Source organism: Vigna unguiculata, chromosome 1 (assembly GCF_004118075.2).
Source record: "Vigna unguiculata cultivar IT97K-499-35 chromosome 1, ASM411807v1, whole genome shotgun sequence".
NCBI lineage: Eukaryota > Viridiplantae > Streptophyta > Magnoliopsida > Fabales > Fabaceae > Vigna > Vigna unguiculata.
This window is the reverse complement of record NC_040279.1, coordinates 2,627,630-2,757,723: the sequence shown is the minus strand read 5'-3', so window position 1 is coordinate 2,757,723 and position 130,094 is coordinate 2,627,630. Positions and strand designations below refer to the sequence as shown.

Below are 130,094 nucleotides of genomic sequence, written 5' to 3'. Positions count from 1 at the left end.
TTTAAGGAAGAATAAAAAGAATTTTGCTATTCTGAAAAAAAGTTTCTATTTGTAATAGAAAAAGAAAGTAATAGTAGATTTTCATTAGAATAAAGTAAAGTAATAGAAAAGAAAAAGTGTACGATTCAATAATGAAAAAAATAAAAGAAAGTAAGTCGACTTAACCCATTAAATTATATTTATATCTATTATTTTGATCTTTAAATTTGATAAAGATTTAATTTGAACAATTTTTATTTTTAAGACTTTATTTAGATTCTTTAAGAATTTCTGAATATTTTCAATTAAATTTTTTTGTTCCTAAACTATATAAGTTATTTTAGGATTACCTATTTTGAAAATATTTTAAAAAAAATTCAAAACATGATTTCTGAAATAAATTTCCAAAATAGGATTTCTATAACAGTATTTCAATAACAAGTTTTCTGGAATGCATGAAAGGTATTATAGAACAAGGTTTTTAGAACAAGTCTTTTGGATCATATATAATAGCTTCGAGAATAAGTTTTCTAGAATGAGATCTCAAACAAGCTTTATAGAACACATAAATGCTTTCTACGAGTTTTCTAGAGTGAGTTTTTTTGTTGGTACGAGCTCTCTCACTTTTTCTTTTTCTTCCTCTACTATTAAGAATGATTAGTTGTGCTTTTAATGAAGTCAAAATTTAATAAGGCAATAGTAAGTTTACCATTCCATCGGCGACTTGCTTATCTTAATTCATACAAGGATTTTTGTAACTTGCAGACCAATTTGGGAGAAGGAAGAATTAGGCTAGGCAGTGATTTCATATACACTTCTGAAGATAATGCAAGACAGTGTTATTAAACCCATTGGCAATTGATTAAACTTTAGGGTTTAAGATTTAGGATTTCAATTTAAGTTAGGCATGATTTCATATACACTTCTTCATGTCTTTCAATGGAACCATCTACTTTATATTTGGATCGATAAATTCATCTACACCCCACACTTTTTTTCCTAGAGGTAGACTAACCAAAGACCAAGTATTATTTTTCTTCAGACCTTGTAATTCAACTATCATGGCTACTCTTCAGCATTCAAGTTTGCTTGCCTCTTTGAAATATGTATTCTCATTTATGGTTGAAATCCTTATATTAATCTCAGTGATTTGGAGATGGGAAATGATAGTATAATTAGGTAATTTATTTTAACAAGTCTGTTAGGTTTTAAAAAAGAAAAAAAGTATAATGGGCAAATATGATTTGTTGCATCGCTATCCAAAGTCCATGAAAAGTAACAAGAAATATCACTTGTATGATGAACTTGAAAGGTTTGATTGTGGTAGACAGAGGATGAGTTGACCTTGGATTGTGGGAGAAGAGCCATAATAGCTTTGATTCTTGTGTAATCTAGTTTGAATTTTATTGAAATGTAAGGTTTGGGAGTTTTAGGGATATCAGTGATTTGAACATAAAAGGTAGTAGAATCTAAAGAAGGAGAAGGATTACCAGCAAATTTGCGTTCATGGTGGAGGATCATGGAAAAACTTTGACAATTAGAAGCACAGGATTCATCATCATCAATTGAGAGCGTACTTGAAAATATTCATCATTCAAGCCTCAAATAATTCGGATTATACATTCATCTTCACGTTTTTTTTTTTGTATATTTTTAAAATATATTTGAACTTTTTGAATTTTGGTTACAAATTATAAAAAAATGTTGTAATTTTTTTAATTAAATGATTCGATCCGTTTAACCCACTAACTTGTAATGGGTCAGGTGAGACTCAAATTTTTTTTATCTCACTAATAAGTGAGTCGAATTGAATTGCTCACTAAATAGTCATTCCATGATGAGTTGGCTGAACTAGATAACCTCCTCGGATAGTTCTAACACTATACATCTACAACTTACTATCTCCACTTAAGTGTGATGAAAGGTGAAAGGACTCAATGACAAAAAAAGAATAGAAAATAATAACCATGAAAAAGAAATTATTTGGATTATTTAAAAGTAAATAAAAACTTCCAAAATAGATGTTTTCGACAAAAATATTTTTCAAACACATCCATTCAAAAATATAATTTTGGCTTAAATATACATTTGGTCCCTATTTTTGTTGATTTTATTTAATTTGGTCCCTATTTTCATTTTATGTTCAATTAGGTCATCATTTTCGTCAAATTGTGGTCAATTTAGTCCTTTTTACTAACGGTGTTTAAATAGTTAACGTTTTTGAACAGTACATGCCACGTGTCAGCTCCTGGTTTTTTTATTTTTTTTTTATTTTTTTAATTTTTTTTAATTTTTTTTTTAATTTCAAAAAAAGTGTCCACGTGTTAAGTCACAATTGTGCCACGTGTCAGTTTCTGGTAGTATTATTTTTTGTTGAATTTAGTCCCTATATTCGTTATTTTTGTTCAATTCAGTCCCTATATTCGTTATTTTTGTTTAATTTAGTCCCAAATTTTGTCAAAATAAAACCATTTAATTTTTAAAATTGACATTATTATTACTTATTTTTTAAATTTAATTATAAATTATAATATTTAATTATTAATTGAATATAATTTTTAGATTCAATTGTTAAATAGAATATAATTATTTAAATATAATTAAAATATAATTATTAAAATTTTAAAAATATATATTAACATTTGTAAAATTTACATTTAAATTTAAAATATTTAATATTTTTATTACATTTTAGATATTAAAATCTAAAATATTTTATATATCAATTTTAAAAATATTTTAGAATATAAATATTAGAAAAAAATTAATAATTATATTCTTATAATATTTTAAATAATTATATTCTGTAACACCCCAGATGGATATTACTAGATAAAACTGATTTTTCACGAAATATACTTTAAGAAAATCAAACATTACGATAAATTCCCAAGCGCGGGAAATTTCAAACTTGTCTCGCTATAATCCATTCGTACTGTCTCATCTTTATTATAAGTTCATAATGGATAAAACATCATAATGTCTATTACAAAAGGTAGGAAAGCATAGCATAAAGAAAATCCTCCATCGGTAGCCCCTCTCTGTTGCTAAGCATCAGCATGATCACCTGAATTCACGTCTGCTCCCACGTAACAAGTCACGTGATCATCGCCAAACACAAACACAAAAACAAGCAAGGGTGAGCTGAGAAAGAAAAATTATACAAATAATAAGATAATAAGAATTGACCCTCATCCAATCTAACTGAGTCAATTTTAGTTTATTGACCTTTTTATAACATTATACCCCAATCTCATAACCTATATAAGAAAGATCCATTCACAACCTTGGTCCTTAGGGATTATCATGCTCCCACAAACCTATCCGCTCGTGGTCCAACTCTACGGACCTCCCCGTCCGTAGTCCAACTCTACGAACCTGCCCGCTCGTAGTCCAACATGCGTGAATACCTACTATGAACCTCTCCGCTCATAGTAGCCTCAAGTGTGAGCACGGAACATACGAACCTCCCCGCTCGTATCCCCACACAAGAGTACAACAGATACGGACCTACCCGCCCGCATCAATCACGCATCTCAAATCTCCGTTACGAACCTCCCCGCTCGTAACTAGTCCAGCATATCCCTGACCGAACTCTCAAGACCATCGATGTAAAATGCTACAAAACAATACATTGTCCGCACGCTATTGCCTGGCATTGCCTAGGCACCGCCAGACGAAGTTGCGTTGCAGACCACTTGGCAAAACCTCTCGCCGCTAAGCGCCAGGCACTCCCAGAAACAATAACACATATCCCATACATCAATTATTCATACATATATGTATACATTCACAATTGAGATTGGGTTCAAACTTGAGTTTATCCAAGAGTTAATCATACTCTTAGGAGCTCTAAAACAACAACACAATAATGCATATTTTAATACCAAATCCAAGATTCATCTCAAACAGTACCTACAAAAGCCCCTTCCAACCAAACCCTCACGTCAACCCAAAATTAACATCAACACATAGTCATATAACCTCACATTATACAATCCAAAACCAGAAACCATATTCTGCAACATGTTTCTTTATAATATATACACATGTATATATTAGGATCATATATATTTTTTTAAAAGCGCTGCACCAACTACATAATTCTACTGCACCTTCATTAATCACATCGTCATTTTTTTTTATTCTTATTTATTTATTTATTTTTATAATATTACTCATAAAGAAAACCTCTGCACCTCGCAACCATTCTTCTCTATGATGATCTCCAATTTTTCGTCAATTACGAGACTGCACCCATTTTATAAACTTATTTCACACTTAATAGATCACTATTTTACACTGCTGCCAATACATATTAACCTTTTATTATTCCAACGATCAACACCTAATAAAACTTCATACTTACAATTTCAACCCCTGGCTTAATCACTGCACAAACATAATAATAATTTAACTACAAAAGCCTTTAATATATCTTTACTATATCATATACATTACTATGCAATACATTATATATACACAAAACACGCTGCCACTTTCTTTTGATACCAAAACGTAATATCAACCCACCATTATTCATATTAGATTAGCTTTTATTTGATACAATGCCTAATATAATATTATATATATACACACACGTTGTCTATATTCCTGCATAATTAATATAGAAAATCACACTTGCATTTTGATACTTTTATATGAATACACGTAATATATCTACATCTTGAAATCCAGAATTTTAATTCACCTCTAGATTCATTTTTTTTGTCTTTTCAGAAAGGATTCCATTGTACCCAATTCACATAAATAACTTTCCAAATCCTAATGATCTTTTACACTTCAATTACCTAATTATTTATTTTTCAACTTGTGTTCATGCAACTTCCCCCTAATCCAAATCTTCCGACGTACTCACCCATGAAAACACCTCCAACCCCAAAAGGTAACCAATAAACAATAGACCCTACATTTTTTTTTATCCACTTTCGCATCAACAATCACCAAAAAATCTCACACTTTAACATCTTTCAGAGTTTTATAACACAATAACACCAATAACCATACCACATATACAAGAAAAATATAGATAGCTCCCCTTACCCGGTTTCTTAGCTTCAAACAATTTCCAATGAATTCTTCCTTGTTCCCAAAGTTCCCCTCCTTGCCTCCACTCCAATTCCCCTCTCTGGATTGCAATTCTCAGAAATTTATTTAAATTCAAGGTTTTATGACCATTATTTTGGATTGCTGCACCCCAACTGCTACCTCGTTTCTCAGGGAATTTCTACAGTCACTATATTTTTCCATCACTTAGCAAAAATATAAAAATATAAATAGCCTACTTACTCTAGTCAAGATTTGAACCTACAACCTTCCAATCCATCAAACACATGCACACCAACAAACCATCCCAATATTCTTATTAATTCACACATTCATATAAGGTTAAACCATGTTTCCGCATTCATAATATTTTGGTAATATAAAACACAATTAAAATCACACTAATGGCACACACTAGACTTGAACCCAAGTCCTCCCAACATAACCAAGTACTTTAAACCCTTTAAGTTATCATTGTTTCTTGTCTAAGGTTTATCAAAGAACTCCCTTAAGGTATTCTCAACCCCTCATTTCTTTATTCCATTACTTATTAATTTTCATAAATTTCCTGGATCTCACATATTCTATTTAGAAATTAAATATAAGAATTTATTCAATTTATAATTAAATTTAATAATTTATAATTGAATTTAAAAAATAATAAATTTAAAGGTCAATTTTAGAAAAGATATTAATATAATTTGTATAAAAGATATTAAATTTAGTGTCAATTTGAAAAGGACAAAATTGATTTATTTTAATAAAAATTGGGACTAAATTAAACAAAAATAACGAATATAGGGACTAAATTGAACAAAAAAAATAATACTACCACAAACTGACACGTGGCACTAGCATTGACACGTGGCACTAGCATTGACACGTGGCACAATTGTGACTTGACACGTGGCACAATTGTGATTTGACACATGGATCATTTTTTGAAATTAAAAAAATTCAAAAAAAATTCAAAAAAAACCAGGAGCTGACACGTGGCATGTACTGTTCAAAAACGTTAACTATTTAAACACCGTTAGCGAAAATGACCAAATTGACCATAATTTGACGAAAATAAAGACCTAATTGAACATAAAACGAAAATAGGGACCAAATTGAATAAAATCAACAAAAATAGGGAACAAATGTATATTTAAGCCTATAATTTTTTTATATTTCGGAATCATTGTTTCATAAAACATTTTCGAATCCAAAAATACTTTTCGGATAACTTGTTTCAGAAATTAATTTATATTCTAGTTGATCTGAAAAGTATTTTTGTTCTGGAAATGATAAAATCTTTTCCAATTCTACTTTCGTGAATGTCATCATTGATCCAAATAAGAGATGGGTAGTCCATGTTTAAGGATAGAAAAAATTGAAATAATGTGAACTTTCTATCTTTTAAGAGTTGAATCATCAAAACATCATAATGTAAAAGCTCCGTAAGATATACATCATCCTCATCTACACACTATTCACCTTGTTTATCATAGCTAGATTGCAAATGTTCCTTTTTAACAATTTATCTTAATTCTTTATTTCGGTTCTCAGTCTTCCATCACCTTAAACTAAATTATTAATGTCACATTGTAACAATTAGTCGACATTAAGGGTGTTTCCTCTGAGATGATGAATATGGGGAGAGTGTAAAGATGAATTTGTGTAGATTTGGGTGGATGAATTTTTGTATTTTTTTTGAGTGGATTTATAGGGTAAAGTGAGTAGATTTGGAGATAAGTTTTATGAAAGTTAGTGAAACATTTGATTGATGTGATAAATAAAATAAATTTTAAAAATAGATAGAATTAGAAAGTTATCAAAATATGATTTTGTAATTTGATGTTATAATTAATTAATACGAATTAAAAAAAATTAAAATTATATAAAATTTTAAAATAAAAAAAAATAAATTTTTATGAGTGTAAATAAAATTATACAATTAAATTTAAAAAAAATTATATAATTAAATTTTAAACTAAAGTTAAAAAAATTATAAAAAAAAAAGTAAAAGAAAGTCAAGAAAAAGGTCAAAAAAAAAAAAACCAACGACACCGGTGTTGTAACCGGTGTCGCTCCTTTGGAAACAAGGCACCTGTTACGTAACCGGTGCCATCCCTCTCTCTCAAAAACACAACACCGGTGCCATCCATCTACACCGGTGCCATCCCAAAGCCTTCCCCAAACACAACCCTGCAACACCTCCGCAACACCTCTCACGACCACCACCACACCCCAAACAACCTCATCTTCTTCCCCTTCCGCACTGAACAATCACACACCATAACTCACCTCTCACACGGATGACCTTCACATTCACAAACAAACGCATGGGCAAGGGCAATATGATAAAAGGTCTCCTGATACTCGCTAATCTTTGCTTTTATCGTGGATGAAAAAAAATTTCAACCCCTCAAATTAGCACTCGCGTATCACTTCATATCAATGAAATAGAACATGTTTGAAAAATAAATCCATGCTCCCAAATTCAATTAAACAGTCCTATTCCCTCAAGAGAACAGTCCGTAAAAGTCTCATGATGTTAAAGACTTACGTACGACCAACTTATGAGCTTCTAGAAAACAAAAATAATATATTTTAAAAAAATAACTTAATAACTTGTGAAATCCTTGGTTCCCATGAAATTCAAGAATCCAACTATAGAAAAAAGAAGAAAAATTGAATATAACACCATTTTTGTAAGTTTCATTATATAAAATGCTTACATTCTGTATTTTAAGAAAAAAATTATTAAACCAAACTAATTAGTATGGATATCAAATAAACCCATTTAAGCACCTATTTGTTAAAAGGGTTGAATATGTTTTTATTCTTGAACTTTTGGTAAAAATTGAAATTAGTTCCTCTTAAAAAATTTGAACCAATTTAGTCTTTCAAATTTGTAAATACATGAATTTAATCATTTTAATCAAATTTTATGAAGTTTATTTGACATTCAAACATATTTCATTATAATATTTTAGTTTGTTTACACGTTTGATACATGTTTGTTTCAATGTTACTTGAAAAACACGTTTATCAAATCAATTTAAAAAATATTAAATTCACGTACTTTTAAAAATAAAAGACTAAATTTATTTAAAACTTTTTAAAAATTAATTCTAATTTTCACCGGTTAAGTGATAAAACATATTTAACATTATTTAACATTTGAAACATGTGAACTCTTAGAAAAACAAAAGAAAAACACTTTCTCAAAAAAAAAAAAAATTAATTTCATTATATAAGATGCTTACTTTCTGTATTTTAAGAAAAAAAAATTAAACCAAAATAATTAGTATGGATACCAAATAAACCCATTTAATCACCTATTTGTTGAAACAGGTAGACTCTTAGGAAAAGTAAAGAAAAACACTTTCTCAACAAAAATTAAATTAATTCCGTATAAAACAAAAGAATGGATAAGCAATAACTGGTATGATTTAGTTTCTAAGTTTGTAAAAATTGAAATAAATATTTTATTCTTCGATATTGTTTGGAAGATGAAATTATTTATTTATCTAAAATATATATATAAAGATGAATTATTATTGGCATTGATATTTATGGCGGAAGAGGATATTTTACAGTGAAATTCCAATCATTCATCTCGATGATGGCTCTCGTCTGCAACTCCTTCTTCTCCCCTTCTCTTCTGCATCGTCCCTCACATCTCCCTCGTCCATTTTTGTGTGCGAAAGCTTCGGTAAGCTCCTCCTCTCACGAGCCCAAAGCGCAGCAGAGTGTTTCTTCTGCAACTTCCGCCGCCACTGCTCCTTCTCCCTCCACGCCTTTCGTCGAGTCTAGGCCCCCTGACCCTGCCTTCAACTACGCCCTCGCCAACCCCAACGGCAGCCCCCTCGTTAGGTTCGTTCGAGCCACCGAGTCTTCCATTGAAAGGGTATTTCTCCATCTCTCTCTCTTTTTCTGTCTTATCACTGCGTTTTTTCATACATAACTTGGATCATCTTCTTTTCTTAATCTCAGTAATTAGATTCATTTTTTTTCTTTTACGTACATTATGTACACATAATTTATATCAGTAAAGACACGCTGTTCGGTCCGATCCGGCTCATGTGGCGGTGGACCAACCCGAACCGAATCCGGCTCACTTATGCGTGTGCTTAAGAAAAAAACGAATCTGATCAGTCTCTTACTGGCTTTGATCTATTTTTTTCTGATACTAAAACTTAGAATCCAATTTTAAATTATTGAACGAACGATTATTTATATATTACTGGTAAATAATGTAGGGAATAGTATAGAGGAAAAAAAAGTCAAAGTCTTCCATAAAATCGAAATCATAAAGTTAAACATTATATAAAAATAAAGGTTGATAACACCATTGTTTTAAGGTTTTGATTTAAAGTGATGTCAAATATTTTATATATAAAAGACTAATATCATATAACTAGATAGAACTACAATCTTTCAATAAGTATAACTATAACTCATATATAACCAAAACTAATGAAAAAATATATAACCCAATACTGGTATGAGAATCGACGGTTTGAAGTGACTGACCGAATAACCATAACAAAGAAGGGATCACTCATACACCTGAAAGAAAATATATCATGAAAAGAAAAAGAAAAAGAAAAAGAAAACAAGGGACTTATCCTTGAAGGGAGATCGTTAGGAATAGTCCAAATGTGAGTCAAAAAAAATCAAAGTCTCACGTTGGATAGAAAAGACAAAGTTAAACACTATATAAGAATAAAGACTCATAACACCATTGCTTTACGGTTTTGGTATAAAAATGGTGTCAAATATCTTATATGCATAGGACTAATGTCATGTAACCATATGAAACCTAAACCCTAAACCACAATCTCTCATAATCCATATATATATATATATATATATATATATATATATATATATATATATATAAAACATATGAAACAATATAATAATTCTGAATATTCTATAATTGACAATATATAAATAGTAAAAGGAAGAGAGTTTCTAAGAATAATCGAAGAGTGTTCAGATAAATTACTAACGGGTGATCGTCTTTGGTGTAATCTAGAGAAACAAATTTGGGATAGTTTCTTCCTGCACCTACCCGTGTAAGAAAATTTCCCAGTTTATTCTTTTGAGATTGTACATTGAGAAATCATTTTTAACTTCCCATTTTAAGATTGAATAATTTAAAAGGGTAAAATGAAAGGAAAAAAAAAAAAAAAAAACTTATACACAGGTGCGGGGAAGAAATTTATGAGGTGCAGAAAGATACGGCAGTTTCATGGTAACTGTTTTCTGTACCCCCAATCAAATTTCTTCTTCAACTTCACATTTCAAGGAAAATACTCAAATATTCTTCATCATTACATCATTACTACCATTGTTGCCACAGGACCTCTGGTGCAAGGAAGAAGAGAAAAAAAATGCTAAAAGAACTTATTCTGAAAAGGTTTTTTCAGAAAATATTTTATGTATTTACAAAAGTTTTTTGTTGGAACACATTTCATGAAGGAATTTTTGAAAAAAATCATTCTAGAAAATATTTATTCTGGAAATTTGTTTCAAAAAATGTGTTTCAGAATGTATTTCACACATTCCAGAAATTTTATTATGAAGAAATCATTTTGAAAATTGCATTCCAGAAATTTTGTCAGAAAATTTTGCTTTGAAAATGTTATTTCGGAGGTGCTGTTCAGAAAAGCCTATTTTTAATTTAATGTTCCGGAGGGTAAATGGTTATTTTTGAAATTCGATGGGTGCAGGAAGCAATTACAAAGTTTCTTCCTGCACCTCCATGCATCTCAATATGCACTCTAATATGCACTCTGCATGGAGTAGTGAAATAACTTACGTGCTGCATCTCGTGATAATAATTAATTACTAATGAATTTTATTTAAATATTTTTTTTTATATTCAAATGATCAAAATAAAAGTATTAGTAAAGAAAATATGAATTATTAAATAATAACTTATAATTTGACTTTATATATTTTTATTTTTTAAGACATAAAATTGAAATTACTTTTACAATATTATTTTTTAAAATTTATATTATGACGCAATTCTTTTAAATTTGTTTCTTTAAAAAGACTAAATTAACTTGTACTAAGACGTTATTGTATAATTTGATTTGTATTTACTTAAAAGTTATTCTTTTATCTAAATTTATATTTTAAATAATTTTATTTGAATTTTAAAAAAAATAATACAAATATTGGTGAGTATATGCGGATATAATATCCACATATTATTGGGATTATTGGATGCGGTAGAAATATATATATATATATATATATATATATATATATATATATATATATATATTAAAATTGACTTAGTATATAGATACACTAGAACATAAATCATTTCACCTTAATTTAATTTTAACAAAATTTAACTACGATGTTATAATTTAACAAATAGATTGAAAAGGATTCACTCGTGTAAAATTTACTACAAGTTTTAACTATGCTATTATAATTTAACAAACAGATTGAAAAGGATTCAGTTGTGTAATTTATACAAAATTTAACTATGATATTATAATTTAACACATACTAAAATCACGCTAACCTGCATACTAGCTGGCTTTGACTTTAGATTATAAGTATTTTGGAGTACGAGAAACTGGATGATTGCAGATCATAATCTTTCATAACTGTGAAAATAAAATAAACCGGTATTATGCATATTGTGTTTTGTAATTAAAAGGTTTTTGATTATGTTGAGCAGGTCATTTTCGACTTCCGTTTCTTGGCGTTACTTGCTGTTGCAGGGTCATTGGCAGGGTCACTTTTGTGTTTTCTAAATGTAAGCTCTCTCAATACCCTACATCTTTAAGTAAACAACCTTATTGTTCTTCTTTAAGTAAACAACCTTATTTAGAAATTAAAATTTTCTTTTTAATATGAGGAACTATTTTTTTATTTAAATTTGGTACACTAAACATACAATTAGTTTACAGTTAATCATGATAACGAACATTGCCATACATATATCTGACTATTCTGGATCATTTTAGGGTTGTATTTATATTATTGATGCATACAAAGTGTATTGGACAAGCTGTGTTAAAGGAGTTCACACTGGACAGATGGTTCTGCGGTTGGTTGAAGCAATTGGTAATTTATTGCTTATCTGAAGGGGAAGCCCGTTTTGACTTCTAAATTTGGTCTGAATTTGAGATAAGATCATGTTTACTACTTGCACTTAGCCATTGTTACTTGCTGCTGCAGATGTTTATCTTGCTGGTACAGTTATGTTGATTTTTGGTATGGGCTTATACGGATTGTTCATAAGCAATATTCCTCCTGATGTTCCACCTAGTGTAGACCGTGCCCTTATAGGATCCTCTTTGTTTGGAATGTTTGCTATGAAGGTAATTACACAACCCTAAAATTGTAATAACTATACCATATTCTCAAGAACATAAATGATACTTAAATATTATCCAATTTCCATTGAATTAATTGACATGATTCTTATATATTGGAAAAGAAAGTGAATGTATTGTTTACCTTTTTCAGGAGAGGCCAAAGTGGATGAAAATATGCTCGCTCGATGAATTGAAGACAAAGGTGGGACATGTTATTGTCATGATTCTTCTGGTAAAGATGTTTGAGAGGAGCAAAATGGTTACCATTGCAACAGGATTGGATTTACTAAGTTATTCAGTTTGTATTTTCTTATCATCTGCATCTTTGTATATCCTCCATAACCTACATAAGTCAGACTAGAATGTAATTTATAGTGTAATATTCTAATTTCATAGCTGTAAGAGCTCGTGATCCAAACCATTGAAAATTGAAACATGAAACCATACTTGAGTTTGATTACTCACTGTGAAGTGTGAAAACTCATTTATATTGCACTCATGATATAAGTGATAACCTAGTTTTACCCTTAAAATGAAATTGAAACTTTGAATCGGTAAGTGTCTGTAGAAATTGTAAGATTGATAAAGGACAGCCGCTATGCATTCTCTTTTTCTTACTCTTCACCTCTTTTGTCTCAATTCATGAAAATGTTAGATTATTTGAGAAAAAGTAAACACGTGTAATGACAAGAATTAACTATATAATCTTCCACAAGCAATTGAATTTGCGAAGAAAATGCCTCCTACACACAAATTGTTCTCTATATAATGTTTAGAATAATTATTTTAAAAGTCAACAAAACTTAATATATATCTTGATCTATAATTTGATTGCAGTATAAAACTAATATTGAATGTGAATTCATAGTATACTTTTGATTTACATTAACCAGATAAAATATAAACATTTTTTTATTTCCTTTGAGAAACTGTCATTTCATTAATTTTAAGCTGCACATTTTTGGAACAGAAGAGACAAATGTGATAATGAATAATTTGTCCTAACATGGTATCTATAGCACACTGCATAATTGTGTCAATGATATCCACAGAAGTAGATACTTTTTCATGCCTTTTGTCTTGCCCCACACAGTAGACACTAAATTTGAAATATCTGTCTCAGTTGTTCCATGGCCTAAGCTAGAATATGCTAATCTCCAGAATGTCTCTTTCTTCTCTTCCCACCTTTCCAATGCACCCTTCTCTTCAACCTGCTAAGTTCGGCACCAACAGTGATACAGCAACAGAAGCAGTTACACTGGTCAATGCTGCTGTCCAGACAGAGGTGTCTGTAATTCGAAAATCTTGGATTTTGAGCTCAAGGGAAGAAGCAGAACTTTGCTTAGGTCTCAGGGTATCCTCGGATAAAACACAAACACCACAGGTAATAAAACTATTTGGCAGCTTGATTTTCTTCCTAAGATGTTTTTCTTCATGAGATTCTCCTGTTTATGTATTTATTATATAAGTTCTACACTACACATATGGGGTTGGAAAAATATCTATGGAAAAACTTTTTCATAAATATTGTTGGATAAAAAGAATAAAACTAAGTTTTTTACAGCAAGAGATTTTGATGGTGGCTGAGTTGAGTTTCATTTCAAAAGGAATCATAATTTTTGTTTGTATTGCATAATAAATAACTAGCAGCAGGGAGCGAAGTCTGAAGTTGCTAAGCCAAAAACCAAAGTGCTTGAAGAGCCTTCTGCAATCCCAAGAAGGTCCTTACTTAGTCTAGATAAGGCACTGTGCAATGACAGAGAGACAAAAGAAAGATTGGCTCATGACTATCGCGGATTAGTTACCTCTATTGCACTAGGGTATCAAGGCAAAGGATTAAGCCTTCAAGACCTCATTCAGGTGCCTGTTTATTTTAGTATTTCACTGTTTGTTACATTTCTTCACAACACTGGAAATTCAATTGTGATCCTAAGTTTCATGTAAAGATAAGAAAATTGAACCTCTTATGAGAAAAAAAACTCATAAGTCTAATGTCTTAAGGTTTTGGATCGAAGATAATGTAAATCTTTAATATAAATTGGACTCAGTCTTATCGATGTTGTATTTCTCTTATGAATTTCTTTCAAAGATTTATCAGTGATATTAGAATCGATGGTTTGTTTCGGTAAACATTGTGATAAAACAGTGGTATAACTAATCCCCCTCAAAAGATCTCTGCACATGAATCGTTTTGATAAGTTTTTGTGTATTAGGACCAAATTCTGAATCTCCTACACTTATGGAACTAAATTAAAAGTGTAAGCTAAACTATTTTTCCAGGAAGGAACCATTGGACTTCTTAGAGGAGCAGAAAAATTTGAACCAGAGAGAGGATATAAACTGTCCACATATGTTTACTGGTGGATTAAGCAAGCCATGATTAAAGCGGTAGCCACAAAGTCCAGATTAGTGAGATTACCGGTGAGGCTTTGATTCATCTTGGTCTCATTTATTATCCAAAGCGTTTGAGTAATAAACTAATTTATGAAGCATAGCATCACATAAGATTCTTAAAGCAGCTCTTGACACAGTAAGACTTAAGAAGTGGACTAGTTATTATGAATGGTTGGTTAGTTTGTGATTTGCAGGGTGGCAAGTGTGAGATGGTGGCCAAAGTTGCTCAGGTCAACAATATCTTGAGCACAAGACTGGGGAGAAAACCCACATACGATGAAACTGCTAAAGTGCTCAATGTGAAGGCTTCCACCATTAGGCTTGTTTCTGAAAAGAGTAGAACACCAATTTCATTGGACAAAGTTGTAACCGATTGTGGCCACATGACACTTCAGGTTTAATAACTTGTTCACTCATATGTAAGTTATAACATATTTGATCAACTACTGATTGGTTTCCCCTTTGGAATGTTCCCAATCAGTTGGGAACGGAAAACAATTTCTTGACATGTCTGATTATTCGGACATAAGAAATTGACATCATTCCAAATCCAAAACTTTGAGATAATGAATTTATGAATTTTTATTTTTATATAATGTCAACTTTTTTATATCGTAAGACTTGAACTCACAATTGAATTCTCAACGTACTTAAATTATTTTTTGCAAACTCCGTCAAAAAATATCTACTTTTAAAAGCAAGATTTGAGTTACTTTTGCAAACTGTGTTGGAATAGACTAGGAAGATGGACCAGATAATGCTTTCAACACAAAACCCTAAAAACCTTAAATTCAACACAAAACCTTAAATGGGTCTTATTTTTCTTATACATCACTAAACTTTCTCATTTCTAGTGGAATTTTTTACTCATACTTGAATTCTGAAAATTTGATGTTTATGGGTCTTATTTTTCTTATACATCACTAAACTTTCTCATACATCAGGAGATTATACCAGGGCCAGAGGACATGACTCCAGAGAAGATGGTTAAGAGGCAACTAATGAAGAAGGAAGTGATGAATCTTCTTAACACACTTAGCAAGAGAGAAGCACAGATTGTGACATTGCACTATGGACTCAATGGAGAGACCCCTCGGTCTTTCAAGGAGATAGGAGGAATGATGCAGCTGTCAAGGGAGAGAATCAGACAGATTAATGGAATTGCATTGTCAAAATTGCGACAAACCAGTATTAAAGATAATCTCATATTCTATCTTGTATAGAACAACATTTCTGTTCATAAACATTACATAAAAAGAAGAAATTAAAATCAATGATATAGAAAGCATGCATGTGACATGTGTTAAACCAAGTGTTCACTATCTGTCAACTGTTCCTCTTGACGCAAGTTTTCAAAAATACCTTTTAAAACTTGATTTTACAAAAGCAATATAATAATATAAGATATTAAAGATATTTATACAAAGTATTCTTATACCGGTTCATTGATTAACATGGTGAAAGTTTAACTTAAAAGGACTAACACCACAAGTTATTATATGAACTTAGTCATTTCTAGTTAAAAGTGTTATTTGTACATAACCTCTCTTGGCAATTACAACAAAAATTATCTTAACACAACCATTTATAGCTAAGCACGAGTATTGTTTCTATCCTGTCATTCTTGGCTTAAACATTATGATAGGAAAAAGTTGTGATCTAAATGATCACAAGGTTTGTTCATTAGAAGAGATATCATTTAAAGACCAATAAAAACCCTAAATACTCTTATAGATTCTTTATGAACATTAATAGTGTTCTTGCTCTCAATTAGAAGGTTGGCGATCAAGATAAAAAATATGTTCTCGTTTTTGTTTTAAGAATTTAGTCAACCTATCTTCTTCACATAGCCTTCTATATATAGAGTGATAAGGTTGTTCTAGGAAGGTCGATTGAACTCGAAGAAGAATCAAGAATGGGTAGGGAATCCAAATAATTGAATGGAATCCTAACAAAGCTTTATTGACTTAAAAGAATGTCAAGAGAATTACACTGAAAAATTGGCCGCTACTCTGTACAATCTGCTATATATTGCAGTAATCCTCTAACAGACTAAAACTTCCCAAACTGAAAGTTTAACAGAATTAACAAACAATAATAGCCACTAACAATCTGAATTAACATCCTGCATCAATCCCTTCCCCTTAAGCAAGTCCTTGTCCTCAAGGACTGAAGTTGGGAAACTTCCACTTAACCAGCACTTTGGTGACAGCCTTGTTACCCCTCTTCACAGTGGTTATGTCAATGATAGCTTTAGGTTCCTTGATGACAGCTTCTTCTTTTGATAGTGGACAGTCTCTTGAAGTGTTTGCTTCCCCTACTAATTTCTTCAATTGGGAAACATGAAACACATTATGTATCAAGGAATTAGCTGGTAACTGCACCTTATAAGCCACAACACCAATCTTTTCAAGGATTGGATAAGGTCCATAGTATTTAGGAGCCAACTTTGCGTTACTTTTAAATGCCACAAAGATTTGTCTATATGGATGGAGCTTGACAAAAACCAAATCCCCAACCTGAAATTCCCTTTCTGATCTATGTTTATCTGCCAATTGTTTCATCCTCTCTTGTGCCCTCTTCATGTGAAACTTGGCCAGCTTAAGCATTTCCTCCCTCTTTTGTAAACTTTTGTCCACTAACTCCACTTTAGACTCTCTTAGAAGATATGGTAAATAAGTAGGAGGAGCCTGTCTATACACAATTTCATAGGGGCTAGCTTTTATAGAACTGTGGTATATGTTATTATACCACCATTCAGCCAAAGGAAGCCACTTGGACCACTGTTTAGGTTCACCACAGCACATACACCTCAGGTATGTTTCGACACATTTGTTAACTACTTCTGTTTGACCATCCGTTTGAGGATGATAAGCAGTGGAAAGCTGGATTTGAACGCCTTGGAATGCCATAAACTCCTTCCAAAACTGGCTTACAAACACTGAGTCCCTATCACTTGTAATGGTAGTGGGAAACCCGTGTAGTTTGAAAACATTATCTAAGAAGCATTAAGCAACTGTTGCAGCTGTGTAAGGGTGTTGTAAGGCCATAAAGTGGGCTGCTTTGCTCAATCTATCAACTACTACAAAGATAACTTGCTTACCAAAAGAGTTAGGTAATCCCTCTATAAAATCCATGGTAATATCCTGCCATACATGGTCCGGAACTGGTAATGGCTGCAGTAACCCAGTTGATGCAGAAGTATCATACTTGCTCCTCTGGCACACTTGGCATTGCTGTACAAACCTCCTAACATCCTTAGTCATGCCCTTCCAGTAGACTACTGATTTTACCCTGTGAAGAGTAAAATCCCTGCCTGAATGTCCTCCACATGCAGTAGCATGTAGCCATACCAGAATCTGTCTTCTTACTTCCTGGTCTTTACCAACTACCAGCCTTATCAGTTCTCCCCTCTGCCAAGAAAAGTGCTTATGAGTAGCACTGTTAGCCTGTAACATAGTGATGATCCTTTGTAAGTCTACATCAGTTTGCCAAGTGTTTATAATTGTAGTTAATAACTCAAATGTAGGTTGATAAGGCATCAGCAGCTACATTCTCACGCCCTTGTTTATATTCAATATTGAAATCAAACTCCATCAATTTAATTAGCCACCTCTGCTGGAATGCCGTAGACAACCTTTGATCTAGGATGTATTTCAGGCTTTGATGATCTGTCCTTATAGTAAACTTCTTAGGCAGTAAATAATGCCTCCATTTCTGAATTGCAAACACAACTCCTAACAGCTCCTTCTCATAAGTCGAAAGCGCTTGCTGTTGTTGGTTAAAGCTCCTACTAAAGTAGGCTATTGGATGTCGATCCTGCATTAAAAGAGCTCCAACTCCTTGTCCGGATGCATCTACTTCAAGCACAAACCCTTTAGAAAAATTAGGTAAGGCCAGAACTGGTGCATTGCTCAATTGAGTTTTTAATTTCTGAAAAGCACACTTGGCTTCCTCGGACCAACTAAAACCATCCTTCTTCAGCATGTCATGCAATGGTTTGGCTATGGTGCTATACCGGTTCAAAAATCTTCTATAATAGCCCGCTAATTCCAAGAATCCTCTTAACTGCTTCACAAATTGAGGTAAGGCCCATTGTTGTATAGCAATTATCTTAGCAGGATCGGTGGTCACACCCTCCTCTGTGATGAAATGTCCCAAATATTCTACCCTTGTAACTCCAAAGTAGCACTTGGATTTCTTGGCAAATAGAGAATGGTTTCTCATAGTGGATAGGACTTGGTATAAATGAACCAAATGGTCCGCGAGACAGGTGTTATATACTAAAATATCATCAAAAAATATCAGAACAATTTTTTGCAAGAATTCCTGAAACACTGTATTCATGAGTCCTTGAAAAGTGGTAGGGGCATTTGTTAGCCCGAAGGGCATAACTAAGTATTCATAATGCCCTGAGTGAGTCTTAAAAGCCGTCTTGTGCACATCCTCGACAGCCATGCGAACTTGATTGTAACTAGACCTCAAATCAAGTTTAGAAAAAATTTTGGAACCATGTAACTCATGTAATAAGTCATCTACTAGAGGAATAGGAAACTTGTTCTTTATTGTTCCTTTATTCAACTCCCTGTAATCTATGCAAAGTCTCCAGCCACCATCTTTTTTCCCAACCAAAACAACTGGGCTAGAGTAAGAACTGCTATTGTTCTGAATGATGCCAAATTTCAAGTATTCATGTATGATTCCATCAGTGATGTCTCTTTGTTGCTTTGCATATCTATAGGGCCTTTTATTCACAGGGTTTGTGCCTTGAACCAGCGAAATCTTATGATCATGTTCAGCTCTTTGAGGGGGAAGAGTAGTTGGTTCCTGAAACACATCTTCAAAATCCAGCAATAACTTCTCAATGTTGTCAGGGACAGTAGTGGAATTTGCATAGGTTGATAAGGACTGCAATAAAGTGCCTTCTCCTGTTTCACACATTTGTAGCATGGACATGTGGACTCCAATTGTGAGGGTCTTATGCAACGCTGTTTCCTAACTGTCTTAAGTCCTGTACCTGGGGTGCCCCGCAATACAAGCTTCCTACCATGCCACCACAAACTCCATGGTCAATTTCTCAAAGTTCCAAGTGATATCCCCTAATGTAAAAAGCCATTTTATACCAAGCACCATGTCGCAACATTCCAAGGGCAACAGTAGCATGTTAGATTTGAAGGATGCATTATGCAGTAGCCAGGAAAATTCTTTGACCATACTGTTGATCTGCACCCTAGCTCCATCAGCCACTGTGACACTCAAAGGGTCCATGTTAGCAATGTCGCACCCCAGCTTCTTGGCCAAGTGAACATCCAAGAAATTATGAGTGCTTCCACTGTCAATTAGGATATGCAGAGGTTTCTTTTTGAATAGTCCAGTGACCCTCATTGTTCGAAAGTTAGTGATTCCAGTCAAGGCATTAACTGAAATTAAAGATTCCCCCACATTGCTTGTACCTGTTTCTACCGCAGTTGGGGTTTCCTCATCAGATTCAGTGACCTCATCCAACTCTAAGAGATGGATTTGTAATTTCTTGTGGGTTAGGCTATGAGCCGGGGTGAATGGTTCATCACAAAAGTAGCAAAGACCTTTGGCTCTCCTTTCATTCATATAAGCAGGGGTTAAACTTCTAGTAGCTTGTGTTTTTGGTCGATTGACTTCAAGGTTTTTGGGAGGGTTAGGTAATAAGGGTGGTTTAAGTTGTTTGGAGAATGACTTAGTTTGAGAATTAGTGTTGTTCGTAGATTCATACATCTTGGCCAGTGAAAAAGCTTTCATCACAAAGGTGGGTTGGAACATCCTTACCATCATCTGCACGCCCTGCTTCAATCCACCCAAAAAACAGCTCAATTGATTGGCCTCAGAGAGTTCCACTTGAGAAACTAGTCGATCAAAAGCTTCATGATAGTCCTGAACAGAACTCTTTTGTCTTAATCTCATTAAGTCGACCATGGGATCCTCGCATACCTCGCCAAAACGAGCAATCAAGATCTTGGTGTACTCATCCCAAGATGGAAGATTTGGTAAACCGACATTCTTGACATAGGCACTATGCCATTGTAGGGCCTTGCCCTCGAAATGAACCACTACCAAACGAACTTTGGAATCCTCCGGTGTACAATCAACAGAAAAGAAGGTTTCAGATTGGATTAACCATTGTTTCACACCATCTCCATTGAAGCGAGGAAAATCTAGCCTAGCCAACTGTGTATTACAAGAGCAAGGGTGAGATTGAGTACCAATATCAGGGGAAGTGTGGGTTTCACGGTTGCGGAACATCTCCTCAAGACTGTTCTTCAATGAAGCACCAAAGTCCATGAAGCGGGCCTCCAATGAAGTTCCCATATCCAAGAAACGCGTCTCCATTGAAGCCTTGAAGCTGTCAAAGTCTTCACGAACAGAACGTGTGTTGCCGACCATGGCGAAAACGTGGTTTGGAAGGTCACCTTCTAATTCCAATTGGTAAGTTTCTTCTAGGAAGGTCAATTGAACTCGAAGAAGAATCAAGAATGGGTAGGGAATCCAAAGAATTGAATGGAATCCGAACAAAGCTTTATTGACTTAAAAGAATGTCAAGAGAATTACACTGACAAATTGCCCGCTACTCTTTACAATATGCTATATATAGCAGTAATCCTCTAACAGACTAAAACTTCCCAAACTGAAAGTTTAACATAATTAACAAACAATAACAGCCACTAACAATCTGAATTAATGTCTTGCATCATAAAGTTAAGAAGGAAAAAATTGTTGTAGGTCCTTTGGAGTCATTGTGACGTGAAACACATTTCATCCTCTTCATCTTGTGTCTAACCACTTAAGCATGCAAATTTAGATCGTATTCTTTTGATTGAATTCATTGTCGAAGAAGAATGGGAAGAGAGAATTAGAGGATGAATACGTTGTTCTTTTGGAGGTGAGAGAAGGGGTCAGGGAGCGAGGATTAACGAGATTGGTAGTAAATGGCATTCGCTAAGGTTGGTGAGATTGGAGGGTGAAGGAGGCATAATTACTAAATTATCCTCTTCATATGTGTGTTGTTTTGGAACGATTCTACACCTCGTGGAACAATTATGGTGTTCATGGTTTAATTTTTAAAAATAATAACGCAAGTGTGGAACGATTCCACCATAGCTCAAAATGATTTTGCCTTACCTTGGAATGATTCCACCTTTGTGTGGAACGATTTTTCCTTGGTCTTCGAGGAACGATTCCTCCACCACCACCTAGGATCCCGTATTCATCGTGGTTATTATGGTTTCAACGTGGTTTTGAGCAATTTAATTTTTAACTTGTGTTTACTTATAAAATTAGAATTAAAAAAATAAAATAAAAAACTTAAATAAATTATATTCCATGTAAACATTCAATAGGTAAATGTTAAATTTATTTTCATACCAAATATATTATATTATTTATTTTCTTTTATAAATGATTTTTTTATAATTTCAATCATTCAATAAAATTTTAAGAAATAATTTTAAGTCATTTATATATCATTTTATATTATTTTTTTTAACAATATGGACATTTTGGTAATCTAACTTTTTTATCTGTTAAAAATTTTATTTAATATGTCACATCAACCAATTCGATCACAATTTTTCACAAATTTTACTCTCTAATTCACTCCAAAATCACCTCCAACACCCTTAAAAGAAACAACACCAATTTTACCATGTAATCCTTCCATCTCTTTCTTTCTCTCTTCTTCAAATCATTCCTCCCAAAAGAACACAAACTTTAAGTGTGTTCCTTTGAGATGATAGATTGAAGGGAGAGTGATTGAATGAATTTGAATGTGAAGTTGTGTTCTTTCTTTGAATGGATTTGAAAGTGAAAGTAGGTGGATTTGGATGTTAAGTTTTGAGTTGTTTCTTTGAATAAATTTGAAAGTGAAAGTGAATTTGAGAGTGAAGTTTGTGAAAGTTTGAGAATAATTTGTTTGATGCGATAAATAAAAAGAGTTTTAATAGATATAAAATGAAGATTACAAAATTGTTTTTGATTTTAAAAGTAATATGAAATTGAACAAAAAATAATAATAAAAGGAACAAAGTAAATTAAATTAACAAATTAAAGCACTATGTAACATCCCAATTTTAGCAGCTTCATAAAAACTAATAAAATAGGATTGTTTCACTATAGTAATCAAAATAGAAGATCAAATGTATAAAGTATATTAATACAATCCTATAACAGATAGGACTATAAAAGTATAACATTTATACAAACCAACTAAAAACACCAATTCTAATTCCAAGCACAGACTACTCACTTACAACAACTGCCATTAAAACCTTTTATCAACTTAAAAGATGACTCATCAACCTCTAGAGGTGCCTCTGACACTGCAACCACATCTACTCCCATCGAACAGGTGATCATCGCAAAAGAAAGACAAATAACATAGAAACACAGAAGAAGGGTAAGCTAATGTAAACAAGGAAATATTCATATGAAAACTTAACTCAGTTTACCAATATAACACACATAGGCATACATATAAACAGAGATACAGTTGACACTATACTCAATTATCCGGATACATGCAAGTGACATCGGATCTCTTGGTGGTTTGCACCTGTGCGTGGTTTCCAAACTCTGCAGAGTTTAGCCTCAAGTGTTTATCACCCAACCACTCACAAGGTAAATCCCCTTCGCGCCTAGGACTTGATCAAGTCCAATGACTAGGACCTTCTGCTACTCCTCACGAAATAACTCATTATGTTCTACGTGAGCCTTAATGATTATTAGAGCATCAAGATACCAACCAATACCAAGTCCTTATGTCATTGCATACACTAAAATACCACCATGTAGAACTTCTCTTTGAAATTCCTTAAACATCATAACTTCGCATGTTCACAAAACATTTCATACCAATCATCATCTTATATACCCATAATAACATTTTTATCTCAATTCATAACAATAAGGATTATAGAATCCAGTTCAAGTATACATAGAACATCCAAAGTAACCAAAACAGCAAAAACAGAAAAATAGAGCAATTGACACTATACATGAAATACATCCTAATGGTGAAAATCATTTCTCTAACCATAGACTTCAAAACAAAGATCTCATCGGTCAAAATGAACATTCATGTGTCTAGAATCAGCTGTTAAAGTTTAAGCTTAATCCAACGGCTAACGAAGTGAGAATCTTCATTTTACTATTAAGACGTAGTGTTGACACTATTGTAGCAACTCCTATTAACGACAGCTATTGGATGCCTATTAAGACGGCTCAAAAGTCATCATTGATACCACCGTCGTTAAAAGTAACTCGTAATAACGATGGTCTCAAAACACCGTCGTCAATGTGACACTATTCCACGACGCTTCAAAAGCCGTAGTGGAAATGGCTTTTTCTTCGTAGCAGGATGATATCTCCCTTCCAATAACGACGATGGTCTTGGTATTAGCCGTCGTGGAAGGGTAAAAATTAACGACAGTCTTAGTAAGAACCGTCGTTAATTTTTGTTTTTTTTTAAAGTCAGGCTTGTTTGTTTATTAACACCAACCTAGAAGTAAAAAAAACATTCAACACAATGGCAATATAAACAAATAGTGTCAACACAGTTCCAATCCAGACAATACTTTTAACAAAGTTACAAATAACTTATCATATGATAAAATAAGTCTAAGCTTCTAAGTCTCCCTAAACCTAACTTTCACTAACTCTAGATAGAAAGTATTTCGCCCAGGTTTGTTAAACATAAGCTATTGCTCCTGAATCCATCGGATATGGGTCATTAAATTTCTGCAAAAGTGTACGAGAATTATTAGCAATATATATAAATTAGTTCAAGTTAAAATTGGTATATGAAATAGGTTAGTATATTACCTCATCCCAACCACTTTTATAGTTGCCTTGAATAATGGTTGTCATCCATTGCATCACATAATAGCCACACTCAAAGCTCCCAATTTGTTTATTACACTACAATTATACCCCTCTCTCATAATCATCACTTATATGTGATAGATTAATCCAGCTACGATCCATCATTATTCTATAACGAGAAATAATTCCAATTAAATACAAAAAATAATTGCCGAGGGTCGAACACCCCCGGACTCAATACCAACACGTTCATCAAAACACATATTCATATTATTGACAATTCCAACTCTGACTATAGATAATAATTGCCGATGGTCAGACACCCCCGGACTCAATACCAACATATTCATAATATTGACAATTCCAACAATAACTATAGATAATAATTGTCGGGGGTCGAACACCTCCGGACTCAATACCAACATGTTTACCAAGAGACCTATTCATAAAATTAAACAATTAAAAATATTACTAAGTTAAAAAAACTTACCTCTAGAAATGGAACAATGAAGCAACAACGGAGCTCAAATCAATGAGGGAAGGAGGAGCAATAAACCAGAAGTAGTGGTGGTTGTAGCTTCGCGCAAGCAGCGGTGGCGGTTCGACCAACGGTAATGGGCTTCGCGCAAGCAGTGGTAGCGTGGACCTCGCGCAAGCAGCGGCAGCAGCAAACCTCGCGCAAGCAACATCAGCAGACCTCACATAAGCAGCGACAACGATGGATACTGGAGCAGAGTTGGGGCATGAGTAGCGAAACAGTGGTGTCAGCTTCGTCGGTGCCCTCAGCCAGCGGACCTTTGATGGTGGCGGCACCTCAAACGGTAGCAACTTTGACGACGACACAACAAACCCAACGACACAGACCTTCGACGGTGGCAGCGACTCAAACAAAGAAGCTTCGACGGTGGCGGCGCGCAGACGGTGGCAGCGCACAGACGGTGGTAGAGAGTAGAGGGAGAAACAGTGGCGGAGAAACTGTGAAAATGAGAAGTGAAACAGAGCTGTTTTTTTAACCCTGACGCATTTCCATGACGGTTATACCTAGAATTGTTGACATTACTACAAAAATAACGACAGCTACACCAATAGCCGTCGTTTATATCTCTGTTGTTCCAATTGTCGACGGTTAAGTGTAAAATCGTCGTCAATTTGGATCACGTTATTTACAAATCTGCCACCGCATTCCTTTTGACTATGCCTGCGTGGCAGTCGTCGTGGAACAATGTCGTAGAACATTGTTTTTGCACCAGTGTGAAACAGAGTAGCGTTGAGTGTCAAAAAGTGGCGCCCAACGCTGATCAATTCACAAAACCAACACTCAGCGCCTCTTGGCCAGGGCTCAACGTCAATCAATTTGCAAAAAGGAACGCTCAACGCTGCCACATGAGGCTTAGCGTTGTATCAGATATCAACAACATCAAATTAAGGGTTTTAAGCAATCTGGATCTGTTTCATTAATCTAATTGGTACTTCTACTATAGACAATGGTCAAAAGGAGTTTTAAATTATAGTAGGTCACACCAATTAGATTTATGATCCAACAACTCCATCTTTCTCAAATACCACTAATTCAAATTGTTAGATGATATAATATTATGTTTAGTAGTTGGGCTCAGTCCATTATGTATTTCTGGGTTTTGCCCATTATCAATATAAATAAAGGGTTAAATATGTTTTTGGTCCCTCAAATTTCAGTGAATTTTGGAATTAGTCCCTCATCAAAACTTTATACAAATTTAGTCCTTCATCTTTCAAAATGCGTGAATTTAGTCCTTTTAACCAAATTTTGTTAAGTTTATTTGACGTTTCAAGCACATTTCATGATAGTATGTAAGTTAACATTGAAGCAAAAATGTGTCAAGCAGTATAAATAATTTAAATACTATCATGAAATGCGGTTGAAACGTCAGATAAACTTAACAAAAATTAGTTAAAAGGACTAAATTCATGCATTTTGAAAGATGAAGGACTAAATTGGTCAAAAGTTTTGATGATGGACTAATTCTAAATTTCGCTGAAATTTGAGGGACCAAAAACATATTTAACCCATAAATAAACTATCCTTTGTGTAGGGTTTACACAAGGGAGATTAATCCCCAAACCCTATTTCATCTTATTTTACATTGTATCTAGAGCTTAGGTTAGTTTACTACAGCCACTTTCCAGCCGCTCATTGTCGCCGCTTCTGCCGCCGTCACCGGAGCTGCAGTTTTGATCGACGACTAGACGGTTTTGTTTGTCTCGGCCAGGCGACTCCAACGTCGCAGAGATCGCCACCATCGGAGTTCTCACGCGCCTCCACGCGTCGTCGTAAGCTCCGGCAGCCGCCCCCTCTCTGTCCCGCGTGACGGCACGTCGCCGGTCGTTTTCTGCGCCGATCAACTTCACCTGAATCGTCTTCTTGAGCTCTTTCTGGATCTGTGGTTGTTGTTTCAATCAGAGCACCTTGAATTTTTAGGGTTTCTCCCTCTATGGCTTCTTCCGCTGCTAATTCGGGTGTGTCGTCTTCAAGCACTTCGCTGTCTGAACCCTCTGTTTATACTAACTACGCCAATGTGAATTTATCCATTGACAAGTTGGATGGCACAAATTACGCGACATGGGCATCCGATATCAAACTTTGGCTCAAGATTCAAGGATATGAAGATCATCTCACCCAGAGTGTAACTACAATTGCTGCAGATGAAGTTTCCCGCTGGACAAAAATTGAGGCCAATTATGCATCGTCATTAAGTCCATCATTAACTCTTCGCTGAAACAAATGTTTCATTTATATGAAACATGTTCAGACGTTTGGGCACATGCCAAGTTGTTATATACCAATGACACTCAGCATCTTTATGGTGTCTGTCAGGATCTTTTCACGGTTGTTGCTCCGCAGAGTCCTAGACCCATGGCTGAATATTTGGGCAAAATTCATGCCCTTCTCCATGAGTTTAATGAGTTATTGCCTCTGGCCTCCACTCCAGCTGAAGAACTTGAGCAACGTTCAAAGTTTTTTATGTTGTTGGCATTACATGGTCTTTCTGATGAATATTCCCATGTTCGCGACCAGATTTTGGGGTCTCCTGTTGTGCCCAACTTCACTGGTACTAGTTTTTCCCTTTTACGTGTGCCAAGAAAACAAATCATTGATACATCTACTTGTATTGATGATTCCTCAGTCTTGGTCTCTCAGCGGGATGATCGCAATCGTTCTCGCAAGCCGGGAAAGGGACAACCCAAGTGTGACCATTGTGGCAAATTAGGCCACAAGATTGACAAATGTTATGCTCTACATGGACGTCCTCCTCGGTCTGCTGCAGTAGTTCACTCTAATCCTCCTCCCCGATCAGCGACTATGGATTCTGCTTCATCTGATAACGTAGGGCACCCTGCCATTTTCAACGACTTTCTCAAATGGTATGAGGAACGTCAAAGTTCTAGTTCCACTACATTTGTCTCTATTGCACCCACAGGTACATAATTTGTTAGCCTGACTCACTTTGATTCTCTTGGTCCTTGGGTTCTTGACTCAGGCGCCACAGACCATTTTATTGGTAACAAATCTTTGTTTTCTTCTTTGTCTTGTCCGGATCATTTACCCTCAGTTACAATGGCTGATGGGTCTAGAGTCTCATCTCATGGTATTGGTACTGTTAATATTTTTCCATCCATATCCATTGATCAGGTTCTTTATGTTCCTGGGTCTCCATTCAATTTATTATTTGTCAGTCGGCTAACTCGTTCTCTTGATTGTATTATTTCCTTTACCAAAGATTCTTTTTGTTTACAGGACCGGAGTTCGAGACACATGATTAGCACCGGATGTGAGTCTCATGGTCTGTATCATCTTGGTCCTCCTTCACATGTTGGTGCAGCTATGGAATCACCATCCCTTCTTCATGCACAATTTGGTCATCCTAGCCTTGCCAAACTGCAACAACTTGTCCCCAGCTTGTCCAAGTTATCTAGTTTGTCGTGTGAGTCTTGTCAATTAGGAAAGCATAGTCGTAGTTCGTTTCCTTGTAGTGTCTCACAACGGGCTTTGTCCCCTTTTGCATTAGTTCATTCGGACATTTGGGGACCTAGTCGTGTTAAGTCTACTTTAGGTTTTCAGTATTTTGTTACTTTTATTGATGATTATTCAAGATATACTTGGTTATATTTAATGAAAAATCGTTCTGAGTTGTTCTCTATTTTTCAATCATTCTTTCATGAAATTAAAACACAGTTTGGGATTTCTATTCAAAATTTGCGAAGTGATAATGGTCGTGAATATCTCTCTCAATCCTTCAAACATTTTATGGCTTCTCAGGGCATTCTTCATCAAACATCATGTACTTATACACCCCAACAAAATGGAGTGGTTAAGCGCAAGAATAAGCACCTTATTGAAACAACTCGCACTCTTTTAATTCATGGTGTAGTTCCTTCACATTTTTGGGGTGATACGGTTCTTATTACTTGTTATCTTATTAATCGCATGCCTTCTTCAGTCTTGCATAACCAAGTTCCTCATTCTATTTTATTTCCTCACGATCCTCTTCACCATTTACCTCTTAAAGTCTTTGGGTCCACATGTTTTGTTCATGATTTTAGTCCTGGCTTGGATAAGTTGTCTCTGAGAGCCCACAAATGTGTCTTCTTAGGATTCCCCCGCTCACAAAAAGGGTATAAGTGTTTCTCTCCTTCCCTCAACCGTCATTTTATCTCCATTGATGTCACCTTTGACGAGTCTTCTTTTTACTTCACACACCCCTCTTCTCGTTGTGAGCCACCATCTACTACTATAGATATCCCTGTTGTGTGTGATCCTCCTAGTGTGCCCACTTCCAGTTCCACCTCGGATTCTCCTCAGCCACCTCCGAGTGTACCTATTGCGGATAGACCACTTCTTCAGGTTTATAGTAGAAGACACCGTTGGCAACCACCAACACATGACTCACATCAAGTGCCGAGTTATTTGTCTCCTCCGGTTCCAACAACCGAGTCTGATCTTCCCATTGCCCTTCGTAAAGGTATGTGTTCTACCCATAATCATTTCCCTCATTATTCTGCTTTGAGTTACCATAGAATCTCTCCATCTTTCTATACATGCCTTTCGTCTATTTCCTCTTTGTCAATTCCAAAATCTTTAGGTGATGCATTAGCCCACCCTGATTGGCGTCAGGCCATGCTTGATGAATTGAGTGCTCTCAGGCATAGTGGAACATGGGATCTTGTCCAATTACCATCCGGGAAATCTGTTGTTGGTTGCAGGTGGGTCTATGCTATCAAAGTTGGCCCTGATGGTATTGTTGACCGTCTCAAAGCTCGCCTTGTTGCCAAAGGTTACACACAGATCTTTGGTTTGGATTATGGTGATACTTTTTCTCCAGTGGCCAAGACGTCATCTGTTCGCTTATTCATTGCCATGGCTGCTTTTCGCCAATGGCCTCTTCACCAACTTGATGTCAAAAATGCATTCCTCAATGGCGATTTGAATGAAGAAATTTATATGGAGCAACCTCCGGGTTTTGTTGCTCAGGGGGAGTCTTCTGGATTGGTTTGTTGTCTTCACAAATCTTTATATGGCCTAAAGCAGTCTCCTCAGGCCTGGTTTGGAAAATTCATTAGTGTTGTTCAACAATTTGGCATGTCTCGCAGTGAAGTGGATCATTTAGTTTTTTATCGTCACTCCAGTGCTGGATGTATCTACTTAATAGTATATGTTGATGACATTGTTCTCACAGGAAGCGACAACCTTGTCATCTCCCTCTTAAAGCAACATCTTTGTCGTCATTTTCAGACCAAAGATCTTGGAAAACTTAGGTATTTCTTGGGTATTGAAGTAGCACAACCCAATAGTGGTATTGTCATATCTCAGAGGAAATATGCATTGGATATTCTGGAGGAAACTAGGTTAATGAATTCTAAAGCGGTAGAAACACCCATGGATCCTAATATTAAACTTCTACCTAAACAGGGGGATCCTTTCTCAGATCCTAAACAGTACAGACGATTAGTTGGAAAGTTGAATTATCTTACTGTTACTCGTCTTGATATTTCCTTTGTTGTTAGCGTGGTGAGTCAATTCCTTAATTCCCCATGTGAAGAACATTGGAATGCAGTCATTCACATATTAAAGTATATCAAAAGCTCTCCTGGAAAAGGTTTACTATATGATTCCAACTCTGATACAAAAGTTGTATGTTATTCAGATAATGATTGGGCAGGATCTCCTTCCGACAGAAGATCTACTTCCGGATATTGTGTCTCGATTGGTGGTAATTTGATCTCTTGGAAGAGCAAGAAACAAAGTGGTGTGGCAAGATCTAGTGCAGAAGCAGAATATAGAGTTATGGCTTTAGCCACGTGTGAACTTGTTTGGCTTAAGCAATTGCTTCAAGAATTGCAATTTGGAGATGTCACTCAAATGACACTCATATGTGACAATCAGGCTGCTCTTCACATTAGCTCTAATCATGTCTTTCATGAGAGGACCAAACACATTGAAATTGACTCACTTCATTCGAGAAAAAATCCTATCTGGGGACATCAAGACCGAGTTTGTCAACTCAAGTGATCAATTAGCAGATATTTTCACTAAGTCTCTTCGAGGACCTAGAATTGATTATCTTTGTAACAAGCTTGGTATATATGATTTGTATGCACCAGCTTGAGGGGGAGTGTTAGATGATATAATATTGTGTTTAGTAGTTGGGCTCAGCCCATTATGTATTTCTGGGTTTGGCCCATTATCAATATAAATAAACTATCCTTTGTGTAGGGTTTACACAAGGGAGATTAATCCCAAAAGCCTATTTCATCTTATTTTACACAAACAATACAATCAATTCCAATTCAATCATTTAAGAGATCAATATACCACAATCACAAGCATCAATAATTCATCATAGCATATTAGGTACTTCGCAATCATACAAGATATGACTCACTCACCCTAAAAGCTATTAGTTTCCCTAACCTGACAAAGCGTCTTTGCAGACCCAAATCGCTCAAAGAACACCAAAACGCATATAACTCCATAAGATGCTCTATCTACACATAGAAACATCATAAGAACGATCAGGACCTACCATTATGATCACTAATTAGCAGAGACACATACTGATGATTAAAATGATGCATGCAAGCGGAAAAGGATCACATGCGACAAAAAAACAGAAATAGACAAAAAAGAGGACAGAAACTCAACTTACACAAATGAAAAAATTGGTCGATCTAACTTCAAGAGCTCGCCAAGAGGATCAATCATACGATCTTCATTCTTCAATCAGATGATCAAAAAGACAAAACTCCTAGAGAGAAGTCAGAGAACTCTAAAAAAGTGGTTTCAAGAAAAATAATGTGTTTTAAAATAATGAATCTTTTAGAACGATTCTATTTATATTAAAACATTTTAATATTAAAATAATGATTAAAATATCTTTTTGGTCCCAATTTTCGCCAAGTTTTTCCAAACAAGTTCTAATTTTGGTTTTGTGTTCAAATAGGTCCCAATTTTCGTCAATTTTGTTCAATTGGGTCCTTTTTTGCTAACACCTTTTAAATCATTAACGGCCATGAACAGTGACTGCCACGTGTCACTTCGTGGTTTTTTTGAATTTTTTATTTTTTATTTTTATTTTTTTTATTTTTTTAATTTTTTTTAAAATTTTGTTATTTTTTTTAAATGTACACGTGTCAACCTAGGAGTGTGTCACGTGTCACTTCGTGGTTTTTTTGAATTATTTTTGAATTTTTTTTAAAAAAAATTTAATTTTTTTTTAAATGTCCACGTATTAAAGTCAATGTTCTAAATTCAATTTGGTCCCTATATTTGTTATTTTTGTTCAATTAGGTCCCAATTTTTGTTAACATTAACCAATTTGGTCCCTCTCCAAATTAAAACCAAATTTAATTTTTATATTAAAATTCATATTTTTTATTAAATATATTTATTTAATATATTAAAATTCACATCATTATAACTTTGATATAAAAATTAAATTTGGTCACATCTTTTATAGGGACCAAATTGGTTAATCTTAACAAAAATTAGGACCTAATTGAACAAAAATAACAAATATAGGGACCAAATTGAATATAGAATATTAACTTTGACACGTGGCACACTGCTAAATTGACACGTGGACATTTAAAAAATAATTCAAAATAATTCAAAAAAATTTAAAAAAATAAAATAAAAAATTCAAAAAAAACCACAAAGTGACACGTGGCACACTCCTGGGTTGACACGTGTACATTTAAAAAAAATTTAAAAGAATTTTTAAAAAAAATTAAAAATTAAAAATAAAAAAAAAATTCAAAAAAACCACGAAATAACACGTGGCAGTCACTGTTCATGGCCGTTAATGATTTAAACGGTGTTAACAAAAAAGGACCCATTTAAACATAATTGACGAAAATTGGGACCTATTTGAACACAAAACCAAAATTAGAATTTATTTGAAAAAACTAAAAATTGAGACAAAAAAGTATTTTAACCTAAAATAATCGAGTTTCGTTATTTTTAAATATCTAACACTTCTAAAATGCTATTTTTTAGGGTTTCACACTCTAAATCACTAATTAAACCTTATTATATAATTTTGTTTTCAAATTGCGTAATGCATGGTGTATTTTGCAAAATAGTTATATAATTCAAAATTGTACAATAAGTCAATTCTGAATGTAGAACTTTGTTTTTGAATTATATAATTTAGAATTTCTTTTTTTTGAGAAAACATAATGTATTTCAAATTATAGAACCATAATGTAATCATAGTTCTTAGATTAATTCTAGATTGAACAATGCATAATTTATTTTGAATTATGTGATAAAAAAATGCTTTTAATATTTTGAAATATTACATATAAGTATATTCCAAATTGTAGTCCACAAGTCAATTTTTTATCTTTAATTTATGCATTCTAAAATACAAATTTTGTATTTCAAAATACAATCTGAAATGCTGTTTTATAATGTGTAATGCACAGTCCAAAAGTCATAATTTATATTTTTGGTCGTGCATATTTTCATTACCAAATCAGAACTCGAAAATTTTCCTTAAACATTTTCAGTTATGTAATAAGAAACATCTTCAAATTAAAACACATGCATGATAGGGACCCTCTTTTTGCATCTCCTTAATTTTCATAAAAAATTGAGTTAAGACGAGTAAGAAATATATAACTAATTTTTAAAATAGTTATTAAATGTAAAATTTGAAAAATAAAATATATGTATAAAAAAAGTTTTAAAATAAAAAAGATTTTTAAAATAACGATTAAGAGTAAACTATTTATAAAATAATTAATTAAAAAATAATAATTAAGGGTAAAACTGAAATATTGAAATGTAGACATAAAAGATGACATCTCTTTATATTTTGTTATAATTTAAAGGACTAAATATGTTTTTGGTCCCTTAACTTTCAGTGAATTTTGACATTAGTCTATTTTGAAACTTTGGATTAATTTAGTCCTTCGTCTTTCAAAATACGTAGATTTAGTCATTTTATTCAAATTTTGTTAAGTTTAGTTAAATACTATATTTGAGTTGTTTATACTATTAGACACATTTTTGCTTTAATGTTAAGTCAAATACTATTATAAAACACGCTTAAAAGGTTAAATAAACTAACAAAATCTGATTAAAAAAACTAAATTCACGTATTTCAAGAGATGAAAAACAAAATTAGTCCAAAATTTTAAAATGAATTAATTTCAAAATTCACTAAAAATTAAGGAACCAAAAACATATTTAACTTTTTTATTGATTCGCCTATTTATCATTGTGATCTTAAATTTTATGTTAAGATTACCAAATATTTTTATTTTAATAATTAGGATTTCAAATTTTATACCACATTAATAAGAGTAAAATAAATAATGTATACCAAAAAATATTATGGAAAAGTTACTAAAAGCAATTATCAATATATATATATATATATATATATATATATATATATATATATAAATTAGAATTATTTTTAATGTATAACCGGTCAATTAATTAAACCTATATCTTTTCTTCATTTTTTAACGGTTCTTTCTTACCAAACAAGTCAAATTTATGTGGTGACAGTGCTACTTGGAAAATAACAGATAGAGTGAGAGTGAGTTTCTTATCCGTTATCGATGATTTTGGCGGGGTCGGCGTTGGGAAGATGGAGGGTCTGCAACAGCGAAATGTTTATGGCTGAGGGTGGTGGCTATAATTTCGGAATCGGAATGCGAAGTGCCGGGGGGTGGAACAGCGCAAGCCCAAGCCGGAGCCGGAGTGTGGTTACCGGAGTCGTCGGAGTGAGGTTTGATGGACCGGTACCCCTAAACGGTGACGTTCTGGAGAAGGAAGTGCTCTTCGAGCAGTGCGTGACGCGGACTCTATCTCCGGCGTTGACATTGGAGGAGGGACTCGAGAAATTGAAGGACGCTCTCCACGCGTTGAAGTTGCAGAGGCCTCCTTCCTCTACCGGATTCCTTCGATTTCAGGTTGCAGTCCCTCCTGGTTCCAATGCCTTCGCTCTCTTCTGTTCTCAACCCCTCTCCTCCTCCGTTTTCCCTCTCGCTTACCTTTCCAAGAACGATGCCGATCCTAAGTCGCTCTACGTCAATGGAGCCCGCGGCGTTTGTGCCATCGGTGCCGCTGTTTGCTTTCTCCCTCTAACCTCAAACCACCGCACTTTCGTCAATAGGTTTTTTTCTGTTAATATTCCCACCCACTCACTCACTCACTCACTGCATTATTCTATTTGGTTAGAATTATGAACTAATCAGGAACTAACGCAAACTTTTCTTTCTGCAGATATGTGTCATCTGATTCCACCAATGTTGTGGCCTATGGTTTGATGGATGTTAATGTGGATGATGGTAATGTGAGTCACCAGGAAGGATCTTTTTGGTTTTTCATCCCTCAGGTAATGTTAATCAACTGTTTAATAGCTTTTGAATAATTCTTTATAATTACCCTCATTGTCACGGGCTTTGTTTGGAGAAATGTTAAGATATCTTTAATATCTTATTTTCTGTTTTTATTATTATTATTCTTCATATATATTTTGGTTTAGTCCATGTGTTCTTTATTATAAATACAGTCCCTATTTATTTTTTACACAAGGGAGATTAATCTCAATTCCTATTTTCTCTATATTCAATAAAATTTTCTTCCGTAAGTCTTTTCAGAAAAAAAAAAAGGGAAGAAAAATGAGATAGGCTTCTCCACAAGCTAATTTTAGCTTACACCGTCAGCTAATTTGTAGAAGTTATTTTTGATTATCTTCTCCAAAATCTGAATTTTATGTCATGTATAAACTTGTCTTAGCTTATGGAGAAACTAATATAATATTTCTCTTTTATAAGTGGTTATAGTGGAGTTTGGTCAAAACATGCTCATAATTCTTCCGTTTCTGGCTGCAAATTTTGTGATGGCAGATTGAGTTGGATGAGCTGGAAAGTGTTTCCGTTCTGACAATGACCCTTGCATGGGATGACTTTTCCCACTCTACTTTTCAAGAAGCCTATTATTTGCTTGAAGTTTCTCTAGACCAGGTGCCCGATGCCTTTATGTTATCTTTTAGGTCTTTGTTTTGATTATTTACCTTTACCTTCATTGTACTAATACTAACATAATATAGGCAAGCCTTCGCGGTCTTGCTACTAACCAACTAAAAATGTAAGCAATTAGGTATAGTTCATGAGTGGTTTTACATAACACATATTCACTCTTAATAGCCATATGGACATGAAGTGCGAGTACTATGCATAGACCCAATTTAATGAACTATGCACTGAAATGAGACTAGACCGGGGGAAGTTCCAACATTTAAGTGTATTAATCCAAGATTGCACTGTTGTTGCTCCTTAAATTTTGACAAGATTAGGAACCGGTTTTAATAATGGGAAATTGATAAAAGTTGATAGAATTGGGAACTTGTTTTACAGAGGAAGAAATCATGCTCAATAACACAAAATGAGCGAGGGAGTAACAAAATAATTCAGCAAAAGCAATCCTCAAAATCCTTTCATCCTCTTACTGGTTTCTCATTCTCTCTTCATCCATTTTCGTTCCTCTCAGTAATAATTCATTATCTTGGCATTTGTATTTCAGTATACAGACTTATATCACCATATATGTATTTTATGTTCCCCTTGTTTCTCACATTCTTCAAATAAAATTGGAATTCTTAAAAGTAAACAGTGAATTATATTTTCTTTATCAGTTTCTTTCATTATGGTTTCACTATGTCAGTTTCTGAAAGTTAAGCAATGAATTATTTGTATTTCTTAATGACAAAGCAACCTTTCATTATGGTTTCATCGGGCCTTTCATTTTGTTTCATATAATTTAGAGGATCCTTTTCTTGTGTTATGAAAAAATGAAAAAAAATAAAAAATATAAACTCCAATCTGTATTCATGCTTGATATTATATTTCTTATGGTGTAGGTTATGTGTCATGTTTGGACCACTATTATTGACAAAGGGAAATCCAAATGCACTAGAGGTGCTCTCAGAAAACTCAATTTGGTTGAAGATAAATCCATTCCAAGGGTATAAGCTAATTTCTTCCATAATGTGTAAGCTTTTCTTGAAACAACTAGTTGTTACTTCCTTGATTGTTGCTTTACTCTAGTATCCTAAGTGTCTCCAAATTTGTCATTCAAGTTGCTTATGTGTTGCATTTTACATTATACATACATGACATTAAGAGTAGGAAAGTAACATGTTTTGTACAGTTAGATCAGTTGCCATGCAATCTTGGATGTAGTTGCTCCATAGTCTAGTATCATTTTTACTAATCAAAAGTAAAAATGCAATTGCATTATTATACTGACTGTAATTGTAACTAGGTTTGTACCCTAGTTGCTGCATTAATAGAATATATATATATATATATATATATATATATATATATATATATATATATATATATATATATATATATATATATATATATATATATATATATATATATATAAGAAATGCAAAATAAAATGTAAAGCCCACATTTATCTCTACAAAAATCATATGAAATAAAGGGAGGAACACCTTCCTACCAAAAATAACCCTATCCCAAAGGAAGCTAGACTATCAAAACATCTATTTGTTTCTCTAACAGTGTATGATATACGAAAATATATATGTTTTAAAGTCTCCACTCAATTCATCCATATATTCTTCAATATTCAAGGGGCAGATCGCACTTGGAAAAGCCTGTGATCCAAATTAGAATCATTCTCCAACCATATGAATCTCCAGGTTTTTTGATGAGCAATCTCAATAGCATGAATAACCTCCATAACCTCTGCCTTAAATATCAAGCTAACACGAAGCGATATAGAGAAACATCCTATATTCTGTGATGAATTTAATTGAAGCATTTATTCCAAATTTTAGACTTAAATATGTTTAGTCCTCCACATTGGCGACACTATTTTCTTTTGGTCCTCCAATTAAAATGTTTAATTTAGTTCTTCGATATTGGGAAATGCTCTTTGTAGACTTTGGAATTAGACGATGTTAGTGACATTGATGATGTGGCAAACAGGGTCAACAAACATTTGCCATGGATTTAATTGAATGACATGATTTTTTTGATGATTTATTAAAAGTTTAAATGTTTTTAGTCCGTCAAATTTGAATAATTTTTTCTTTTAGTCCTCGAAATTAATTATTGCTCTTTTGGTCCTTAAATTTCAGAAAATGATCTTTCTCGTCCCTTGCCAATAATGGGGTTACATTCTTTGTTGACATGGCTAACCACATCAACATTATCAATGATACATGTCACTAAAATAATGATTTGGAAATACACTTTGTAATTTGTTTTTTCTAGTCTCTAAAATTTGGATCAATTTTTATTTTAGTGTGCCAAATGTAATTGATTTATTTGGTTTTTTAAATCTTCCAATTTTGAAATAATTCATTTTGATTTTCAAAGATGATATTATTGAAACATTATTGAGAAAGACGACTTTAACATGTTTAAAATATTCTTAATACTACGACAACAATGATGTTGTCCCTTCTTATCTCCTACCTTTCTTGTTTTTTCTGACATTGTCATGAATAGAATTTTGACATAAGTTTTTATCATGGGAAACAAAAGTTTCACACTAGTTTGGAATTAGAGATGCTAATTCACTATTTTATTTTTAATTTGAGAGACTAAAATAATCAATTTTTAATTTGAGGGATCAGAAAATTATTCATAAAGTTGGGTGACAAATAAAATTTGACCTAGATTTGAGGAATTATAAAGTACTAGCCAAAAAATCTAAATTCTCTGCCGTTATTTTAGTTACAGATGTCATTGTTGACATAAATGTCAAATAGCCATGTCAACAAGGAGTGTTAGTGTTGAGGGAATCAAAAGGAGGATTTTCTGAAATTCTGGGACTAAAAGTAATTTTTATGTTGGAGAACTATAAGCAAAAGTGACCCACATTTGGGGAACTAAAAACATGTTTTTGTTATAAAATAAAGCATAATAGAGAGAAGATAGAAGAATAGACAATAGAAAGAAGAATAAACAATGAGAGAATAGGGAGTAACTTTTTTGTGTATATTATTATTGATAGGAAGAGTCTTATTTATGATACAACATGCTAACCCATAAAGGATTACAAATATTTACATAAAGAGTAATGAATCATATGAGTATCAATCATATGAGTAATTGTATCAAATCAATGAACGACCATCAATTCATAATACTCCCCCTTGGGTGTCCATTGATTGAGAATGTGACTCGTGAAAACCTTACTAGAAAAACCCTTTGGGATAAAACCTAGTGAAGGAAAAAAAGTACATCATTCTATATAATAATGTTCTTTACATCTTCTATTTCTCTCCTCATGTAAACTTACATCATTAAGATGACAGAGTACAATCTTGGGGACCAATTGCTCAAAAGTTCTTCTTAGTAAAGACTTTATAAATAAACCTACCAGATTTTCACATAAATGAATCTTTTGGATATCTATATCATCCTTTCAATACACTATTGTTTTCATATATGGTCATCTTTGTTGGAAATAGCCACAAGTTTCTTGCACATGTTGAGTAATAGACCTTAACCAAAGATATTCACAACTTTCCTCATAATTTTGTACGATTAGACGATATTGCTACTATGGTTTGTTTCATATACAATCATGAAACCATTGTGCTACCACATGTGAACAAACATCTTGTTTGTGATCAACCATTGTGACATTGTGAAAATATGTAAAATAACATGCATATACATAACCCATTAGGTCTAATTTTGAATCATTTGGATGAAATAATCTCATATTCGTAGTACCCTTAAGGCAACGAAAGATATGTTTTGCTCCAAATAATTTTCTTTGTAGTTGAAGAAGTATATCTTGCTTAATAAATTTATAGCAAATGCAATATCAGATTGAATATAATTAGAAAGATACATTAGTGTTTCTATGACACTAAGATATGGTGCTTTTGGATTAAGATCTTCATCATTTTATTAAGATCTAAGAAGAACATTTATCAACATTCAATGACCTCACAACTATTGGAGTGCATAATGGACGTGTCTTATCCATTTAGAACATTTTAAACAACTTAATCATATAAGCCTCTTGATGTATAAAAACACTTTTATTTAAATACTCAATTTCTAATTTCAAACAAAACTTTGCCCTTCAAAGATCATTCATCTCAACTTCTTTCTTTGAGCAATCAATTGCCTTGTGAGCTCATCAGGAGTTTCAACGATGTTTATGTCATCTACGTAAACAATAATTATGACAAATTGATTTTCTAATATTTTTTTATATAAATACAAGGATAAAAAGGATCTTTTCTAAATCCTTCTTTAACAAGTACTCAATAAGACAATTATACCACAAACGTCTTGATTGTTTTAATCGATAAAAGTTCTTGTTCAATTTTATTGAATACCCTCTTTAGAATTTTCCTTGTTGGGTAAATAAAATCATGTAGTGATTTTCATATAAATATGATTCTCAAGAGAACTGTACAAATAGGCTCTAACATCATCCATTAGATGTAAATGCAAATCTTTTGTGCAACTAGGATAATCAAATATTGCAATGTTGTTGTATCCAATACCAGTGAATATGTCTTTTCACAAATCAATATCAGGTTTTGTGAAAAACCTTGAGCAACCAATTGTGCTTTGTAACTAACAATGTCATCATTCCTAATTTGATTTTTGTGCAAAAATCCATATGTACCCAATGAGTTTCGCACCTTCAGGTGTGCGAACTATAGGTCAAAAAACCTTTCGTTTAGCAAACAAATCTAATTGTGCTTCTTTTCATATTTTCATTTTGGCCAATCATTTCTTTGTCAACAATCTTCAATGATCATTGGTTATTGATCCTCATTGACATTCATAGCATTCATCGCTATATTATATGTAAAAGTTTCGTCAATGTTGACTTCATTTTGGTTCCATATTCATGACATAATTGATTGAGATCTCATCATTTTGAACAATTTGAGGTACTTGAGGTTCTTCTGGAACCGAATCATTAATTATGTCAAATGAATCTTTTGGGATTTTCACCTTTTCGTTTAGGTCATCTTGCATTTTAGCTCCCTTTCTCATTCAAGAGCTTTTATCTTTGGAACCAATAGACCTACCACGCTTCAAGCATTTCTTTGGAACTAACAGGCCTACCACCTTCATGTCTGTTATGAATCAATATCAATTATCTTTGGAGTATTAGTAGCTGATATTAGTTACCATTTTTCTGTCAGTAAAACATAAGGTAATTAATTGACTAATTTTGAAAATGAATTATCCTTTGAACTACTAGTTCATGTTCTTTTGTACGAAGATCAAGACGAGATAATGATAATTTATTCTAACCAATACCTGTTCCAATTGTTTTCTTTCTCCCCCTAATGTTAGAAAAACTTTTTCATAAAAGTTATAGTCAAAAAGTCGAACTGTACATAAGTATGTTGGTAGTTCAAGATATTTCATTATCGAGGGAGAATCATATCAAACATATATTCTTAATTGTCTTTGAGGATCCATTATAGTCCTTTTTGGTGGGAAAAACATATACACCACATCCAAAAATTCTTACATGAGAATATTATGTCATTAGCTAAAAACCAACTGCATAATAGAGTATTTGTGATAACTTGTTGGTTTGATGTAAATCAATAATGCAACATGCAAAATTGCATTTCCCCAAGTAGCTATTGGAACATTAGCTCTCATAAGTAATGGTCTTGCAACCAATTTTAGACGTTTTAGTAATGATTTCGTAAGCTTATTTTAAGTATGAACATGTGCTACTGGACGCTCAACTTCAATTCGAATTGATATACAATACTCATGAAAGGCATGAGATTTAATTTCACCATTATTATAAAAACAGATTTTCTTAATCGGATAATCTGGGAAGTGAGCTTTTAACTGTACTAATAATTTTGCAAATACTTGATTGCGAGTTGATAATAAACAAATATGTGACGATCTAGTTGATGCATCAATTAAAACCATAAAATATATAAATTATCCACATAGTGGGTGGATTGAACCACAAATATCACCTTGTATTTGCTCTGAAAATGAGATTGGCTCATTTTCTGGTGATGGTCTTATTATCAACTTTTGTGAACATATAGTACATGAGAACTCATTGATCTGAAGAAGTTTCTTGACTCTTAAGTGGGTGTCGACATGAGTTTTTCAACCTTTTTTTTTTCGCATCATGATCATTCCAAATAAGAAATTCATTTCTATTTGTAAGCTTCTAGCTTATAATGACATGTGTCTCAATTGCATTACTATAGTATAAGCCATAAGAGAAGCCTAATAATTTCTCCAATACACATTTTATATTCGACTCAATTCGAGTGATATAGATATTCAATATCTCTTTCATTGTTTGTCTCAATATGATATTCATTTAGATGAATATCCTCAAAACTTAATAAGTTTTTATTAGACTTAGGAGAATAAAATGCATTTTAATATGCAATATTGTACCTCTTTGTAGAAGTACAATAGCTCTTCCGGAGTCTCCAATTATATTTGTAGTACTAGAAATAGCACTAATGTTGACTTCTTGCATTACCAAACAAGAGAAAAATTTATTACTCTTGAGAATTGTATGAGTTGTTGCACTATCAATAAGACATATATCCCCATCATTGGTGGTAGTGCCAACATTCATGTTCATATAAATATAAATATCAATATGAGAAAATCCTTTTTTTAATACTCTCATAACCAATAAGGTGATTCATGCTTCCATTTGGTTTAACAAATAAAATAATAATATCAAGATGAGTAGTATCTATATGGCCATGATCAGAATCACCATCTTCATAAGCAAAGTGTATTTCTATGTTCTTTTCATTATTTGTAAGATACTTTGGTGTACGAAAAATACAACTCAAATGGTCTTTACCATCGTAATGATAATATATACTTTCATTTTATTTGCCAATATTTTCACATTTTTCTTTTCTCTTTTTCACATTATTTTGCCACTTCTGGTGACAAAATGTGTCTTTGAAATTTTCTTTATAGCCATGTTCATAAAATATCACGATCATGAAAATATAAATCAAATGTTACTTCATTCACTTATGGGATGGAGCAGAACCAATTGGACATGTTTCTTGATTTTCTATCAAAAGCTCATTGCTTTGTTCAGCCCTACAAAGGTATGAAATAAATTCATAATATTTATTGCTGCATTCACTTCTAGGAATGAAGCGGATCTCATGATTTTTCATCAAAAGCTTCATTGTTTTGTTCAGCCATACAAAGGCATGAAATCAATTCATAATATTTGTGAAATGTCTTTTCGCAATATTATTGTCGTAGTAGCAAATTAGTTGCTCAGATGCTTTATTTCTTTCTTTAATGGTATCCCAAGACCCAATGCATCTAAATGTATTTCAACATATAATATCGAATATAAGTAATTCTTCCTTGTAATATCAAGGGTCACAAATTCAAATTTTGTAACGTTTGACGTGTTTAGAACTAACATATAAAATAATAATAATAATAATAATAATCACTGTTATAATAAAAATAAAAATAATAAGACAGAGATGAAAATTGATAAAGTCAAACAATTTTCATCTCAAGAGAAAGAATATAAGGAAAAATTGTAAATGGAGAAAGGATCAGAAAGAGGCTGGATTGAGACACACACAATGCTATCATTAGAGAGAAAAAACTTTCATTAGTCATCAGTTTGTTGGAGCATCGTGCTGATAACGTGTGATAATAAAAATATAATTTAATTATGTTTTTAAACTGCGAAATTTAAGGTAATTCTAATCCTGGACTTTTAAAATTGAAAACTGTTATTTTAGTCTCTCAAAATATGCCATTTTAGTCCCTAAACATTAAATGTGAAAGACTAAAATGAGTTTCTAATTCTCAAATTTAGCGTTTAATAACTACAACTATATTTTACTAAAATTGAGGGACTAAAATGATTTTTTTTTATAGTGATGTAGCTCATATTTCACAGACCAAAAAAGTAATTAAACTTAAAGTTACATAGTTATATTAATAATACGTAACAGAAAAATGCAAAATACATATTAGAACAAATTAATAATACATATTAAGATTAGGTTACATATCAATCGTAGTAGAATAAATTACATTACATGTTTCAACATTGGATTTCCAAAACATTAATTAAAAACTTACATTATGAAATACAGATTTACATAGTTGTACTGATACAAAAAAAAAAAGATGAGTACATTGTTGAAAATTCTGGCAGTTAAAGTCACAGATTCATAGAAGGTAAATATTAAAATTGAAAGTAGAAGTTTGATGAATATTAGAATTATGACTGGTAGGGGTGATTTTGTTGGAGTGACTACACGAGGCAATGTAGAAAAGCAAATAAAGAAAGGCTTTGTTTTTATTTTGTAGCAAGAACATAGATGTTAGAGGAAGAGAACTCCAGTGCACGAAGGAGGTACACTGAGTCATTTAAAGGTGAGAATCATGACCAAGTCATATCTGGTAGCCAAAAATCATGTATAGACTGCATCTCAAATGCAATGACAGTCTTATTCGAATCTATCAGTATTCGATACATATACTATTCTGATATGGGACCACAATTTATGTATCCATGCATCAGGTAGTCTAATTCTAACTCAAACATAATCCTAACAATACTAATCCTTTTTTGGACATTAATAAGAACTGTCTAAAGGGATAAAATTAGTTAAAAAGAATTTTTTTCCTGTACATTAGAGTTGGCTATGCTACTCAAACATTTTTTTGTCTTAGATTTGTTCCCTTTGGTCCTCTATTAGGTTTCCAGGTTCAGTTAGCCAACCCTCTGTTTTGTTCAGTCATCTATAGATAGCCGATTCATGATGTGTAACTAATTTCAATTGCAATATTCAGTTGTAATACAGTAAACCTTTTGGTCTGATTCAGTTGCTTTTCTTTCTCTGAAATTCAACACGATATCTGGAGCTGAGTGTGAAACTTAATGAGGTTTGAGTTAGTTTGATGTCTTTCTCTGAAATTCAACAGTCTGGATATCCTTCCTTTCGTTCAATTTTGAAATTTAAAGTTGTTTCTGGTTTATATTTTTGAGTGTTTATGAGCTCATGTTTTTTTTCTCTGTTAATTAATGCAATGCTCATATTCCAATATTTTTTAAAGCGAAAAATACTTCCCCATCTATCAAGTTGTTTATTTGTGATCTGCATGAATTGCCAGGTCCACATGAACACTATTGCACCGGGAGGAAGAGAATGTTTAAGTGACATCATGGAACTGGTATTCTATTTTCCAGTGCATTTTTCATTTTTTATATTTTCACTTTTTCTTTGTTAATATTAAATTTATTTATTTTCATCCATTTTTATATTCTGCATAATTGCACATTTCCAATTTCATTCACTTCTATTGCAGAAAGAGTCTCCATCTTGCAGTCAATTTTGTTTAAGGCTATCAGCAACCCTTGCTTTTTCAAACAATATGGTATTTTAATTTTATTGCAAATATATAATGCTTTATGTCGTATCCAGATATAGTCATATAATGCTAAAGTATAAAGGCAAAGTTAGTGAGGAAAAACCAATCAATTTATTGCATACAAAAAAAAAGAAAAAAGAAAATAGAAAATTGAGGTTAGCAAAACCTTATCATAAATAGGATACAAATTGGATATTTGGATCTTATCTTTATTCAAGCTATTCTTCCTAACTGTTCCAACAAACTTTGATAGTCGTCCTCTTCATTTTTGAACAAATCTTCTGGGCATTCACCAATCTCCCCTTTTTAAGGGTAATTGTCTATGCTTAAAAAGAAAATAACAATAATTGTAAAAGAAGGAAAAAAATATTCAATGTTGTGAAAACCTACTTGGTTATAGTTTAGGCACTAGCTCAATGGGTCACTGGTCAAACCAGGTGGGTCACTTATTGAACTGATTGACCTTGATATATATTAAAAACATAAATTATATCTGCATAATAAAATACCTAATCATTCCAAATAATCACAACAAAATTCCGTATTTCAAATAACTAGAAGGGTCATGTATTTATAGGCCTAATGGCCTCATTATTGTAATACAGAAGAAATGTATTATTCTTTCTAAATTTGCGATGGTATTAGAGCTCCTAATCTTGGGGAGTCTCTCATCCTAAAACGTAGCCTTCAGTGCTGCACCCCCTTAAATAATATCACATCCTTCATTGCTGCGGCACTTTGATCACTATTGCAGCCTTTGTTTCTGCATAATCCACCTAAATGACTGAGATCATGAATTTTGAGATGGAAACTGGGGACAAATCCTTATCCCTTTTTATCTTGTTCAAATTAATGCATGGCGTCCCACTAATGTCCCTAATATCTCAGCTGCTACATGTTTTATAACCTTTATAGATGACTCTACCCGGGTGACTTGGGTTTTCCTATGAAACACAAATTTGAGGTTAGTTATGCTTTTATTCAGTTTGTCACAATGATTTAGAATCAATGTGGAGTAAATATTAAGAGAATTAGGTCTGATAATGCCAAAGACTACTTTAATTTTGAGTTCAACTCTTTTTGCCAAAAAGAGGGGATAATCCATGAGTCTTCATGTGTGACACATCTCAACAGAATGAAATTGCTGAAGGAAAAAATGAACACTTACTAGAACGAATTTGAACTCTACCTTTTCAATATCATGTTCCTAAGAAATTTTGGGGGGAAGTCCTTCGGACTGGTACTTATCTCATCAATAGATTACACTCTAAAATCTTAGGATCAAAGAGTCCCATAGAAGTCCTATCGTTTTACCCATACATAGACCCTGACAATAAACTCCAACCTAGGATATTTGGGTGTGTATCCTTTGTGCATGTTTATAGTAATGGAAGGGGAAAATTAGATCCTAGGGCTGTCAAATGTGTTTTTTTAGGATACTCAACCACATAAAAGGGATACAAATGCTATCACTCACCTTTCAAAAAATTCTTTGTCAAGAGATGTTACCTTCAATTAACAATAGAGCCACTTCAAGCAGCCTCATCTTCAGGTGGAGAATATAAGAGAGGAAGATGAGTCTCTCAAGCTTCCAAATATGACATTTGAACCTGCTGTTAAACTTCATGGACCTACATGTATTGTACCTAAACCTCCTGAACCTGCAACTAAAATTCTCCATGATGAGGGTGGAAAATTTGGGAAAAATCTGATTTATTCAACTAGAGAAAAGATCATTTCAGAATCTGTGCATGTCCAAGAATCCAACTTACTACCATGACATGAGGTAAATATTTTTAATCCTATAAATTCGTATAATTCTAATGAGTTTGTCTATGAAAATTCAGAGCACAGGTGTATCAAAACCTAGACCTTCCCATTGGCCTTAGAAAGGGAACTAGAACATGCACCCAACAGACCCAACGACCACTTTACCCACTATCAAATTTCTTGTTCTCTGAAATCTCCCAAAAATACAAGACCTTTTTCACAAACCTAAACTTTATAACTACACCTTCTATATCTGAAGCATTATCTGGCAGGAAATGAAAACAAGTCATGGATGTGAATATGGAGGCGTTAAACAAGAACAAGAATTAGGAACACATTAGTTTTTTGGGATTTGATGGAACAAACACCTTAGTTTTTTGGGAAATTTGATTCCTTTTCCATCGAAAAAAATAAGAAAATTATTCATTATCCAAGTTATTTCTTGCTCTGTAATGCTATTAAAGGTTTATTTATTTTCTACTCTGTGGTGCCTTGAGAATTTATTTAATAATGTTAGAATGAGTAAATTTGTCTGAAATTTGTCCTTGTTATGTTTCTCTCTTGCATTATCAGTTGGATCATGCCAATGAATTATCGCACTCACTGAAAGAAAGTGCCAATATTAATGCTGTCTGGGCATCACTTATTGTTGAAGAGTGCACAAGACTTGGTTTGATGGTGAGATGATCTGATAAATTGTTATAAATGAGCCAATATTAACACAATTATGATTTAGTCTTTCTTTTAGTATTTCTGTATTGCTCCTGGATCTAGATCTTCCCCTCTTGCTGTTGCTGCTGCAAGTCATAAATTAGTCACTTGTATTTCATGCTTCGATGAGCGTTCACTTGCATTTCATGCCGTTGGATACGGAAGAGGATCTCAAATTCCAGCAGTAGTCATAACATCATCAGGCACAGCAGTTTCTAACCTTCTTCCAGCTGTAAGTTTCATTAGTATTGCTTGTCTGACATGGTTTTCCTCATTGTCATGAATTATGTTGAATGTATAATGATTTATTAGTTCTATATCTGTGATTTGGATTGTTTTCATTCTGTATTTTGTAGCGAATTTATGAAATATTGGAATTTAATGATATGAAATAACTTATGGATTTTCAGTTATAAGAACTGTACAGAAATGGTGGGTTCTAACACTGATGATTTTATTTTAATAATATAATAATATTAACCCTATATTTTAGGATACAGGAATATACAGGATCCCTAAATAATATATATTGAAGTTTCCCTATTTAAGATATATTAATTATTTGACACTAGTGTTTGTTCCATCGATTGCTTTGCTGGCTGGTCTTTTATACCTAATTTATTTTTTTACTGTTAGTTACATGAGCTTGATTTGTAGTTTTCTTTCTCTAGAGGGATATGTTAATCAAGTTTGTTATGACACAAGTAATACTTTTTGTCTAATTAGGTGACTGACAAAATTTGCAGGTTGTGGAGGCAAGTCAAGATTTTGTGCCACTTATTTTGCTTACTGCAGATCGACCTCCAGAGCTTTTGGATTGTGGGGCAAACCAAGCAATTGATCAGGTTAAGGCCATTATATTCTTAAATATCATGGCCATTGATATTCCTGAATATTTTGGTATATGCAGACATCTGTACACACACATGTTATACAATGTTAAATTAGGTGGAAGGGGGGGAAGTAGTGTAGGGTTCTTGGAATTTCTGATAATTCACAGAAAGTGTTTTCTTTACAAGTGAAAGAAAAATTACATACACTGAATAGTTGACGTCATCAGCTTTATGTAGCTGAGCTAGTGGTTAACTAACCTCTTGACTGCTTTCATGTTTATCAGGGGACAAAACAATGTGGTTGCTCTTGTTAATCAGCATCCACCTTACCTTGAGTTTGCTGGTGGGGGTTGGTGTGATTGTTGTATTAAGTTTGTTATAAAATTTGTTATAGCTGTTTTATCAGTTGCATTTTTACGGCTATGTTTCTTTTCTTTCTCTATATAAAGAGAACCCGTGTTTTTTTTTTTTTTTCAATAGTACCAGTTCTATTTGTGTTTCTCTTTTCATCTCTCTCCTTCTCTCTTGATCTCCAATAATTCTTTCAACATTCACAGAGCAAAACAGGGACTATTTCGGTATATTTTTGAATATTATAATTCACTACTACATCTACTGCATTAATTTGGAAAGTCTATAGTGATTTTAAATGCTAATATAGGTAGTTTCCATTGCAAGTGATTAGCTGTTCTAAATGAAGGAATATTTATATTCATGTTTTCCTTGGTTACTCAGTCAACACATTGAATTTCTGCATCAGGTGAACCATTTTGGTTCTTTTGTGAGATTTTTCTTTAATCTCCCTGCACCCACAGATCAAATTCCTGCAAGGATGGTACTCACAACTCTTGATTCTGCTGCACATAGGGCAACTTCTTCACCATGTGGTCCAGTACATATCAACTGCCCTTTTAGAGAGCCTTTAGAAAGCAGTCCCTGTAAATGGTTGTCTAGCTGTTTGACTGGGTTAGATTTCTGGATGAGTAATGCTGAACCATTTACCAAGTATATTCATATGCGATTGTCTAATACCAGTACAAATGTGCCTGGTGAAATGTCTGAAGTCTTGGATCTAATTCAAAAATCCAAGAGTAGTCTTCTACTATTTGGTGCAATCCACACAGAAGATGAGATGTGGGCTGCTCTGCTTTTGGCTAAACACCTTCAGTGGCCTGTTGTAGCAGATATCTTGTCAGGGTTGCGGTTGAGAACTCTTTTAAGTTCTTTTCCTGATATTGAAAGAAATTTTATATTTGTTGATAATCTTGATCAAGCTCTTCTCTCAGATACTGTCAAGGGCTGGTTAGAGGTTGATGTGGTTATTCAGGTATTATCACTTTTTACAAAAAATTTCCAATTCCCCTTCTTTTTCCTTCTACAATTTTCACTTTCCTTTTTCAGGTTATGTTTTTGCATATTCTTTTCTTGATATGATATTTTTTCCTTTTTCACTTGTTCCCATCCTCCTTTTTTATTTGGAGCAGATAGGAAGCAGGCTAACAAGCAAACGAGTGTGCCAGATTCTTGAGGATCGTGCTCCTTTTTCATATATTATGGTTGACAAACATCCTCAACGGCATGATCCATCACATATTATAACTCATCGTATACAAACTTCAATTTTTGAATTTGTTGGCTGCTTACGTAAAGCTTCTGTTACACATACTAGGAGCATGTGGGGCATTTCCCTACAATTGTTGAGTAAAATGGTATTAATTCTAATAATTAAAAGTTACTTCTTGTTATGGTAATTTTGGCAATGTTTTCTTTTACATCTAATCTCATGTATTCCTGAGGTATCTTATCTAGCTGTTTGAAATTGGTTGAAAGCATTTCCACTATTGTCAATGTTCTCCATTAAAATTTTTAGAATGGCATTGGACAAGTACACTTTAAGAGGTTTCTGTTTGTGGCTGACAATAATTCCTTGATATTGGATACAACTATAGTCATTTTCTCATAACATTTTACTTTGTAGGTTGAATGGGAGATAAAATTTCAAATTACTGCAGAATGCTCCCTTACTGAACCTTATGTTGCACATGTGATGTCAGATGCTCTTTCCTCTGAGTCTGCTCTATTTCTTGGTAACAGTATGCCTATTAGGGATGCAAATTTATATGGACGCAGTTGGTCTATGTGCAATCAAAGTGTTTCATCACTAATGTTAAACTCAGACCTACCAATTAATTTGATGAGGGTGGCTGCTAATAGGGGTGCTAGTGGTATAGATGGGTTACTTAGCACAGCCATTGGTTTTGCTGCAGGATGCAACAAAAAGGTACTATTTATATTTTCAGAAATACCCATTTTAGATATATTAAAAGAGAATGTTTTAATAAATGGAATTTCTTGTTTGAGGTAATTTTGAGCTCAATGTATGTCCATTACTGCTGTACTGTTTTCCTGTATGAGAACCATGAACAAAGGATTGATATTGAGGGTGGTGCTGGTAGGTTTAGAGGGTAGGGTACCTTGTTTGTAAGGGATGCTCTTTAATATTGCTGTAAATTGATATATGTGAATGCTCTTTATGTATAACCAAAAGAGAAACTTGAACTATGTAAGGAAATAAAAAATTATTTTTTGATAACAATCATACTCATCACATTCTCATCACCTCTATTTGTAACAATCCCTAAAAATAAGGAAATAAAAATATGATGAAATGAATAGGAAGATTCTTGATATATTTTCTCCTAATAAATATCAAGATAGTGAGGATATTTTCATCCCAATAATCTACTATTTACAACACTCCCCTCAAGTTGGTAAATAAATATATATCATTACCAACATGTCTAGAAGATCCTGGAATCTGCTCTGAGGAAGCCCCTTAGTGTAAATGTCTGCTATCTAAAGTTTTGTAGGGACATGAATTATAGCCACAAGAACTCTGTCAAAGTCTTTGACAATGTCCCTGCCAATTTCAATATATATGCTCTTATAATTTTGTATTGGATTATTGGAAATGTACATGACTAACTTGTTATCACAATATATGCCAACTTGGAAAGGATTAAGTTGGATGAGGGAAAAGATCTTATTGAAATTGAAAAAATGAGCTTCTATGTATAGACAACTCTATCCCTAAAGTAATGATTACAAATAATGATCTCTAGTATATCACAACGCCACACTTGTAACAATTACAATTAATTTAATACATGTTCTCCTAACTCAACAGTTTGTTTTGCCAGCTGTCCCTTTTAGTCAATTCGATTATTGTTTTTGGTCTGTTTGATTTCTCAAGGGTACCTACCATAAATGATCCTTTTGTATTTTGCTGTGAACAGTAAGAGATAATAAAATATATATCTCTATATTCCACTTTTTTCTTCTCTCTAAGATGGTATCTAGAGCCATCTTTCCTCGCGGCAACTTTCAATTTCTTTTTCAATTGTGGTTCTCACTTTTTGTTGTGGCTACAACTCCTACTGTCTCCACACCTTACTCCTTTCCCGTTTCTCTTGTTGAGAAACTCTACAACTCCAACTATCTTCATTGACGTCAACAAGTTGAACCCATTACCAAATCAGATAGGCTTCAAGTATTTGTTGCTAACCCTACGATTTCTCCACAGTATCCAGATGATAAGGATCACTATGTTGACCATATGAATAGTGCATATGAAGTGTGGGAAGTTCAGGATCAAATGCTTTTTACATTGCTTCAATCAATGTTATCAAAGTTAATTCTCTCTTGCATTATTGGCGACACACTTCTATCAGGTTTTGGGCACAATTCATGAGTACTTTTATCTTTAGATAAAGTTCCTGCGTGACAACTTCATACTGACGTTCAATGCAGGTGTAATTAACCTTGTTCTCGTTGAAGATCTACCACCAAAATATGCACTCGTTGAAAGCCATTGCATGACTTCTTCTATTGCTGAAGTGGAGGCTCTCCTTGTTGCTTAAAAATCATGCGCCATCTAGTTTAAAAATGTTGAGAATAAAGAAGATAGGGATTGAGATTAATCTCCCTCGTGTATAAACCACACATAGGGTAATCTATTTATAATAGAGAGAGGTACAAGTAAAAAGAGTAACTGAAAATAAAAAGATTAAATAGAAGATATTGTTTGATATTGTGGTTATCAATATCTAACAATATCTTAATAATATCAAACTATATCTAACACTCCCCCTCAAGCTGGAGCATACAAATCGTATGTGCCAAGCTTGTTACAAATATAATCAATTCTAGGCCCCCGTAAAGACTTCGTAAAAATATCTGCTAACTGATCACTTGAGTTAACAAACTCAGTCTTGATGTCTCCAGACATAACCTTTTCCCGAACGAAATGACAATCAATCTCAATGTGTTTAGTCCTCTCATGAAAGACAGGATTAGAGCTAATATGAAGGGCAGCCTGATTGTCACACACAAGTGTCATTTGAGTAATATCTCCAAATTGTAACTCTTGAAGCAATTGCTTGAGCCAAACAAGTTCACAGGCAGCTGAGGCCATAGCTCTATATTCTGCTTCTGCACTAGATCTTGCTACAACACTCTGTTTCTTACTTTTCCACGAGATCAAGTTACCACCAATGGAGACACAATACCCAGATGTAGATCTTCTATCAGAAGGAGATCCTGCCCAATCAGCATCTGAATAGCAAACAACTCTTGTATGGTTATTAGAACCATATAACAATCCTTTTCCAGGAGATTTTTTAATATACTACAAGATGCGAATGACTGCATTCCAATGATCTTCACATGGAGAATTAAGAAATTGGCTTACCACACTGACTGCAAAGGAAATGTCAGGACGAGTAACGGTAAGATAATTCAATTTCCCAACCAATCGTCTATACTGCTCAGGATCAGATATAGGCTCCCCCTGATTTGGTGGAAGTTTAGTATTGGGATCCATGAGTGTATCAACAGACTTTGAACTCATCAACCCAGTTTCCTCCAGAATATCCATGGCATACTTTCTTTGAGATATAACAATACCATCATTGGACTGTGCCACCTCAATACCCAAGAAATATCTGAGTTTGCCAAGATTTTTGGTCTGAAAATGGTGACAGATATATTGTTTCAACTGAGAGATGCCATGGTTGTTACTCCCTGTAAGAACGATGTCATCAACATATACTATCAAGTAAACACATCCAGCATTCGAGTGTTGATAAAAAACTGAATGATCTGTTTCACACCGAGTCATACCAAATTGTTGAACAACATTGCTAAACTTTCCAAACCAGGCCCTAGGAGATTGTTTTAGGCCATATAGTGATTTGCGAATACGACATACCATCCCAGAAGACTCCCCCTGAACAACAAACCCAGGAGGTTGCTCCATATAGATTTCCTCTTGCAAATCATCATTGAGGAAAGCATTTTTAACATCCAGTTGATAAAGAGGCCATTGTTTAAGAGCAGCCATGGCGATAAATAAACGAACAGAAGCCATCTTTGCCACGAGGGAAAAAGTATCTCCATAATCCAACCCAAAAATTTGAGTATAACCTTTGGCTACAAGACGAGCTTTGAGGCGATCAATAGTACCATCAAGTCCAACTTTGATAACAAACACCTACCTGCAACCAACAACAGATTTCCCAGACGGCAACGGGACCAGTTCCCAAGTTCCACTATTATGAAGAGCACTTAATTCATCTGCCATGGCCTGACGCCAACCAGGATAGGCTAAAGCGTCACGGACAGTTTTTGGAATGGTCACAGAAGAAAGAGAGGAAAGACATGTATAAAAAGGTAATGACAAGCGATGATAATTCAAAGCAATATAATGGGGAGAGGGATTATGGGTAGAACGCATACCTTTTCGGAGGGCAATGGGAAGGTCAGACTCAGGTGTTAGAGCTGGAGGAGACAGAGTAGTTGGCACTGGAGTGGAGTCACATGGTGGTGGTTGTGATCATTACGGCGACTATAAACCTGAAGAGGTGGTGGAGGAGCAGGTGACTGTGGAGCAGGAACCGAGGGTGAAGAAGACAGAGTAAGAGGGTCACAAACAATAGGAACATTAAAGGTATTAGAAGAGTTGTCAGGATTGGATGGAGTCAGAGGTGAAGATTGACTCTTAAAATAAAGGGAGAACTCATTAAAGGTGGCATCTGCAGACACAAAATAACGGTTAAAAAAAGGAGAAAAACATTTGTATCCTCTTTGTGATCTTGTAAACCCTAAGAAAACACACTTATGTGATCTAGGAGAAAGCTTGTCAAGACCAGGACTAAAATTATGAACAAAACATGTAGACCCGAAAACTCTTGAAGGTAAGGGATGAAGAGGTTCATGAGGGAATAAAATGGAGTGAGGTATGTTATTCTTTAAAACCGAAGAAGGCATACGATTAATGAGATAACAGGCAGTAAGAATGGCATCACCCCAGAAATGTTCAGGAACCTCGCCATGAATTAAAAGAGTGCGAGTGGTTTCCATAAGATGTCTATTTTTACGTTCAGCTACACCATTTTGTTGAGGGGTATATGCACAAGAAGTTTGATGTAGAATGCCGTGAGAAGCCATAAATTGTTTGAAAGAATGAGAAAGATATTCACGGCCATTATCACTACGCAAAACTCTAATAGAAACACCGAACTGAGTTTTAATTTCATTAAAAAAAGATTGAAAGATATGAAATAATTCCGAACGATGTTTCATTAGAAATAACCAAGTGCATCTGGAGTAATCATCAATGAAAGTAACAAAGTATTGAAAACCTAAGGTAGACTTAACGCGGCTAGGACCCCAAATGTCAGAGTGAACCAAGGCAAAAGGGGACGAAGCATCACGTGTGACACTACGAGGAAAAGAAGTACGAGTATGCTTGCCTAATTGACACGACTCACAATCCAAACGAGACAACTTGGACAAGGCAGGGACAAGCTGTTGTAACTTGGCAAGGCTTGGATGACCTAACTGAGCATGAATAAGAGAGGGAGACTCCATAACTGCACCAACGTGTGTAGAGGGACGGAGATGATAAAGACCATGAGACTCATATCCTATGCCAATCACCTGTTTCGAACTACGATCCTGTAAACATACAGAATTATTGGTAGAAGAAACAACACAATCAAGAGAACGAGTTAGGCGATTGATGGACAACAGGTTAAAAGGAGACCTAGGGACATAAAGAACATTATCAATGGTTAAAGAAGGAAAAAGTTTAACAGTGCCAACACCATGAGATGAGACTCTAGAACCATCAGCCAGTGTAACAAAAGGTAAAGGATTAGTAGAGGATAAAGAAGAGAACAAAGATTTGTTACCAGTAATATGATTAGTGGCTCCTGAATCAAAAACCCAAGGACCAGGAGAAGAAGATTGAGTCAGACCAACAAAAGATGTACCTGTGTGAGCAACAGATGCAGTGGAACTAGAAAACTGTTGATCCTTATACCATTTGAGAAATGTGTTGTACATAACAAGTATATCGGATGAAACAGAAGAGAGCTCAGAACTGAAAGAGGCAGCGGAAGACGCCATAGAGGAACTGGAAGACACGCGGCTTCGAATGGCGTGTGAGGGATGATCAAAACTGTATGGTCGCCGGTCGGAACTAACACTCCGATGACGACAACGGTGGTGGCGACTTCGGCAGTGGCTCTGGCGGCGACTCCGGCGACGGCTCCGGAAGAGGCTCCGGCGACGGCTCCGGCAGCGGCTCCGGCGACTACTCCGGCGACGAATCCCGCGGCGGCGCCGGCAGTGGCGCCGGCGGCTCCGGTGGCAGCAGCGGCGATGGCGGCAGAGGCGGAGGCAGCGATAGCGGAAAAAAAAAACCTTAAGCTCTAGATACCATGTTGAGAATAAAGAAGATAGGGATTGAGATTAATCTCCCTTGTGTATAAACCACACATAGGGTAATCTATTTATAATAGAGAGAGGTACAAGTAAAAAGAGTAACTGAAAATAAAAAGATTAAATAGAAGATATTGTTGTATATTGTGGTTATCAATATCTAACAATATCTTAATAATATCAAACTATATCTAACAAAAATGAAATTGTTGTCTCCTTCTACTAACTACACTCTAGGATATGTACCACCCAACTCTCACTACCAATTTTGAATGCCAATTCTATTTGAATTATGGTGTCACACACTGCCATCATTTCACTGTAGTGAAGATTGAGATTTTACTCGTAAAATCGTATGAGCCTACGATTTTGCGTTGTATTTCTGTTTCAAATCTCAAGTATGATCATGGCCCAACAAAATTGTACGTATCGTCAAACAGAATTGTGAAATTGTGTGGATAGCAGTTGTTTTTGTATTGTCTGCTGCATCCCCTATTCACTTTTTTGGGTGCATGGACTCAGTTCAAATAAAACATAAATCTAATTAAAAGTTAATGCATTAAAAAAATTCACCTTGTTATGCGTGTTGTCAGTCACAACACCACCCAATTAAAAATTAATACAACTAAAATTCACCTTTTATTTTGTAGGTGCAACACTTTTGAGCATTCTTGCTGAATGGGGGTTTCAATTAAAACAAAATTCAGTCCCAATTAAAAGTTAAGGGTGCTTTTTGTGGCACCGTTCACTTTTTTCCCTGAATGAGTTTCAATTAAAATAAAACCCACTTAAAGCCCTTATAACTTACAAATATCTTCTCTTCTTCTCATGGAACTTGCATTGGTTAGATGTAGGTGCATATCTTTTCCCAAATCCAATTAAATGTAAAATTAAGAAATTCAGCATTTGCACAAGTTCACCTAACGTGCATCTCTTCTCACGAAATTTAAAAACCTCAATCACAAACTCAAGTCATCGTAGGGGTGTACACGCACGTACACATATACACACATACATATACACACACACACACACACACATATACACACACATACATATATATATATATATATATATATATATATATTATATTTTGTAGAAAGTAAAATCTAATATTCGTGTTAGGATCCCATGATTTACAATTTTGTGAACCCTTCACGATCTTAACCATAATCTCAACCTACCTTGCATCATTTTATTCTAAAGGGCTGACGCATTATCAACCCCATGAGTCTCTTCTATATAATCCTTCAACACTTCAACTTGCATAGTTAAATTCTTCTTAGTCCAAGACCAAAACTCCTGAGACCTGGGTGAACCCTAATGTAAAGAATTTCAATCAGGATACTAATTTAGACCTCCCTATGTTTGCTACCACTTCTTTTCAAGGTGGTGTTAATTCTACATGGATTTGTGATTCTACTGCCTCTTTTCATGTCTTTTATGAGAACTTGTCTCTTAAAAGCTTCATCTTTCTTTGTTTTGTTTTGTCCATTTATTTTTTATTTCATTAGTTTATCATATTTTGCTTTCTGTTGTTAATAGTTTATTTTAATTTCATAATTTCATTCAGGTGTTCTGTGTAGTTGGAGATATTTCTTTATTGCATGATACAAATGGCTTGGCAATTTTGAAGCAGCGGTAGGAAACTATCTACCAAATTTTTCTTTTCGTACAATATTTTTGTATTCTTTTGGTAATGCTTGTTAATAGAGTATTGTTATATATTTTTTCTGTTAGCTATATAGTCTCATTTTATACAGGGTAATTTGGATCCATGTATTTATTTTTCTATATCTAGTTTCCTTGGGTAATTGATACACATGGTTCACTCCAAATCATGTGAGAACAAATTTAGTGGTTATGTGAAGGACTTCGGAAGAAACAAAGACTTGAGAATAATAAAATGGAATTAGAATGAATTTTAGTGAGTGAATTTCCCTTTCTTAGTATTTCATATTTATAACAACTTTAGATACGCCAAATACAATGTATGAGAGGGAAGAGAAGAGAATTTGAAAAGATTTATCTAGGAACTATGTCCAACACAAAGGACATAGCACCTTTAAAATAAATTTTATTTAAGACTATTTATTTTAACAGTCCCCCTTAAGCTGGGGGAATACAAGTTGTATGTGTCATATTTGGAACAAATATACCCAATTTGAGGTCCTTAAGGATTTTGTTTGTACATCTGTAAGTTGATCATTTGATCTGATAAACTCAATGCATATTTCCTTGGACAACAACTTTTCTCAAATAAAATGACAACCAATTTCAATGTGTTTAGTCCTCTCATGAAACATTAGATAAGAAGCAATGTGGAGAGCATCTAGTTATCATAATACATCTTCATTGGCTGAATCTCACAGAAATCTAATTCTTGGAGGAAGTGTATTACCCAAATAAGCTCACAGAAGAGTGATGCCATTGTTCAATACTTAGCTTCACCAAAGCATCGGGCAACAACATCTTCCAAGAGATAATATTTCCTCCAAGCAAAACAAAATATCTTATGGTAGAATGTCTATCTATAGGAAAACCTACCCAATAAGCATCACAATACCCAAAGATTTGGGTATTTCTTTACCCTTTTAAAGCAGTCCTTCTTGTGGAGTCTTTTTTAAGATACCTTAGAATATGAAGGACAACATTCCAATAATCACTAAAAGGATTTTGCATGAATTGACTCACAATACCAATTACAAAAAAAGATCTAGTCTAGTAATAGTGAGATAAATAAGTTTTTCGAACCAGTCTTCTATCTCCTTTTGGATAAGAGAAAACTTATTGTTAGACTCTAGAGGATGTGTCGGTAAAACTATGTGTTCTCTCGTGGAGAATTCTGTCATATATATATTGAATACATACATATTTGTTGTCCATTAAAATATCTAAACTGTCAAATATACAATTACCCCACAATATATATCCTAATAAAAGTGAATAATATTTACAATACAAAATTAGCATAGATTTTGCTGGTTTTGATGACGAAATAATTGCCAATCACACGTAATTAACTCCATTGACATCCCCCCTCAAATTGATACTGGTAAGTTGACCAGCATCAATTTGCCAACTAGGAAATTATGACGCTTTCGAGTCAATGATTTGGTGAGGATGTTTGCAATCCGAATAGAGGTTGAAACATTAAGAAGAGTGATAATTCGGCGATCATAGGCGCCTCGGATGGGGTGACAATCAACTTTTATTTGCTTTGTTCGTCCATGGTAAACTGGATTAGCTGCAATTTGGATGGCACGTGTGTTATCAACGTGTCATGGGGTCGGTTGGGATGGAGAGAATCCAAGCTCAGTGAGAAGATCTCGCAGCCAAATTATTTCAGAGCACGCAGCAAACATGGCACGATACTTAGCTTCAGTAGAGGATTTAGAGACAAAATCTTGTTTCTTAAATGGGAGCATTGCCCAAAAACATACACCAACAAGTAGTAGATCGCCTCGTATTGGACATCTTGCCCAATCAGCATCGCTGTAAGCTTGGAGAGTCATAGGTGAACCAGTGGGAAAAAATAAACCACGATGAAAAGTGTCAAGGAGATAACGGAGAATTTGGTGCACTACGGAAAGGTGGAAATGTCTAGGAGATTGCATGAACTTACTCACTGTGTGGACAGCAAAAGAAATATCTAGACGAGTGATGGTGAGGTGTATAAGACTACCAACCATGATGTGTGGACAGCAAAAGTAGGATCTTCAAGAAGTACACCTCCATCTCGTCTAAATTTGACATCAAGTTCCATGGGAGTGTCAACAGATGTGGATTTAGTGAGGCTGGCTAGCGCAATCAAATCATGAATATATTTGTGTTGATTTACAAATATGCCAGTGGGTGCATAACGCACCTCTAAACCCAAGAAGTAATTGAGTCGACCAAGGTCTTTCATGTGGAAAGTTGAATGCAGCAATGTTTTAAGTCGAGAAATAGCCTCGTCATCAGAACTGGTCATCACAATAGCATCCACATAAGCAAGGAGTATGACAATTCCTTTAGAAGTCCTTTGGAGAAGAAGAGATGGATCATATTGACTTTGGGTAAAGGAGAAACCAAGTAGTGTGTATCAAAACTTTTCAAACCATACGCGTGGTGCCTGTTTCAGACCTTATAATGAGCGTTTTAGTCTACAAACACTATTAAGTGGTGTAGGCGTACCAGTAGGAAGTTTGATGTAAACTTCTTCCTTGAGGTCTCCCTAAAGAAAAGCGTTTTTGACGTCCATTCGATGTAAGGACCAAGAGTGAGGCGCAACTAGTGCTAGAATAGTGCGAACAATAGTCATCTTGGCTACCGGTGCGAAGATCTTATCATAGTCAAGTCCATACTCTTGTTTATTGCCCAACACAACCAACCGAGCTTGGTGATGATCAATTGATCCATCCGAACAAAGTTTATGGAAAAGACAAATTTGTTGCCCAAAGGTTTAGTAGAGGGAGGACATGGCACAACATCCCATAAATTTAAAGAAAAAAGAAAAAAGAAAGAAAAAAAAATGAAAAAAAAGCAGACTTGACGGTGGCTAGCGGCGGTGGTGGGAACTAGCAGCAATAGTGGTTGACTGTGACAGCAGGTGCAGTGACAGTAGATGCAAGTGGTATATGGTCTGGTGTAGTAACGTGAAGAATGTGGTTTGATTTCTGTAGAATATAAAAACCTTAAGGTGAAAGGAAAATCTACTGCTATGTGGTTGGGTGGCTGTTGCAGTAATTTGGTAAAACAATAAAATAGGGTAAAAGAAGAACAAACAATAAAATAGGGTAAAAGAAGAACAACACGTTCACAATGTTTAAATAAACACTTTAGTGGGCCAGGCACATTGACCACAAGAGATGTGAATTAAATTAGGGTTTCTAATCTTCTTTCTCTCACTTCTCTCACACACCACGCACAGGCTGTCGTTCTGCAGATTTCTTCTCCTTTACTCTCAAGATCTCATTTCTTTTTGTTTTTTCATTCCGATTTTTTCTCCTCAACCGCGATGCCACCGCCACCCGCCATGTTAAAAGCAGCCGCCATGGGCCGCCATCAAAAATCCGATTTGCCTCCGCCTTATTGTGTTGGGAGGCCGGGAAACCGTTGCCGGTTTCCGCCATGGTGCCACCATGGCCGATATTTAACAACAATGCTATGGACCATATCAAAAGGTTTTCCTACAATTGATTTATGTTTTTGAAATGGTAAAATTTTATTTTTGCCAAGCTTACAAGAAATACAATCAAATTGAACAACATGAAGAGGTGGAGAATTTTTTTTCCTAAGAAAATCAGAGCATAGCATGAAGGACGTGTGAATTTGGATGTCCAAGACGCTTATGCCACAAATGGTAATCTAAATGAGCAGAATTAGAAGAAATAAAAGGTAAGCTACAACTAGAAGACAAAGGTAAATGAAGAGGAAAAAGACATCCAACTTTAGGCCCCTTCGCAATCATCTTCCTTGATCGTTGATCCTGCACAAGACAACCAGAGTGTGAGAATTCGACACAACAATTGTTGTCAACTAATTGACCAATAGAAATGAGATTAGTAATGAGGCCAGGAGCGGCAAAGACATCGGTGAGAGAAGAAGAAATATCACCAATATTTGTTATAGGCAAATGATTTCCATTAGCAGTATGAATCGTGAGATTTCTAGGATATTTGGTGGAATTAGTAAAGAGTTGGGGATTGTTGGTCATATGGTTCGAGGCACTAGAATCAAAGTACCAAAAGGGAGACATGGAAATTATTTTACCTAAAATGCCCAAAGCAGAAAATGCAAAAATTATCATTTGTTGAACCATCTCAGGGGTCAAAGGTTGAGTAGAGGCAGGAGCAAATTGTTGAACAGAAGCTGCTGGAGTAGAAAGCCGTGGCAGATTTCTTGGGCGGCCTCGTGGGACAATCTTTAGGAATGTGCCCATTTTTTTGCAGTAATTACAAAATTTGTGAACATAATTGGAAGCGTAATGATTAAACTTCTTGCAATAAAAGAATTGGAGAGCGCTCACAAAAACATTGGTGGCTGGACTTTACCAACGTAGGCCACGGGAGCAAGTGTTGATTGTTGGTTCATGGTTGGTTGTGCCCATTTCTTTGTATTTGTACAAATTGTAGTATTGTTTTTTGTGTTCTTGAACAATTGTGAACATTAGACATCTCAGTATCTGACACATAAATAAGTCAGTGTATTTGTTATTGAATGTAGTGTGAATAATATACACAGAATCATTCATTGTTATTTTCTCTCTTCTCTCTATTCCAATTGTCTTGAAGTACTTGGAATACTCAGTGAAAGTGACATCATCTGAAATGAAATAGTAGCAGTTAATCTGGGAGGCTTGGATTAATCCTACATCTGGATACCTTGTTGAAATAGAAGAGAAAGAGGCATAGGCTGAAGAAGCCCTAGTGTTTTATGGAGCATTTATGGTTATGTATTTATAAATAGGAAAATGCAAAGTGATGGGCCCTAAGCTCGTTATATCTAACAGTTTTAATAACAAAAATATGATAAGCTGAAAGGGAAACATCTAACAGCCTCAAACTTTTTGATTAAACCATCAATTTCCTTAATTTTGAATACCCACTTAGTTAGTCTATTGGGAAGAAGGAACACAAGAGTCTAGTTATTACTTTTCAGTAAGGCCTCATAATTTTTCCTCATAGTAGCAGTCTTTCAAAGCTTGCTTAGCACTCCTTCGCTCCCTCATTTTTGGAGACGGTCAATCTGCTTCACTATATGGTTTTAATAATTGTACTGTAAGTTTAATGAATTTTTAGGTATTTGGCCTTTTGCATAATGGTATGAACATTTATGTTCAGATCAGAGATAATCTTGATAGTGTGTATTTTTTAGTCATAAAATTATTTATTGTCTATGAAGATACGTATTGTTCAACAAAGCTATCCTATTGCAACTTTTACTTTCATGAAGCATAGCTAACGTTCTGAAAACATGCCAACTAGGAAATTGCGGAAACCGATGACAATTCTTGTGGTTAATAATCATGGAGGAGCAATTTTCAGTAATCTTCCTTTGGCAGATAAAGTTGAAACATCCATAATGCATCAATACTTCTACACGTCTCACAACATTTCAATACGTGAACTATGCATGGCACATGGGTATGATTCCTAACTTTGGGCATGAATTATGTGAAAAATGTTTTTTATCATTGGTATTTTAGTTTTCTTTGTGCCATATCCAATCTAAGGGTGTGTTTGGGGCAACTTCAATAATTAGATTACTTCAATAATCAATTATATGTACAATCAATTATTGTTCTAACTGATTATAATCACAATTCGTTTTTGTTTAGGTAAATGTGCTGAAAAGTGGTTTTAAGATAATTAATTTTTTTTGCATGCTAAGAAAACAGGTTTACCTAAGAAAGACTATGTATGAGGCTGTAAGGGATTGGGAAATAATCATAAGTTATACAAACTTCAAATTCATGAAAATAACTTATTTGGTGGAAAATGTTTTGAATTTAGTTGAGTTCAGAGCTAAGGTCACACAAGAAGCTTTCTCTGTTTACGATTGGCAAGGGCAACCACTGCTTTGTGTTAAATACACAGTCTAGTTGTGGGGGTTGATAAGGTCTGAAGCTACTTCGTCAATAATCTTGGGTGGAACACATGTTTTCTCGAAGTTGGTTGGCACATATGTGTTTGGGATGCTGAACATGCAGTACTGTTGAGCGAAATTGTTGTGAAAAACTGCAAAGATTGATGAGTTTGAGCCCTCAATTTGGTTAGGTAGAAATTAAACAAATTTGGATTTTCCACTAAGTTTATTTATGTGCTGTCTCTCTCTCTACTGTGACTTTAAATCTTTACTATGTCTTTAAAATATATTAGTTGACACTGATTTTTATGTTTTAAAATACATTAAAAATAATTATAATATATCAACATCAGTGCATTTTTAATGCTTAGCAGAGGACGGTACCAAAAATCCTAGTAGAGAATTTGGACTAAATTAAACATGGGGCCATTTGAGTTGGAGAATTCCAATGAGCACCGGTATTGCTGGATAGTTTGCTAATCTTGGGTGCAAGTGACGTTTTTGTTTTAGAATTCAATTGTTTCCTAGGATCAAACTACACTATGGGAGGTGGGAAGTTATGCTTATTTCTAGAATTGGAGGTGCCTTTTGTTCGGAAGTTATGTTTAAATTTGGAACTTGGGGTGCCTTGAGAGGTGTAATTTGTTTAACTGTCACAGCTCCTTTCCAAAAAGCCAAACTTTGTATTTTGATTGATACTTGCATCTTGACTTTCTCATTGCAGTGAAAAGTTGTGTTGTTCCAATGTATCTTTTCAGTAAGACAAATGGATTGTGTAATTAGTTCATCACTCTTGAGATGTTAAAGTTTTTTTAGAGCAAAGAAGTTATGCAAAAAATCTAATGTATAAAGAGAATTCTCAGTTTGATTGAAATGTGAAAAATTCAATAGTATAATGAGCTGAGCCTCTATTGATAGAGGGCCAGTAAAGCCATAAGGTAACTGATATGTCAATATCAACTGATTGAAAGACAGTGGAAGCTGAAATCTAAAGGGAAAAAGGTAAAAGCTTTGCTATATACAGTTGAATATATTACTAGGCCTAGAATGCATAGTTGTATGGGTTGGTTCTCTCTTACAAGCAGAAATGTTATAATCTATCTACACACACACTCACACATATACATACATTAGATATTGTATTTTTGTTGCAGTTAAGCATTTACCCTAATTATTTTGATATTCAGTCTCTGCTTTACCATTGCTACCTTTTTGCTAAGGAACAAAATAATACATGTGCAGCATCAAACATTTACATGTGACGACAAAGGAAGAACTTAAGGAAGCTTTGTGTGTAGCTCAACATGAGCAAATGGACTGTATGATTGAAATTGAGAGTTCCATTGATGCCAATGCCAGTTTCCACAGGTTTGTATAGGCATTTGGTTATTTAATATTTTGACTATTATTGTCAACTCTTTGCCGACAGCTTCATATCTTGATTCAGCATTTTGAAAAAATTTGCACTCCAAACGGTTCAACACACCATGAATTATCTCTCATGGATTTCCAATGAAGGCTCTATACTTGATGAGTTTTGTTTATACAAAATTCGTAAAATACAATGTTCTAAATATAGGTGAGTTTTCCCATTACACATTCTAATGGCTAATTTATTTTGATATTCCTTTCTATTAATTTTTTTCCTTGGATTGGATGAAATGGTGCTGTGGCAGAATTGCACTTGAAGCTCCACCAACATCAGCATTTGTGGTTGATAGCTGTAAGGAATTCTATAAAGAAGGATTTATTCTATCTTTGGAGCTTGAAGATGGAAGTGTTGGTTATGGTGAGGTTGGTATTGGTTTAATGATATATCATTTCTTGTAACTTGCTTTTCATTGATGTATTGGTTTTTAATATTGTTAGAATATGTTTTATTATTTGTATTAATTATGTCAGGATTTGTGTTTTATTATTTCCTTATTTAGCATATTATAATTGCAGTGTATGATGGTATCCCTGAATCATAAGGATTTGATTGTCTAGGTGCTATTATTATATTTCCTAAAATAGGATTCTAGCCTTGTATATAGGAATTGTATTCTTAGAATAATATATTGAACAATTCTACCCTAAATTATGAGATGGTATCAGAGCTCTCAAATTCTGGGAGCCGCCTCTGACTGCACACACCAAAACCCTAGACAGCAGGCTTCATTGCTGCCACCATCCCTTTAAGGTTTCAGAACAGCCTTCATTGCTGTCAATCATTTTTTTAGGGTAGTCAGCCTTCATTGTTGTTGCTGTTGTGTTCTTCATTGTTGCTGCTGTGTGTGATAGAGGTAAACTTGATCCTAGAGCCTTAAAATGTGTTTTCATAGGATACTCATCAACCAAAAGGGATATAAATGCTATCACCCCCCATCCCAAAAATTCTTTGTGTCAAGAGATGTCACTTTCTTTGAACACCAAAGTTACTTCCACCAAGCTCATCTTCAGGGGGAGACTGCAAGAAATGAAGATGAACTCCTTATGCTCCCTGACTTAAGTTTCAGACCAGAAATAAAGACTAAAAGTGTAACAACAGAAAAGGAACTCACAAAATCCACTCAAGATGGGGCTAATGTAAGATTTGGGAAAAAATTGGTTTATACAAGGAAGACAAAAGCCATTCCAGAATTTGTGCATGTCCAACAATCCAACCCAACATTACTTGAGGTAACTACCCCTAATCCTTTAATATACACTGAATCCACTTCTGATTTTCCAAATGTACAAGAACCTGAATCCAGTTCAACACCACTTTATGAGAACCTAGATATTCCAATTGCCCTTAGGAAAGAGACTAGGAAATGTACCACCAAACCATTATACCCTCTAGCCAATTACCTATCCTTTAAAAACTTCTTACCTACCCATAAAACCTTCCTATCAAGCCTAAACACTACAACCACACCTACCTCTTTATCTGAGGTATTGAGTGATAAAAAATGGAAACAAGCCATGGATGCCGAAATGGAAGCATTCAAGAAGAATAGTACCTGGGATTTGGTTGCTCTCCCAAATGGGAAAAAACCAGTAGGGTGCAAGTGGGTATATACTATAAAATACAAGGCTGATGGATCCATTGAGAGGTACAAAGCAAGGTTAGTAGCTAAAGGATTCACTCAAACCTATGGAGTGGATTACATGGAAACATTTGCTCCAAGTGCAAAAATGAATACAGTTAGGATGATATTATCCCTAGCAGCTAATTATGATTGGAACTTGCAACAATTTGATGTTAAAAATGCCTTCCTTCATGGAGAAATTGAAGAGGAGATCTACATGGAATAGCCCCCTGGATATGGTGGAAAAACAACTGTCGACATTGTTTGCAAGCTAAAAAAGGCATTGTATGGGCTGAAACAATCACCACGAGCATGGTTTGGGATAAGTCTAGGCTTTAAACAAAGTCAAGGAGACCACACTTTGTTCATTAAACACTCTAAGTCAAGGGGAGTAACAGTGTTACTGGTTTATGTGGATGATATTATAGTGACAAGTGATGATGAGGAGGAGCAACAACGGTTAGGCCAACATCTAGCCAAGAACTTTGAAATTAAGACCTTGGGAAAATTGAAGTATTTATTGGGAATTGAAGTGACCCATTCTAAAAAGGGAATATTCATATCTCAACAAAAATACATCACTAATTTGTTAAAAGAAACTGGTAAGACAGCATGCAAGCCTGCAAGTACACCAATTGACCCAAACCTGAAATTGGGAAGCGCCGAAGAAGATACTGCAGTGGACAAGGAAATGTATCAAAGGCTAGTTGGTAGACTGATATATTTATCTCACACGAGACCTGATGTTGCATTCGCTGTGAGTCTAGTTAGCCAATTCATGCACCAACCGAAGGAGGTTCACTTACAAGCTGCACTAAGAATTGTGCAATATTTGAATGGAACCCCAGGCAAGGGAATTTTGTTTAAACGAAATGGGAATGTAAGTATGGAAGCATATACAGATGCAGACTATGCAAGGTCAATTGTGGATAGGAAGTAAACTACGGGATATTGCACTTTCCTTAGAGGGAATCTTATGACTTGGAAGAGTAAAAAACAGAACGTGGTAGCCAGATCCAGTGCTAAAGCAGAGTTCAGGGCAATGGCACAAGGGATATGTGAACTACTCTGGCTGAAGATCATCTTGGAAGACTTGAGGATAAAATTGGATGAACCAATGAAACTTTATTGTGATAACAAATTTGCTATTAGCATAGCTCATAATCTAGTGCAGCATGATAGAACCAAACATATTGAGGTTGACAGACATTTTATCAAAGAAAAATTAGACAGTGGTCTGATATGCACTCCATATGTCTCCTCACAAGAAAACCTTGTAGATATTCTAACGAAGGGGCTGATGAACAACAAGAACTTTGAGAGTATTGTTTCCAAGCTGGGAATGGAAAATACTTATTCACCAGCTTGAGGGGGAGTGTTAGAATCTGTTTTATTATTTGTATTAATTCGGTCAGGATTTGTGTTTTATTATTTCCTTATTTAGCATATTATAATTGCAGTGTATGATGGTATCCCTGAATCATAGGGATTTGATTGTCTAGGTGCTATTATTATATTTCCTAAAATAGGATTCTAGCCTTGTATATAGGAATTGTATTCTCAGAATAATATATTGAACAATTCTACCCTAAATTATGAGAAATATCATTGGGCTCTTAATCTTCTGTGGTCACCACATCTGGTCTTCTCTAGCACCGAGTCGTGTTTTCTCTGATTTGCTACTTAATCATGTTTCACTTGTCGCATCTTCTGCAATTTAATTTACTTAATCTATCAACTGTGATATGAACTATCCTAAATGAACAATACTCGTGGCCAAAAACTACTATTGTATGCAACGATGGTACACAAAAGTGGTGAGTTCTGGTGACAAGACTACAAACTCAGGCGAGAAGTTCCTATTGTATACAACAGGTGGGCTATGCCAAAGAACAAAGGGCTGGGGAATGAGATTCAGACCTGGCAGAGGCTGGAGTTCAAGGCAGATGTTCAGCACGAGCAGAGATGCATTAACCCACACTTACATTGACTTATGTTTAAGAAAGGACAAAACATTTGAGCGAAATTGTTTCATTCAGAAGCACACCTGTTTCCATGCATATATACAATATGTTGTTTTAGTTGTAACAGATTTAGTTATTTTTATCGTTGTATTAGAAAGGAGAGAGATAAAGGACCACTATGAAGTAAAGAGAGAGAACTAAAAACTATGGTTCAACTTTGACTGATTAGACGTACATAGCTACATTTAGCTATAAGTGTGACTCACTGCTGAGTTGGCACTGTAACCACCTGTTACTAACTCGTAACTAACCAAAAAAAAAAAAAAAAAAACTGTAACTAACTAAAACAGAAAACCTAAACAGAATGTATGTAACTACATTGAAATGAAACTGAATACAGTGAATACGATATCTGTAATACATTAGTGTATTCTTAAGTTTTTGGGATGGGATGACAAACAATTTATATTTATCTTGGGCTGACAAAGTTCACTTTATATTAAGTGTTGTTGGGTAAGTTACACAATGATTAAAGTACATTAACATCTACAGTTGCAAGTTCTATTAACCATGTGGTTCACTCAGGCCAAGAGTGGCTGTTATCCACAATGGAACCTGATCTGTGTTAACCAAATGAGTGGTTTGCGGGTCATCAATTTTCAATTGTTTGTACACTTTCTCATTTTGTTGTTATTTGATCTAATTCCTTTTTTCAATTTTCTTGGTTCCTTTTAAACTTTCTTAAACTTCGTCATGTTATTGGCACCAAACAGGTTGCACCCATTGGCATCCACAAGGAAAATCTGGTAGATGCTGAATATCAACTTAGGTTTCTTATCCATGTTATGGAACATGTTGATGTTAGTTGCTTCCTCTCTCTGTTGAGGGGTTCATTTTCATATTGGATATGGCATGAGTTGGGCATCATGGTAAGCTGTCTAATCTATGTTATTTAGGCAACAGTTGGAGATATTATACAAATAAAAACCTCTATTGGACCTACACCTAAAAGTTTAGATGTTTTGTTGATGAGTTTCTTCAGGTTCTATCAAATTCTTCTCTATCAAAGCAATTTTGTATGAAGAGAATAATTATAGAATAAAGATACAAAAAAAAAAATCTTTCAATATTATGCCTTGTAACCTTTCAGCTAAAATGATAGGGGAACTTCTTTAAGGACATTAAGATATCAATTTGTTACAAACAGACTTAAGATATTGCTGTTGTTGTGATGCAGCCATCTTCTATTTTTCCAAGTGTAAGATGTGGTTTGGAAATGGCTATCCTCAATGCCATTGCTGATGCAAAAGGCTCCAACATGCTGAACATACTCCATCCCTCAATAAATGATAACAACAAATGTGAAACATCATCAAATGTTCAGATTTGTGCATTAATTGATTCAAATGGATCTCCATCTGAAGTTGCTAATGTTGCTGCCAAACTAATTGAGGAAGGATTTTCTGCAATTAAGCTGAAGGTAATCTAGTATTCATTCCTTAGTTTCAGCAGCTTACACATATTAGCCCTCAACTTTGTTTTATATAGACACACTGTTAGTGTATAGTGTATCTAGTGAAGGACAATGGCTAATAATGCTCTTGCAATGCAGGTAGCACGCAGGGGTGATCCAATGCTTGATGCAGAAATAATACAAGAAGTGAGAAAGAAAGTTGGTTGCCAGGTTATCATCCGTGCAGATGCTAATCGGAGCTGGACTTATGAAGAAGCTATGAAATTCAGCTCTTTTGTTAAGGATTGTAACCTACAGTATATTGAGGTATACTAAGAAAATAAGACATTTTTTGGAGCTTATGCATTCACTCTGCTGCTTTTCTTTATATGGTTTCCACAAATTTATTGGTTGGTGCATGTTTGTGTATAACTTGATTGAAATATCCCTTTTACAGGAGCCTGTTCAGGATGAAGATAATATTCTCAAGTTTTGTGAAGAAAGTGGTTTATCTATTGCCCTAGATGAAACCATAGATAACATACAAGAAAATCCCATGGAAAAGCTAGTGAAGTTTACTCATCCAGCAATAGCTGCTGTCGTAAGTAAATAAGAATTTCTGAAGATAATAAGGGCAAACTAGGTTTAAGTCATTTAGGTAGTGTTATGGTGTCTTCAGAAAATAAAAAATATAATTATATTAACAAACTGTAATATTGTTTTTCTAAGGAATTGAGAGCATTTTATCCTATATATTTGATTTCTTTCTTATTCAATATAAATTAACAAAGTAGTTCGCTATGGTATAGTTGAAAGAGGACTATCTTTTATTATTTCTGCCACACCAACTACATTCCCATCTTTCTATTATTGAGGAAAGTTGTCCCTATAAAGAAAATAAAGAAATCATGAGAAATAGGGAAATAAAGAAAGTACAATACCCTTTGGATCTTCAAAGATATTTTATTCTTTACAACGCGTATGCATATACTCTTTACCGTTTTATTCAGGCTATAGGATTAGAACATATGAGTAAAAATGCTTAATTATTATTGAGGTCTAGGCCTGCACTATATTATGATGCATTTGTTTTTAGGAGGAATATCCACTGTTCTTGATTGTAAGAAATAATAATTATAAATAGGAAAGGTTTCAGATTATTATATCAGATTTTTTTATTGAGATATTTTTCATTTTTTCTAAGGTAGAAAACTGTTAATGGAGCAAATTTTTTATTTTTTGGATTTCCTAATATTTAGCCGTTTGTGTAATTCTTTCTGATGATTTTCAATGGAGAAAATAAACTTTTACCCTAAAACAAGCTAGAGTTGTAACATTTTTTTTATGTCTATATGTTCAATCATTATGACTCCATTTGGATTGGTCTCTTGATTAGATGAAACAGAATATCTGTTTATAAATTCTTATCAGAATTGCAAAATAGTTTATGATCTTGTCAATATAAAATGATCACTCTTTGTTTTATTAAGAATTTTGCAATGAATTTTCAGGTTATTAAACCGAGCGTTGTTGGTGGGTTTGAGAATGCAGCATTAATTGCTCAATGGGCTTACCATATGGGGAAGATGGTTGTTGTAAGTGCTGCATTTGAAAGCAGTCTTAGTCTTTCTGCCTATACTCAGTTTTCTTGTTATCTTGAAATGCTGAGTTTAGGTACATTCAAAGTGTCAGATAATGTGGCAGCACCTGCTGTAGCACATGGTCTTGGAACCTACCGTTGGCTTAAGGAAGATGTAACACCAAATCCTCTTTTTATTTGTCGTAATCCAAAAAGTGGTTTCGTTGAAGCATCTGTGGCAGATGCTAGTCGATTGGTCCGTGATTTTCAAGTCAACAAAAAAGTTGTCTCATACGTTATTGTTAAGGAGCAAGTCCGTCAGTACCAATGTAGAATAGAGCTTAATAATGTATCTTGTTCTTTTGAAGTTCGTGAGACTGGCCTTAAAACGAATGTAAGTATAGAAGCCCAATGTTATGATTACTGTAATGAAGAGCAGTATGGCTAGATTTTAGATTTAGTCTCCATTACTTACTTTACAAGCAAATCTATTGCATATATGGGTAACATGCTCCATCTCTGTTTGTATTTTCATGAAAGTAAAATTTGACTCCCTTATTTAGATCTGATTTAGTTGATTTAGTAAATGTAGGATAATGTGCTGGTATTTCTTCATGGATTTCTTGGAAATGGTCAAGACTGGATTAATATCATGAAGACTTTTTCTGGATCAGCAAAGTGCATTTCTGTTGACCTTCCTGGTCATGGAAAATCAATACTACATGGCTTAGAGGGTGTTGGTGAGGAACCATGGTTGTCATTGGAGACAGTTGCTGATATATTGCATGAATTAATTCATCACATAGCTCCAGCAAAGGTTACACTAGTCGGGTATTCAATGGGCGCAAGGATTGCATTGTTTATGGCTCTCAAATTTGGCACCAAGGTATAATGGTTATGTTCAATGTTTTTACTTCATTTTGATGGTTTCATGACTGTTGGAAAACAATTTGAGCATATACCATGCAGATAAAGGGTGCCATATTAATATCTGGAAGCCCTGGATTAAATGATAAATTATCAAGAAAAATTCGTGCGGCTAAAGATGATTCTAGGGCATCTACAGTCATTACACATGGCTTACAACTTTTTGTCAGTTCCTGGTATGCTGGAGAGCTGTGGAAAAGGTAACCTGTTTGTTCTAATCTTTTGACTATGCGGGATTTATGTTAATGCTATTAAGATGTAATCCTTCTATTAGTGTCTCAGCCTACTTTTGTATCATCAAACAGCTTACGAAGTCATCCCCATTCCAGTCGAATTATTGCTAGTCGCTTGCAGCATGATGACGTGCAGAGTCTTGCACAGATGCTGTCTGGATTAAGCATAGGGAGGCATCTGTAAGTAATTAAGCTTCACTCTCTTTTCATTCCTTTGCTTCATTTATCTCTATAGAGTTTTCTTCTCCATCTAGTTGAATATATATGGGATGTTTAGAGCAACCAAACCATATTCATAGACCCAAGGTCTTAAGTTTTTTCAAATTTTGCACAGAGAAATTAATAAAACATGAATGCAATATATGTACATCATAGTTTATACATACATGACCACCATTCAAAATGTACTAGAAAGAATTAATATAAAAGAAAGAAGATTTTTATTCAATTCATACATTTGAAACAATACATTAGTCTCTATATATATAACTCTAACCCTAAAGTAATAATAACAAGGAAATCTCTAGAATCTTCTATTAGCTTCTAGTTAGCTTCTAGTAATATATTTAATATTCTAACAACTTCTTGTAATGCATTTAATATCCTTCTTACAACACTCCCCCTCAAGCTGATGAATGGATATCTATCATTCCCAACTTGCATGTGAGATCATGAAATCGTTTAGTGGGAAGACCTTTCGTAAACAAATTTGCTAGTTGAAGCCCAGATGGGACATAGGAAGTAGTGATAAGACCACTGTCCAGTTTCTCTTTAATAAAGTGTTGATCTATCTCTATGTGTTTGGTCCTTTCATGCTGAACTGGATTGTGAGCAATGCTAATAGCTGACTTATTATCACAATAAAGGATCATAGGTTCTTCACATGCCACTTTAAGATCACTTAGAATAATTTTCAGCCACAACAATTCACACACCCCTTGTGCCACAACTCGGAACTCAGTCTCTGCACTAGACCTTGCAACAACATTGTTTCTTACTTTTCCAACTCACCAAATTTCCACCCAAGAACATGCAATATCCTGTAGTAGATCTCCTATCCATGACAGACCCTGCATATCTGCATCAGTATACACTTCCATTTTTTATTTTTCATTTCTCTGGAACAATAATCCCCTTCCTGGACTTGTCTTCAAATATTGAAGGATTTTGTTTACAGCTTGTAAATGTCTCTCCTTTGGATCATGCATGAACTGACTGACGACACTCACAGCATAGGCTATATCCGGTCTAGTGTGAGCTAAGTAAATAAGCTTCCGAACAAGTCTTTGATATTGGCCTTTATTCACATAAGAACTGCCTCCATCACTCCCAATTTTATGGTTTTGATCTATAGGAACTTCAGTGGTCTTGCAATCAATCATACATGTTTCTTTGAGAAGATCAAGAAAATACTTTCTTTGGGACATAAAGATGCTTTCTTCGAGTAAGCTACTTCTATCCCGAGAAAGTACTTCAACGTTCCTAGATATTTCATTTCAAATTGGGCAGCAAGCTTTTCTTTCAAGATTTTTTTCTCATGTTCATCATCTCCTGCAACAATCATGTCATCAACATAGACTAAGAGTATTGTAAGTTTACCTTCTTGGGAATGCTTGATGAACAAGGTATGGTCACCCTGACTTTGTCGATACCCCATGGAGATCATAACATGAGTGAGTCGACCAAACCAAGCATGGGGTGACTGCTTGAGTCCATACAAGGCTTTCTTCAACCTACATACTTTATTCCCTTCTTCAATAGGCCTAAAACCTAGGGGAATTTCCATATAGACTTCTTCCTCTAATTGTCCATGCAAGAAAGCATTTTTCACATCAAATTGTTGTAATTCCCAACCAAAGCACGCAGCCAATGAGAGAATGATTCTAACTGTATTCATCGTTGCCACTGGAACAAATGTCTCCTCATAGTCAACACCATAAGTCTGAGTAAATCCTTTAGCTACTAACCTTGCTTTGTAACGTTCTAATGTACCATCAGATTTATACTTTACATTATAAACCCATTTGCATCCTACTGCCTTTTATCCAATGGTTTGTTAACAATTTCCCATGTTTGGTTCTTTTCTAAGGCACTCATCTCTTCATTCATGGCTTGAACCCAATTCTCATCCTTTAATGCTTCCTCATTTGAAGTAGGGACTGTACTGGCATCAATGGCAGAGAGGAAACTTTAGTGCTGCATAGATAGATTTTTAGTCGTCACAAAAAGAGAAATAGGATACTTGGTACAAGAACGTGTTCCTTTTCTCAAGGCAATGGGCAAATTATCAAGGTCAGGTTCACAATTAATATTCAAGGAATTTTTCGAAGGTTCAAGGGTGTCAGAAGAAGGAGCACTTACCGGGTCAGATGACTGGCATTGTTCTTGGATCAAGTTAGGTTGCTTTTGTCTTCTCTGATATTTCATGTGGAAGAAATTCTCTTGACGACTAATTTCTGGAGTTGAAGTTGACTCAGGAACAAAGTTGCCCAAAGTTGCCCTTGTTATGAGCAACTTCAGAATCATGACTAATTTCTGGAGCTGACGTCGATTTGGGAACAAAGATGCCCTTGTTAGGAGCAACTTCAGAGACATCCGTACGAGATGTGTTAGGACTACCAAAAGTAGTACGAGATGGTTCTTGTATGAAGGGGTTAAAAGATGACTCCAAAGATTCAGAAGACTCAACTTCAAAAGAACTCTCCCCTTGAAGCTGAGGACTCTCGTAAAAAGATTTAATTTCATCAACAGGGACATCCATGGAGGTAAAAAACTTTCTACTCAGAGGATGATAGCAACGATATCCTTTTTTATTAGATGCATAGCCAACGAATATACATTTAACCGCTCTAGGATCTAACTTTCCATGGAATTGACTGTGAATATGGACAAACACAACACATCCAAACACTCGACTGTGAAGACTAGAGAGAAAAGGAACAGATGGAAAGAAAGAAGATATGAACTCAATAGGACTCTGACCATCTAGGACTCGAGAGGGTACTCGATTAATAAGATAGGCCGCAGTGAGGACAGCCTCTCCCCAATAAGATTTAGGGACATTCATTTGGAAAAGAAGTACCCTTGTCACCTCAAGAAGATGTTTATTTTTTCTTCCGGCAATGTCATTTTGTTGGGGTGTATGCAGACAAGTAAACTCATGAACAATACCATTTTCGGAAAGGAATTTAGCATGTCATGATTTACATATTCCCTCCCATTATCAGAGCGTAAACGTTTGATTATCTTCCCAAATTGTGTTTTTACCATATGGAAAAATTTGACATAAAGTAAAAACCTCAGATTTTTCTTTCATGAGAAAAATCCATGTAACACGGGCACAGTCATCAATAAACGTGACGAACCATTAAGCACCAGAAATACTATAGTTTGATGCAGGCCCCCAAGTGTCAGAATGAACTAAGTCAAAAGGATGGACACTCTTTGTATTACTAGGAGGATATGTGGTTCGATGGTGTTTTGCAAGTTAACATACATCACATTTAAATGACTCAACAGACTCTTTTGAAAATAAGGAATGAAACATGAACTTTAGAACGGGAAAGGAGGGATGTCCTAAATGACAATGGAGAAGCCAAATTTGAGAGGACTCAAAAGTAGTTCAAGATTGGAGACAAGCGGTACCTGTTTGTGCACTAAGACTATCTTTACTTCCCAAGTTGTTAAAACAATACAACCCTCCCTGTTCCTTAACAGTTCCAATCGTCCTCCCTGTGGCAAGATCCTGGAAAACACAATGAGTGGGAAAGAAGGTTACAAAACACTTTAGGTCACCGGTAAATTTTAACGAAATAAGATTATTAGAAAGGCTTGGAACATGAAGAACATCTTTAAGATTGAGGGATGGCAAAAAGGAAACATTACCACGACCAATTATTGGTATATGAGTCCCATTGGCAACAGTAATGTGGTTTCCAAAAAGAGAAACATATGATGTTAAAAGAGATGAATTAGAAACATTAAAAGATGCATTGAAGTTCTTACCAGTCATAGCTAGAGAGCTAGTACCATAAAGTGACTTACTGGTGGACTCCATGAGAGATTTCAAACATTCAATTTCAACACGTAGTGCATGTATCTCTGAAGTTAGAAGCTCAAAATTGCTTAGTGGAACTTCCATGCTTAAGTAAATAATAGGATTCCTTATCCACCTCTTAGTTAAAAGAGAACAATAGAAAAAGGCTCTAGATGTGGCAGCGGCAGCGGCTGCGACAATGAAGATTCTAATAATGGTAATTGCGTGACAATAACTTGATGGCAGCAATACGACAACAGTTGTGATGGAACAGTGACAGCAGCGGTGATAGAACAGTGACAGCAGCGACGATGCAGCAGCGACAATGCAACAGTGATGCAGTAGCGACGAAAATACAGCAGTGATGGAGCAGCAAGAGTGACAAAATCACAATTTGGGGGCACTTCGGGCAACCCAATAATTAAAAGAAATAGCTGCACTTCAGACAGCGCTAATAAGAACCGTAACTAAGACGGAAAAGAAGAAATGCGAAAGCAGGGCTACCTAGATCAGGAGATCTGATACCAACTAGAAAGAATTAATATAAAAGAAAGAAGATATTTATTCAATTCATACATTTGAAACAATACATTAGTCTCTATATATAGAACTCTAACCCTAAAGTAATAATAACAAGGAAATCTCTAGAATCTTCTATTAGCTTCTAGTAATATATTTAATATTCTAACAACTTCTAGTAATGCATTTAATATCCTTCTTACAACAGTATCCACCATGCAAAAAGTACCCTCCATTCAGATATGATGATGGAATTAATAAAAAAAACATAACATATGATCAATGCAAAAGTGAGAAATAAAATGCTGCTGCATTTGTGTTAGAGAGAGTTATGTCCTGTGCGGAGTCTTATCTTGGGCTTGTAGCTCTCGTGGTGACTTCGGCATCGACTTATCTTCGTTCATTCCCCACCGAGTGGCATGGCAGCTTCCACTTCACCCTCCATGTGCACCAGCACTCACCCTCCTGGTTGGCGTCAGGCCATGGCAGATGAATTAAGTGCTCTTCATAATAGTGGAACTTGGGAACTGGTCCCGTTGCCGTCTGGGAAATCTGTTGTTGGTTGCAGGTGGGTGTTTGCTATCAAAGTTGGACCTGATGGTACTATTGATCGCCTCAAAGCTCGTCTTGTAGCCAAAGGTTATACTCAAATTTTTGGGTTGGATTATGGAGATACTTTTTCCCCCGTGGCAAATATGGCTTCTGTTCGTTTATTTATCACCATGGCTGCTCCTAAACAATGGCCTCTTTATCAACTGGATGTTAAGAATGCTTTCCTCAATGGTGATTTGCAAGAGGAAATCTATATGGAGCAACCTCCTGGGTTTGTTGCTCAGGGGGAGTCTTCTGGGATGGTATGTCGTCTTCGGTTTTAAAGAATAACATACCTCACTCCATTTTATTCCCTCATGAACCTCTTCATCCCTTACCTTTAAGAGTTTTCGGGTCTACATGTTTTGTTCATAATTTTAGTCCTGGTCTTGACAAGCTTTCTCCTAGATCACATAAGTGTGTTTTCTTAGGGTTTACAAGATCACAAAGAGGATACAAATGTTTTTCTCCTTTTCTTAACCGTTATTTTGTGTCTGCAGATGTCACCTTTAATGAGTTCTCCCTTTATTTTAAGAATCAATCTTCACCTCTGACTCCATCCAATCCTGACACCTCTTCTAATACCTTTAATGTTCCTATTGTTTGTGACCCTCTTACTATGTCTTCTTCACCCTTGGTTCCTGCTCCACAGTCACCTGCTCCTCCACCACCTCTTCAGGTTTATAGTCGCCGTAATCGATCACAACCACCACCATGTGACTCCACTCCAGTGCCAACTACTCTGTCTCCTCCGGCTTTGACACCTGAGTCTGACCTTCCCATTGCCCTCCGAAAAGGTATGCGTTCTACCCGTAATCCCTCTCCCCATTATATTGCTTTGAGTTATCATCGCTTGTCATTACCTTTTTATACATGTCTTTCCTCTCTTTCTTCTGTGACCATTCCAAAAACTGTCCGTGACGCTTTAGCCCATCCTGGTTGGCGTCAGGCCATGGCAGATGAATTAAGTGCTCTTCATAATAGTGGAACTTGGGAACTGGTCCCGTTGCCGTCTGGGAAATCTGTTGTTGGTTGCAGGTGGGTGTTTGCTATCAAAGTTGGACCTGATGGTACTATTGATCGCCTCAAAGCTCGTCTTGTAGCCAAAGGTTATACTCAAATTTTTGGGTTGGATTATGGAGATACTTTTTCCCCCGTGGCAAAGATGGCTTCTGTTCGTTTATTTATCGCCACGGCTGCTCTTAAACAATGGCCTCTTTATCAACTGGATGTTAAGAATGCTTTCCTCAATGGTGATTTGCAAGAGGAAATCTATATGGAGCAACCTCCTGGGTTTGTTGCTCAGGGGGAGTCTTCTGGGATGGTATGTCGTCTTCGGTTTTAAAGAATAACATACCTCACTCCATTTTATTCCCTCATGAACCTCTTCATCCCTTACCTTTAAGAGTTTTCGGGTCTACATGTTTTGTTCATAATTTTAGTCCTGGTCTTGACAAGCTTTCTCCTAGATCACATAAGTGTGTTTTCTTAGGGTTTACAAGATCACAAAGAGGATACAAATGTTTTTCTCCTTTTCTTAACCGTTATTTTGTGTCTGCAGATGTCACCTTTAATGAGTTCTCCCTTTATTTTAAGAATCAATCTTCACCTCTGACTCCATCCAATCCTGACACCTCTTCTAATACCTTTAATGTTCCTATTGTTTGTGACCCTCTTACTATGTCTTCTTCACCCTTGGTTCCTGCTCCACAGTCACCTGCTCCTCCACCACCTCTTCAGGTTTATAGTCGCCGTAATCGATCACAACCACCACCATGTGACTCCACTCCAGTGCCAACTACTCTGTCTCCTCCGGCTTTGACACCTGAGTCTGACCTTCCCATTGCCCTCCGAAAAGGTATGCGTTCTACCCGTAATCCCTCTCCCCATTATATTGCTTTGAGTTATCATCGCTTGTCATTACCTTTTTATACATGTCTTTCCTCTCTTTCTTCTGTGACCATTCCAAAAACTGTCCGTGACGCTTTAGCCCATCCTGGTTGGCGTCAGGCCATGGCAGATGAATTAAGTGCTCTTCATAATAGTGGAACTTGGGAACTGGTCCCGTTGCCGTCTGGGAAATCTGTTGTTGGTTGCAGGTGGGTGTTTGCTATCAAAGTTGGACCTGATGGTACTATTGATCGCCTCAAAGCTCGTCTTGTAGCCAAAGGTTATACTCAAATTTTTGGGTTGGATTATGGAGATACTTTTTCCCCCGTGGCAAAGATGGCTTCTGTTCGTTTATTTATCGCCACGGCTGCTCTTAAACAATGGCCTCTTTATCAACTGGATGTTAAGAATGCTTTCCTCAATGGTGATTTGCAAGAGGAAATCTATATGGAGCAACCTCCTGGGTTTGTTGCTCAGGGGGAGTCTTCTGGGATGGTATGTCGTCTTCGGTTTTAAAGAATAACATACCTCACTCCATTTTATTCCCTCATGAACCTCTTCATCCCTTACCTTTAAGAGTTTTCGGGTCTACATGTTTTGTTCATAATTTTAGTCCTGGTCTTGACAAGCTTTCTCCTAGATCACATAAGTGTGTTTTCTTAGGGTTTACAAGATCACAAAGAGGATACAAATGTTTTTCTCCTTTTCTTAACCGTTATTTTGTGTCTGCAGATGTCACCTTTAATGAGTTCTCCCTTTATTTTAAGAATCAATCTTCACCTCTGACTCCATCCAATCCTGACACCTCTTCTAATACCTTTAATGTTCCTATTGTTTGTGACCCTCTTACTATGTCTTCTTCACCCTTGGTTCCTGCTCCACAGTCACCTGCTCCTCCACCACCTCTTCAGGTTTATAGTCGCCGTAATCGATCACAACCACCACCATGTGACTCCACTCCAGTGCCAACTACTCTGTCTCCTCCGGCTTTGACACCTGAGTCTGACCTTCCCATTGCCCTCCGAAAAGGTATGCGTTCTACCCGTAATCCCTCTCCCCATTATATTGCTTTGAGTTATCATCGCTTGTCATTACCTTTTTATACATGTCTTTCCTCTCTTTCTTCTGTGACCATTCCAAAAACTGTCCGTGACGCTTTAGCCCATCCTGGTTGGCGTCAGGCCATGGCAGATGAATTAAGTGCTCTTCATAATAGTGGAACTTGGGAACTGGTCCCGTTGCCGTCTGGGAAATCTGTTGTTGGTTGCAGGTGGGTGTTTGCTATCAAAGTTGGACCTGATGGTACTATTGATCGCCTCAAAGCTCGTCTTGTAGCCAAAGGTTATACTCAAATTTTTGGGTTGGATTATGGAGATACTTTTTCCCCCGTGGCAAAGATGGCTTCTGTTCGTTTATTTATCGCCACGGCTGCTCTTAAACAATGGCCTCTTTATCAACTGGATGTTAAGAATGCTTTCCTCAATGGTGATTTGCAAGAGGAAATCTATATGGAGCAACCTCCTGGGTTTGTTGCTCAGGGGGAGTCTTCTGGGATGGTATGTCGTCTTCGGTTTTAAAGAATAACATACCTCACTCCATTTTATTCCCTCATGAACCTCTTCATCCCTTACCTTTAAGAGTTTTCGGGTCTACATGTTTTGTTCATAATTTTAGTCCTGGTCTTGACAAGCTTTCTCCTAGATCACATAAGTGTGTTTTCTTAGGGTTTACAAGATCACAAAGAGGATACAAATGTTTTTCTCCTTTTCTTAACCGTTATTTTGTGTCTGCAGATGTCACCTTTAATGAGTTCTCCCTTTATTTTAAGAATCAATCTTCACCTCTGACTCCATCCAATCCTGACACCTCTTCTAATACCTTTAATGTTCCTATTGTTTGTGACCCTCTTACTATGTCTTCTTCACCCTTGGTTCCTGCTCCACAGTCACCTGCTCCTCCACCACCTCTTCAGGTTTATAGTCGCCGTAATCGATCACAACCACCACCATGTGACTCCACTCCAGTGCCAACTACTCTGTCTCCTCCGGCTTTGACACCTGAGTCTGACCTTCCCATTGCCCTCCGAAAAGGTATGCGTTCTACCCGTAATCCCTCTCCCCATTATATTGCTTTGAGTTATCATCGCTTGTCATTACCTTTTTATACATGTCTTTCCTCTCTTTCTTCTGTGACCATTCCAAAAACTGTCCGTGACGCTTTAGCCCATCCTGGTTGGCGTCAGGCCATGGCAGATGAATTAAGTGCTCTTCATAATAGTGGAACTTGGGAACTGGTCCCGTTGCCGTCTGGGAAATCTGTTGTTGGTTGCAGGTGGGTGTTTGCTATCAAAGTTGGACCTGATGGTACTATTGATCGCCTCAAAGCTCGTCTTGTAGCCAAAGGTTATACTCAAATTTTTGGGTTGGATTATGGAGATACTTTTTCCCCCGTGGCAAAGATGGCTTCTGTTCGTTTATTTATCGCCACGGCTGCTCTTAAACAATGGCCTCTTTATCAACTGGATGTTAAGAATGCTTTCCTCAATGGTGATTTGCAAGAGGAAATCTATATGGAGCAACCTCCTGGGTTTGTTGCTCAGGGGGAGTCTTCTGGGATGGTATGTCGTCTTCGGTTTTAAAGAATAACATACCTCACTCCATTTTATTCCCTCATGAACCTCTTCATCCCTTACCTTTAAGAGTTTTCGGGTCTACATGTTTTGTTCATAATTTTAGTCCTGGTCTTGACAAGCTTTCTCCTAGATCACATAAGTGTGTTTTCTTAGGGTTTACAAGATCACAAAGAGGATACAAATGTTTTTCTCCTTTTCTTAACCGTTATTTTGTGTCTGCAGATGTCACCTTTAATGAGTTCTCCCTTTATTTTAAGAATCAATCTTCACCTCTGACTCCATCCAATCCTGACACCTCTTCTAATACCTTTAATGTTCCTATTGTTTGTGACCCTCTTACTATGTCTTCTTCACCCTTGGTTCCTGCTCCACAGTCACCTGCTCCTCCACCACCTCTTCAGGTTTATAGTCGCCGTAATCGATCACAACCACCACCATGTGACTCCACTCCAGTGCCAACTACTCTGTCTCCTCCGGCTTTGACACCTGAGTCTGACCTTCCCATTGCCCTCCGAAAAGGTATGCGTTCTACCCGTAATCCCTCTCCCCATTATATTGCTTTGAGTTATCATCGCTTGTCATTACCTTTTTATACATGTCTTTCCTCTCTTTCTTCTGTGACCATTCCAAAAACTGTCCGTGACGCTTTAGCCCATCCTGGTTGGCGTCAGGCCATGGCAGATGAATTAAGTGCTCTTCATAATAGTGGAACTTGGGAACTGGTCCCGTTGCCGTCTGGGAAATCTGTTGTTGGTTGCAGGTGGGTGTTTGCTATCAAAGTTGGACCTGATGGTACTATTGATCGCCTCAAAGCTCGTCTTGTAGCCGAAGGTTATACTCAAATTTTTGGGTTGGATTATGGAGATACTTTTTCCCCCGTGGCAAAGATGGCTTCTGTTCGTTTATTTATCGCCACGGCTGCTCTTAAACAATGGCCTCTTTATCAACTGGATGTTAAGAATGCTTTCCTCAATGGTGATTTGCAAGAGGAAATCTATATGGAGCAACCTCCTGGGTTTGTTGCTCAGGGGGAGTCTTCTGGGATGGTATGTCGTCTTCGGTTTTAAAGAATAACATACCTCACTCCATTTTATTCCCTCATGAACCTCTTCATCCCTTACCTTTAAGAGTTTTCGGGTCTACATGTTTTGTTCATAATTTTAGTCCTGGTCTTGACAAGCTTTCTCCTAGATCACATAAGTGTGTTTTCTTAGGGTTTACAAGATCACAAAGAGGATACAAATGTTTTTCTCCTTTTCTTAACCGTTATTTTGTGTCTGCAGATGTCACCTTTAATGAGTTCTCCCTTTATTTTAAGAATCAATCTTCACCTCTGACTCCATCCAATCCTGACACCTCTTCTAATACCTTTAATGTTCCTATTGTTTGTGACCCTCTTACTATGTCTTCTTCACCCTTGGTTCCTGCTCCACAGTCACCTGCTCCTCCACCACCTCTTCAGGTTTATAGTCGCCGTAATCGATCACAACCACCACCATGTGACTCCACTCCAGTGCCAACTACTCTGTCTCCTCCGGCTTTGACACCTGAGTCTGACCTTCCCATTGCCCTCCGAAAAGGTATGCGTTCTACCCGTAATCCCTCTCCCCATTATATTGCTTTGAGTTATCATCGCTTGTCATTACCTTTTTATACATGTCTTTCCTCTCTTTCTTCTGTGACCATTCCAAAAACTGTCCGTGACGCTTTAGCCCATCCTGGTTGGCGTCAGGCCATGGCAGATGAATTAAGTGCTCTTCATAATAGTGGAACTTGGGAACTGGTCCCGTTGCCGTCTGGGAAATCTGTTGTTGGTTGCAGGTGGGTGTTTGCTATCAAAGTTGGACCTGATGGTACTATTGATCGCCTCAAAGCTCGTCTTGTAGCCAAAGGTTATACTCAAATTTTTGGGTTGGATTATGGAGATACTTTTTCCCCCGTGGCAAAGATGGCTTCTGTTCGTTTATTTATCGCCACGGCTGCTCTTAAACAATGGCCTCTTTATCAACTGGATGTTAAGAATGCTTTCCTCAATGGTGATTTGCAAGAGGAAATCTATATGGAGCAACCTCCTGGGTTTGTTGCTCAGGGGGAGTCTTCTGGGATGGTATGTCGTCTTCGGTTTTAAAGAATAACATACCTCACTCCATTTTATTCCCTCATGAACCTCTTCATCCCTTACCTTTAAGAGTTTTCGGGTCTACATGTTTTGTTCATAATTTTAGTCCTGGTCTTGACAAGCTTTCTCCTAGATCACATAAGTGTGTTTTCTTAGGGTTTACAAGATCACAAAGAGGATACAAATGTTTTTCTCCTTTTCTTAACCGTTATTTTGTGTCTGCAGATGTCACCTTTAATGAGTTCTCCCTTTATTTTAAGAATCAATCTTCACCTCTGACTCCATCCAATCCTGACACCTCTTCTAATACCTTTAATGTTCCTATTGTTTGTGACCCTCTTACTATGTCTTCTTCACCCTTGGTTCCTGCTCCACAGTCACCTGCTCCTCCACCACCTCTTCAGGTTTATAGTCGCCGTAATCGATCACAACCACCACCATGTGACTCCACTCCAGTGCCAACTACTCTGTCTCCTCCGGCTTTGACACCTGAGTCTGACCTTCCCATTGCCCTCCGAAAAGGTATGCGTTCTACCCGTAATCCCTCTCCCCATTATATTGCTTTGAGTTATCATCGCTTGTCATTACCTTTTTATACATGTCTTTCCTCTCTTTCTTCTGTGACCATTCCAAAAACTGTCCGTGACGCTTTAGCCCATCCTGGTTGGCGTCAGGCCATGGCAGATGAATTAAGTGCTCTTCATAATAGTGGAACTTGGGAACTGGTCCCGTTGCCGTCTGGGAAATCTGTTGTTGGTTGCAGGTGGGTGTTTGCTATCAAAGTTGGACCTGATGGTACTATTGATCGCCTCAAAGCTCGTCTTGTAGCCAAAGGTTATACTCAAATTTTTGGGTTGGATTATGGAGATACTTTTTCCCCCGTGGCAAAGATGGCTTCTGTTCGTTTATTTATCGCCACGGCTGCTCTTAAACAATGGCCTCTTTATCAACTGGATGTTAAGAATGCTTTCCTCAATGGTGATTTGCAAGAGGAAATCTATATGGAGCAACCTCCTGGGTTTGTTGCTCAGGGGGAGTCTTCTGGGATGGTATGTCGTCTTCGGTTTTAAAGAATAACATACCTCACTCCATTTTATTCCCTCATGAACCTCTTCATCCCTTACCTTTAAGAGTTTTCGGGTCTACATGTTTTGTTCATAATTTTAGTCCTGGTCTTGACAAGCTTTCTCCTAGATCACATAAGTGTGTTTTCTTAGGGTTTACAAGATCACAAAGAGGATACAAATGTTTTTCTCCTTTTCTTAACCGTTATTTTGTGTCTGCAGATGTCACCTTTAATGAGTTCTCCCTTTATTTTAAGAATCAATCTTCACCTCTGACTCCATCCAATCCTGACACCTCTTCTAATACCTTTAATGTTCCTATTGTTTGTGACCCTCTTACTATGTCTTCTTCACCCTTGGTTCCTGCTCCACAGTCACCTGCTCCTCCACCACCTCTTCAGGTTTATAGTCGCCGTAATCGATCACAACCACCACCATGTGACTCCACTCCAGTGCCAACTACTCTGTCTCCTCCGGCTTTGACACCTGAGTCTGACCTTCCCATTGCCCTCCGAAAAGGTATGCGTTCTACCCGTAATCCCTCTCCCCATTATATTGCTTTGAGTTATCATCGCTTGTCATTACCTTTTTATACATGTCTTTCCTCTCTTTCTTCTGTGACCATTCCAAAAACTGTCCGTGACGCTTTAGCCCATCCTGGTTGGCGTCAGGCCATGGCAGATGAATTAAGTGCTCTTCATAATAGTGGAACTTGGGAACTGGTCCCGTTGCCGTCTGGGAAATCTGTTGTTGGTTGCAGGTGGGTGTTTGCTATCAAAGTTGGACCTGATGGTACTATTGATCGCCTCAAAGCTCGTCTTGTAGCCAAAGGTTATACTCAAATTTTTGGGTTGGATTATGGAGATACTTTTTCCCCCGTGGCAAAGATGGCTTCTGTTCGTTTATTTATCGCCACGGCTGCTCTTAAACAATGGCCTCTTTATCAACTGGATGTTAAGAATGCTTTCCTCAATGGTGATTTGCAAGAGGAAATCTATATGGAGCAACCTCCTGGGTTTGTTGCTCAGGGGGAGTCTTCTGGGATGGTATGTCGTCTTCGGTTTTAAAGAATAACATACCTCACTCCATTTTATTCCCTCATGAACCTCTTCATCCCTTACCTTTAAGAGTTTTCGGGTCTACATGTTTTGTTCATAATTTTAGTCCTGGTCTTGACAAGCTTTCTCCTAGATCACATAAGTGTGTTTTCTTAGGGTTTACAAGATCACAAAGAGGATACAAATGTTTTTCTCCTTTTCTTAACCGTTATTTTGTGTCTGCAGATGTCACCTTTAATGAGTTCTCCCTTTATTTTAAGAATCAATCTTCACCTCTGACTCCATCCAATCCTGACACCTCTTCTAATACCTTTAATGTTCCTATTGTTTGTGACCCTCTTACTATGTCTTCTTCACCCTTGGTTCCTGCTCCACAGTCACCTGCTCCTCCACCACCTCTTCAGGTTTATAGTCGCCGTAATCGATCACAACCACCACCATGTGACTCCACTCCAGTGCCAACTACTCTGTCTCCTCCGGCTTTGACACCTGAGTCTGACCTTCCCATTGCCCTCCGAAAAGGTATGCGTTCTACCCGTAATCCCTCTCCCCATTATATTGCTTTGAGTTATCATCGCTTGTCATTACCTTTTTATACATGTCTTTCCTCTCTTTCTTCTGTGACCATTCCAAAAACTGTCCGTGACGCTTTAGCCCATCCTGGTTGGCGTCAGGCCATGGCAGATGAATTAAGTGCTCTTCATAATAGTGGAACTTGGGAACTGGTCCCGTTGCCGTCTGGGAAATCTGTTGTTGGTTGCAGGTGGGTGTTTGCTATCAAAGTTGGACCTGATGGTACTATTGATCGCCTCAAAGCTCGTCTTGTAGCCAAAGGTTATACTCAAATTTTTGGGTTGGATTATGGAGATACTTTTTCCCCCGTGGCAAAGATGGCTTCTGTTCGTTTATTTATCGCCACGGCTGCTCTTAAACAATGGCCTCTTTATCAACTGGATGTTAAGAATGCTTTCCTCAATGGTGATTTGCAAGAGGAAATCTATATGGAGCAACCTCCTGGGTTTGTTGCTCAGGGGGAGTCTTCTGGGATGGTATGTCGTCTTCGGTTTTAAAGAATAACATACCTCACTCCATTTTATTCCCTCATGAACCTCTTCATCCCTTACCTTTAAGAGTTTTCGGGTCTACATGTTTTGTTCATAATTTTAGTCCTGGTCTTGACAAGCTTTCTCCTAGATCACATAAGTGTGTTTTCTTAGGGTTTACAAGATCACAAAGAGGATACAAATGTTTTTCTCCTTTTCTTAACCGTTATTTTGTGTCTGCAGATGTCACCTTTAATGAGTTCTCCCTTTATTTTAAGAATCAATCTTCACCTCTGACTCCATCCAATCCTGACACCTCTTCTAATACCTTTAATGTTCCTATTGTTTGTGACCCTCTTACTATGTCTTCTTCACCCTTGGTTCCTGCTCCACAGTCACCTGCTCCTCCACCACCTCTTCAGGTTTATAGTCGCCGTAATCGATCACAACCACCACCATGTGACTCCACTCCAGTGCCAACTACTCTGTCTCCTCCGGCTTTGACACCTGAGTCTGACCTTCCCATTGCCCTCCGAAAAGGTATGCGTTCTACCCGTAATCCCTCTCCCCATTATATTGCTTTGAGTTATCATCGCTTGTCATTACCTTTTTATACATGTCTTTCCTCTCTTTCTTCTGTGACCATTCCAAAAACTGTCCGTGACGCTTTAGCCCATCCTGGTTGGCGTCAGGCCATGGCAGATGAATTAAGTGCTCTTCATAATAGTGGAACTTGGGAACTGGTCCCGTTGCCGTCTGGGAAATCTGTTGTTGGTTGCAGGTGGGTGTTTGCTATCAAAGTTGGACCTGATGGTACTATTGATCGCCTCAAAGCTCGTCTTGTAGCCAAAGGTTATACTCAAATTTTTGGGTTGGATTATGGAGATACTTTTTCCCCCGTGGCAAAGATGGCTTCTGTTCGTTTATTTATCGCCACGGCTGCTCTTAAACAATGGCCTCTTTATCAACTGGATGTTAAGAATGCTTTCCTCAATGGTGATTTGCAAGAGGAAATCTATATGGAGCAACCTCCTGGGTTTGTTGCTCAGGGGGAGTCTTCTGGGATGGTATGTCGTCTTCGGTTTTAAAGAATAACATACCTCACTCCATTTTATTCCCTCATGAACCTCTTCATCCCTTACCTTTAAGAGTTTTCGGGTCTACATGTTTTGTTCATAATTTTAGTCCTGGTCTTGACAAGCTTTCTCCTAGATCACATAAGTGTGTTTTCTTAGGGTTTACAAGATCACAAAGAGGATACAAATGTTTTTCTCCTTTTCTTAACCGTTATTTTGTGTCTGCAGATGTCACCTTTAATGAGTTCTCCCTTTATTTTAAGAATCAATCTTCACCTCTGACTCCATCCAATCCTGACACCTCTTCTAATACCTTTAATGTTCCTATTGTTTGTGACCCTCTTACTATGTCTTCTTCACCCTTGGTTCCTGCTCCACAGTCACCTGCTCCTCCACCACCTCTTCAGGTTTATAGTCGCCGTAATCGATCACAACCACCACCATGTGACTCCACTCCAGTGCCAACTACTCTGTCTCCTCCGGCTTTGACACCTGAGTCTGACCTTCCCATTGCCCTCCGAAAAGGTATGCGTTCTACCCGTAATCCCTCTCCCCATTATATTGCTTTGAGTTATCATCGCTTGTCATTACCTTTTTATACATGTCTTTCCTCTCTTTCTTCTGTGACCATTCCAAAAACTGTCCGTGACGCTTTAGCCCATCCTGGTTGGCGTCAGGCCATGGCAGATGAATTAAGTGCTCTTCATAATAGTGGAACTTGGGAACTGGTCCCGTTGCCGTCTGGGAAATCTGTTGTTGGTTGCAGGTGGGTGTTTGCTATCAAAGTTGGACCTGATGGTACTATTGATCGCCTCAAAGCTCGTCTTGTAGCCAAAGGTTATACTCAAATTTTTGGGTTGGATTATGGAGATACTTTTTCCCCCGTGGCAAAGATGGCTTCTGTTCGTTTATTTATCGCCACGGCTGCTCTTAAACAATGGCCTCTTTATCAACTGGATGTTAAGAATGCTTTCCTCAATGGTGATTTGCAAGAGGAAATCTATATGGAGCAACCTCCTGGGTTTGTTGCTCAGGGGGAGTCTTCTGGGATGGTATGTCGTCTTCGGTTTTAAAGAATAACATACCTCACTCCATTTTATTCCCTCATGAACCTCTTCATCCCTTACCTTTAAGAGTTTTCGGGTCTACATGTTTTGTTCATAATTTTAGTCCTGGTCTTGACAAGCTTTCTCCTAGATCACATAAGTGTGTTTTCTTAGGGTTTACAAGATCACAAAGAGGATACAAATGTTTTTCTCCTTTTCTTAACCGTTATTTTGTGTCTGCAGATGTCACCTTTAATGAGTTCTCCCTTTATTTTAAGAATCAATCTTCACCTCTGACTCCATCCAATCCTGACACCTCTTCTAATACCTTTAATGTTCCTATTGTTTGTGACCCTCTTACTATGTCTTCTTCACCCTTGGTTCCTGCTCCACAGTCACCTGCTCCTCCACCACCTCTTCAGGTTTATAGTCGCCGTAATCGATCACAACCACCACCATGTGACTCCACTCCAGTGCCAACTACTCTGTCTCCTCCGGCTTTGACACCTGAGTCTGACCTTCCCATTGCCCTCCGAAAAGGTATGCGTTCTACCCGTAATCCCTCTCCCCATTATATTGCTTTGAGTTATCATCGCTTGTCATTACCTTTTTATACATGTCTTTCCTCTCTTTCTTCTGTGACCATTCCAAAAACTGTCCGTGACGCTTTAGCCCATCCTGGTTGGCGTCAGGCCATGGCAGATGAATTAAGTGCTCTTCATAATAGTGGAACTTGGGAACTGGTCCCGTTGCCGTCTGGGAAATCTGTTGTTGGTTGCAGGTGGGTGTTTGCTATCAAAGTTGGACCTGATGGTACTATTGATCGCCTCAAAGCTCGTCTTGTAGCCAAAGGTTATACTCAAATTTTTGGGTTGGATTATGGAGATACTTTTTCCCCCGTGGCAAAGATGGCTTCTGTTCGTTTATTTATCGCCACGGCTGCTCTTAAACAATGGCCTCTTTATCAACTGGATGTTAAGAATGCTTTCCTCAATGGTGATTTGCAAGAGGAAATCTATATGGAGCAACCTCCTGGGTTTGTTGCTCAGGGGGAGTCTTCTGGGATGGTATGTCGTCTTCGGTTTTAAAGAATAACATACCTCACTCCATTTTATTCCCTCATGAACCTCTTCATCCCTTACCTTTAAGAGTTTTCGGGTCTACATGTTTTGTTCATAATTTTAGTCCTGGTCTTGACAAGCTTTCTCCTAGATCACATAAGTGTGTTTTCTTAGGGTTTACAAGATCACAAAGAGGATACAAATGTTTTTCTCCTTTTCTTAACCGTTATTTTGTGTCTGCAGATGTCACCTTTAATGAGTTCTCCCTTTATTTTAAGAATCAATCTTCACCTCTGACTCCATCCAATCCTGACACCTCTTCTAATACCTTTAATGTTCCTATTGTTTGTGACCCTCTTACTATGTCTTCTTCACCCTTGGTTCCTGCTCCACAGTCACCTGCTCCTCCACCACCTCTTCAGGTTTATAGTCGCCGTAATCGATCACAACCACCACCATGTGACTCCACTCCAGTGCCAACTACTCTGTCTCCTCCGGCTTTGACACCTGAGTCTGACCTTCCCATTGCCCTCCGAAAAGGTATGCGTTCTACCCGTAATCCCTCTCCCCATTATATTGCTTTGAGTTATCATCGCTTGTCATTACCTTTTTATACATGTCTTTCCTCTCTTTCTTCTGTGACCATTCCAAAAACTGTCCGTGACGCTTTAGCCCATCCTGGTTGGCGTCAGGCCATGGCAGATGAATTAAGTGCTCTTCATAATAGTGGAACTTGGGAACTGGTCCCGTTGCCGTCTGGGAAATCTGTTGTTGGTTGCAGGTGGGTGTTTGCTATCAAAGTTGGACCTGATGGTACTATTGATCGCCTCAAAGCTCGTCTTGTAGCCAAAGGTTATACTCAAATTTTTGGGTTGGATTATGGAGATACTTTTTCCCCCGTGGCAAAGATGGCTTCTGTTCGTTTATTTATCGCCACGGCTGCTCTTAAACAATGGCCTCTTTATCAACTGGATGTTAAGAATGCTTTCCTCAATGGTGATTTGCAAGAGGAAATCTATATGGAGCAACCTCCTGGGTTTGTTGCTCAGGGGGAGTCTTCTGGGATGGTATGTCGTCTTCGGTTTTAAAGAATAACATACCTCACTCCATTTTATTCCCTCATGAACCTCTTCATCCCTTACCTTTAAGAGTTTCGGGTCTACATGTTTTGTTCATAATTTTAGTCCTGGTCTTGACAAGCTTTCTCCTAGATCACATAAGTGTGTTTTCTTAGGGTTTACAAGATCACAAAGAGGATACAAATGTTTTTCTCCTTTTCTTAACCGTTATTTTGTGTCTGCAGATGTCACCTTTAATGAGTTCTCCCTTTATTTTAAGAATCAATCTTCACCTCTGACTCCATCCAATCCTGACACCTCTTCTAATACCTTTAATGTTCCTATTGTTTGTGACCCTCTTACTATGTCTTCTTCACCCTTGGTTCCTGCTCCACAGTCACCTGCTCCTCCACCACCTCTTCAGGTTTATAGTCGCCGTAATCGATCACAACCACCACCATGTGACTCCACTCCAGTGCCAACTACTCTGTCTCCTCCGGCTTTGACACCTGAGTCTGACCTTCCCATTGCCCTCCGAAAAGGTATGCGTTCTACCCGTAATCCCTCTCCCCATTATATTGCTTTGAGTTATCATCGCTTGTCATTACCTTTTTATACATGTCTTTCCTCTCTTTCTTCTGTGACCATTCCAAAAACTGTCCGTGACGCTTTAGCCCATCCTGGTTGGCGTCAGGCCATGGCAGATGAATTAAGTGCTCTTCATAATAGTGGAACTTGGGAACTGGTCCCGTTGCCGTCTGGGAAATCTGTTGTTGGTTGCAGGTGGGTGTTTGCTATCAAAGTTGGACCTGATGGTACTATTGATCGCCTCAAAGCTCGTCTTGTAGCCAAAGGTTATACTCAAATTTTTGGGTTGGATTATGGAGATACTTTTTCCCCCGTGGCAAAGATGGCTTCTGTTCGTTTATTTATCGCCACGGCTGCTCTTAAACAATGGCCTCTTTATCAACTGGATGTTAAGAATGCTTTCCTCAATGGTGATTTGCAAGAGGAAATCTATATGGAGCAACCTCCTGGGTTTGTTGCTCAGGGGGAGTCTTCTGGGATGGTATGTCGTCTTCGGTTTTAAAGAATAACATACCTCACTCCATTTTATTCCCTCATGAACCTCTTCATCCCTTACCTTTAAGAGTTTTCGGGTCTACATGTTTTGTTCATAATTTTAGTCCTGGTCTTGACAAGCTTTCTCCTAGATCACATAAGTGTGTTTTCTTAGGGTTTACAAGATCACAAAGAGGATACAAATGTTTTTCTCCTTTTCTTAACCGTTATTTTGTGTCTGCAGATGTCACCTTTAATGAGTTCTCCCTTTATTTAAGAATCAATCTTCACCTCTGACTCCATCCAATCCTGACACCTCTTCTAATACCTTTAATGTTCCTATTGTTTGTGACCCTCTTACTATGTCTTCTTCACCCTTGGTTCCTGCTCCACAGTCACCTGCTCCTCCACCACCTCTTCAGGTTTATAGTCGCCGTAATCGATCACAACCACCACCATGTGACTCCACTCCAGTGCCAACTACTCTGTCTCCTCCGGCTTTGACACCTGAGTCTGACCTTCCCATTGCCCTCCGAAAAGGTATGCGTTCTACCCGTAATCCCTCTCCCCATTATATTGCTTTGAGTTATCATCGCTTGTCATTACCTTTTTATACATGTCTTTCCTCTCTTTCTTCTGTGACCATTCCAAAAACTGTCCGTGACGCTTTAGCCCATCCTGGTTGGCGTCAGGCCATGGCAGATGAATTAAGTGCTCTTCATAATAGTGGAACTTGGGAACTGGTCCCGTTGCCGTCTGGGAAATCTGTTGTTGGTTGCAGGTGGGTGTTTGCTATCAAAGTTGGACCTGATGGTACTATTGATCGCCTCAAAGCTCGTCTTGTAGCCAAAGGTTATACTCAAATTTTTGGGTTGGATTATGGAGATACTTTTTCCCCCGTGGCAAAGATGGCTTCTGTTCGTTTATTTATCGCCACGGCTGCTCTTAAACAATGGCCTCTTTATCAACTGGATGTTAAGAATGCTTTCCTCAATGGTGATTTGCAAGAGGAAATCTATATGGAGCAACCTCCTGGGTTTGTTGCTCAGGGGGAGTCTTCTGGGATGGTATGTCGTCTTCGGTTTTAAAGAATAACATACCTCACTCCATTTTATTCCCTCATGAACCTCTTCATCCCTTACCTTTAAGAGTTTTCGGGTCTACATGTTTTGTTCATAATTTTAGTCCTGGTCTTGACAAGCTTTCTCCTAGATCACATAAGTGTGTTTTCTTAGGGTTTACAAGATCACAAAGAGGATACAAATGTTTTTCTCCTTTTCTTAACCGTTATTTTGTGTCTGCAGATGTCACCTTTAATGAGTTCTCCCTTTATTTTAAGAATCAATCTTCACCTCTGACTCCATCCAATCCTGACACCTCTTCTAATACCTTTAATGTTCCTATTGTTTGTGACCCTCTTACTATGTCTTCTTCACCCTTGGTTCCTGCTCCACAGTCACCTGCTCCTCCACCACCTCTTCAGGTTTATAGTCGCCGTAATCGATCACAACCACCACCATGTGACTCCACTCCAGTGCCAACTACTCTGTCTCCTCCGGCTTTGACACCTGAGTCTGACCTTCCCATTGCCCTCCGAAAAGGTATGCGTTCTACCCGTAATCCCTCTCCCCATTATATTGCTTTGAGTTATCATCGCTTGTCATTACCTTTTTATACATGTCTTTCCTCTCTTTCTTCTGTGACCATTCCAAAAACTGTCCGTGACGCTTTAGCCCATCCTGGTTGGCGTCAGGCCATGGCAGATGAATTAAGTGCTCTTCATAATAGTGGAACTTGGGAACTGGTCCCGTTGCCGTCTGGGAAATCTGTTGTTGGTTGCAGGTGGGTGTTTGCTATCAAAGTTGGACCTGATGGTACTATTGATCGCCTCAAAGCTCGTCTTGTAGCCAAAGGTTATACTCAAATTTTTGGGTTGGATTATGGAGATACTTTTTCCCCCGTGGCAAAGATGGCTTCTGTTCGTTTATTTATCGCCACGGCTGCTCTTAAACAATGGCCTCTTTATCAACTGGATGTTAAGAATGCTTTCCTCAATGGTGATTTGCAAGAGGAAATCTATATGGAGCAACCTCCTGGGTTTGTTGCTCAGGGGGAGTCTTCTGGGATGGTATGTCGTCTTCGGTTTTAAAGAATAACATACCTCACTCCATTTTATTCCCTCATGAACCTCTTCATCCCTTACCTTTAAGAGTTTTCGGGTCTACATGTTTTGTTCATAATTTTAGTCCTGGTCTTGACAAGCTTTCTCCTAGATCACATAAGTGTGTTTTCTTAGGGTTTACAAGATCACAAAGAGGATACAAATGTTTTTCTCCTTTTCTTAACCGTTATTTTGTGTCTGCAGATGTCACCTTTAATGAGTTCTCCCTTTATTTTAAGAATCAATCTTCACCTCTGACTCCATCCAATCCTGACACCTCTTCTAATACCTTTAATGTTCCTATTGTTTGTGACCCTCTTACTATGTCTTCTTCACCCTTGGTTCCTGCTCCACAGTCACCTGCTCCTCCACCACCTCTTCAGGTTTATAGTCGCCGTAATCGATCACAACCACCACCATGTGACTCCACTCCAGTGCCAACTACTCTGTCTCCTCCGGCTTTGACACCTGAGTCTGACCTTCCCATTGCCCTCCGAAAAGGTATGCGTTCTACCCGTAATCCCTCTCCCCATTATATTGCTTTGAGTTATCATCGCTTGTCATTACCTTTTTATACATGTCTTTCCTCTCTTTCTTCTGTGACCATTCCAAAAACTGTCCGTGACGCTTTAGCCCATCCTGGTTGGCGTCAGGCCATGGCAGATGAATTAAGTGCTCTTCATAATAGTGGAACTTGGGAACTGGTCCCGTTGCCGTCTGGGAAATCTGTTGTTGGTTGCAGGTGGGTGTTTGCTATCAAAGTTGGACCTGATGGTACTATTGATCGCCTCAAAGCTCGTCTTGTAGCCAAAGGTTATACTCAAATTTTTGGGTTGGATTATGGAGATACTTTTTCCCCCGTGGCAAAGATGGCTTCTGTTCGTTTATTTATCGCCATGGCTGCTCTTAAACAATGGCCTCTTTATCAACTGGATGTTAAGAATGCTTTCCTCAATGGTGATTTGCAAGAGGAAATCTATATGGAGCAACCTCCTGGGTTTGTTGCTCAGGGGGAGTCTTCTGGGATGGTATGTCGTCTTCGGTTTTAAAGAATAACATACCTCACTCCATTTTATTCCCTCATGAACCTCTTCATCCCTTACCTTTAAGAGTTTTCGGGTCTACATGTTTTGTTCATAATTTTAGTCCTGGTCTTGACAAGCTTTCTCCTAGATCACATAAGTGTGTTTTCTTAGGGTTTACAAGATCACAAAGAGGATACAAATGTTTTTCTCCTTTTCTTAACCGTTATTTTGTGTCTGCAGATGTCACCTTTAATGAGTTCTCCCTTTATTTTAAGAATCAATCTTCACCTCTGACTCCATCCAATCCTGACACCTCTTCTAATACCTTTAATGTTCCTATTGTTTGTGACCCTCTTACTATGTCTTCTTCACCCTTGGTTCCTGCTCCACAGTCACCTGCTCCTCCACCACCTCTTCAGGTTTATAGTCGCCGTAATCGATCACAACCACCACCATGTGACTCCACTCCAGTGCCAACTACTCTGTCTCCTCCGGCTTTGACACCTGAGTCTGACCTTCCCATTGCCCTCCGAAAAGGTATGCGTTCTACCCGTAATCCCTCTCCCCATTATATTGCTTTGAGTTATCATCGCTTGTCATTACCTTTTATACATGTCTTTCCTCTCTTTCTTCTGTGACCATTCCAAAAACTGTCCGTGACGCTTTAGCCCATCCTGGTTGGCGTCAGGCCATGGCAGATGAATTAAGTGCTCTTCATAATAGTGGAACTTGGGAACTGGTCCCGTTGCCGTCTGGGAAATCTGTTGTTGGTTGCAGGTGGGTGTTTGCTATCAAAGTTGGACCTGATGGTACTATTGATCGCCTCAAAGCTCGTCTTGTAGCCAAAGGTTATACTCAAATTTTTGGGTTGGATTATGGAGATACTTTTTCCCCCGTGGCAAAGATGGCTTCTGTTCGTTTATTTATCGCCACGGCTGCTCTTAAACAATGGCCTCTTTATCAACTGGATGTTAAGAATGCTTTCCTCAATGGTGATTTGCAAGAGGAAATCTATATGGAGCAACCTCCTGGGTTTGTTGCTCAGGGGGAGTCTTCTGGGATGGTATGTCGTCTTCGGTTTTAAAGAATAACATACCTCACTCCATTTTATTCCCTCATGAACCTCTTCATCCCTTACCTTTAAGAGTTTTCGGGTCTACATGTTTTGTTCATAATTTTAGTCCTGGTCTTGACAAGCTTTCTCCTAGATCACATAAGTGTGTTTTCTTAGGGTTTACAAGATCACAAAGAGGATACAAATGTTTTTCTCCTTTTCTTAACCGTTATTTTGTGTCTGCAGATGTCACCTTTAATGAGTTCTCCCTTTATTTTAAGAATCAATCTTCACCTCTGACTCCATCCAATCCTGACACCTCTTCTAATACCTTTAATGTTCCTATTGTTTGTGACCCTCTTACTATGTCTTCTTCACCCTTGGTTCCTGCTCCACAGTCACCTGCTCCTCCACCACCTCTTCAGGTTTATAGTCGCCGTAATCGATCACAACCACCACCATGTGACTCCACTCCAGTGCCAACTACTCTGTCTCCTCCGGCTTTGACACCTGAGTCTGACCTTCCCATTGCCCTCCGAAAAGGTATGCGTTCTACCCATAATCCCTCTCCCCATTATATTTCTTTGAGTTATCATCGCTTGTCATTACCTTTTTATACATGTCTTTCCTCTCTTTCTTCTGTGACCATTCCAAAAACTGTCCGTGACGCTTTAGCCCATCCTGGTTGGCGTCAGGCCATGGCAGATGAATTAAGTGCTCTTCATAATAGTGGAACTTGGGAACTGGTCCCGTTGCCGTCTGGGAAATTTGTTGTTGGTTGCAGGTGGGTGTTTGCTATCAAAGTTGGACCTGATGGTACTATTGATCGCCTCAAAGCTCGTCTTGTAGCCAAAGGTTATACTCAAATTTTTGGGTTGGATTATGGAGATACTTTTTCCCCCGTGGCAAAGATGGCTTCTGTTCGTTTATTTATCGCCATGGCTGCTCTTAAACAATGGCCTCTTTATCAACTGGATGTTAAGAATGCTTTCCTCAATGGTGATTTGCAAGAGGAAATCTATATGGAGCAACCTCCTGGGTTTGTTGCTCAGGGGGAGTCTTCTGGGATGGTATGTCGTCTTCGGTTTTAAAGAATAACATACCTCACTCCATTTTATTCCCTCATGAACCTCTTCATCCCTTACCTTTAAGAGTTTTCGGGTCTACATGTTTTGTTCATAATTTTAGTCCTGGTCTTGACAAGCTTTCTCCTAGATCACATAAGTGTGTTTTCTTAGGGTTTACAAGATCACAAAGAGGATACAAATGTTTTTCTCCTTTTCTTAACCGTTATTTTGTGTCTGCAGATGTCACCTTTAATGAGTTCTCCCTTTATTTTAAGAATCAATCTTCACCTCTGACTCCATCCAATCCTGACACCTCTTCTAATACCTTTAATGTTCCTATTGTTTGTGACCCTCTTACTATGTCTTCTTCACCCTTGGTTCCTGCTCCACAGTCACCTGCTCCTCCACCACCTCTTCAGGTTTATAGTCGCCGTAATCGATCACAACCACCACCATGTGACTCCACTCCAGTGCCAACTACTCTGTCTCCTCCGGCTTTGACACCTGAGTCTGACCTTCCCATTGCCCTCCGAAAAGGTATGCGTTCTACCCGTAATCCCTCTCCCCATTATATTGCTTTGAGTTATCATCGCTTGTCATTACCTTTTTATACATGTCTTTCCTCTCTTTCTTCTGTGACCATTCCAAAAACTGTCCGTGACGCTTTAGCCCATCCTGGTTGGCGTCAGGCCATGGCAGATGAATTAAGTGCTCTTCATAATAGTGGAACTTGGGAACTGGTCCCGTTGCCGTCTGGGAAATCTGTTGTTGGTTGTAGGTGGGTGTTTGCTATCAAAGTTGGACCTGATGGTACTATTGATCGCCTCAAAGCTCGTCTTGTAGCCAAAGGTTATACTCAAATTTTTGGGTTGGATTATGGAGATACTTTTTCCCCCGTGGCAAAGATGGCTTCTGTTCGTTTATTTATCGCCATGGCTGCTCTTAAACAATGGCCTCTTTATCAACTGGATGTTAAGAATGCTTTCCTCAATGGTGATTTGCAAGAGGAAATCTATATGGAGCAACCTCCTGGGTTTGTTGCTCAGGGGGAGTCTTCTGGGATGGTATGTCGTCTTCGGTTTTAAAGAATAACATACCTCACTCCATTTTACTCCCTCTTGAACCTCTTCATCCCTTACCTTTAAGAGTTTTCGGGTCTACATGTTTTGTTCATAATTTTAGTCCTGGTCTTGACAAGCTTTCTCCTAGATCACATAAGTGTGTTTTCTTAGGGTTTACAAGATCACAAAGAGGATACAAATGTTTTTCTCCTTTTCTTAACCGTTATTTTGTGTCTGCAGATGTCACCTTTAATGAGTTCTCCCTTTATTTTAAGAATCAATCTTCACCTCTGACTCCATCCAATCCTGACACCTCTTCTAATACCTTTAATGTTCCTATTGTTTGTGACCCTCTTACTATGTCTTCTTCACCCTTGGTTCCTGCTCCACAGTCACCTGCTCCTCCACCACCTCTTCAGGTTTATAGTCGCCGTAATCGATCACAACCACCACCATGTGACTCCACTCCAGTGCCAACTACTCTGTCTCCTCCGGCTTTGACACCTGAGTCTGACCTTCCCATTGCCCTCCGAAAAGGTATGCGTTCTACCCGTAATCCCTCTCCCCATTATATTGCTTTGAGTTATCATCGCTTGTCATTACCTTTTTATACATGTCTTTCCTCTCTTTCTTCTGTGACCATTCCAAAAACTGTCTGTGACGCTTTAGCCCATCCTGGTTGGCGTCAGGCCATGGCAGATGAATTAAGTGCTCTTCATAATAGTGGAACTTGGGAACTGGTCCTGTTGCCGTCTGGGAAATCTGTTGTTGGTTGCAGGTGGGTGTTTGCTATCAAAGTTGGACCTGATGGTACTATTGATCGCCTCAAAGCTCGTCTTGTAGCCAAAGGTTATACTCAAATTTTTGGGTTGGATTATGGAGATACTTTTTCCCCCGTGGCAAAGATGGCTTCTGTTCGTTTATTTATCGCCATGGCTGCTCTTAAACAATGGCCTCTTTATCAACTGGATGTTAAGAATGCTTTCCTCAATGGTGATTTGCAAGAGGAAATCTATATGGAGCAACCTCCTGGGTTTGTTGCTCAGGGGGAGTCTTCTGGGATGGTATGTCGTCTTCGCAAATCACTTTATGGCCTAAAACAATCTCCTAGGGCCTGGTTTGGAAAGTTTAGCAATGTTGTTCAACAATTTGGTATGACTCGGTGTGAAACAGATCATTCTGTTTTTTATCAACACTCGAGTGCTGGATGTGTTTACTTGATAGTATATGTTGATGACATCGTTCTTACAGGGAGTAACAACCATGGCATCTCTCAGTTGAAACAACATATCTGTCACCATTTTCAGACCAAAGATCTTGGCAAACTCAGATATTTCTTGGGTATTGAGGTGGCACAGTCCAATGATGGTATTGTTATATCTCAAAGAAAGTATGCCATGGATATTCTGGAGGAAACTGGATTGATGAGTTCAAAGTCTGTTGATACACCCATGGATCCCAATACTAAACTTCTACCAAATCAGGGGGAGCCTATATCTGATCCTGAGCAGTATAGACGATTGGTTGGGAAATTGAATTATCTTACCGTTACTCGTCCTGACATTTCCTTTGCAGTCAGTGTGGTAAGCCAATTTCTTAATTCTCCATGTGAAGATCATTGGAATGCAGTCATTCGCATCTTGAAGTATATTAAAAAATCTCCTGGAAAAGGATTGTTATATGGTTCTAATAACCATACAAGAGTTGTTTGCTATTCAGATGCTGATTGGGCAGGATCTCCTTCTGATAGAAGATCTACATCTGGGTATTGTGTCTCCATTGGTGGTAACTTGATCTCGTGGAAAAGTAAGAAACAGAGTGTTGTAGCAAGATCTAGTGCAGAAGCAGAATATAGAGCTATGGCCTCAGCTGCCTGTGAACTTGTTTGGCTCAAGCAATTGCTTCAAGAGTTACAATTTGGAGATATTACTCAAATGACACTTGTGTGTGACAATCAGGCTGCCCTTCATATTAGCTCTAATCCTGTCTTTCATGAGAGGACTAAACACATTGAGATTGATTGTCATTTCGTTCGGGAAAAGGTTATGTCTGGAGACATCAAGACTGAGTTTGTTAACTCAAGTGATCAGTTAGCAGATATTTTTACGAAGTCTTTACGGGGGCCTAGAACTGATTATATTTGTAACAAGCTTGGCACATACGATTTGTATGCTCCAGCTTGAGGGGGAGTGTTAGATATAGTTTGATATTATTAAGATATTGTTAGATATTGATAACCACAATATCAAACAATATCTTCTATTTAATCTTTTTATTTTCGGTTACTCTTTTTACTTGTACCTCTCTTTATTATAAATAGATTACCCTATGTGTGGTTTATACATAAGGGAGATTAATCTCAATCCCTATCTTCTTTATTCTCAACAACAGGAAAAGAAGCCATTAAACAGGATTTAAGTCCCTAATCATACGCCACCAATCACAGCCTAAAGAAACACGTGGAACCATGTTTAAAACGCGCTGCGAGAAACCACATCCACATTGTCGCCGGGCGCCAAAATGCATCGCCAGGCCCTGACGTTGTTTGGTGCTGAAAAACATGTCGTTGGGCGCTCCTCTACTTCTCCACAATGTGAAAAATCACAAATTCTCACGCTCCTGCTGAGTCATGCTCCTAGTAACACGCCTATCCATTTGATGCAAAGTTGTAGATGCCATATTATTGTTCGTGCTCATATCAGTTTACCTGAACCGCTTGTCAGGAAGACCTTCGATACAGGGACCATACTGTACTAGTATGAGTCACTCACCAAGACTATCTATTGGTTTTAATACTACTGATGAGTCTTTAAAGAAGGGGTTTTCCTCTGGGAGACAACACCAATGAAACCTTAGCTTGCCCAATAAGGAATTGACATAGTTTGTAAGAAATCCCTAAAATCAAGGGATTTGGATTAGGAGTTTATTTGTATATTTGCTCCAGATTTAGAGTCTTTATTTCTGGAGATTTATTTCCTTTATTTCTAGAGATTTATTTCCTATTATTAGGATTTTGTTTTTCCTTTAAACACCAATGTATTGCTTTTTTAGATCAAGAAAAGTAATTCCATAATTGTTGCTTAGTACCTACAATTTTTTCATATGGTATTAGAGCCATTAAGAGCTTATCCTAATCAAGTTCTTTGGGGCTATTATGTCACCACTATCAGACTCTTGTTAGATCACCCACAAATATCTAATCATATGCTCAAGATGTTTATTCCTTTGCGTGAGGGAGTGTGTTGAGATCCAACACGACTAGGAATAAGGATGAATTATAGTATATAACTAGAATGCAATCCTCAACTTACAAGTTGGTTTTGTGAGGTTGAGTTAGGCATAAACCCACTTACTGAGATGGTATCAGAACTTGTTTTAAAAATGTCTTTTTCCATGGAGATCTAGATGAAGAAATCTGCATGAACATTCCTCATGGGTTTGAAGGAGACAAAAAGTAAAGTGTGCAGATTGTGAAAGGCTCTTTATGGACTCAAACATTCTAGAGCTTGGTTTGGAAGATTCATAAAAGCTATGAAGGAGATCACACTTTGTTTACTAAATATTCAGGGAAAGAGTGGGTAAGGACATTTCTAGTTTATAGTGATGATATTATAGTGACCAGAAATGATGAAAAGAGAATGAAGAATCGAAATGGAGATGAGTCAAGAAATTTGAACTAAAAGAGCTAGGAGAATTAAAGTATTTTTAGGGATTGAAGTAAGGCTATTCTAACCAGGGAATTTTCATATCTCAGCAAAAATATATATAATTGATTTGTTGGCAGAAAAAAGGAATATTGGGTTCAGACCAGTGTCAACTCTAATGGATCCTAATCACAAGTTGTGTATGGCTGAAGAGGAATCAACAGAAGACAAAAAGTTGTATCATAGGCTGGTTGGAAAATTTATATATTTGTCCACACACGGCCAGACATTGCTCATGCATTGAGTGTCATCAATCAGTTTATGCATGAACCGAAGGAATCCCATCTTCAAGTTGCTTATAGAATTCCAGGTTACTTGAAGGGCATTCCTCGAAAGGGAATATTCTTCAAAAAGAAGTGGAAGACTAACTCTTTAAGCCCACACGTATGCCGATTATGTAGGTTCTCTTGTTGGTAGAAGATCAACAACTAGATGTTGTAGTTTCCTAGGTAGGAATTTAGTGACATGGAGAAGAAAAAAAAAAGAATGTGCTGGCAAGATCATGTGTTGAATCAGAGTTCAGGTCCATGGCCCAAGGGCTATATGAGTTTTTATTGCTATAAGTTATCTTCTATGACTTGAAGATGAATTTGGAGAGACCTATGAAACTCTACCGTGATAATAAGTCAACAAATGACATTGCACGTAATCCCATTCAGCATGACACGTCAAAACATATAGAAATCGATTCATTAAGGAAAAATTAGAAGAAGGTTTAGTATGCATGTCATACATTCCCGTCCAAGTAACATGTGGCTTATGTGCTGAAAAAAGGACTCAATACCTCAGATTCCCATAATCTCATAACCAGGCTAGGAATGGAGGACACCTATTCCTTACCTTGAGAAGGGGTGATGAAATTTGGTGCAAATATTGCACATTTACTAAACAATAAATATAGTTTTGTTTGTAAGAAAATCCTAAAATTAAGGGATTGGGATTAAGAATTTATTTGGTAAATTTGCTCCAGATTTAGAGTATTTATTAGGATTTCGTTTTTCTTTTAAATACCGATGTATTGTTTTTTCTAGATCATGAAAGGTAATTCCATAATTATTGCTTACTGCATACACTTCTTTTCACAACTGAAAACTAACAACCTACACCGTTGTCAAATACTAACAACGAGTGTAACTATTTCTGGCTATAGCAGTTATCAAACAGGGATAGATGTAAGCTTCTATAACAAAATGAAAATTCATGTATTTTAGGGGATTGAATATATCTATAGTTGTGAGATAAAGCCAATTATGTGAATCGTTAAATTGTATTATCTGCACCACTTTATATATTTTGTCACGAAATGGGCTCTCTGTTTTCGATGCCCTTTACTCCTCTATTCACCTCATTAAATAATACATAACATATCACCCTATTAATGATAATTGATTCTAATTCCTGATTCTTTTCAACCTAAATTAGGAATCCTAAATATATGCAATTATTACAAATATGCCATATTATATAACAGCAGATAATTGTCCAGCAGATTTATTGCCTAACATCCCCCCGCAAATTGATGTGGGTGGTCAAGGAGCATCAATTTGTTAATAAGAAACTGGTGTCGAGGACGAGGAACAACCTTGGTAAATATATCGGCAAGCTGAAGTTGCGAGGAAATGTGGGGAAGAGAGACAATACGAGTATCAAAAGCCTCACGAATGGAATGACAATCCACTTCAATATGTTTAGTGCGTTCATGGAAGACGGGATTGGCTGCAATTTGAATGGCACTAGTATTATCAGCATAGAGAGGTGTAGCTGAGTTTTGAGGGAAGCCAAGCTCGGTTAAAAGACCACGAAGCCAAATAATTTCAGAGCAGGCTAGAGACATAGCACGATATTCAGACTCAGTGGACGACTTGGAGACTCGGGCTTGCTTTTTGCTCTTCCAAGAAACAAGTGCAGAACCAAGAAACATGCACCAACCCGTGACAGATTTGCGAGTATCTGGACAACCTGCCCAATCAGCATCACTATAACCCACCAAAGTAAGAGACGTCCCAGTAGGGAAGAACAATCCCCGATGAGAAGTACCTTTCAAGTAACGAATGATACGGCGAACAGCAGCGAGGTGAAGATGGCGAGGACTGTGCATAAATTGGCTAACCTGCTGAACTGCAAAGGAGATGTCAGGACGTGTAATAGTCAAATAATTAAGACTTCCCACTAACTGACGATACAACAATGGATTAGGTAGAATGTCACCCTCGTCACGTAGATATTTGACATTAACTTCAAGAGGAGTATCCACAGGAACAGCAGTTTGGAGACCAGCCAAAGAGATCAAATCATCAGTATACTTTTGTTGATGAAGAAATAGACCTGTTGGACCAGAATGAACCTCAAGACCCAAAAAATAGTGAAGATTTCCAAGATCTTTCATATGAAAAGAAGCTTGAAGTTGTTGTTTAAGGCGTTGTATTGACTCATGATCGGAACCAGTAATGACCATATCATCCACATAAATAAGGAGAAGAACAATACCAGTTGCAGTGGTTTGAATAAATAAAGAAGAATCATATTGACTTTGAGTAAAAGAAAAACCAAGGAGAGTAGTCCGAAATTTTTCAAACCATGCCCGCGGTGCTTGTCTCAAACCATATAAAGATCGTTTGAGCTTGCATACACCGGTAGAAGAAGAAAACAGACCTTGGGGAGGGGTCATATAAATATCTTCAGTTAGGTCACCATGAAGAAAAGCATTTTTCACATCCATTTGATGGAGAGACTAGCCTTTGGAGGCAGCAATGGAGAGCACCGTGCGGATAGTAGTCATTTTAGCCACAGGTGCAAATGTCTCATCGTAATCCATGCCATATTCTTGTTTGTTACCCAAAGCAACTAAACGAGCCTTGTAACGATTAAGAGAACCGTCAGAATTAAGTTTCACAGAGTATACCCATTTACAACCAATGGGTTTGACACTAGGGGGACACGGAACAAGATCCCAAGTGTAATTCTCCTGAAGGGCCTGCAACTCCTCTTGCATAGCTTTGACCCAACACACATCCGTTACAGCCTGTGAATAGCAGGTAGGAATAGGAATGCTAGATAAAGTGGCAGTAAGAGAAGTAGGAGAGTGACCATACCTATTTGGTGGACGAGGAATACGACTTGATCGACGAGGTGCTATTGGCGTATGATCAGGTGACGGGTCAGAGTCAGGAAGGGGCGGGTCAGGCTTGCGTCTAGTATAAACATAACCTGGTTTAAACCGTTCTGGAGCATGAGAAACCTCAAGAAAGGTCGGGAGACTAGCAAAACCAGGAGCATCGGGAGAAACAAATGGAAAAAAATCTTGATGATCAAAGAAAACCACATTCCGAGAGATACGTAAACGCCGGGCAGCAACATCATAACACACGAAACCCTTCTGAGTCGTACCATAACCCATAAATGCGCATTTGACAGATTGGGCCCCAAGTTTGTGCCGTTCCGAAGGTGGAAGGTGAACAAAGCATACACAACCAAAAAGGTGAAGACCATCATAACTTGGCTGTGTGGAATAAAGACGAAAGAAAGGAGAATCGAGGCCAAGAACTTGGGAGGGAAGGCGATTGATCAAGTAGACAGCAGTGGTCAAGGCCTCAACCCAAAAATGAGAAGGAACCGACGCCTGAAGAAGTAATGCTCGTGTGACATCAAGCAAGTGCCTATTCTTTCGCTCCGCGACGCCATTTTGTTGTGGTGTATATGGACAAGAACGTTGCGAAATAATGCCTTTTTGTTGTAAGTACTCTTGAAACGCAGCAGAAATATATTCCCCACCAGAATCAGTGCGCAAAATCTTAATGCAAGTGTGAAATTGATTCTCAATGTAGGCCAAGAATGTCTTGAACATGGAGAAAACTTCATTTTTAGAACGGAGAAAATATATCCAAGTAAAGCGGCTATAATCGTCAATAAATGTCACAAAATACTTATACTTGGCATGTGATAAGATAGGCGATATTCCCCAAACATCACTGTGAATAATGTCGAAACATTTGTCAGCATGATGAGCATTAGACCGAAACGGGAGGGTTTTGCTTTTAGCCAGTTTGCATACAGAACAGTGAAAAGATGAATCAGGAATGATACTTTTATTGCTCAAGAAACCATTTTTCAGTAGATGAGACAAAACAACTGGATTTGGGTGACCTAACTTTTTGTGCCACTCGGCATACTTATTTGAGACTCCAATACAATGAAAAGACAAAAGGCTAGGTAAAGTAAATTGGAGTGGAAATAATCTGCCCACTTTAGGCCCCTTCGCGATCACCTTCCCCGACACCTGATCCTGCACAACACAACCAGCCCGAGAGAAATTAATAGTGCAATTGTCATCAACCAATTGTCCAACCGAAATTAAATTAGAAACAAGTCCAGGAGACACAAATACATTTCGAAAGGAAGGTGTAATATCACCCCACAGCAGTGATGGAAAGACTATTACCATCGGCAATCTGGATATTTTGAGTACCATTATAAGTACGAACATTGGTTAAATGTTCAGAGGTACCAGCCATATGATTGGAGGCGCCAGAATCAACAAACCATGGTGAAGATATATTGTGAGACTTACCCTGGATGCCTAATGCAGATAATGCTGAAAGCACCATTTGTTGAACCTTCTCTGGCGTTAAAGCCTCAGGGACTGGGACAGAAGGTGTCTCAGTCATGGAACTAGCTGCATGAAAAGCTTGCACCTGGCGCCGGGGTGGGCGAGTAGGACAGTCTGTGATGATATGACCATGTTGCTTACAATAGTTGCAAAACTTTTGAGTGCAATTAGGGGTGGCAATGCGGGCCGGCCCGCCCCGTTTAGGCCCGCCCCGCATAAGGCCCGCACACCGCGGGCCGGCCCGCCCCGCCCCGCACATTTTATGCGGGCCGCATACTCTGGCCCGCCCCACATAAAGGTTGGCCCGCAGGCCCGCGGGCCGGCCCGCTTTTTTTTTTTTAAATTTTTTTATTTTTTTATTTTTTTTATGATAAAACTTTCAATGTTTAAAAATTAGGAAACTTTAAGAAGTTCACAAAATTAAGTAAAGACTTTGGAGAATTAGATGATAAATTGATAATTCAACATTTTCATCATATTCATACTATGACATACACAATGTATTCTTTAAATTTTAGCACATTAAGAATTACATAATACTTGTCTTTTCCAGTTATACAAGAATTTGAAATGTTAATGCAAGAGTCCATAAAAGAAGTAATTAATATACACAAGTGCAAGTTTTTTTTTTTTTTAAATTTTATGCGGGCTTGCGGGCCGGCCCGCGCGGGCCTGCAGGCTCACTATCCTGTCCCGCCCCGCGTTTTTTATGCGGGCCTGCGGGCCGGGCCCGCGGGCCAGGCCCTAATTGCCATCCCTAAGTGCAATGGCGAGCAATATGACCAAACTGTTTGCACGAATAACATTTAACTTGTCGTGTATCACGACCTTTGCTTTTATCTTGGGCAGTATAGGCAACAGTAATAGCTTCCGAAACAACAGAATCACGGGACAAAGCTGCCTGAGTAAGAAGACGTTGTTCTTCGCGAAGAAGTTCACCAACACATACCTCCAAAGAAGGGAGGGGGTTCCGATTTAAGAGAGCAGCACGGACAACTTCAAATTCTGGGCGAAGCTTCATGAGAAATTGGTCCCGTTTAGTGACCTCGTAAACTTCTTGAACCGCTGCCAAAGAAGTTTCCGGAACAGCAGCATGTAGTATAGCAGAGTGTTCAGCCCATAAGTTGAGGAAACCAGAATAATATTCCTGAATAGAGGAATTAGCCTGACTATAATTGGCTATGTCCAATTCCAACTGAAACCGTTTGGCAGAATGATCTTGATTAAAAATGCGTTTGAGATAATTCCACATGTCTGCGGCAGTTGAAAATGAACGTAGGTTATTAACCATTAGAGGTTCGATTGACCCCAAAAGCCAAGAAATAACCTGGGCATCCTTTGTCTCCCAAGGAGCCAACTCAGCCGTGGTCGTGGGTTTAGGGGAGGACCCATCGACATGACCCCACATGCCTTTCCCTCGCACGAACATTCGGAATTGAAACTCCTAAGCAGCATAGTTCTTGCCGTTAAAGCGAACACAAAGATTCTCCGTAGCCATGAAAACAGAGAAAAAAAAAGAGTTGCGTGCCGAGAAAACAATGGAGCAAGAACGTGATCGAAAATACCCACGAACCAAGAAGCAAGCGCAGGAACAGGAACAAGATCAAAGCTCACGAACGTGATCGAAAATACCCAGGAACCGAGAAGCAAGTCACGAACGGGATCGATAGCAAGATGGGAACACTCACGGTTCTGTCAAGAGACTCGTGATTAGCAAGTCACGAACGGGATCGATTGCAAGATGGGAACACTCACGGTTCTGTCAAGAGACTCGTGATACCATGTCACGAAATGGGCTCTCTGTTTTCGATGCCCTTTACTCCTCTATTCACCTCATTAAATAATACATAACATATCACCCTATTAATGATAATTGATTCTAATTCCTGATTCTTTTCAACCTAAATTAGGAATCCTAAATATATGCAATTATTACAAATATGCCATATTATATAACAGCAGATAATTGTCCAGCAGATTTATTGCCTAACATATTTGAATGATATACGGTCATCATTTAACTAACAATTTCTCGTTACCTGAGAGAGCAGGTCAATGTGGGAAGATTTGCCAAATTGTAGAGTACCTCTTCTTATCATTCATGGAGAAAAGGATACAAAATTTAGAAATATTGCTCAGAAAATGATGAAAACGTTGTGCTCTGGCTTGGGGAGTGAGCATGAAAATGGGAATGCTATACATGAGGTTGTTGAGATTCCCAACTGTGGCCATGCTGCTCATTTGGAGAATCCTCTTGCTATCATTGCTGCCATAGCACGATTCCTGACTAGACTATGAAAGTTGTATTCTCCAATTAGAGGATCAATATGGTAGGGAAGGATCAGGGAGAATGATGGAAGGGTTGGGATATTGTATGTTTTTTCCAAATAGAATTTCTCTTGTTTTTTCCTGTATTTTCTTTTGATTTCTGTAATGACAGGGGGCTAACCTCTCTTTTAAAGGAACTTTATCTCCATTATTTCTTCTCTAAGAATCGACACCTTTATTATGGATGTTCATTTAACACATTATCTGCTATGTACATTTATAAGAGATATCAATTATTGATCTTATGATTATTTATTTTATTCTCTGAAGTGAACTTTTCACTTTAGATAATTTAGATCTGTTATAAAAGTGTTAATTTTTCTTAGAACAATAGCTGAACATAGATGGCTTAGACGAGTTAGATTCATTTTTTGTTACGTGCTTCTTCTCTCCATCAACTCACTCTACTATTTTCTACCTCTTGTCACTACATAGTGATCTCTACATAATTTGAGACAGATTATTTTTGAAGATTCTACTTTTTAGTCAAATATAAATTTTGTTATTATATGTATATTTCTCTACTGTACCACACATATAGTCTTGCTCATTTACCTTTCTTTTTAATTTTGTGTTTCAAATCAATGTCTTCGCATTATATGACTAGAATAAATCTAGGTCATTTATATGCATTTGATAAAAAAATTGAACATACATACAATAAACTAGTTATATAGTCTAGGCGTATAATTATTCTAGTGAAAGAGTGATGACTGCATTTCAATCACATCTAGAACAATTAATCTTAGTTTTCCTAAATTTTAGTGGAGTTTAAAAATCCATTATTTTAGCTAAAGATTATCCAAATGGACCTAGTTGACCTTTAACTAAAATCATTTACTAAAATTAGTTTTTAAAGTCCTAGTAGATGTTAGACATTTTAGACAGATAAGTTTGATTAAAGAGTCTAGAGTCTAGTCTATTGAACTTCACTAGATAATTTGATAAATCATTCATGAGTTGAATTTTGATATTATGATGCAATGCATAGGCATTTCTTGAACATTCTAACATTTGGTTTGTGTAGTTGAAGTATAAACAAATTCATAAGCCGTCTATAAATAATATAATGATAGATTGCGTAATGGATCTATGGATGATGTAGCAAGTTGATTTGGAAATTTCTAGTGACTAGGAGAAGACGAGATTGTAAATTTAATGATGAAATAAAGTGTTTTTGAATATTGAAAAGAGAACTTGATTCATGAGAAGTCAGGTATGCCAAAATTGTCAGTGTATGAGTAGATTTGTGTACTGTGTGGAACACTAAACTCGTCCACTTTGTGAAGATACTAGACTTTGCAACAAAATCTATTCGGAGTTTTTCTATGTTGAATATTTGCAGGAGAATGTATGATTCAAGTCCAGAGTTTGTGTTTCTAATAAATAGATTCACTTCGCTAAAGAATGCTATAAAAAGACGTCCAGTGGGTGTCCATCAGTCATCCATCATACCACATTTCATTTTCTTATTTGTAATGTCTTTTGTTATCTTATGCATTGAAGGCTAAACATGATTTGTTGATTCTCTTGTGATTTTATAATTAATTATGAAGTTATATTCGTTTAAAGCGTTGTTACGAAATTTATATGAACAGAGTCTGTTCAATTTATTCTTTTTTAATTTTGATTTATACTCTTATAATTGTTTTAGAATATTTGTTGATAATTCAATTTTGCTTTCTAATCGGAACTTTTGTTAGTTTTCCTGAATTTAATAACATCTTGTTTGATTAATTTAAGAGATAAAAGAATAAAATTTTATATATATATATATATATATATATATATATATATATATATATATATTTGAAATAAATGAGAAACTTAATGAATTAATTGAGACTTGTTTAGTTAATTTAAATCTGTTTGGAATTAAATAAATAATAATCACATCATAATTAATGGAGAATTCAACTATGAGTACTTGATATTCATGGACATACAAATGATAAATGCAAGCACGGGATAAAATTTGGTGGATTGAAAATATGGCATCCAATAATGAGTTGCTCAATCCTAGAAGCAACTCATTGATTTTAAATAAAGGGTTAAATTTGTTTTTTTTGACTATTAACTTTCATTATTAATTAAATTAGTCTAAAAAATTTGATCCAAGTTAGTCTTTTAATTTTATAAATGTGTGGATTTAGTCTTTTTAATTATGGATTTAGTTATTTTAACCAAATTTTGTTAAGTTTATTTGATGTTTCAAACATGTTTCTCACTTAACATTGAAGCAAAAATGTGTTAAATGGTATAAATAACTCAAATGCTATCATGAAACGTATTTGAAATGTCAAATAAATTTAACAAAATTTTGTTAAAAAAACTGAATTCATGCATTTCTAAAATTGATGAACTAAATTGGGCCAAATTTTCAAAGATAAACTAATTCCAATTTTGAGTGAAAATTAAGGGACCAAAAACATATTTAACCCTTAACTAAAGAAATCAATGAGATAGGAACTGCATATGTTACTAACCATGGACATTAGAAGGCAAGCTTGAAAGCTTGATAATTTGACATCCATAATTAAACATGTTCAAGACTAAACACATGAATAATTATCTCAACTATTAATAAAATTTAAAATTAAATTAAATTTTTGTACTAAGAATTTTTTTTCCCATTATACTAAAAACCTATATCAAATTTTATTATACTAAACCAACTATTTGCCCAAAAATATTTGTATACTTACATTTTAAGTCAACATTCTTTTATTATCTATCTATCTATGGTATTCTTAACGGGTTTTTTTTCAATATAATCTCAATCTCTAAATTAAGTTTTAACATTTTTTAAGTTATCAATAACGAGAAAGATCTTACACCAAAATTTAATCTCTTTAAGAATATTACACATTAAAAGAAGTATATATATATATATATATATATATATATATATATATATATATATATATTAACTGACCAGAACTAATGTAAGCCCCGTTATTTTAGCTTTATAAATGTTTGGGTCTGGCCTTTTCATGGGTCCAAAGCCAACCCATTAGGGGACCTCTAGAAACCCCCCCAACCAGCCTCACTCACTCTCACTTTACTCTTTTCCAGAACTGTTCCTCTCCCTCACTCTCTTTACTGAAGCAGAAGCTCTATTAGGGCACATCCAGTTTCCCCCTTGGAGTGAATCGAAACCACATCTGCATAAGTAGAAATTGAAGCTCAAGCTCATTTATGGTTCCTTCTCCTCTTAAGCTTGATTTCGTGTTGGTCCCAATCACAATCTCTTTTTGTTCTTGTTTGCTATGTTTCCAGCTTCTTAAAGCTGCATCTGGTCTTGGAACTCCTACTACATGTTCTCTTTTCCTCAAGCTCAACTTTACTCAAGGTAAGGGAAGCTAGGTCCTTTTTTATGTTTTGAAGTATGTGGTTTGTTTCCGCTTCTGTTTTATGCTTAAAATGATTTGAAACACTCGTATATGAATGAACTGTATGGATGTGCTTGGTTGTTTCTGGTGTTGCATGCGTGAAACAGTGAGGGAGAGCTCAAGCGAGGGACTTTTGTTTTGGGCAAAGAGTGACCTCGCTCAAGCGAGTAGGTCTCTCCCAAGCGAGAGCTCGCAGAGTGCCACTGTTAACGGGCTCGCTCAGACGAGAGAGCCTAGCTTAAGCGAGACAGTCCTTGTCGCTTAGGCGAAGGCTTCTAGCCTAAGCGAGAATAGTGCAGGTTTGTATTTTATCTTCCTAATTAAGTTGTGGTTGGTTGTTTACCGTGAAAAAGCATGAAGTATGTCAGAAAGCATGTGTTATTTGATTTGTATGAACTGAAATTTGGTGTGTTTAGATTGATTATGGCATGGAATTGTTGGTTAGTGGTGTTTGGCATGAGAATTGGATTTTTTAGGTAAAAGTGGTGGTTATGGTATGAGGAACATGAATTTAGTGTGAGATAGACGTAATTCCATGAGTCTCGTGGGAAGATCTCATGGTGGTTTGTAGTGTATATAATTAAGATAAGGATTCAAGTAAGGATCACATCCCAAAGCTCTAAAGGATCAGTTAGTCTCACGTAGAGCAAATTGGTCCAAGTGGTAAGAGTAGTGGGAGGCCCTAGTCTTTGACAAGATAATGGTCTTAGATGCTTGAAGGCTAACCTTGTGTGTGGTAGGGTGAAACCCATTGACAATGGCTTTGTAGAGCAGTAGATGTCACCACAAGTGCAAGCGTCTAGTGAATTCGATCTTATTATATGTATCCAGATAATTGAGTCATAGTGTCATGCTTGTTTGCTATCACATGTTGAATGCCTATTATGTTGCTTGTTTAATGAATTGTCTAATACTGCTTGCTACATGCCATGTTAAAAATCTTTTTCACTAGTTTACCCTTTGATAACTCAATTTCTATACCTTCATATTGAAGCTATTTGCACTCACTTGCCATTTTAGTTTCCGTTATCTTTCAATCTTAGCTTAAAAATGTGATATTTTAAAGTTGTCTTCAAAAGCTGCAGTATCGCCTGGCGGTATTTATTACCGCCCGGCGCATCTTAAAGGATCATTTTCCACTGTCACATTCGCGCCTGGCGCTATCCTTCTTCTGCTAGGCGCTGGCAGAAAAACGCTGATTTTTCAGCACTGACCTTTGCTGCTTGTTGTGATCATAACTTTCTCTACAGGTGTCCAAATGAGTTGGTTCTTGTTGCGTTGGATTCTACACTCAAAGAGCTTTAATCGAAGTGGTAGAACGCAATTTTTGGAATTTTTTGCGAGATGCAGTTTACTCTGGAAGATGGCAGCAGTTACAAAGGCAAAAACCACCTTATGTTTTCGTTGAAAATTTGGTGCATTTAGCAAAGCCTTGAAGCAGACCCTTTCTTCACCTAATGGGCTTCTTCTCTGCACATGGAATAGCCCAAAAAGGGAGCTGATCTAGGGTTGGCCATCATTGCCACATCAGCAGACAAAACAGAAGAAAATTCTGTTTGGACTGGCAGCACACACACTGAAAAAGTAGGATCAGCTTTTGGCAGCTTTTGGACAGAAGGCTGTTGGGGAATTTGGGGAGGCAATTTCGGTGCAAAGAGGAGTGTGGGCTGGAATCTGAAGAAAGAATAGGAGGAATAGAGAGAGCAGGGGAGCGCTCAAGTTTTTTTTAGGGGTTCTATGGGATTTTCAATAGAATGCTAAATTTTGCACATTTCTATAGGACTGATATTTTTGGATTGGTTTTTACTGGAAAAAACTATGAAGATCATGGTACTGTTTTATTGCTTTGAGGGTATTATGCATTGAATACTTCTTCGTTAGTGGCTTGTGTTTTCATCATTCAACAATGCAAACTCACTCAACTTGTTCAAACTAACATGTTTTTGTTGTCCCAAATCTGCTATCATCTTTCAGTGATCAGTTTGCACTTGTAACAGCCTAGGATTCACTTATTCATGCATATCAACTTGTACTTGTGTGAAGCTTATCTTGCATTCATTTTTAGCATCATTTACGGTCCACTATTATTGCTCAATTCTGTTTCTGCATTCATGCATTTATGTTGCTGCAAGCTCTAATTTCTCTGCTGCCATATTCTTCCAGTTTTAGTTTTTATTTTTTTTAAAACAACAACAAGATTAATGTTGTATGTGTAGGGGTTGTATTCTCAATAGTTTGAGCGTGGCTGCATTTGACTGAATTGCAGCTACGCATTCACACATGCTTTAGTTCATCTAGGTTCACTTTCACTCTCTTTTTAGATCTAATGCACCATCCACCATTCCCATTCAGATTCCATATCACATCATGCATTCTGCATTGCATTTATTCTTGTCATGGCATACTCTTAATTCAACTTACATTCTTGCATGTAGTTTAGTTTAGTTTGTGGAGTTAATCTTTAGTCTTGAGTTATTTCTTTTTGTTTGAATTAAATGTGTAATAGTCTAGTATTTTAAATGAATTTAGTTTTCTTAGTTTAGCACCTTTTAATTGCTTTTATTTCAGTTTCATTATCTATCTTTTATGCTTAAAAAAAAATCCCCCAAAAACATGTATCTAGCATTCAATCCACTCATTGCATTGGTTCCGTCCTTGGACTGACCTGAGTTAATCCTTATACTGCATTAGTAAAGGTTGATTAATTCAGTTTGTTTGGGATAGTTTAGGCGACAAAAGCTGTCTACCACCCTTTCATCTCTGTCTGTTCTTTGCTTTGCTTTCTCTTTTGCAACGATCACCTTATTGGTGGGAGAAGACGGGGAAAAACTTGGAGGTAGATCTGATGGTGGTGACGTTGTTGTCTAGGTTAGAGTATGTTAGTTGTGGCTCTTATGAGCAGTCTTAAGGTCTTGGTGCCTTTGTAATTTCTTGCTCTAGGAGCAACCCTTTTGCAAACTGTTAAACTCTTTAATTATGTTTTGTACGACATCCTAGTGCGCCTTGGTTAGCTTTCCTAAGTATGTTTATGGATGACTGTACTGGTGAATCTTCCTATATTGTTCATCTGGTTGCTCTTTTAATATTATGATTTTGTGATGTTTTATTACGTAGATTTATTCTATTTAAAATAAATGTGACAAATAATTTTTAATACAAATTTTAAGATAATTATTATCGTTCATGTTTAATATTTTTCTTTCTCTTATCTTTCAAAATGTCTTTTAAAAGTAAAATCATGACGAAATTCTACATTAGATTTGGGAGTTCTACCGTGGATCAAAACAATTAGGGTTAAATATGTTTTTGGTCCCTCAACTATTAGTGAAAATTAGAATTAGTCTCTATTTGAAACTTTGGCCCAATTTAGTCCCCCAACTTCATAACTGTATGAATTTAGTCCTTTCAAGCAAAAACTTTTTAAGTTGATTTAACGTTTCAAACGAATTTCATGATAACATTTGAGATGTTTACACCGTTTGACACATTTTTGCTTTAATATTAGCTAAAAAAATCATGAAACGCATTTGAAACGTCAAATAAACTTAACAAAATTTTGTTAAAAGAACTAAATTCACGCAATTTTGAAATTGAGGAATTAAATTGGGCCTAAGTTTCGAAGAGAAACTAATTCTAATTTTCAATAAAAGTTGAAGGACAAAAAACATATTTAATCCAAACAATTATAATAATTAATAATTTTTTCATATATAATAGTCAATAATTCGATGATAATATGAATTTTTAACATTTTAATTTACACTATTATATATTTACAAGTCACACAATTATTTTGTATAGTTTTTCTTATCTTTCTACTCAAAGGGCATCCCCTAATTCTATAGATGCGAGTTACTCCCCTTTCAATATTTTTTTGTTTTTTACATTGTTTAAAAAAAATTCTTAAAATATTATAATTATTGAAATATTTTATATGAATACCCTTAATTAATATCTTACACTTAAAAAAAAGAAGAAGAAACAATAGTGTCATATATCACTCCTTCCGCTGTAAAAAACATCAAATAGAACACGAAACAGCATTCATATTCAAATTAAAACCCGCTAATAACTGTATTTGTTTCTTCGTTTTTCTTCTGCTGCAGTTTCTCTCTACTCACTTCAGTACTCACAGTAGAGGCTGAAGCTTTCTTTCACAAAACCAAAATCTAGGGTTAGGGTTTTCGTTGTCGTGCAGAGCCATGGAAGCCGCAGTGGTCGACCCCGGTTCCAGCCTCCTCAAAGCCGGTTTTGCAATTCCCGATCAAACTCCCGCCATGGTGCGGAGTGAATTCTCGCCTGAAAATCCATTTTCCATTTTGCTTCTAATTTCATTTCTCAACAAACATTATAGAATTTGTGTTAATTTTGTGTCTTCCGCCAATGTGTGCCCCCTAATTGTGGCTCTTTTGGTTCAGATAATTCCCACTCAGATGAAGCGAATGCTCGATGATGGGTCAGTGACCGATAACCCAACAGTCGACGACGTTGCCGTCGATCCGGTTTACCGAGGTTATGTCAGAGATTGGGATGCCATGGAAGATTTGCTACATTATGTATTGTATACTGGCCTTGGATGGGAAATTGGCAATGAAGGGCAGATACTCTTCACAGATCCACTTTGTACTCCAAAGGTTTCACTTTAGAAGTTTATGCATTTATTTGTCATTACAAAATATTGCTGATTTAAAAATGTCCCGTTTTGTTGACACTATTTTCAGCTTGTCTGGGATTATATGCCTCATTGAGCACTTGTTAACTATTTTTGGCCCTGTTTGGGTGATTTTATGTTTGACTCAGTTGGATAATTAAAGCTTATGAAAACAGTGGATTACGGCAGCTGTTTCTATGATTAGTCCTTTGAATTTTCTGTATAGAATTTTGCAAATTTCATTCCTACAACAGCATTTCTTGAAGCGTTTATTACTATTTTGCTTATTTTAGGCTTGTCGTAGGTATGGCAGTGGCTTATTTAACAAGCATAATTTGAGCAAGTACCTACATACGCCTTTTTCATCCTAATATGGTCGTATTGTGTTACTATTTTTCTTATTTTAGGCTTGTCGTAGGTATGGCAGTGGCTTATTTAACAAGCTTAATTTGAACAAGTACCTACGTACGCCTTTTTCATCCTAATAGGGTCGTAATGCGTCTCTGGAGTATATGCATGTTTGCTGGTGTACTCCTCGAGTTGCCTTCCTTAGTTAATAAAAATTAAGCATGTACTCTTTTGGAATTTTGGTGCCATCTTTTGTGTGTATATTTACGTTTTGGTCGTAGTTCAGGGTTTTTGCTGGTCTTTTGCTATTTTTCTTCTATTTTGCCTTCAAAATACACCTATTCTTGTATATTAAAGAAGTTTTCAAAATATTTTAAAACATCAAAGTTAGTGTACATTAATGTGTTTTGAAGGCACAACACCAAAATCCCAAGAGAAAATCCAAATTCTTAATGTCTGAGAAAAAATTGCATTTCTGGTTTATGATTTTGTTCAACTACATAATAAGCATTCTATATGATGAAGCATCTGTTTGGATAAACTCCTCCAAAAACACTTCAAAGAGAAGAAAATTAAAAAAAAAAAAAATTAGTTTCTTCATAAGTTAAAATCAGTTTATTTATAAGTTAATTTGTAGAAGTTCCCTTATATTTTCTTGTGTAAAAGATGGTTTTTAGCTTATTTTTTCAAGTATAGTTACTCTACAATATATGTAGTTTTCTTTTTTATTTCTGTACAGCAGTAGTATAGGTATTACTGTAACTGAAGCAGTACAGCTGTCTCTTCTAACATCTTAAGTATCTCTGAATTATATAGGTTAGGTTTGTTACAGGTTAGTTAGAGCTCTCTATATACTTGATTCTATTCAGTTAGGTTTGTTACAGATTATTTAGCTATATACTCTTCATTGTACCGAATTTCACTTGGGTTAAAAATTCATTTTACATTAATTTCAAATCTCATTCATCCTCTCTCAACCTTAATATTATTAATAAAATAATTTTGACTCATGGAGAAGTTTATTTAATTTTTTTCTTATTTTCTCTGAAAAGTGTTTGTGGAAAAGTTTATCCAAACATGCCCATAATCCATTAGACTTTCCTTGAAATAAAAATTGAAGGTTTACAAGTTTGTAGTACTCTTTAATTTAACTTTTCTTTGTTTTTTTATTAACAGATGTATATATTACTCTTTAATAGATATATGCATTATTGTTTTCCAGGCTAACAAGGAACAATTAGTGCAACTAATGTTTGAAACATTCAACATATCAGGGTTTTATGCTTCTGAACAAGCGGTGCTGTCACTATATGCTGTAGGACGTATCTCTGGATGCACAGTTGACATTGGTCATGGAAAAATAGGTATCCATATCTGAAAGAATGGGAATTCTAGTATTTTTTTATTGTATAATTAAAAACTACGAAAAAAGATGGTTTATTTGATTTGCTTGCTGTAAATCAAGTTGTCTAATTTAAATGTGGGTGTATATGTTATCTCTATCACACATTCATATGATATTTGTGCCCCAACAACTCTATGGTGGGTGACTAGAAACCTGTTCTAGTCAAATCTCTGTATTATTGCAGAAGAGTAAAATAAAAATAATGTATAGCTGTCGGTGGTCAAATATAAATTACCTAGGACTATGTCAGATCTTGAAAGCCAAAAGAGTCAAAAGGATGACTTAAAAATTGAACTATTGCCTGCAATTGCATATTCATTTTACCTTGCTTTTCTACGTGCCATCTTTGGTGATGTAATAAATATTTTATGTGCTATGATGCTATCTAAGAGCATGAGTAGAAAGCTTAATGTTTCTCTTTCAATATCTGAGCTTACTAATTGTCCACAACTTGATCTTTTTGGCTTGCCTAATCAGATATTGCACCAGTGATTGAGGGTGCTGTTAACCACATTGCCTCAAGAAGATTTGAGTTTGGAGGTACTGATCTAACTTCTTTCCTTGCTCAAGAACTTGGCAAATCCAATCCGCGAGTGAATCTCAACATCTCTGACGTTGAGAAAATAAAACAGCTATACTCATGCTGTGCTGAAGATGAATTAGCTTATCAGCAGACTCTAGATTCTTGCCCAGTGGAGACACATACCCTTCCTGATGGACAGGCATGTCTCTTTGTTCCTCCATCTAATAGTTTTTTTCATTTACTTATGTTATGCCTGTTCCTAACTAACGTATTTAGTCAGTTCTTCAATCAAGTTTGTTTTACTTTAGATTTTACAATCTCAGCACGAATGCAAAGCAAAGAAAATTGAAAGGTGGGTTAAAGAATTGTTTGTGTTAGGACTTAAGCATAAGAGGAGAGTCCAACCCAAAAGACTAGTTCAAGGTGGGAGAACTTAAAGACTTGAGTACCATATGAAGTAGTTTATCTTACTCAATGTGAGACACCTAACATTACTAATCCCTTTAAGGGCTGACATCCATGGCAGCTTCACTCTATTGACATTGACCCACTGGTAGCTCTTTTCTCCTTGATCGCTGCACTCATCTTTTAGTGTTCAATTTGCACCTTAATTAAGCCTGGAGAGTCCTTTCTGTAACCTAACTCTCAATGAAATCACCAATTGTTAGGATTTAAGCACAAGAGGAGAACCCAACCCAAAAGACTAGTCCACTATATGGGTGGGAGAACATCAAGTCTCAAGTACTACATCAAGTGGTTTATCCATTTATCCAATGAAAGAGTAGGGCTTATTTGAGAATTGGGATTGTTCACCTGTTCTTAATTTAAACAAAGGCAGAAGGGAGAAGATAGATCACATTTGTTACCTTAGGAAAGCTTCTGTTTTAATTCCATAACAATGTTAAATTCGATCTGACTGGTCACATTAAATTTCTTTTCTTTTTCTTTTTTGTTGCAATGCATATGAACTAGTCATTTGGCTTGTACTTTAGTTGGCTGAAGTCTAAAAACCTTGCTCACACATTGGTTATTGTATTACATCGATAAGGTTATAGGAGATTATCATTGAAATATTTAAACTGAAGATTCTTGTGGGTCTAAATGTATTTCTTCTTTAGATGACATTAATCTAATATGGATGATTGAATGCATGCATTGTATCTTTTAGTTCATAGAAAGATTCTGAGAGATTTTTTGTTACCTGATAGAAACTGGTAGTATATAGATCAAATTCTAGGAGAACAACTTCTTTACAGTAGAGCATTATACTCAAGCTCTGAAAAATAATTAAATGAAGGAAAACAGAAAAAAAGAAACAATACACAAAAGAATATATTAGCCAGACCTTCAGGATGCAGCCTTTGTCTCCAAGGAAAATGCCTAACCTAGTTTCTGTTGCCCCTTTGGTACCCTCTCCTATCCTATAAACACATCCTCTCTATAATACATATTGTGCCTTCTGGTTTTTCATTTCCATGCTTAGCCCATTTGTTCCCACCAACATCACCGTATCTATTTTCCAAAGGATGTGCTGAATGAGACTAGAAACATCTATATTTATGCTTTTAGCAAGTGGTAGGGATTTGTTGGTTTTACACTTGTTGAATGTTATGATCATAGAGATGGTCAGAATGGCTTGAACGTTTTACCATGGTTGGGCTTGTTAAGTTTTAGATGAAAAAGCAGAACCAAATTGAAATTATCTGAAAAAGGACTCTAATTCAGATATAAACCATGACAGTTACTAGTTTAACCCATAACATGTGGATACAATTGTTCTCCTGAGAACTTGGTAGTTTGAACTTCAAAAATCAATAAAAGTGCATATTCTACATATTAAAATGCTGCATAAACACTGATATGACAATTTGATGTGTTTCCACATAAGGCTGAGCGGCTGAACAGAGATGCAAAGTTTAGTAGTAGTGATTGATGGTGATGCAATATTACTCAAGGATTCAAGGTTGAACAATAACCATGCATGGATTAACAAAATGCAAGGCTGAGTCTCTACTGAAAACTTGGAACAGTTGAACTGCAGTGATGGTGGTGGCTTTGAATGGTTGAACAATGGCGGGGAATCCTTTGAACTATTGAGTCAAGGTGGTAGGTAGGGGCTTCAAACTGTTGAATGGGGTGGTGGCAGATCTGAATGGGAACAATGACTTTATACCACGCAGCAGAAGCTCATCACACTAAGAATAACAGAAAAGTTAGATGTTAGGAGCCCGTTTAGTTGAATGCAGGAACTAGGAAGAAGATAATTTTTCTGAAATATTCAACTGAATGCTATTTGATTAGCTGATATATACCAGAATAAGGAGTCTAGCCTCAATAAGTATTATTGAATGAGAAACAAAGAAATAAGTACATATACAAATCAATCATCTGAGCAACATCTCCTCAGAAGAAATTCACAGGAACACCACCTCTAATTGACTACCCTATGTCCTTGTCTATTTTGTTTAGAATAATGTCTCCTAATGGCAGGTCTTTCTTGTTGCTGACCTACAAATATAACTCTCTCTGAGTCCATGGTATGAAATTGGTTGCCAGATACAGTTTAGTAGTTTCTTTTCCTATCTGGTTTATTTTGCTTACATGCACTACCTATGACTGCCATGTTAGTATAACTCTCTACTTTAGCGTGTACTCTCTCATTCTTACTTTGGGTCTTCTACATTTTATGACTTGTTCGAACCCTAATTTTCAAATTTGTATAGGTCATTAAAATTGGAAGAGAAAGGTATACCATTGGTGAAGCTTTGTTTCAGCCATGTCTATTGGGTTTAGAGGCTCATGGCATTGTTGACCAGCTTGTTCGTACTATTTCAAATGTGTCATCTGATAATCATCGCCAACTTCTTGAAAATACTGTGGTTTGTGGTGGCACTTCCTCTATGACCGGTAAACAATTATTTCATTAGCTCTGCTGAATCTAGTATGCAAGATCCTATGTTTTCTTTTTCCTTAATATGAGTACAACAGAACTAATCACAGGCCTTGCTTCTCTGTATATTTCACTCGAGGGAGGAATGCAATTTTCCCTAATTATAATGTTATATAATATGGTTATATATACTATGAAAAATCATATGGAAAAAATGATTAAATATAACTATTAAAATATAAAAAACATTGTTCCTCTTCATCATACGAAACAAACATCATATAGCATATAGAATATTACAGTAAAAATTTAGTTTAATTATAATTTTACTCTAAAATTTAATGGGGAGTTTGTTGCTGCTTTTTGAAATTTATAAAAAAAACTTGTTTTTAGTCTTTTTTTCTCAAGCTTTTTCTACCAAAATGTCATTAGAATGAAAACTTTGAAAGGAAGATAAACATGCAGTAGGTTATCATGTAAACAACTTATAATTTGTTAGTTATATAAGTGAAATAATTAGCAGTGATATTCGAGGTAAAAAAGAACTAAAACAAGCTTTTTCCAACTTATTGGAGTTAAAATGATTAATTCTAAATCTGGGGAACTAAAAACAAGCTTATCTCAAATTTGAGACTAAAAACATTTGTACATTAAATTTATTTTGTTCCTTCCCATACCGATGTGTATGAAACGATGAACAACACTTTCTATTATTGTACATTCATCACCAAATAGTAGACAGAACAAAAACTTCATCTTGTAACTCAACTTTTCTTGTGCTGTTCCGTATCTATTGTTCCTTGTGCATAAAATGCTGTTTCTACTGCATTGTTCAATAACTTCTTTGCATTTAGTTGCGTACGGAATTAAGTTTTCTCTGATTAATAAGGAAACAAATGTGTTAGATGTCAATTTGTTCAGTATCATGACTAGAGGAGGGTTATTTTCAGCAATCTGATAGCTTTTTATGAGAAAGCTAACCACCAACGTTGCTTCTTACTGTAGGTTTTGAGGAAAGATTTCAGAAGGAATCTAGCCTAAGTTCATCTGCTATTCGACCTACCCTAGTAAAGGTAATTCTTTTGTCAAGTAAACAATCTGACAAGCACGTCTCATTGACATCATATTTATGTTAATTAAAGTATTTAACCATTGAAAGAATTTGTTTCATTTTTGTGGTCACTAATTCTTGAAATCTGGTGCGTAATGAAATATGGGATCCAGGTCTAATCTTTATAATAGTTCATTGTTATCCTATACTTTTGTCCATAAACTTTATATCGTTATCCATGTTCTAATTTATGTTTCCTCTGACGGGTAATCTCTGGCGTATTGCAGCCTCCAGAATACATGCCAGAAAATTTAACCGTGTACTCTGCATGGGTGGGAGGTGCCATACTTGCCAAAGTAGTTTTTCCTCAAAATCAACATGTAACTAAGGCAGACTATGATGAAACTGGGCCTTCCATTGTTCACAGGAAATGCTTTTGATGGGATTCAACTGCACAATCTTCGCAAACAGCCAGTTCCTTTACACTTATATAAGCACATGTGGATAGGCCTTCATTTGACTTTAGATAATTCTAGACTTGCAAGAAGTCTAGGTGCTCGCCTGATTTTAAAAATTGTAGTGGATATTCATTAACAAAATGCAATCATATTTCCATGTTTAGGTGTATTGGCACCACAGGTAGATGACTTCAGTAAAACCTTGCTCTGCCAAAATCATGTATACTGCAGCAGTAGCGGCTTGCATATCTTTGAGCGATCCTGCGAAATATTCAGTTTGGTCAGTGATCTCTACTTACAGATTTACTGCACCCTTCATATGACTAATTATTACTTACTCCTTAGATTTGCTTGCAATGTTCTTTTGTTGATATAATTTTTAAAACAGCAATGCGAAAGTTAATGACACATTTTAAAATATATAACAATGAAATAATAAAATTAAAAACCAGTATAGGTATAAAAAGCAGTTTGAGTATGCAAGAGTGAAGAATAATTGTAACTCAACTTTACCAATGGGGACAGCAAATAAGATTAGAACTATAGTGGCAATAAGCCTAGTGTACCTATGATTTTAATACTACTAGTACTGTGAAACGGCTGGTAGATTCTATTTCTTTGGCATGAAACCTATACCCTTGAACATGCATGTACAAGCTGATTCCATTTAGACGACGAATATTTGGTAAATGGGCTATATATGGTTATGCCGAGGGTAAAATACTTAATGTGTAGTGTTGATCCTTCTATCTTCAATGCCAACAACTCATGTTCTTTTCTAGGTTCATGTCTCCTACACATTAAAAAATATATATATTTATGGACACACGTATGTGTGTGTGATTGAAAGAGAGTACAAAGTGTGCAAAATCGCATAATCCAAATGGATGATTAATATTTAAACTAAGTGACTTATTTTTTACTATCATAGTTGAATAGCAATACATTAAGGCTCACATTCTCACTTTCTAATCACAAATTGTGAGATTTATAATCAATAAATAAAACATAACAAATATAAACTAACAGACATGCTGAAGCACATTTTCATCATAACTCTAGGCACATAAGGTGTAGTAGCTATGTTAAAGTTTGTTACATGTGAACAATATTAATTAATATGACCATAGTTTAACAATATATGTAAAGTACTTTCCTCATGCTATTTCTGTATTGAACACATGGAGGACATATTAATACCTCTGAACATCCTTATCCAAAAGAATTCTATTATGTACTAACTTCCATAGCACAAGAGTTTTAGCAAGTGAAATGGAATTCACTCTCTGGCTTAAGATGCCAGAATCATTCATCCAAAGTTTAACAAAATACTTATTGAGGCTAGGTGGGGATTAAGTTATGCGTGTGTGTATTAGATATTTGCATTTAAAGACTATTAACATATTTTACTATACTTTATAATTGATTTTTGTATGATAAAATGATGTCAACCACTTAAATCGCATGATTTGATATTTTATGTGTAGTTTTATGCTTAACTCAACTCTTATTTCTTTCATATTATATATATATATATATATATATATATATATTCTCCAAACATGTTTATGATTAAATAGCTTTAACTTTTGAGTTATATGATGTATGATGTTTGTTGATCATTTTATATTAGAGTAGCATTATTATGCTATGCATGCTGCATCTCTTATAATATTATTCAAGGTGTACTAGTTTTAGGCATCGTTGGAGCACTTCCTTCAACTTGCTATAATATCATTATTTTTTTAACTTGAACATTATTTTATTACTTTAACTTCTAACTATTAATTGCTCTCTTTATTTTCTGTTCCAAGTCATGTCTTTTGCAACTGAATTTGTTCCAAGTTTTATTTTCATCCTTTTCCTTAACTCAAAATCTTAATGAGATGTGTTAAGATAGTGATTCTGCCATCAACTGGGAATAAAAAAAAAATGCTTCATACTCTCCTGCTGAAAGGGTTCCACATGCTTGTTAATAGTTTGGTTTAGAGTTTCAAATTCACGTTTTGAAATTACTAAAATTAGTTTCAATTTAAACGCAAATCTTGATTTCGTATTTCATTTGATTTAATATCAAATGGGAAAAAATAATAGATAGATGGTACAAAATGGAAGCAGAGGAACAGTAATTTCAGTATCTAAAATTTACACTGCTAGAAAATTTAGAAAAAAATTTCTGACACCATTTGATACTTTTGTAACGGTAAAATGTCATAAAAAGTAATTTTTTGTATTTTTAAATAAAAAGAGAGTGAAAACTAGTAAAGTTAGTGTTAATGTGAGTAAAAATAATTTTGGGTGTCAAATTACAATTATCCAAAACTTTAATCCTTAAAAAAAATAGATAAAATTTACACCACCAATTAATTTTATCCCATTTTAAAATATGTAATATTTTTAATCTTTCAATTTTTTTAGATAATACTTTATTAAAAGGTGAAAATCATTTTAAGGAGATTTATTTTAAAATAAGAACATTTATGTATTTTAAAATTGGAAATAAATAAAAAATACAATTTTTATATAACTAACATCAAACTTTAACCATTTTAAAGGGATTGAAAATATGTTTTACGTAAAGGAATCAAATTAGTTTGATTTTAATAAACATGACTTAGTTTGATACCTAATCAGCTTCTCGATTAATGTCTAACATAATTCAATTAGTTAATGCAATAACTATACGTAATTTGATCGTTAATTTAATTTATCTATTTGTCTATCATGTTATTATTTAAATCTTATTCCTGTAGAAAATTAATCTTTACAAATAATCAGTACCCTTAATTCCTTTATGGGAAATTAAATAAGAATAAGATTAGAAATACCATGAGGAGCATTCATTGATAATTCTTTGTTATATTTGTATTTAAGAGAAATCTATAAAGATGATTAGAATTGATAATTGGTTATGTTAATTAATTACGAGTCTGATTAGAAGTGAAAATAACTTTGAAGGATAATCTTATAAATATATTTGTTAAGTCTCTACCGTCTACCAATGTCTAAATTCAAACATTATTTAAAATTAATTAATTTTTCTTATGTAGTAGTTGAGTGCTCATAATATGTGTATAAATTAGTATTTTAGTGTCTACTCTCACAAACTCTTTAACTATATATATAACGTTTGATGTATTAAATGATTTTTGTTACATTTGAAATCTAGATCAAAATTAGGGATGTGAAAAAGTTCATATCCGCGGATAAAACCTGCAACGAGTAAAAAATGAATATTGTAAATAAATATCCGTGAGCAATGAGTATATGTATTTTTTATACTTGCATGTTAATGTGATGAGTACGGATATCATAGTATCTGTATCCATAAATATATGTATCCGTAGATATATGTATCCGTAGATATACGTATCTGTTATACTTTAATTTAAATTTAAAAAATTAAAAAAAACATGATTAAAATATTACTGCATTGATTTTGAATGAGTTAATTTTTATCAATTAGTTTTAAAAAATATTTATTTCTTTGTAAATTATCATTCAACACTATTTAAATGAGTTATTTGGACTTTGTTTAAAATTTATGAATGTTATGTATTGTATTTTATTTGAATTTATGGTTAAAATATGTTGTTAAATATATATATATATATATATATATATATATATATATATATATATATATATATATTTGTAAATATTCGCGAGTACCCGTGGATATCCATAGATATCAAAAAAATATGTGAGTATCCGTATAACATATACCTGTACGGATATGGAGATAAGTACAAGATAAATATTGATTCAATGGATAGGGTACGGGGGAGAGTTACAATCCGTATTCTATCTGTCTCGTTGACATCCATAATCAAAGTCATGATACATGAAAGAAGTTTGATACATTAATATTTTAGTGTGTTTAATAGTTTATTGTTTAAAAAAGATTAAATATGTATTTAGTTTGTGAAATTGAAATTCTTCTATATATCCATGTATTTTGATTTCTAAACCGGACATAGGAGAATTCAAAAGTTTAAGTTATATAATGTGTAGAATAAAAAATTTAAACATTATATAAAAAAATAACCTATAAACTTATTTAATTATGATTTTAAAGTAAATGTGATGTTAGATTAAAATCATATTTTATTATTGTGTACTCTATGTCTTCAACATATATTTTACATGACCGTTCCCAATGAGATGTTACTGAATTCTACTATTACCCACAAATTTAATAAGGTTATTGCATTAGTATTAAAATCAATAATAAATATCATACTTGAATCAATTTTGTTAAAATATTTTCACCTTTTTCATAAATACAGAATACCTATTTACAAAGATAGCCAGAACTAATCTGAACTTCTTTTATGTAGTCCAAAATTGATTAAAATTTATAATAATTTTTAAACTAGAAATAATTTCCGAACAAAATGACTCACTTTAAATAACTACATTGAATTAAGTGGTCTTAAGATAACTATAAATTATCACGGAGTTTATCTTTTTTAAATAACACCTTACAAAACATGTTCTAAATAATAGATATTTTTTAAAACCAGTATATTTCTAAAAGAATGGTTCCACAAACATATCAGGTTTTATATATCCATTACAAAAAACAAAAAGATAATTAAGTTGGATAAGATTTAGTATGATTCAAAACTGATAATGATGATGATGTTAG

The 130,094-nt window shown here is 36.0% G+C and overlaps 5 protein-coding genes and 1 long non-coding RNA gene across 9 annotated transcripts in view; 4 read left to right on the top strand and 2 right to left on the bottom strand.

The window, feature by feature from the left end:
• The first annotated feature begins 8,601 nt into the window (after nt 1–8,601).
• Nucleotides 8,602–12,888, top strand: LOC114181329. Its single transcript, XM_028067758.1, has 5 exons — nt 8,602–8,944; nt 11,747–11,824; nt 12,036–12,135; nt 12,250–12,392; nt 12,541–12,888. Exons 1-5 carry the CDS (start codon nt 8,657–8,659, stop codon nt 12,748–12,750), a joined length of 819 nt encoding a protein of 272 aa, XP_027923559.1. The 5' UTR covers nt 8,602–8,656; the 3' UTR covers nt 12,751–12,888.
• A 207-nt stretch (nt 12,889–13,095) lies between these two features.
• On the top strand, nt 13,096–16,102 carry LOC114181318 (RNA polymerase sigma factor sigD, chloroplastic). Of its 2 annotated transcripts, none has more exons than XM_028067741.1 (5): nt 13,096–13,773; nt 14,037–14,249; nt 14,670–14,810; nt 14,978–15,178; nt 15,728–16,102. In XM_028067741.1, exons 1-5 carry the CDS (start codon nt 13,537–13,539, stop codon nt 16,004–16,006), a joined length of 1,071 nt encoding a protein of 356 aa, XP_027923542.1. In that variant the 5' UTR covers nt 13,096–13,536; the 3' UTR covers nt 16,007–16,102. The 2 variants fall into 2 exon arrangements, with proteins under 2 accessions (XP_027923542.1, XP_027923550.1); XM_028067749.1 differs by having other exon boundaries at nt 13,292–13,773; nt 14,040–14,249.
• Nucleotides 15,719–22,030, bottom strand: LOC114181339. Its single transcript, XR_003603797.1, has 2 exons — nt 21,936–22,030; nt 15,719–15,910 (listed from the first exon to the last, which is right to left on the bottom strand). It is a non-coding gene; the product is annotated as an uncharacterized LOC114181339 (long non-coding RNA).
• A 12,655-nt stretch (nt 22,031–34,685) lies between these two features.
• Nucleotides 34,686–110,970, top strand: LOC114181785 (protein PHYLLO, chloroplastic). 3 transcript variants are annotated; one of them, XM_028068342.1, is made up of 26 exons: nt 34,686–35,299; nt 35,410–35,521; nt 36,036–36,152; nt 37,049–37,153; nt 45,330–45,389; nt 45,525–45,593; nt 47,931–48,035; nt 48,106–48,300; nt 48,815–48,913; nt 49,662–50,228; nt 50,386–50,610; nt 50,880–51,182; nt 58,260–58,327; nt 63,655–63,813; nt 65,498–65,623; nt 65,703–65,834; nt 65,932–66,049; nt 70,046–70,201; nt 70,510–70,752; nt 70,885–71,052; nt 71,183–71,326; nt 72,237–72,698; nt 72,897–73,190; nt 73,274–73,431; nt 73,537–73,644; nt 110,449–110,970. In XM_028068342.1, the coding sequence occupies exons 1-26, from the start codon at nt 34,743–34,745 to the stop codon at nt 110,693–110,695; spliced, it is 5,097 nt and encodes a 1,698-aa protein (XP_027924143.1). In that variant the 5' UTR covers nt 34,686–34,742; the 3' UTR covers nt 110,696–110,970. The 3 variants fall into 3 exon arrangements, with proteins under 3 accessions (XP_027924143.1, XP_027924149.1, XP_027924156.1); XM_028068348.1 differs by lacking the exons at nt 73,274–73,431; nt 73,537–73,644; nt 110,449–110,970 and having other exon boundaries at nt 72,888–72,990; XM_028068355.1 differs by lacking the exons at nt 34,686–35,299; nt 35,410–35,521; nt 36,036–36,152 and having other exon boundaries at nt 37,076–37,179.
• Nucleotides 110,971–118,119: 7,149 nt separating this feature from the next.
• On the top strand, nt 118,120–125,780 carry LOC114194858 (actin-related protein 7-like). Its single transcript, XM_028085294.1, has 7 exons — nt 118,120–118,397; nt 118,536–118,751; nt 120,339–120,480; nt 120,999–121,243; nt 123,768–123,951; nt 124,940–125,007; nt 125,273–125,780. Exons 1-7 carry the CDS (start codon nt 118,320–118,322, stop codon nt 125,423–125,425), a joined length of 1,086 nt encoding a protein of 361 aa, XP_027941095.1. The 5' UTR covers nt 118,120–118,319; the 3' UTR covers nt 125,426–125,780.
• Nucleotides 125,781–130,090: 4,310 nt separating this feature from the next.
• Nucleotides 130,091–130,094, bottom strand: part of LOC114180903 (cytokinin riboside 5'-monophosphate phosphoribohydrolase LOG1-like) — a 1,555-nt gene continuing 1,551 nt past the window's right edge. Inside the window, exon 7 of the mRNA XM_028067201.1 lies at nt 130,091–130,094. This exon is cut by the window's right edge and continues 177 nt beyond it. The gene's annotated coding sequence lies outside the window, so the exon portion shown is untranslated.

Excerpts from the sequence above, each read along its gene's own strand:
- LOC114181329 (XM_028067758.1), top strand. The coding sequence starts at position 8,657 with ATGATGGCTCTCGTCTGCAACTCCTTCTTCTCCCCTTCTCTTCTGCAT. Across the intron at positions 12,136-12,249 it reads GCGGTTGGTTGAAGCAATTG|ATGTTTATCTTGCTGGTACA; the intron begins GTAATTTATTGC and ends TTGCTGCTGCAG. Across the intron at positions 12,393-12,540 it reads TTGGAATGTTTGCTATGAAG|GAGAGGCCAAAGTGGATGAA; the intron begins GTAATTACACAA and ends TACCTTTTTCAG.
- LOC114181318 (XM_028067741.1), top strand. The coding sequence starts at position 13,537 with ATGCTAATCTCCAGAATGTCTCTTTCTTCTCTTCCCACCTTTCCAATG. Across the intron at positions 13,774-14,036 it reads ATAAAACACAAACACCACAG|CAGCAGGGAGCGAAGTCTGA; the intron begins GTAATAAAACTA and ends ATAAATAACTAG. Across the intron at positions 14,811-14,977 it reads CCAGATTAGTGAGATTACCG|GGTGGCAAGTGTGAGATGGT; the intron begins GTGAGGCTTTGA and ends TGTGATTTGCAG.
- LOC114181785 (XM_028068342.1), top strand. The coding sequence starts at position 34,743 with ATGATTTTGGCGGGGTCGGCGTTGGGAAGATGGAGGGTCTGCAACAGC. Across the intron at positions 70,753-70,884 it reads TTTCTGCAATTAAGCTGAAG|GTAGCACGCAGGGGTGATCC; the intron begins GTAATCTAGTAT and ends CTTGCAATGCAG. Across the intron at positions 72,699-72,896 it reads AGACTGGCCTTAAAACGAAT|GATAATGTGCTGGTATTTCT; the intron begins GTAAGTATAGAA and ends TAGTAAATGTAG.
- LOC114194858 (XM_028085294.1), top strand. The coding sequence starts at position 118,320 with ATGGAAGCCGCAGTGGTCGACCCCGGTTCCAGCCTCCTCAAAGCCGGT. Across the intron at positions 118,752-120,338 it reads ATCCACTTTGTACTCCAAAG|GCTAACAAGGAACAATTAGT; the intron begins GTTTCACTTTAG and ends ATTGTTTTCCAG. Across the intron at positions 125,008-125,272 it reads TTCGACCTACCCTAGTAAAG|CCTCCAGAATACATGCCAGA; the intron begins GTAATTCTTTTG and ends GGCGTATTGCAG.